This window comes from Caretta caretta, chromosome 3 (assembly GCF_965140235.1).
Source record: "Caretta caretta isolate rCarCar2 chromosome 3, rCarCar1.hap1, whole genome shotgun sequence".
Classification (NCBI taxonomy): Eukaryota; Metazoa; Chordata; order Testudines; family Cheloniidae; genus Caretta; species Caretta caretta.
In genome coordinates this window covers 73,965,928-74,110,106 of record NC_134208.1, presented here as the reverse complement: position 1 = coordinate 74,110,106, position 144,179 = coordinate 73,965,928, and the positions used below count along the sequence as shown (strand labels likewise).

Below are 144,179 nucleotides of genomic sequence, written 5' to 3'. Positions count from 1 at the left end.
AGATGTAGCCATGGAAGGGCTCAATGAAGGGACTGTCAAAATTCACTGACATTTAAAAAAGATCTAGCTGGACAATATACTGAATATGCTAAAGAAGGTGGCCAAACTAAGAACACTAGTTCTACCCAGGTAGGCTGGTAATTAAGCATATGGATCACCTGGTAGGGGACTTTGATTTCCCCTCATGAAGCTGTTTGGGGAGTCCCCTGACAAAAGGGGACTGAGGTTATAAAAGAAACGGTGTCTCACCACCAATTTGAAAGAATGGAAGGATACTAACTGTAGGAGTCAGAGAGAGGCTCCATGATTTGAAGGTGAAGCTGTAAGCAGCAGGTTGGGTATCCTAGACACCCGAGAACTCTGCCAAATCCCAGAGAGTGCTAAAGAGTAGTGAGGAAACTGAGAAGGGAAAGGCATACAGGTGTTTTCTTGTTGGAGCTATATATTTTGTGTGCTGTCTAAAGAATGATTTCTTTTTTTGGATCCTTCTGGCAAAGTCTGTATCTGCTTGCTTCAACGGTCATGTGTTCCTCAAAAGGTAAACTGTAAGCCAGCATGCCCATAAGGTTGGCAGCCTGGGAACGGTTTGCTTAGACTATTGGAGAGTCTGGGGTAGCTGGAAACATTTTCAGGCTGTAGACAGTTGGACTATGAGGTCTCAGCTCTCAGAAGGAGGTGCAAGACAGAGGATCTGTACCCCAAGAGCATGCCTAGAGAGCCAGAACTAAAGGAAATACCTGGACACGTACTCTTAAGGTTCCTGAGTCTGAGCAATGAGTCCAGAGTGTTGGGACCCTAACACAGCAGCCTGGTGAGTGTCCAGCGGGGGAGCTTGACCAGCTCCAGGACAGCATGACAGTATTTCAGGGCCTGCTTACTAGGACACTTATTGGTCATCAGTCATATGGTCTGAAGGACATTTAGTAGACAGTATTCGGTTTGGTGCTTAACACTAACATTTGTACTATTCTGCACACTTATCCAATTAGCGCATCCCTAGCTGTAATGCTGTGCAATATACTTCTCAGAAGAGTGAGAAGAAAGTCACCTGCTGGCCTTTTGGCTGAGAATCATATAGCCTTGTTACTCACTTCACTGAGACCCTAACTACAGCACAATAACAAGTGAGGCAAAAGACCTAGTTATAACTCTATTGTCCTTGGGCTGGATACAGCATGGTTAGGTGTTATAGAGGAGATGGAACCTTGCATTTTCCCTGGGTCAAAAGCCCAGCTAAACCACAGTTTCAGCTAAATTACAGGGACACAATTAGGTGAATTTCACACTGGAAGTTTTGACCATGTTGAATTTGTTATAGGCATGGAGCAGGCAAAGAACAGTACAGAACTTACTGACAGATTTGGCATTAAACTTAATTCAGTAAGGTTTTTCCAGGATAAGTATTTTTGGGATCCATTATACTAAATGCAAAATTTATGTATTAATGTGGGCTGGAATTGCGTGTAATCATGCTAGGCGGCAGATGTGATGTAAGGCCTGGATGATCAAAGGCCTATAAGGAATGATGTGACAGACTAGAATGATCTTCTGGGACTATATAAGTTAAGTGGATTGTCTAGGAAATATCTAGGGGGAAATAAATGCAAATTCCCCACCTCCAGCTATGTCAAAACTGAGCCTTTTGAAGCTGTGCCTTGAGGATTGAGCCAGTGTCTGCTGATCACCTGTTACAGTAGGCCAAGATCAAAGGCCCAAGCCACATAAAGGAAAAACTGAACTATTTATGGTTGGTCTGAGACAGTTATAAACTTGCAACAAACAAACCCAGTTGTGGGTTTTGAAGGACTGACACTTACCAGAGCCCAAGGCTGGAGTAGGGGTGACCTCTGGTAAACTTTTAGCCAGTGCATAGGTTCTTTTCTACATTTGTAATGTTTTCTCTGTAATGCTTTCACCTTAAGAATAAATATGCTTGCTTATAAAGGGCTGTGTGCTAACTTACAAGTGTGGGGAAATTACAGCTGTTGACAGCCTCTAGAGAGAAAGGATAATGCAGACGGATGGCTTGCTGGCTATCCCAGTATAGACAGAGACTGTGCATCCTGGAAAAACCCCAGTCAGGAGGGAGAGAGATGCATGTCTCTCACCAAAATAGGTGACATATAAAGAGCTGGGAGCTTAAAGTGGGTGCCCTTAAGGGACCATGGAGAAGGCATACAGGTGCAGCTGCCCTGAACTGTGACACACACAATGGTCTGACCCTCTGTCTCTCTTTGTATCTGACAGCCCCTTCTCCACAACATCTGATGCACAGGGGAGTTTTTGTGGGATGAAGAAAGAACCCAGTTTTATAGCACCACTTATTTTGGGCAGTAATATCTGAAACACATGCATAGACTGAAAATCTTTGACAAAAATGTAGAAACCCATGCCATGTTTGGGGGACTATTTTGAAAACTGAGGCACAGAATATTTCATGCGCTGCCCATGTGACTGGCCATCAAGAAAAGTTCATCTGTCTTATTGGGAGTGGTGAGCATTGTATGTGTAGCGTGTGCATTCTGTTCTGGTGATTGTTCATACAAGTTAAGTAGGATATTATTGTGTAAAGCTCTTTCACTGGTAGACCCTGTAAACCCACAAAAGATTAAACTCTGAGTCCACAGGGAATGGGTGTTTACCTGGAGCAGTAGAGTCCAGAGCCCATGGAAGGGTAAAGTTAGGTGCCTTTCATCTGGAGCCCTAGGAACTGGGAAAGGGTGGGGGTGCCTAAATTAACTGAGTTACATCTTGAGCCCTAGGAACTAGGTAGAGGTGGGATGTCCTAGAGTATGCGAGTAACAGAATTTTGTGCAGGTAACTCATACCTCCCAGAGATCCAGGATCTTGGCCACACTGTGTCATGCTGTACACAGAAATATGAACAATGCCCTGGAAATTTTACAGCATAAGACAACGAGCAACATATGAAGGGTGTGGGTGGGCAGAGAGATGCAATTCAATGTATACGACTTTTTACATCTATTTTCTGGTAATTATAAATATACAAACAGTATCAACTATCCCCATCTGCCTGTCAAGCCATTAGGAATTATTATTTTTCTAGGCATGGTGGCAGAGTACAGTCAGGCACAGAGAAGAGGAGAAGAAAGATCATGCTAGCGGATGCCCAACATGGGGCAAAGAGATGTCTAACACTAGCTCCTGCACAGCAAGACCACTCATGTCATTCACAACAGCATCTCCTGCTGGTAGAGCCTGGGGCTGCAGCAGTATACCACTAGCAGTTTCCCCCCATGACTTACAACACTTTCTGAAGAGAGTGAAGGAGCAAAACTCTACTGGAAGTAGTGTAGGTACACAGGAATGCTTCATATACTTCCTTCTTAGCTCATTGAGGGCCCTGGCCTTCCTAGCCATGTTTCAAATCACACTGAAGACATCCAGCATGTCTGCACAGCCAGGCACGCTACTGGTAAGGGTACCTGATTTTTTGAGGAAGTAAGCAATTGATTTTAGAACACTTTGAGAGAAAATAAATGCCAGGCTGCCACTACCATCTCTTTAGATTATTATATTTAGTAGAAATTTTTTCCTCTTCAGGATCTGCCTCCTCAACTTACACACACTGTCTTTGGTTTTTTTTCTTTAAAAAAATATGTAGACATCAAAGGACTGCTTAGATTATCACCTTAGCCCATTGTAGTCCTGGCAGTGGATAGAGAGCGATTTGGCACAAAGGAAGATACATGAATGAGAGAAACCTCTAATTTGTTGCATTTTCTTCAGAGTAACATTAAAATCTTAAATAAAATGCACACAAATGGCCACATGGGGGGTGGAGCTTGAAGTGTGTTTTTGTGTTTAGAGTGCTAAAATACATTTTCTAAATCTTTCATATTTACTGCTTATATTACACAGTATTGCAGGATTTGAAAGACATTCCATGCTCATGAAAAAGCACAAAAAGCGCCTCTCTCTGACTGTATGCAGCATCAACTTTGTTACAAGATCCATTCTTTATAAAATTCAGAATGTTTATTGACTCCCAAGTAGAGGGTGAATGAGGATGTACTGCACCAGATCAGCACATACACACAACACAATATCTGTATTTATAGCAGAGTTCTCTTACATGATTAATTTATTTTCTTTTCTACCCCAAGAGCATCTGAATTAAGAAATTAAAAGGTAAGCTTTTCTCTGAGGTAGAAAAGTGTTCCGTTCTTGCTGGATGGACGTAGCGAACAGAATTCACCTACAGTTATTTCTAAAGCAGACCCCTATCTAAAAAGTGGTATCCAGCATGCACCATGTCTTTCAGGTGTTTGTGAGTGCAATGGTATATGGGTGAAAAAAAATCAAACAAAAATCAACACGGACCAGAGAAATAAACATCCGACCGGGCGGGTCCCACTGAGATGGGCACAACTTTGGAAGAGACTAACGAAATGGTTGTTGTGCAGTCTGAAAAAAGGTAACTTGAAAAGATGGAAAAAAATAAGATCTAGGTGGGAGAAGAGTTTTACTGTAATTTTAAGGAAGTAGCACTACAAATCAAATGTACTCATTTACATAGGTCAGTTACAACAAATACTCTTTCAAAAATATTTGCGACATAGACCATTGGCAGCCAATGGCAACATGCATCAACTCTCCAGGCTGCTGTAATTTATGGTCGGATCTGCACTGACCGCCATCCAGCGCTATACTCGGGTCCTCAAAGGTATTTAGGTGCCTAATTCCTGAGAGTTGGGAGTCTAAATACCTTTGATTTCAACCGGAGTAAGGTTGCCTAAATACTTTTAGAGGATCTGGGCCCAAAATTGTAAGGGCCTAAATGTCCCCTACTTTCCCCCAGAATGCATCTTCTGTGCAACACAGAGCTAGAGCACTGTGACACTGGCAGACCAGATACCAGCTCTTGCCAAGGCTTTAGGCCTCAGCCGAGCACTGACAAATTATTCGCTGGAAACCAATGTATTTGTGGTTAAGAGGAGTATTGGACTTATAACAATGTGTTTATTGTTTAGACTTTATGATATGCTTGTAAGTGCTGCATTCATTAATCTCACTTATAACATTTTTATCACATGCTATAAGGTAATATTTAAGTTTTTGCTTGTAACTATAAAAAATGATTGCTCGGGCACTGTGAACCCAGTCAGGAGGGATTGTCTCCTGCCCATCAAGAAGGCCTATCAAAATGAAATAAGCCATTGTGGAACATCACAGTACAAACACTTTGTTAATGGCCCCTTAGACTCAGGAAGAGGTTATGTGCAAAAGGGCTTGTCCCATCAGCTTGAATTCTGGAAAAAAGGAAATAAAAGTAGCTGTTAAGAAAGTCTGTCATCTCTTTTGCTGTTTGAAGTCTCACAGGCTGCAGCTAGGAAACAGAAGCAGAGATCGCCGGGGTCAGCCTGGGATAGCCATAAAAGACATTCAGAGCTGACAGATTACTACAACTCTGTCACTTTTTAAAACCATAGACCAGGAGTCGGCAACCTTTGGCCTGCCGCCCAGCAGGGTAATCCGTTGGCAGGCCGCGAGACATTTTGTTTACATTGACCATCCACAGGCACAGCCCCCAGCAGCTCCCAGTGGCAGCAGTTTGCTGTTCCGGGCCAATGGGAGCTACAGGAAGCGGCAGGGTGCCGAAGATTGCCGACCCCTGCCATAGACTGTAACTCATTTATATATGTTTGCCTGTTTTAACCTTGCAGGAATCTGCCATTTTATTTGTATGTATGTAATTATGTATGTGTGAGGATATTTTATTTGGCTGCCTATGCATGTTTATAGTGCTGTGCAACTAGCATTAATGACAGTTATGCACTGCATATAATGCAGTGCATATCACATGGAGAATAAATGTTTTGCTTTTATCTGCTGTCTTCCATGTCCCCAGAACATATGGTTATGACCTTACGTTATTTTTCTGTTGATATACCCCTGGCAAAAGTACACAGGAAGAGATTTATCATTTCTTTTCAAGCTTACCTGTCAGTGTGGCTTGTGTCTGCACCAAGGCACGTATGCTTTTCTGGTGTCATAGCACTGATTATTTTGCTTTCATCCAAGACCAGGTAGAAGTATGACACTTTTTTCTACAGGAAAGTGTGGAACAGAATTTGGTTTTATACAGTTGTCTTCAAGTTTTCTCCAAAGCTAAAACAAGTTAAATATGTGGAGTTACAATAACCATCTGGTCAAACAAAGCAACCATTATGCATTCACAAAGAGCTTTGGACATTAGAGCCTATTTCTTAAGGATGCATGTTGGCTGGCACACTCTCTTCAAAAGTGCCATAGGAGCTTTCCATTTGCACAACTACTCCCAGTTGGGCAGAAGTTAGCTTGGAATGCCAACAATGGCAAAAACATCCCTGGCCCATATGTAGCACCTTTCACTCTAAACGATCACAGAACAATTTACAAACTACTGAATAAACATACTATTTATTTGTATAATGTCTAGCACAGTGGTCCATAACAAGGGCTCCTGGATGCTATGATAGCATAAATAATAATACATTCATGCTAAAGTTTAATGGCAACCTTTTGGAGATTGGCTTGCATGTGAGTCAATCTGGCAGTCATAAGAAGCTGAAGAAACAGGTGAGTGGTGGCTTTCAGGAAAAGTCAGCCATGGAAAACCTTGGGAAGCATTAGGGCCCAGGCAGCCATGGATAGCAGTAAAGCTGAGGCACAAGGGGACTGTGCAGGAGTCAAATGAGAACTGGAGAGAAGACAGAGCGAGGGTATTAGGGGCTGTGTAAAAGCCGTATGGATGACCAAAGCTGCCAGGATATGGGCTATAAGCATGAATGTTGTTTTGGGGTTCAGCTTAGCAGGAGGCAATGCTAAACTTGAGTAGACGTATGTAGCGCTGTGACTGTTGTCCTCAAACTGCCTGGGGCCTGACTAGGTCCAGCCACATGAGACAGAAGCTGCAAGGAGCTGAATTAATAGAAAACAATTCCTACACAGGTCACCTACAAATAAGTGTCAAAAGGTTTTTGTCAAGTAAACAAATGCCTGTGAAAATTTAAGTTCAAAGATTCAGGATCACATAGGTTCTCTCAGTCACCTAAAGTCTGGCACAGCAGTAGCAAGCAATGCAGGGGTCAGTAGAACAGCTGCTATAGGATTACATGGCAGACTCTGGGCAAACAAAGAATGGTGTCCGACAATATGCAAAATGATTCAAACTCTCGGAGGTACAGCAAGATATGGAGCAGATAAAGGGTACACAGTGTTCCTGGTGTGGGCATTTAGCACTGTCTGCTTTCCACAGCATCATTTGCTTTATTTGAACTTTCCATAAAGTTAAAAATAGCTGAAGTGGGACATATTTGTGCAACACACATGAAAAATACAAAGGAACTGGTTACATGATTGCAATTACAGTACAAAGTTTACATTCTGCTTTTATCTATATTTCTTTAGAGTTGAATGAAATAAAAAAACCTCTCTGCTTATGCACAAATTGCTACAGTAATGATACTGCTGCTTGGTCAGGTTGTTAACACAAGTGCTAGAATGCCAGGAACCCATTCAGCAAGATCCAAATTCAATTTAAAACATGGAAAACCCACGTAGTTAGGTGCAGAAGACTCCCATTGCTAAAGGATGCTTTATCATCTACAATATTCGTTTTTCTACTTAATTCAAGGATTCCAGGGGAGCATTAGTTACATCAGAATCTGAAGGAGAAAAATCTAGGCTTCAATGGCTAAGGGCTTGTCTTTACAAAAATATTTAGCTTGCAGCAAGCTGGAGTGTGAATCTAGCCCACAGTAGCCTGCCATAGTCTGCCTGCTTGGGTGCACCTTGTTGATGCACATAAACAGTACACTAATGTGCTTTGAAGCTTCAAAGAGGAATAGCTCAAAGCACTCTAATGAACTGTTAACATCCACCAGTAGAGCAACACAAAAAGTTAGATCCTGGCAGGCTAGTGTGGGCTAGATTTACTCTCCAGTTTGCAAGGGTGTAATTGTTCCTGTTGGTGCAGAGAAGTCCTGGGAAGCATTTGCTATACCATTTCCCACAGGTCTTTTTAACCAGACCTTCCCTCTTTTCCTCTTGACTAGAATGTCATATGATCATCCAGGCCTCTGGAAGTCTGCCATATTTTTGCATGCATGAAGTATGTGCTGAAGAGCAAGTTTGGGTCCACTGACTGTATATAATACAGTTGATGGCATGTACCAGTTTTCTCAGTTTGCTTCCCAAGGGATGAGTCCTGTCTTCTTTTAGATCACTTGTCACAGAAGAGATTACATAGGTCTTGCAGGTCCACTTCTCCAAAGAATCATGGCAACTTATTTGGTCACAGGTGTGGTTGCGTATTAGGGTTTATTATCCTAATGTGCATAGCCTTAATTAAAGCCTGGTACAACTCTCCTACATTCATTTCTTTTTTGGCATTTGTGCAGTCCAACTCCAGGTAGTTCCTCCTTAGCAACTGCTTGTTGCTGATGAGAGTCCATGTTTTCTTTTCACCCTTCAAAAGCATCAGTTTGTCTTGGATAAATTTACATATAGTTGTCAGTGTTAGGTCTCTTGCCCGCAAAGCCTCACAGTGACCTTTCAATTCTTCCAGAGAATCCAATGTCAAGCCTAGATTTAAGAAGTCTTGGAGGATAGCCCTTCCGCCAACCTGCAGTGGTGCCTTTCTTCTGACTTGTGTCATCTAGAGAACTGGATATGAATACCAAGCAGCATTTACAATTTTGAAGCTGGAGCTAATCCATGTCATACCAGATGTCTTCCTTGCTGCTTTTTTTTTTTTAAATGCATACCCCTAGTTTAGCAAATGCCTTTGCAAGCCCTCTCTGGTTTTTGGCTGACTTGCTATAAATCCCCAGACAATCTGTTTATAAAACTTGCGAAGTGGTTTATTGCTGTGCAGTTTTGCATGACATCTACTGATGGCTCCAACTTGTGATTTGAGCAGTGCCGTCCAATTAGTCAAGGGAATTGTTCTTTCAGTTTAGTGAATATGCTGGATTGATCACTCAATGTTACAGAAGAACCATCCAAGCAAAACCCAATTAAGTGCTGTGCCAGGAAAAGTTCATCTAGTCCATGAGCTAAAAGACAAGCCAACTATGCAGAGCTGGCTTCACCAGCTATTGTAATCTCGGAACCTATAAAGGTTCAAGAAAAATGTAAATGGCTGCTTTTCACCAACTGAACACTGTAGTTTATGAACAGGTATGGTTCTGCAGTCCAATTTATTTTCTCATCTGGAAAGACAGACTAGAGGACAAGTTTATTTGATGTTGTCAGCCGGTTTTAAATTGATCTGCTTGGCCAGAAATATCTGTGGTTTCAGTACACATGACATCCAACTGCAGAACTTCTCTGTTAAGGCTCTTTATTTTCTGCATTATCGTAAGATGAATATACTCACTACCTGAGGATATTTTTTTTAAAGCAGTTTAAAAAGCACTTTGCAGTCCTGATGGCATATTTTCTTCTACTAAGTAAATCCTCATCCGGCTTTAAAGTCTCTGCTTTATTGTGTTTTAGAACTTGATAGCTTCACAGCGAGCACTAGATTATTTATGTCCAAACAACTTCCGCAAATGATGGTTGCCTTTTTGATGTGCTCTTCCCAAGTGTACAAGTTGTCCCCAGCATACATTCACTGGAAAGCTGTCATTTCATTCTCAGCATGGGATGTGCAGACAGACTTTTGGCTTCCTGGCAGATTGGCTTGCTCAGTGTAACTTTGGGCACCAGCCAGCTATTCCTGTCTTGAAGTATATTGTGAAACACTCCAACATTCCTTCCATTGGCCATCAGAGGTGAAAGTGGGCCGGTACGGGCCGGTACGGTGTACTGGTAAGAAAGTGGCCCCTGGTACGGTCTGGTACACAGCTGCAGCAGCACTTTAACGACCATACGGGGGGGGGGGGTTTGGGGGGAGGGGAGGGAGTAAAAGCAGCAGTAGCCCTGGGGCCCAGTGATTTAAAAGGGCCCAGGGCTCCTGGCCACTGCTGCGGCAGCAGCTGGAGCCCAGGCCCTTTAAATCGCTGCTGGAGCCCTGTGCGGCACAGGCTGGGCAGCGCTGAAGGGCTGGCTGGGGGAGAGTGGCCCCCAGACCCCCACCCATAGGCTTTGCACACAGTGTGGCTCCGTGCCGGGGTCCTGGCTGCCAGCCCACGCCCAGGGCTTCGCAGCTGTCCCTAGCTGTGGTCCCAGCCTGGGGCAGTGAGGGGATCAGACAGGGGCAAAGGGGGGTGCAGCTCGGCACCCCACCCTAAAAATTGTCCCAGAAACACTGGCCCCACCCCTTCTGGGGGTCTGGAGCCTCCCCCCCTCACCACCTTGCCCAGAAATTTAAGTTACTTTCACCCCTGATTGCCATTATCTTGGGCTGGGGTGCTGGAAGTGGGGGAAGGGGCCATAGCCCTCCCACTTTTTACTGGCCATAAGAGCAAGTGACGGTGGAGAGAAGCAAGAAGGGGGATGGAGTCTTGGGGGGAAGAGGTGGCACGGGAGTGGGGCCTTGTGGAAAGGGGCGGCACAAGGGCAGGGCCTCGGGGAGAAGGCGCGGTGTGACGGCAGTGGCTCAGGGAGAAGGGGTGAGGCCATGGTTCGGGTGCTGATAGCCCCCCCCCCCTTTTACAGTGCTTCCAGTGCTTCTGTCTTGGGCATCACTATGTACCTCTGTCTGAAAGGCAGGCATTGTCCATTGAGTCTGTTTTAACTGAGCTGGATGACCTAACAGAACATGGATTTCTTCCAGTCTTAATGACTCTTCGGACTGCAGAAAGATTTTGGAAAATAAAAGCAGTAATAGAGAGCCACATAAAAAGACACTCCAGAGGGTGCAATTCTCCTCTTAAGCAAAGAGAAATCCCAATCACTGAGACGTTTCCAGCTATTCTTTCCTTAAGTAACTCTCCCACCAGGTTCCACCTCTATGTTCTGCTCTAGTGCCATTAGTCACATTGATTTTAGTTGACTCACAAATGGCCTTAATGTCATTATGTTTCAAGGCGGGCAGTATCAAGAAGCAGCTTGTGATTTTGCTGTCTTTGAAGTCATGATGCTTTCACTTTGAGGCGATAACTCTTCAAGAGTGTCTAATGCGGTCACTTACCAAAACAGCAGTCATGCTGAAGGAAAAATAAAAGGAACATTAGTTAACTGCTATTTTATTTCCCCAACTTTTAAAATACTCCGAAGTTTTAGCTTATGGTCTAATAGCTCATCAATTTCATTTACTTTTTATAAAATATAGAGACGTGCACAAATTTTTCTTTGGTACAGGGGGAGGAGTGGGGAAAAATCTTGCTTTTCCTCCAGACTCAGACCTTTTGACATTTCCTCTAAAACACTCACTGATATAGAACATGTTGCCCCCGTTCTCTCAAATCCATGGATTACTGTAGCTTAACAAGTGTCAGCAGCCATAAGATGTGCAAACACTCTTTGCCAATTTCATATTGCAGCCAATTCTGGGCATGTAAAGCCTTTCTGTACTAGAGAACCATTTTAAGTGTCGCTGTTGTCCGCTTGTCAGAAAATAGAAGAAAAAGGAAACCTGTGGGAGAGAAGGAGAGAGAGGGGAAAAAAGTAGGCAAGTAGGATAATCTAAAAGTAGTTATCAACATGTGTGCCTTGGTACCCACTGGACTGCCATTCAATTAAGAATGGGAAATGGAGGAAGGGAGTGTGAGATGTCATTACCCTGAGCCTCATTAAATGTTTCCATATGCTGTTGGCTCTCTACCCAGAATCCTCCTCAATATCCTAGGGGAACCCTTGTCTCTGACAGCGTTTAATATATTTGCTCTTGTGAGTGGGTGTGAAAGAGTATTGGCAGGAGGTGGGGGTGTGAAATTTGTTTTTCTAGTTTTTTTTTTTTAAAGCAACCAGTCTAACTGTAGACAGTTTTTTTTCTCCTTGGGGTTCTCTTCTCTCCACTGACCCTTTTGGGTTTCAATTTCTTACCTTTCCCTTATTTCTGACACGCTCCTTTTTTTCCTGTAGATCGTTCCACTTTGTCTGATTTCTACCCCGTTTTGGTTTGAAGTTCTGCGCTCATGTGTTTTGGGAGGTGGTTTTCCAGTATCCCCATTCCTCTCCTCTTTTTGCTTCTTCTCTTCAGAATCCTGTCTGGGTGGGAATCCTTCTTCTCTGAGAGGAGAGCTGAGTGTGGTTCTCTTCCTAAACCATTGCTTCTTCAATCAGTCGCACAAACATGACTATACCTCACTAGCATGATGAGGCTCTTTCCTTCCTCCATACAGGGATGTAGGCTCTATATATTCTTCCTAACATTTGAATCCTTGACTTTGCAAACTTAATGCTGTTTTAGCATTTTTTAAAAAATATAATTCAGATATAAAACATTCACTGAGGAGACGCTCCCAGCCTTACATGTAAGTTCACTGTAAGAAGGAACTGCTGGTACACTAGGGTGACCAGACAGCAAATGTGAAAAATTGGAATGGGGGTGGGGGGTAATAGGAGCCTATATAAGAAAGACCCAAAAATCAGGACTGTCCCTAGACAATGGGGACATCTGATCACCCAAAGGTACACACACAGCTAGCACTAGGTTATAAAAAGACATTTTAAAGCTCCTATTCATCAGGACAGCACAGGTGTTCGCTCCCCAGGGCTGACACCTCCTGCTGGCCCAAGGACTTGAATTTCTTTCCAAACTGAACGAACCGTCTCTTCCTTGCTCTCCTCAGTGCCATGTCTTTAAACTTAGTGCATCCATGCAGCTGCCCTGATGGAGCATTTTACGTGTATACCTGCCCTCTGATAAGTCACATCCTACTACAAAAATGGGGGCTGGGTGGCATGTGGCACCCACACCAACTTCCTGGAAAAGTGGGAGTAGGAAGCAGAACTCTTATGGGGGGAGGGGGAGAAACTAAGGGGCTTGCAGTACCATATGTGAGCTTTTACCACTCCTCCTGTGAATTCCTGCTTTCCCTTCTCTCTTTGCTCCTCTCAGTCATCAGAGACCATTGTTCTGATCAGCAGGTGAATTAAGAAATCTGCAGTTAACAGGAGCTCCCGGCAGGACATTCCCCACTTTTTCAAACTCAGCTCTCTTTAAACTCTTTGGCTCAACTTCTTGGTTAAGTGTAGGGTTACTGCCTTTCTAACGGCTGGTAACCTGACCTGCAAGGCCCCGGCCTACCCTGCCTCTTCCCTCAAGGCCCCACCCCCTTCTCCGCCTTTTCCCTCAAGCCCCTGCCCCCTTCGCTGCCTCTTCTTTCGGGGCTCTGTGCCCCTACTCCACCTCCCAGACAAAAAAACAAACTGGATTTCAGAGCTTGTCAAATGGCACCAGGACATGCACGTCATATAGATGTTGATAAATAACTAATGGATGTTGGTTTTTTTCATTTCCTTCTGGGTTTTGAGCCTTTAGGGTGCATTTGGGTCATGTCTCTTAGCTTTTGTCTGCTAGTAATTTACATTTTAAGAGCCAAGATTGTCATGAAATAACATGACTCCTAGAGCTGGGGCTTTAAGAGAAAAACTAAACTGCAAGTGATGTGTGATAAATTCACAAGAGTTGGTAATGGTATTGTTTAAAGGGAAAATAAATTCCATCCCCCAAAAAAGCAGGATGTTTTGTTTTTCAGACAAATTTTTAGAAAGTATTTTCGAAAATTTAAAAACACCAACAAAATAGAGAAAATTCTCTGCATCACCCTAGGCTGTCCCATGTAGTGTTAACAGAATACTCCATTGGTGTGTATTTCAATAGCCTCCTTTGTGCACCATCTGCAGAGGATATGAATTTTTACAACCCCCTACCTAGGGAACTTTAGCTCAAACTATATCAGCTTATGCTTTTAGGACTGAGGGTCTCCCGTTCAAGCCAGTGGGTCAGAGAAGAAGGGTGGTTGTCATAATAGCATGTTACCTACAACAGCAAGAGTGGCCATACAGGCATTCCACTGCAGGCTCTAATGGTGTTTCTCAGGTGTCCACTAGATAAACACACACTATATTAGTGCAAGACCCACCTGCCCTGTAAAGCGTTTGAGCAGGGTGCTTTTTTTGTATTGTTCATTCTACATCCTCAGACTGAGCATTACTTCAAATATTTATTACTCTCTCTTTGCCTGACAGTGAACTCCCATAAAAGCCCTTTATACATCAAATATGCAGTAAATAGGGAAGGGACTTCTGTAGAATCTTGGTTCATTCACTGAACAACTTACAAGATGCACCTTGCAAGTGCTTTAGAAAATAATGCATGACATTAAAGGGTATTATCTGAGAGATAGCATATGTGACCATATAATTAAAAACTATTGCAATGCAAATGCACAAGAGGTTAGAGAGAGAGACCACTTCCTGCAGCATTGTAGAAATTGGCTAGAAGAAAATGGAGATTTTATCATCTGGGTAGGGAGTAATTTGGGCTTTGGAACCTGAGATGGTATTAAATGCTTCAGGTTACTGGTACCTAGGAGACGGTTGAGGCTTTTGGCAGTGAATCTCTTCTTTCCCTCCTTTTTGGAGGCAGAATTAGAGACCCTGTGAAACTTTTGGTAAGAAAACTTGAACTTTTTTCAAGTAATCAGCTAGCCCCAGAGTTATAATCCACTTCTGCATCCAATTATGGCTCATTACATTAGTTAGATCAGTGGTTCTCAACCTGTGGCCATGGGCTGCTTGGAGCCCAATCAGTACACAGTTGCGGCCCATGTGACATCCTCAGGGCCATACAGGTAGTCTCATATTGTGTGGATGCGGCCATATAATGTAGAGAGAGCTGCATATGTGGCCGACAATGGTAAATAGGTTGAGAACGATTGCATTAGATGTTTCTGATAATATCAGACTAGCAGTGAAACAGAGAACAATACAGACACTTAAAGCCGCTTCATTATGTTTCAGAGTTAACACCCCATTTCCTCATTTTAAAGTGGGCTAATACTTCCCAGCCTCACAGGGTTGTTGTGAGGATATGTTTTTGAAGTGGTCGGATACTATTGTGACACAAAGGCTCTACTTCCATTCTTTGATATTTCTTTTCCTGATACCTATTTGTTTCAGGAGAGTTTTTTAAAAAATGTCTCAATCAAGAATCTGTGCTGACTGCTAATAGAAGTGAGCTTCAGAGAAGCCCACAGGAAGTCAGTCAGTCTTACCACTCATGCATTTGCTTCCACTATTTAAGTCTGACACTGTAGTTCTTACTTATTTCTGTATTTTTAGAAATGATTTTAGTTCACCTTTAAGTGTGACAATACAGTCCACTTACATTCTGACAAAGGCCACACAAGGGCATACTTACTGGGAAGAAACGTAAACTAATGTGTGACTGACTCTGTATTTGAAATTGACCGTTTTAGTCATTTGTAATTCTGCTTTATCAAGCTACTGCATGCGGCAAATCAGTAAGTTCATTTTCATTTGTCAAGGTCTCGAGACTCCCAGGGCCTTAACAAAGGGGCTGTCCATTTTTCTTTGTCAACTGAGCATAGTGGTCCTTAGCAGTAATTTCCTACAAGAAAGCTATGCAATCAGAAAACTCTGATATTCCTCAAAACTCAGTGGGGTATTTGTTTTTGTGCCATTAGAACTCTCACCAAAGGCCTCTTGATAGGGGATAAGGTTGAGAGCAATAAGTAATCCCCTCGAATGCTGGAAACCATCAATTAAAACAAGAATATATAGCTTCAAGCAGAAGCTTATTAAATGTGCAATACTTTTCTTTTGAAATATGTCATAGTCCTCACACCTTTAGGCTCCTTGGCTAGTGAGGGTGGGGAATCTTTCTGGCAAAAAGGCTTCTGTGTATCATCTATTTTCACACGTACCCCGCCCTCTCTCCTTTGCTTTTCAGCTGAATTTATCCTCCCCCCGCAAAATGTTGACATTCACTGAAACAGGGGTGTTCAAGGAGCTCCTCTGCAAGAGCATGAGCTAGCTCATAAGCGCCACTGGGGACTGGGTGACTTCACGCTGTCAGCACTAGCCCATTGAGCTGCTGCTGCTAAGGGCTGTCAGGAACGGGTTCCTGTGAATCAGTGATGAGAACAGTTTAACTGGTGGCACATGCTGGGATGTCATTGTTCTCGGAACCATTAGAGAAAGGATGGCTAAGACTTTTCTGACTGTGGAGAACTCAGAATTGTAATCATGATGTCATACAAACTTACCTCTTTTCACTGACTTCCCTTTTTTCATAATTTAAAAGGCATTTGGGTTTAAATTTTAAATTAAAAAAGCACAGGTTTATAGTTAACAATATACTTAGTAGTTATTCACTACAGCAGTTCAACATTTTCAAAGTGTTGAATAAACAGTAATTAACATAATTCCTTGACTGCGCAGTATGAGATGAATACATGCACTGAAATAAATACAGGATCATTGTGCTGTCTCTCTCATAGAAGTGAGTGACAGAGAGAGAGAGAGAGAGTGTGTGTGTTGGAGCTGAGGAGAAGATGGGTCCAAAGCTGCAATTTTCAATCAGGAAAAACTTCAATAGAAATAAATAGAAGTCTCACCTTTGTAAAGAAATCAATATTGTATGCCATGCAACAATGGTAACCAGAACTCCATATATTTTTTTAAAGCACCCTTAACAATTGTACAAATTAAACAGGGATTCAGTTCCTTTTACTAATCAAGCTAGTTTTGCTGATGGTACATTTTATATCTAGTCTAATCCTCCATTATTAATTGTGTTACAGAAGCATCTAGAAGTCTCAACTGAGGTGAGGTGTCATTGTGCTAAGTGCTGTACAATGAGATGGTAACAAACAATTCCCGTCCTGAAGACCTCAATATTTAAATAGATAAGCTAGACAATGGGTAGGAGAAAGGAAGCACTGTTACCACCATTTTACAGCTGGATAGCTGAAGCACACAGTTGTCCAAGGTTATACAAAGCTAGAAATTGAATTCAGATCTTCTGAGTTTCAGACTAGTGCCTTAACAATGCACCCAACCTTCTTGGTTCTTATATGGGCCCAAAACTGTGGTGTCTTAGCACCTAACTGACATGAAAGACAAAAAAAGGCACTGTCAAAAATCTTGAGTCTTTAGGTTTTAGCTAGGTTTGTGTTATTATTAACCTTAGGCAGAACGACTTTCATTTTTCTTTTTGAAACTTTCATTAGTTTGACTTCTGAGTCATGAATTTTGAATGGCACTTACTAAGTCTGACAAGACTGGTCTATAAAAAGTTTGATGGATCACTGGGTTGCATGCTTTCAAACCAGTTTGAAAATAGAGGGACTGAAGAAATGTTTGCCTGTGTATTGCTGTAATTTTTGTAAATAACCTATTTTTAGACTATTAAGTGCTTTGATACCTCTGTGATTTGTGAAGTAAAGCATTTCCAGAATTTTGTTGTTAGTTTGTAATTTTTTTTCTAGATATGCAAAATAATTACAATCCCTGAAGCTCAGAGCATGTACTGAAGTGAATATCATGGTGGCTACAGTAGGGTTGCTACCTGTCAGGGTTTTACCCAGACACTCCAGTTTTTGGCTTCTGTGTCTCGGGGCCATTTAGGGTTGCCATGAGTCCCCAGAATTTCCAGTTGAAAAGGGGACCTGGCAACACTAAATGGTAACCAGACTTTTGGTTCTGGTGCTGTGGGGTGGGGGAGGCATTGGGTCATTAACATTTGCTAGCCCCTGCTCAGCTGGGGCCACCTCCTACCTGTAGGCAGGTTCCTTGAGAAGATCCAGCAAGTGACGGGGGGAGGTGGAGAGGAGTGAGTCATTGGAGCAGGGTGTTGAGGGAAGAGGTGGAGCAGGGGGCAGGGCCTCAGGGGACCAGTTACCAGCAATTAGAAAAATGGCAACCCTAGTATTGCCAACCCGAACATTCAAAAATCATGAGCTAGGCCTACAGTTGCCAACCTCCAGGGTTGGCCTGGAGTCTCCAGGAATTAAAGATTAATTTTGAATTAAAGATTGTCATGTGATAACTCCAGGAATATAGCCAACCAAAATTGGCAGTCCTAGTTGGGCCCCAAACATGATGAGTCTAGGGTTTTTTGTATAATATACTTTGGATTCTTTTTATTTCTCTCTTTATTCTTTATATTTAGCTTTGAGGGGTCACACATTCAAGCTTTTCTCTGCTTCCAGGAGGGCTAGAAATATGCTTTTTTATACAAAAAGAAGTGAGAGTTTCAAATAATCACGAGTCTATAATGGAGGCTTTAAGAAAAACACCAAATATTGTGAGACTCACAATAAACTAGCTGATTTCACAACACCACACTTTAGACCAAAAAACGAGCACCACCATTATATTTCTATAGTGCACAAAACTAGATGGAATATCAGGGTTATCATCCTGACAGTACAAAGCACTGAAATTTTACTCTTACTGCTTTTGGATAGTTTTTATTGTCCTATAATCACATATAGACCTTATTTATGGAGTAAAATTATAGTCAGAATGTAGGAGCATTATTGTTTTATCTTTTTGTCGGTTGAAGAAACAAAACACACAATGATATATTTTACATTTTATAGTGTGCTTTATTGCATAAAATAAAGCTAAAGCTCTTTTCACCTAGACAGAGAGAGTAAAACTGAAATGCAGACAGTACTGCAGTGAAGGACAATACTCAAATGGCACAAAACACAGCTGCATTTGGCAGGGAGGGGAAAATCCATGCCAAGGAGATATAGGGAACACCATCTCTTATGAAAAATTCCACATGATATTTAATGTCATACAAAACAGGCAGTCTGATCTCCATGCAGCAAAGAACTCAGAAGTGTAACTAGTATTCAATTGTGCATGCTTGTAATATTTTTGCATTTTGGGGTTAGCTAGTGAGCACACCTTAAATGCTATAATTGCTATTTTTATTCTTGAATGTTTTTGTTATATTCATTTTGCTATATAGCAGTGCTTCTCAAACTTTTTGTACTGGCGACCCCTCTGAGTGTGACTCCCTCTTATAAAACACATTTTTATATTTAAAGTGATATTTCTATGTTTGTTAATATCTCTTTTCCCAGCAGACTTACTAGCTAGCTGGAAGGCATGTATTCATGACCCCAACATAATAACCTCACAACCTCCTGACAGGTCAGGAATCCCAGTTTGAGAACCCCTCCTATATAGCATTCCTGTTGCAATATGGGTGCACTCCAGTGATTTAAATAACTGTAAATTCCCAGTAACAAAGAAAGTATAACCTAGTGAAGGGCCATGCTTTCAGAAAACCATGTCTAAATTGTGTGTAAGAAGAGACTGGGCACATAGGTGCTGATGTGGGATACATGTGTCTTTCAGTGGTCCCTGGAGCCCTGCTTCAGTGGTACCCTTTGAAGGAGTTCCAGTAGAAATTCATAGTCAGCTCAGCATGACATTCCCACCTGGCTGCCAATTAGATCCTTATGATCCTAGCTTAGGGTGACAGATAGCAACTGTGAAAAATTGGGAGGGGAGTGAGGGGGCAGTAGGTGTCTATATGAGACAAAGTCCTGAATATCATGACTGTCACCATGAAATCAGGCCATCTGGTCACCCTGTCTTAGCTAGGCTTCACACAATAGAGAGAGGCTGGATTAGTTCCACTGGGAGAGTTGTGGGTGGCGGGGAAGGGGGAAGAGAACTTGAGACGGGTTTTGCTGACTGGAAGCCAGGACGTGGTGCTGTAAGGAAACATAAGACAGACCCTGTTTGTTGATTTCTTTATTGATTTTGTGATGGAAAGAATACAGCCAAGAATGTCTCAGTTTTGTTAACTAGCCTCCACCCCCACCCCACCACAATAAACCTGAATCTCCAGAAAGGTTTTTTGTGTGTGAGTGTTTTAAACCTGAGTCACTGTTGAAGACTCCAGATTCCCAGCTTGTGATCCTGGTAATTGTGTATGCAAACATCCCATTGCACAGGTAGTTATCCATTTTGTGGATTTCACTACATGTGTAGTCACATTTTGTGTGCATTCATATTTTAGGCATCTGCTTTGTATTTCAAATCCTTTCGGAGCTGCATTTTAATTCTTCATATTGTTTTTTTCTATGCTAAAAATGGCTATGCTGATAGTTGGCAGAAATGACCGATTTCACTATTGTTTATTTACCTATATATTTAAAAATGTTTTTGGCACGTATTTTGTTTATGCATTTGTGGTTTAGACCAGGAATTAGATTAAATTATTAAATAGCTCATCTTATGACAAAATGCTGGCTTCCTAAAGATCCCCTGATCTGCTTACTTATTGCTCCAATAAAGGATCTACATTTTAAACAGAAAGATACATTAATTTCTTTTTTATTATTAGCAGCAAGACTTGGTATTGCACATTATTGGAAAAATGTGACCTCCTCCTATGGAACTGTGGTATAGTAAAATCTGGACTTTCCTTGTAATGGAAAAAATTTCACTCCAAGATTTTAAGATTTGATAAGAGACACTGGGCTTATCATCTGTGATTCACCAGTTTTAAGCCAGTGTAACATGTCCTAAGTGATCTAATAAATGCCTACTTTCCTATACTAGCTACTGAATTTCTTACTATAATAATAAAAAGATGCAGTGAATTGCCACTATTCTCCTATTTGTGACTCTAGTTTTACTTTTATTTCTGTTCATTGGTATTCCTTTGGGCTTGTCTCGACTACCAGGGTAAGTCGACCTAAGTTATGCTACTCCAGGTACATGAATAACGTAGCTGGATTCGACGTAGCTTAGGTGGATGTACCGGGGTGTCTTCGCTGCACTGAGTTCATAGAATCATAGAATCATAGAATATAAGGGTTGGAAGGGACCCCAGAAGGTCATCTAGTCCAACCCCCTGCTCGAAGCAGGACCAATTCCCAGTTAAATCATCCCAGCCAGGGCTTTGTCAAGCCTGACCTTAAAAACCTCTAAGGAAGGAGATTCTACCACCTCCCTAGGTAACGCATTCCAGAGTTTCACCACCCTCTTAGTGAAAAAGTTTTTCCTAATATCCAATCTAAACCTCCCCCACTGCAGCTTGAGACCATTACTCCTCGTTCTGTCATCTGCTACCATTGAGAACAGTCTAGAGCCATCCTCTTTGGAACTACCTTTCAGGTAGTTGAAAGCAGCTATCAAATCCCCCCTCATTCTTCTCTTCTGCAGGCTAAACAATCCCAGCTCCCTCAGCCTCTCCTCATAACTCATGTGTTCCAGACCCCTAATCATTTTTGTTGCCCTTCGCTGGACTCTCTCCAATGTATCCACATCCTTCTTGTAGTGTGGGGCCCAAAACTGGACACAGTACTCCAGATGAGGCCTCACCAATGTCGAATAGAGGGGAACGATCACGTCCCTCGATCTGCTCGCTATGCCCCTACTTATACATCCCAAAATGCCATTGGCCTTCTTGGCAACAAGGGCACACTGCTGACTCATATCCAGCTTCTCGTCCACTGTCACCCCTAGGTCCTTTCCCGCAGAACTGCTGCCTAGCCATTCGGTCCCTAGTCTGTAGCTGTGCATTGGGTTCTTCCGTCCTAAGTGCAGGACCCTGCACTTATCCTTAGTGAACCTCATCAGATTTCTTTTGGCCCAATCCTCCAATTTGTCTAGGTCCTTCTGTATCCTATCCCTCCCCTCCAGCGTATCTACCACTCCTCCCAGTTTAGTATCATCTGCAAATTTGCTGAGAGTGCAATCCACACCATCCTCCAGATCATTTATGAAGATATTGAACAAAACCGGCCCCAGGACTGACCCTTGGGGCACTCCACTTGATACTGGTTGCCAACTAGACATGGAGCCATTGATCACTACCCATTGAGCCCGACAATCTAGCTAGCTTTCTACCCACCTTATAGTGCATTCTTCCAGCCCATACTTCCTTAACTTGCTGACAAGAATACTGTGGGAGACCGTGTCAAAAGCTGGGAGACGCTCTCTGGTCAACTTACCTTACTTTTCTCTGAGAGCTGGAGTACTGGCTTCACTAGACCGGCTAAATTGATCCCTGCTGCATCGATTGCAGCAGTGTCAATCTCACCGTAGTTGAGACGGATGCATTTGTTAGGACCTCTGACAAACTGTGAGCTTCCTGACACAGAAATCAGCAACCAGTCTGAAAGATAAATATGAAAATCAGATTCAGCTGTCAAAAATGGTAATTAAAGGGTCAGAAAGGTAAGCAGCAGGATACGGACCCTGGACTTCAGGAAAGCAGACTTCGACTCCCTCAGGGAACAGATGGTTAGGATCCCCTGGGGGACTAACATGAAGGGGAAAGGAGTCCAGGAGAGCTGGCTGTATTTCAAGGAATCCCTGTTGAGGTTACAGGGAGAAACCATCCCGATGTGTCGAAAGAATAGTAAATATGGCAGGCGACCAGCTTGGCTTAACGGTGAAATCCTAGCGGATCTTAAACATAAAAAAGAAGCTTACAAGAAGTGGAAGGTTGGACATATGACCAGGGAAGAGTATAAAAATATTACTCGGGCATGTAGGAATGAAATTAGGAGGGCCAAATCGCACCTGGAGCTGCAGCTAGCGAGTGATGTCAAGAGTAACAAGAAGGGTTTCTTCAGGTATGTTGGCAACAAGAAGAAAGCCAAGGAAAGTGTGGGCCCCTTACTGAATGAGGGAGGCAACCTAGTGACAGAGGATGTGGAAAAAGCTAATGTACTCAATGCTTTTTTTGCCTCTGTCTTCACGAACAAGGTCAGCTCCCAGACTGCTGCGCCGGGCATCACAACATGGGGAATAGATGGCCAGCCCTCTGTGGAGAAAGAGGTGGTTAGGGACTATTTAGAAAAGCTGGACGTGCACAAGTCCATGGGGCCAGACGAGTTGCATCCGAGAGTGCTAAAGGAATTGGCGGCTGTGATTGCAGAGCCATTGGCCATTATCTTTGAAAACTCGTGGCAAATGGGGGAAGTCCCAGATGACTGGAAAAAGGCTAATGTAGTGCCAATCTTTAAAAAAGGGAAGAAGGAGGATCCTGGGAACTACAGGCCAGTCAGCCTCACCTCAGTCCGCGGAAAAATCATGGAGCAGATCCTCAAAGAATCAATCCTGAAGCACTTACATGAGAGGAAAGTGATCAGGAACAGTCAGCATGGATTCACCAAGGGAAGGTCATGCCTGACTAATCTAATCGCCTTCTATGATGAGATTACTGGTTCTGTGGATGAAGGGAAAGCAGTGGATATATTGTTTCTTGACTTCAGCAAAGCTTTTGACACGGTCTGCCACAGTGTTCTTGTCAGCAAGTTAAAGAAGTGTGGGCTGGATGAATGCACTATAAGGTGGGTAGAAAGTTGGCTAGATTGTCGGGCTCAACGGGTAGTGATCAATGGCTCCATGTCTAGTTGGCAGCCGGTGTCAAGTGGAGTGCCCCAAGGGTCGGTCCTGGGGCCGGTTTTGTTCAATATCTTCATAAATGATCTGGAGGATGGTGTGGATTGCACTCTCAGCAAATTTGCAGATGATACTAAACTGGGAGGAGTGGTAGATACGTTGGAGGGCAGGGATAGGATACAGAGGGACCTAGACAAATTGGAGGATTGGGCCAAAAGAAATCTGATGAGGTTCAATAAGGATAAGTGCAGGGTCCTGCACTTAGGACGGAAGAACCCAATGCACAGCTACAGACTAGGGACCGAATGGCTAGGCAGCAGTTCTGCGGAAAAGGACCTAGGGGTGACAGTGGACGAGAAGCTGGATATAAGTCAGCAGTGTGCCCTTGTTGCTAAGAAGGCCAATGGCATTTTGGGATGTATAAGTAGGGGTATAGTGAACAGATCGAGGGACGTGATTGTTCCCCTCTATTCGACATTGGTGAGGCCTCATCTGGAGTACTGTGTCCAGTTTTGGGCCCCACATTACAAGAAGGATGTGGATAAATTGGAGAGAGTCCAGCGAAGGGCAACAAAAATGATTAGGGGTCTGGAACACATGACTTATGAAGAGAGGCTAGGGAACTGGGATTGTTTAGTCTGCAGAAGAGAAGAATGAGGGGGGATTTGATAGCTGCTTTCAACTACCTGAGAGGTGGTTCCAGAGAGGATGGTTCTAGACTATTCTCAGTGGTAGAAGAGGACAGGACAAGGAATAATGGTCTCAAGTTGCAGTGGGGGAGGTTTAGGTTGGATATTAGGAAAAACTTTTTCACTAGGAGGGTGGTGAAACACTGGAATGCGTTACCTAGGGAGGTGGTGGAATCTCCTTCCTTAGAAGTTTTTAAGGTCAGGCTTGACAAAGCCCTGGCTGGGATGATTTAATTGGGGATTGGTCCTGCTTTGAGCAGGGGGTTGGACCAGATGACCTCCTGAGGTCCCTTCCAACCCTGATATTCTATGAAAACTTAGCCAGGGTCAGTGTAGGAAGAAGAGTGAATCCCTTCTGTTCAGCTGTCTCATTGCAAAGATTCATGTTTCTCAGCATAGGAGATCATGAGCAAGAGGTAGTGATCAGGTGCTAATTGATACTATTAGTGTACTCTTCTTGCTTGTATACACACTGCTGGCAGGAGGAGTTCTTGCTGTGCTGTTTGTCAGTGACACAGGACAGTAGCATCAGGGAAGGTGACATGTAAAGCTGGATGAAAAATAAATGCCTATTTTCACAAAGCCATTGGTGGTTGTTTTAGTTATGAAGTGTGTGAAACTGACCCTTTTCATTATTTCCTATTTTTCCCTCCAAAAAAATCCTTATGGAAGCAATGATGATATGCTTGGATGACGTTTATCAAACTTTTCTCATGTGCGGAAAATCTGGATTTCAATAAATAAAAAAGCACAGGAATGTTTTAGAGTGAAAAAAAGAAACAACGCACAGTTTTTTATTATTTTAGAAAAAAAGGCAAATTTTCAATCGGAAAAAAAAAATCTGTTCTTTCAAAAGATTTTGACAAGCCCTACCCCTCTAGTTCAGAATTGCTTGGTGGTATAGACATTGCACCGACTACTTTGGCCAGCTACTTAGAGGTATTTAGGTGCCTAACTCCCATTCATTTCAATAGGAGTTAAGCACTTTTGAGGATCTGGCTGTCAAGAGTAGCTCAGGACTGTGGGTACCAACCTCAGGCAGACTGTTAAGAAGCAGGACACGGACCCCAAATTGGTAGAGAGTTCCACACTTAGATTTCACCAACCAAGTATCAGATGTGAACTCCTCAGGCACTACAGCAGTCTTAACATGGAGTCACAGACAGTCCCCTTGGGTACTCCGGTCTATCTTGCCCTCACAAAGTCCAAGCAGCATAAACATGCAGGTCCCTCTTGTCAAGGACTTTTTCCCCTTCTTCCATAGTTCAAGTTCATGGAACGAGTCCACCTGCATGTCTCCCCTTCGTGGGTGTCTGTGTGTGTGTGTGTGTGGGGAGCAAGCAACAAAGTCTTTGTTCTTTGATATTTCACAATGACTCATTTGGTTTCAGTAGGGCCTTCTTGGTGGGTAGGACCTAATGCCTTCTGTAGGAAGCCAGCATTTTACATTAATTAATGCACCTTTCCTGTTTGAGGACTTACACAATTACAGAGGATTACAATGCAAATACTTAATATAACCTTATAACATGGGGTACAGATGTAATAAGTGAGATTAAAACTTGCAACATCCTACAAGCATTTCATAAAGACTAAACACATTCTTACAAACATAACACCACTTTTAACAGAACTAACATAGGGGAGCCAGACTGGTGTCCAGCTATGCATTGGTCAGTGTTCGGCTGAAGCCTAGGGACCTTGGCATGAGTTAGCACCTGCCAATATCCCACTGGCCCTTCCTTTGTGCCTTTTGCTTTCTCGCCTTATTTGAGACTGGGCCACTGGTGCCTGCTTTCAGCTTTCACCCCCGCTCCGCCCCGAGGCCCTACCCCACTCCACTGCTTCCCACAATGCCCCACCATTGCCCCACCTCTTCCCGCCCCCGCTCTGCCCCTCCCCCCAGTGCACCTTTCCTCGCTTCGCCTCTTCCTGCCCCCACTTCTCCCCCCCCAGCACCTCCCTTCCACCGCCCAAAAGCTGATTGGTGGCAGGCGAGAGGCACTGGGGGGAGGGGGAGCAGCTGATCAGTGGGTGGCCTTTGGGTGCTGAGCACCTACTATTTTTTTCCCCGTGGGTGCTCCAGGGCTGGAACACTCGTGGAGTCTGCGCTATGAACTGGGCTAATCCCTGAGCTATGCCCCGGCTTCATGCCTGCTCTCACACCTTTCTAGTCTGCACCCCACCCCCATTTCCATTAAATTATAAACAATAGCATGTGGCAAAGTGTCAGATGGTGCTCATCATGCTGGGACTACACATGATGCTGGATAAAAAGATTTTGGGACCCTCTGCACTATGGCAATTGGGGGGCCTCCCAACTTCCCTGCCTGAGGGGTGGGTGGGAGGCCACAGCGTGTAGAGGTGCACAGGTCCTGCCCCCATGGGTGGGAGGCATTGGGGAGGGAGTTCAGGTCCTGCCCCTGGGTGGGGGGCGGTTGGGTGAGGGAGGGGTTGGAGAGTGAGCCCAACTTGCACACTGACCCCCTCAAGGGCTCCTGTGCTGCAGGGCTGGCCGAGCTCCCTGATCTGGGCCATTGGCTCTTGCCACAGCGTGAAGGCGGGGCCCTCTACTCATGATGCCCCCTTTCCTGGCTCTGGCTTGATTAGTGTGTGTGTGTGTGGGTTGTTCCCTCTCTTCTGCTCCCCTGCCCCATTCCTCCAGCGGTCAGGGGCTCCGCTGAGACAGGAACCCCAATGCACATTGATTCCTCTGGACCCTGATTACACAGAGCCCAACCATCATGTAATTTCTTTGCCAGGCCATCTGTCAAGTCATATTTAGGGATGCCAAGGCATTAGATTTCAAAGGAAAGCTGTCACAATGGTAAGATTTTGTGACATCTTGCATGCCATGAAAAGAAAGTGGCACACACCTTTGTGTTTGTGATTTGTAAGTGGAAATCCCGATTAAGTGGACATGACTTAGCTGTAGTGGGTTGAGGGTAGCAGGTGGGTTCCATGAGACAACCAAAAGTGATGGTTATCACCGCCTATTCATGACACTGAGGCAAAAAGTACCAACACTATGAAAGCAGACTACAACATTGTACAACGTTCATACAACGTTGTATGAAAGCAGACTACAACGCATTTAACCATATCTAATAGCCCACTTTTCCCATCTCTCTACTCAGTAAGGTCTGAATTTGTAAAGGATGAAAAGGCCTTTTATATTAAGTGTAATAGTAGAAAACTAAAGGCACCGATTTGTGTGTCTACTCTGGAACAGAGGAAATGCTCTAGCCAAAATATATTTTGATTACTGAAATAATTAAAAAGCAGTTTGTGATAACAGGATGGTGAATAGCCCTTTTTTGTGTGAAAAACTGTAAATTCATATTTATTTCTTGTCCATTATAAGACAAGACACTCACCTTCATTTGGGTTCTCTGACAGCCATCTTAATGGACTAGAATGGTTTATAAAGATCAACATCTCCAGCCGTCACTGCTTTACATCTCTAATCTGACCAACTATTAACCATATTGAAAATGCACGAGAGTTTGAAAGGAAAAAAGGCAGAGAGAGTCATGTTCTTTCACTGCATTCACTTATCACCTAGGATATATTTACACTGCAATTCAAGGTGTGATTGCTGGCTGCCTAGGCATGCATGCAAGCTTTAATCTGGCTCCCGTGGCTCAAAATAGCAGTGAAGACGTGGCAGGATTGTGAGTGTGTACCCACAGTTCTGGGAGAGCGTGGACAGCCCAGGCTGAAGCCTGTGCCACCATGTCTTCACTGCTATTTTTAGGTGTGCTTCTTAGATTAAACTAGCATGAATAAACCTACCTGGGCTGCAATCACACCTCCAACGGCAGGGTAGACGTAGCCTTTGGGACACTCCTGTACAATACAGTTTAAAAGGTCATGTGGTAGTAACACAAACGGTGGGACTTTGTCTTCAGATTTTTCCAGAATATCCATTCTGGAAACAAATCTTTCTTGTTAATATTAAATTCCAAACATAATAAGTTTGTTACATGAATCAGTCAATATTTCCTTTCCATAATTACATTGTACTATTGCATTTGAATGCAATAAACTTTTGTTGCCCTTGTGGTTAATACTATTCCATAAAATTGTCAGCATAAACACAGTCTTTTTTTATGCTTTACCCAATTGCCTTTCAAGCTTGCCGGGCTCACCGTTTCTGGAACTCTGTTTACATGTTTAATATTTGATAGCCAAATGAATTACATGAATGCTTTGGTTTTACTGCTTGTGGAGATAATTTTAATCAATAAATGGGAGCCAGCTAAATGAGATAATTTGTTTTCAGTCTGTCTTACTATTTTCATACTTGGTGAGTTTATTTTTCCGTTACCACTCCTTCCCATATCCTATATTACCATTCACTAATATTTAGAAGAGGTTTTCTTTTCTTCCATCAGTTAGCCAGTAATATCCTAGCCACCACCAAGCGCGTTATGAGGGAAGTTCTATTTTATCTGCATTTTTACAACACTGTACAGATAATTCTCCTTACCACAACACCATCTCATAAAAGAGAGATTGCTAAAAGGAGTCATCCTCAGTTGTTCAATACGACTTTGTCCAATAGCAAAACTGGCATTCCACTACATAAAAATATGAGTGGCAAAGAGCAGATGCTGTTTGAACGGTTTCTCAATTACCTGATAAAATGCATGAATTGCCCTTCCAGACTGACACTGGAAATGTGCTGCCAAGGTAGAACTATATTAGAATTTCCACTCCTATCAGTGATGATATCTCTCCATTCCCTGACCCAAATCCTGTGTATCCCATAGTGTTTGAAAATAACCTATATAACATTGCTCACCAGGAGGTAGACAGACCTTAGTAACACCAGCATTTGAAATCTTTAGACTATAGACAAAAATCAATGGAAAGGGTGACTTCCTAGGTTATTTTTTCTCTGAATATTAATTTCAGGATCCATACTTTAGAAGATTGGAATTGAACAAGCTAATGAATGCCACGTTCTGAGTGCTACCTTGGCAGGTGCAACAGGTTCCACTCACCACACTGGTGCCTCCTGATGGCTGTCTTGGGGATTAGTTCCAAAGGTCAATACACCCTCCCGATTGTGCACCATCCGCTGTCACTTCTGCTCCTGGACCCACATGACTCCAAGGATCACGGCATCCTCTTTATGACACAGCACTCCAGACATGTCACAATCCGTGCTTCCCATTCCGGGGGATGTGGGGGATGGGGAAAGTGCTGCAGTCCAACTTTCCTGCCACTTCTCCATTGGCAACTGTAGCCAATTGTCTGGTCACTTCCCTGCAGCCTCAGCACCCTCTTTACCCTTGCCTCATGGTCTCAGTCTGCAAATCCCAGCAACCAGCCAGGAGCTCCCTTTAGTTCCCCCAGTCCCTGCTAGCAGCACTGCTCTGTCCAGGGTGCTAGCTTCTTTCTGCCTGCCAGGCACCCAGTTCTCCCTCCTTAAGCTGTAGGAAGTCACTGACCATGCTGTGCCCTGCAGCTCTTCTTATATGGGCCTGCCAGGCCCCAATTGGTTGTTCCTTGTAGCCCCTCTTCTATTGGTTGCTTTCTGTGCAGCCTCCCTATTAATCTCTTGGAGGCCAGTGTGGGGCGAATGCCCCATCACAACATGAAAGAGATTGTGATGGTACCTGCTTGAGGTTCTCCAATAGTACTACACGAGTTTGTACCAATGACACAATCTGGTTTAACTGAAAACAGATCAGGTAACATAGATTGGGTTTCTGGATGCATTAGCCTCACTCTATATGTAAAGCAATCTCTGAAATAGGGATGCTGTGTCAGTGGCAGGTGTGTGTATTTCTTCCTCATGTTCAGTATGATGTTGCAGGTTCCCTACTACATTTAAGGTATGCTAGAATTACATTGGCTGGCTGGTCAAAGTACAGTCTGAGTTGTGCTCTGGGCCAGATCATTGATGAGAATAATGCCAGTGCTGTTCTGTGGCTGTTCATGAAGGGCTACACTATGTCTTTGTCTTACTCACCTGAGCATGGTAATAAAAGGGAGCAAATCCCTTACCTAGACCTGGCTTGGTCTAGATCTTATATTCAGTGTGGAGCACCAGCCTCTGTTTGCTGGATACTCCTCACTGCAAACAAGTGGGCGGAAAGAGCTGAAGGGAGGAGCAGGGTCTTTGTTCCATCCTTCCAACTTGTACCTGATTAGCTTCTCTGGTCAGCAAGGAGAAAAGTAACCTGCATCCTTTTAAGGGCACCAGCAACTTCCTTCCTGCCCATCCCTGAGCAAGAGACAAACAGGGTAGGAACAGCGCAGAGCAGTTGTAGCTATAATATGGCTATTAATGCTACATTTATATCACAATGATTTGTTCAGTGAACTTCTGAATTTCAATCTGGGTTCTGCCAAACAACTCGTCACATTGCCTGACAAACCCCAAACTTGGGCTTTGAGACTCACCCCTCTCGCTGAATTTCAGAGCCCAAGAAGGAACATCTACACTGCTATTTTTAACCCTGTATCATGAACCTGAATCAGCTGACCTGGGCTCTGAGGCTCACGGTTGCAGATTTATTTATTTTTCAGTTTTAACAGTATTTCTTTGGGCTTGCAATCAGCCTGGTGTCATTGTTGAATTTCCACCATTGACCATTGTTTTGCACCACTGTACAAAGTGACTTCACTCTATTTTCAGTAATACAAAATCAATTAGCTAGGCACAAAGAACAGTATCACAACTATATATTTCCACCAAACCTACCGTAAAAGGTCAATGGTCCCAAGTTAGTGGGCCAAATCTAACTTATGCTGAGTAGCTCCAGACTCAGGAAATAGTTCTTTTGAAGTCAGTGGGACTACTCAAGCAATATGGTCCTATTCAATGTGAGTATGGGTGGCAGAATCAGGCTCTAATTTAGGATTTTCTTTAGCATCCTGTGATGGGGTGGGGGAGACTGCCATCCAGTGCAGGGTGAGTTCACCCCATCCTTCAAGCTGCCCTCAGTCTTCAAGCTGGCCGTGAGACCTAAGGGCAGGAGTCCATAGAGATGCCCTGATCCACAGGGCTTTAAGGCCTACTGGCCAGTCTATGGAATCTCCTTGCTCCACATGGCAATAGGGTCACGTGACCCACATCTGGTGGATAGCCCTTCTCTGCTGGGCAGTAAGGCCTAGTCCATATGGCCAGAGTCCATATGGGTATCCCGGGGTTTGCTGGGCAGTAAGGCCTAGTGGCCAGAGTCAATGGAGATACCCTGCATCTACAGGGCAGTAAGGGATAGCGTCCAGAGTCATTAAAGATACACTGGGTTCACCGGCAGCCAGGTCTAGCAGCCCGAGTTGATAGAGATACACCTCTGGGCTGTATGGCCTAGCAGCCAGAGTCCATAAAGTCACACTCCAGGAGGAGCTGTATGGCCTAGTAGTTGGAACCAATAGGGTCACCTTCTGGGCATGGCTGTATGACCTAGCTGCCAGCATCAATGGAGATACCCCTCCGGGCATGGCTGTATGGCCCAGTGGCCAGAGTCCATAAAGTCACACTCTGGATGGGGCTGTATGGCCTAGCAGCCAGAGCTAATAGGGTCACCTTCTGGGCACAGCTGTATGGCCTAGCAGCCAGAGCAATAAAGTCATCCTCTGGGTGGGGCTGTACGGCCTAACGGCCAGAGTCAATAAAGTTGCCCTCTGAGCAGGGCTGTATGGTCAAGCAGCCGCTTGGGGGGAGAGAGGGGGCTGGGGGGAGGTATTGGCCACACCCGAGGGGTCGGCCAGGTAGGGGGACCCGGGCCTTCCCTGCTCCACTGGGTCACAGCCCAGAGCCCTTGCAGTGGCGAGTGAGTCCACCACTGAGTCAATGGGGATTCATCCACAACACGCTGACCGGCCGCGGGACAATGGCTTGTCCTCCCCGGGCTACTTCCTACCTTGCCACTCCAGTCTGTGATCTGTGCATCTTTGGGGGTCTCTGGGTTCTTTGGCTGGTGCAATTTCCTGTAGCTTGGACTTCCCTGGGGTGTCCACAGGTAGCTGGGTGTCCGTGTGGGTCTCGGCGCCTCTGGCTTCCATGATCCGAAGCTCCAGTGGTTCCTAGGCAGGAACCAGCAAGGAGCATCCTACCTCTGCGGTGGTCAGCCCAGACTGAGCCGGGATGCTCCCTCTTATACTGCTGCTACACTTGGAGTGTACCCATTGGGGAGGTGGGGGCGTGGCTTCCTCTACTCACTGTGAGGCATTAACCCTTCTCCCTCCAGTGTGGGGTGAGTTCACCCTGTCACACACCTATTAGCCTAGTTTCTAAGCACAACTTTGCTAATGTGTAAATCTGGGCAATTCATCTGAGGGTTAATACATTTCTACATACATAACTGAATAGTCAAAGATGCCAGTTTGTAGTAAATTAAAGTGACTGGTTATATCCTCCACTGGTGTAAATCTGTGTAGCTTTGTTGAAGTCAGAGCTATGTTGATTTGCACATCTGCAAGTTTGTATGAAGTTTTCTTGTCAGTATCAGGTTTGCAACATTGCAGTTACTTAATGGAAGAAGAAAACATATTTTTGCATTGTTTACCACTTGGACAGCAGCAGTTTTGTGCCATCTAGTGGGTAATTGATAGAATATACCAGATGTATATTCAAAACAGAATACAAATGTATCACAGGGCTACTTAGCTCCTCATCACTTTGTTCCTTACAAAGTGACTGGATAGCTAATGTAAATCCTTTAAATTATTTCCCCTTTTGAAAAGTTTGGCAGTTATACCTAAATATGGACTGAGGCAGGAGGCAGAATTTTAATACACATGTGTGCACACACACACACACACACAGAGTTACTGTGGCAGATTGCAGTCCTTGGAGCACTCCTTTTTGTGGCAATGCAGGTGTGCCATCCTCAGTTCCCTTTTAGTTCCCCCCATAACTTGTTTGCATCCTGAAGTAGTTAAAGTAATAGTCCCCTTCCTGGGGTCCAATTTATTAAGTCCATATAAAAATAGCCTCCTCTGGCTCCCCAGGTCCAAACCTTCCCCCAGTTAAGAGATTCCACAGCACTCCTTTGTGGGGCTGCATGCTGCTTCCCTCCAGTGAAGAAATTCCATAATTTTCCTTCTTGGTGCTGTGCTATAGGTCAAGCCAACTTTCCTAACAAATCAGTAACCAAGTTCCAGCCCTGTTTCACAGAGCTCCTTTTCTCTCCCCTGGAGTCAGTTAACAGCTGAATGCCTTAAATGCTGGCAGAACTTAAGAGAATCCATGGATATGACCCATAAGAGTAAAAAAGTGTGGTTGATGATATGTAGACTCCCCAGCAATACAAAAAAGGTGGATATTTCAACATCTTGGCTGATCAGATTGCCCATCAAATGCTACTCAATGGGAAGGTTAAGTGGATCACTACCAAATGGTCATCACTTTGGCAAAAACCCCTTGGTACCTCAAGCAATCTCAGTCCTACAGTGCCCCTCTCCATGGAGAAATTAGACACTGGCATCAGTGCCCTAGAAACAGGCCAAGATGAAAACAGGGAAATCAACAGACCTAGATGACATTCAAAGTGAGCAGATCAAAAATTTCAGCCCCCCCATATGGAAGTAGCTCCTGAGTGTGTTCAATACCTGTCAAGATACCAAAAATTTGGCAAAAAGCCGAGATAGTGGCCCTTATGAGGAAAGGAACCATCTGACCCAAAAAACTTTTGCCCTAACTCACTCATGTGCGATATTTTAAAATTATTTGAGTGACTACTCCAGTTATTGAACCACTTCTTATCAACAAACAGCCTGGCTTTCACCTGGGTAGGTCATACACTGGACAGCTTCTGAACTTCCCAAAAACATATGAGAGATGGATATAAAAGGAGATTGATTGCAGGAGCAGTGTTTAACTCACGGCTGCCTATGATAGAGTCAATCACTGTGGGCTCCTTCATAAGGCACTCACGGTAATGTAGACCTCGGACTTCACAAAACTTTTGTTTCAGATGGAGATCTAGATAATACAGACCATACTGGAGAACAGAAGATTCTTTGTGAACTTTGGTTTCAAACAGAGCTGATGGAGATGACAGAAGAACAGCCTCCCTCAAGGTAGTGTCTTAGCACCTACATTATTCAACATCTATACAATGACCAGCCAAGCTACCCTGGCACTAGGTACTTTATTTATGCAAATGATCTGTCCATCAACACACAACACAAGCAGTTTGGCACATTAGAGAGTACTCTGGTGAATGCATTTAACATCCTAGGCAAGTACTATGTAGCCAACCAACTGCATGCAAATACAGATAAGATGCCAGTCAGTGCTCTCCGTCTCAAAAACTGAGAGGCCAAATGTGAACTCAACATCAGCTAGCTTGGGATAAAATTTACTCATTCCATAAATCCCATATAGTTTGGTGTGACTCTCAACCACACACTCTTCTTTAGAGCCTTTGTTGAGACAGCTAAAGCCAAGGTTAGGATATGAAACATTCTCAGCAAGCTGGTTACATCAAAGTGGGGTGTAGATCCAGCCACTCTGTGAGCAACAGCACTGGCTACTCCTTTGCTGAATACATCTGTGCGGTGAGGGCACAATCTCCTCACTCAAAGAAGGTAGACCATGTACTTAACACCACCTGCTGCTATCTTACAGGATGCCTTAAATATTACTTCTCCTGCTATATGCCAGGAAGTTGCTAGTAGAGTCAAGCACTCAAGGCAATGCACAGATCCGTCCGCTATGTGATATAATACAAATGCTGAGTTAGCTGAAGGCACGACGAAGTTTTCTTGTCACCTTTAAACCTCCAATATTGTCACCCAAACAGACTAGGGTTCAGCTATGGCAAACAGGAGTCGAGAATGACTCTGTAGCCTGTGCTCTCTGGCTCCCCTCAGTCAAGCACTGACACCCAGTGCCGATCAGCCCTGGACTATATGGCACTGCCTCAATCAAGTCCACGTTGGAATTGACCAGTCTAGAGACGTGATGCTCAAGTGGGACTACATCGCTGGCCTTATTGCCTGGGATTGTGGCAGAGTTCCTCAAAGCGTGAAGCATCTGGCTGCGATGCAGTTGCTTGAGCGCAATTGCTCTTCTAGTGACCTGTGGTGGAGTGCAACGATCCAGAAATCACATGGGCCTGATGTGGTGGGAAGCAGTAAGAAGACACGACCAAAAAAAAAAAAAAGAAAAAAAAACAACTAACTGCTAGATTTTATCCTGTTCAGGAGTTAGCTCCCTGCTTAACACAGAGCACCATCCTCCAGCTTGGTCTGCTGCTCTCTTAAACACCTATTCCCTTAAAGGGGCCATGTCATGGAACAGGATTGGCTGGCCCTGAGCCCTTAAAGGGACCTGATCACCCTCTTCAGTTACAACCAACTAATCATGTTTAAAGAACATTACTAAGGCTGCAAAGTCAAGCACTCAAAACATTTCAGTGGGAGTTAGATGCTGAAATACCTTGGAGGATTTGGGCCTCCGTGGCAGAGCCAGAGATATAATCTAGTTCTCCAGCGAAGCAGTCAGCTGCCATAGTCATGAGAGCAGCCCCTCTCTTTCTGCAATCCCCTGCCTCATTCACTGCACATCTTTCAACCCATGCCTCCCAGTGTGTGCAATAGGTACATGCCTTCCCACCTCTGGAACAAACAAGACAGGGGACCCACAGACAACAGCCTCCTTCACGACACAACCCTGATTCATCCTCAGAGCAGGTCCATCCACTGCACTGAATAAGCCAGGGGTCCTGTGGAAAACACAGTATGTGATTGTGTAACTGAAGACTGCATTACAATGAGTATGCACAAGGTTGTCTTCTCTGAGTCAGCCTTTTGTTCTCTCTGAATTTGAAGCAGATGGCTTCTTTCTCTGTGCTGCCTAGGCATCAGCAGAAAGAGTTGCTAAGAGTCCGGGAGAGACAGGCTCCCTAATGTCAATTCTGGTGCAGAGCCTGGAGCAGCCATTACAGGGACAGTGCTCATCCCATAGCCCTGGGTTGCAGCATGCTCACTTGCTTTGTGGGGATGGCACATGTGCAGTCAAGTCAACAATAGGAGCTGTGGAAGGTTCAAGCATGCTCACTGTGCATGGAATCTTTGGAGATTTTAGCTAATTTCCTAAGTCTCTACTGAGCCTGTGTGCACTGCTGCTTTTCAAAGGCTTATTACTTGGCCAAATTTGTATGGATTTTCACAGGCATGGCAAAAGGCACAAAGGCCAACCCCTGGCAAATTTCAAGTCCATGATCCAAAGCATCGGGGCACAAGAGCTTTTCCAAAAAAAAAAAAAAAAAAAAAAATCATCACCAGAATTTTTTTTAACACAGATAAATCATTGTATTTTTGGTAGCTTCATTCTCAGAAGTGCTGAACCATTTTGTCTGAAATATTTCCCCCCACATCAGCCTGAGGCAGGTACTCAGCGTGGGAAATTTCAGCCCCAGTGGTTAGATTTTGGCAAAGTTATAAGCAACTGGAAAAAAAAAAAAAGAGTCTTCTAATAGGAAGTGGTGGGCAACTGAAGAAGAGCTCTGGGTAGCTCGAGAGCTTGTGTCTTTCCCCAACAGAAGCTGGTCCAATAAAAGATATTCCCTCACGCAGCTTGTCACTTCAATAATACACATTCTCAGGGGAAAAAAAAGTCAGTAAGGCTGAGACTGCCGATCAGTAATTTAAGGATTAAAATAAGAAACGAGGCTGTTGTGATTTAAAAAAAAAATAAAGCAAACAAAACCTCCATCATTAGAAAGCCCAGAAATTCAAGAGTTAAGATCAAACTTAAAGAAACCCCAACCTTTGGAAGTGTAGGAATGCATAAAGGTCATCCAAGCAACCTTATCTCTATGTCCATAAATAGAGCTGGCTGACCCTGCCTCTTGAGCTGGAAAAGAGAGATCAGCATGCAGAGGTCCTCTGTGCGCAGAAACCCACAGGGCACAATCTGGTCCATCGTTTGGGTTACACATTTGGTATCTGTTGAGGTCAGTACTATTCCTCATACTAACAACCTTTTATGGCCATCTGGATTGCTAGCTAGAGCTTACTACTCCAAGACTGTTACCCTTCCTGGAAAAATGGTTGACTAAATTCTTGCTTTGTCTTTGTGGTTTTTGTTTTGTTTTGTTTTTTTAAATAAATGAAGATTGTGTTCTCAAGTAGTAAGCAGTACTGCCAACCCCAAAGGTTAAAAAAATCACTCAGACCCTGAAATTCATCAGACTGGCTCCAAAGTCATGGGATTTAAAAAAGATTATATTATGTTTTCATTTTATCTTTTGATCTCCGCCTCCTCCAGAGAGAGACTGTGTGAATTAGCATTACCAACATACCCAAATTTATGAAGCTGATTTTGGTCCCTGCTGCAGGAGGTCTTGTCTCCAACTCCCCATCAGTTCTCCCCCCTGCCCACACTTATCCAACCTCTCCAGCTACCGCTCCCTTTCACCCATCGATTCTGCTTCCCCAACCTCACCAGTGCACCCCCATGGCTCTTCACTTGCCCATCTCTCCCAGGCTGGGGAGAAGGGAGCAACTCCATCTTCACCCTCCTCAGACTGAGAGTTACGGGGGAACACTTACAGCAGCTGATTTCCAGTGGCTTTTCTGAATTCTAAGCCCAGATTCTGGCTGAATTCCTTGAGGCTTGGAGTGGTCAGGTGGGGGTCTTCCCCCAACAATGGCTTAAAGATATTTGGGGTATGTCTTCACTGCAGAGTTAACCTTGGTGATTGGCATCAGGGACTAAGCACCTGGGTTAGCCGAGCCCGGGTGTGAGCAGCCACACTATAAATCCATCTCAGAGTTATGGTCCCCAAAGGTGCTGCACTCACCTGTGTATATCACTAGGACTTCAGGGGGGCACATCCCAGGCTTCTTGTGCTGCAGCAAGTTGAGCCAGCTCCATGATTCTTCCCATTGATTTGTGGGAAAACTTCTGTCCTTTGGGCACTTGGGGGTAATAATGAGAAGGCACTGCAGGGCTAGTCACACTTGAGTTGTTTAGTCTGTCTCCTCTCTATAAAGTGGGTGGGTTACCAACCTGAGTGAATTCAGCACAGGGGCTTTAGCCTATACCCCAGGGCAGGCCAGCTAGCCCAGGCATAGGACACAAATACACTAGGCTGGAGGGTTGTGTGTGTGTAGGGGAGCTGGGTTAGGGGCAACACCCGAGTTAATTCTGTAACGAAGACATGCCCTTGGGTACTACAAATCTAGGGCTCAACATCAGGCCATCACCAGCAGATCTTAAAGCTGAAGTACTACTAGCCTACACCCATTTCTTTATGAACACTCACCTAGGTCATGAGATGCTTGTGACCAAGTCTTGCCTCAGCATAATCAAAAGCACGATTAAAAGCTATACTTCTCCATGCACATGGGATGCCAAATTTTGTTTAAAAGATGCTATTTAAATCATATTAGATGCTGATGCTATGCTCAGCACAGTACAGGACACAAAAATACAATCTCTGCCCTAAAGATCATACAATGTAAATGACAGACATAGAAAAACCAAGGCAAACTGGGTAGCCCAGAGGAAGTCATTAACTTATATTTTTATAATTATTATTATTGTGTATATTGTGGTAGCACCCAAAGCCTCCATTCAGTTCTGTTGTGATGGGCACTATACAGTTTTGTTTGTCATGAGCTATCACTGCTTTTCCAGTTTGACGTGGGGGTGGACAGTGAGTGTGAGGGTTTCACTGGAGAAATTAATCTTGTACACCCAAAATACTAATTGTGAAAAATAAGAATAAGCCCCTCTCTCTTCATCTCATGTTTGTGATGCCTTTCCATCCATTCCAGGATGTGTCAAGAAGGTTGAAAGTTTTAATTTTTTGAAGCACTAGAATGATCAAGTCTTGTCTTTCCTAGTTTTGCTGGAGGACTTTTGGGAGCCTGCTCATCCCTCATGTGAAGGGATGGCCAATCGTTAACAAAAATACCCTAAGTGTTTATTAGGCATTAGGCAAAATAGATGTTCATAATAATACATAGCTCTTATCTAGAGCTTTTCATCAGTAGATCTCAAAGTGCTTTACAAAGGAGGTCCCCATTTTACAGGTGGGGAAACTGAGGCACAGAGCAGGGCAGTGACTTGCCCAAAGTCACCCAGCAGGCCAGTAGCAGAACTGGTAACAAAGCCCAGCTAGCCTGAGTCCCAGTCCATAATCTAATAAAAAAAACCCTACAACAGTCCTCCCCCCCAAGTTTTATAGTCTGAATAGTCTCCACTTTGCAATTACTCTGCTGAAAGTTTCTTATGAATTTATAATCCCACTAACTTCTCTAGTTACCCACAGAGTTCTCGATAGATGTGATCAGAATTTCTAATGTAAAAAATAAGCAAGGGAAAAAAATACTTTAAAAAGACCAAAACCAACAAATCTAATCTATTTCAAGCCACCTTTATATATCCCAAAAGGAGTGAAAAATGTACACCCTCCAAATTTTTTCCCCCCTTCCCTGCTAGGTTGTCTTATAGCTATAAAGTTTTCTGAACTGAAGTGAACAGGGCATAGTGTATCAGAATACATCATAGGTGCCTACTTCCCCTCTGCCCGGTGGGCCCTGCCCTCGCCCTTCCCCTATTCTACCCTCTTCTCCCTAGTCCCCACCCCTGCCCCGCCATTTCTTCGCCTCCTCCTCTGAGCGCGCCGTGTCCCCGCTCATCCTCCTCCCTCCTGGAAAGTCCTAAGTGCCGCCAAACAGCTGTTAGGTGGTGGGGGTGGGGTGGGGCTGGAAGCACTGGGAGGGAAGGGGAGGAGCAGAAACACGGCATGCTGGGGAGGGAGAAGGAGGCAAGGAGGGGGAGCTTGGCTGCTGGTGGGTGCAGAGCACCTGCTAATTTTTCCCCGTGGGGAAAAGGCAACTCCCATCTTTTCATGGGCTGTGTATTTATACCTGCTACTGTATTTTCCACTCCATGCATCTGATGAAGTGGGTTCCAGCCCACGAAAGCTTATGCCCAAATAAATTTGTTAGTCTCTAAGGTGCCACAAGGACTCCTCATTGTAGTTGTAGTTTAGTTTGTTGTTTCTTAGCATTCATGTATGTAATGTGAAAGCATTCAGATCTTCAGACTTGACAATTGTATATTCTGTGAAAAATAGTCAAACAATTTAACTTACATTTCTAAAAAAATATTGGAGGAGTCATGGCAGAAATTTGGTTTCACAGATGATCGGGCCAGAAAAGAGGGACCACTGTGATAATCTAGTGCAGGGGTTCTCAAACTTCATTGCATAGCGACACCCTTCTGACAACGAAAATTACTACATAACCCCAGGTAGGAGGCCTGTAACCTGAGCCTCGCCACCCAGGGCTGAGGCTCTCTGGCTTCGGCTTCAGCTCTGGGCAGTGGGGCTTGGGCTTTGGCCCCGGGGCCCAGCAAGTCTAACACCAGCCCTAGCGACCCCATTAAAACACAAAGTGGGACCCACTTTGGGACCCACAGTTTGAGAACCACTGATCTAGTGTGATTTTCTGCATATCTCATCCATAGAATTTCACCCTGCATCAATTTGCGGTTGAACAAGAGCATTGTTCAGACGGGGTTGAATAGATGGGCCTAAACCACATCATTAGAGTCCCCCCCCTTCCCCACCCACAAAGTGAATTAACATAACTAAATAATGTGCAGATCCCATATCCAGTGGCAATGGTCACATCAGGTGATTTGTCAATTTTTATTTTAAGATTCTGGGGGTCAGTTGACATTTACCAGTGAGCTAATTTCTAATCAGTCATTGCACATTTTTAGAATCTCTCTGCATACATGTCCATTGCTATATTCCTTTTTTAGGCTACACTACCTAGTTTTATTTATGGTATCCTGACTCTGATCAATATTCTCTATCTGATCTATGAGAAAAGAAAGGAAAGGCAAGCAGCTAGAGTAAAGCCAGAAGCAAATCAGAAAATAAAAACTTTGATAAAAGCTCTCCTAGCAGAAGAGAATAAAAATCTAAACCAACACCACATTAAGCAAAAAAATCAATATTTTATTGACTAGAAAACAGAGAGCTTGTGGTTAGTTATTATCCACATAGATTTTATGCTATTGCAGTTTGGCACTGGCCTATTTTCATATAGTGTACTTTTCTTTTTATGTCTTCTTAATGTAATTACCACTTTCAATTAAATAAGGGAATGAGATCTTACTGCAACTGAGGTCAAAGAAAAGACTCCTATTAATGGCAATAGACTTTGGATCAGCGCCTAAAAGGACACACGTGCTCCTGAAGTTAATGTGAGTAAGATGTTTTTTAAAACACATCAAGAGCATGGTAAATGGTACAAAACCTGCCCTTGAGTATTTCAGTGCACCATTCTCAATGGCGCAGTATAATGATAGTTTAATTACATGAAAGCGTGGAACAACAAAGGGAAGAACCATTTGTAACACTAATCTAGATGGCCTTTAATATAGACACTTTTACTTTAAAAGCTCAGCAAGCAGATGAAATCCTCTCCAAGTGACATAAATGAGATATAGGAACAAACCTACATTGTTCTGTTGGCCTATCGATTGTAATGAAAATAATATTAAAAATCCTTGCTATAATGCTGGTAAATGTACATGGCTCTTAACAAAAAGAGTAGGACATGCTCCTTGTTCTAAAGCACTGACAGTCTTAATATAGACAAGGCAAACACATAAGAAAAGATATTAGATCACAGCTCAAAGAAGTGAGAGCAAGGAGAAACTATTCATGATGAGAAAGATGGTTGGGTTTCTGGAAAATGGGTTTCAGGAGGAGAGAGAGGTGGCTTGGCAGACACGAAGGTGACTCTCAAGCCATATCTACACTAGGAAAAAGGGTGTATGTTTAATATGTACTAAAATCCTAGTGCAGACAAGGCAGTTGCAGTTTTAAGACGTTAGCTAGTTGTAAATTATAAATTAGCGCTCTGATTGAGGGAGCTAATTGATTTTGATGGCAGATTAAAGTGTAGTTTTATTTATTTATTTATGTCCTGAAAAGTTGACGAAGCAAAAAAAAAGTTTAACTAAAACTGGCTAATTTTGGTAAAGGGGCTGTAGTTCAGCTCTGCAAATCACTAGTCTTGGAACAGATTTTTATTTGTTTGTTTGTTAAGAACGGATATAGGCTTTGATGCTTCAGAGCATAAACCAACTCTCAGTGGTAGGCAGCGCCAGATTTAGGTGCAGGCAACCCAGGCTTGGGGGGCACCAGGCTTGGGTGGGTGCTGTTTTTGTTTTTAGAAACAAAAGGAAAAATAGAATGTTTGAAGTAAAATGTTTCAGGTATTTCATATGTGGATTCACTAATCTTCTAGACTCTTCTGGACCTTTGTAGAATCTCATGGAACCTTCCAGACTTTCGGAGAACTACATTTTCCTTGAACCTCCTAGAATGTTGTCAGCCATGCCCTTGGGAGCATATAAGGGGTGGGGCATTGCCAGTCAGTCAGCGAGATATAAGAACAAAGTGAAGTGAACTGCGGGCCTAGCTGCGATATTATGAACCTTGTGTTATTGTGTAATTGTGAAAGTGTACTTGTGTCTTAAGACTTGAAGAACGTAAGTAGCAACTAATAAAGGACATACGTAATGAGATGCCAGAGATATCTATCAAACTCCTATCTGCACAACAATATAAAAGAAATATTATTACTTCTTTTGCCATGGTTAACATGTAATGTTTGATGACTTTCTAATACTGTGGAACATTGTTCTGATTAAATATTGTGGCCCAGTGGGGAATGCACCACCACCACTTTACACCTGAGTGTCTGCATCAGTAGACTACTAGTATAAGTTTTCTTCATTGAGGTAATCTATTATGTCTTCCAAATATAGATTTTTCATAGTCATTCTTGGATTATGTAATATCAAATTCTAAAGCTCCCAACAGCAGAGTGCACTGTTTTACCAGGACAAACATACTGTATTTCCATTAAAATAGATATAGAAATTTCTTTGGAAATGTTTTCTTAACCAGAACTGTGTAAAAATCTTTTTACAAGATATAAGGCATGCATGTAGCAGCTGAGCACTGTGATAGAACTGAACTGCTGTTGAAAAGCAACTTGAATGACTAAATAACTCTTAATGGCCTTTAAATGAATTCCTGACCGCAAGGTAAGGAAGTACTTGGTTACAGCATGCAAGGCTGACGTCTCTCTCTCCCTAACTATGCAGCAGAGCCGCATTCACGACAGAGGATGTCATCTTGCTGGGTGAGGAATCCTTGTCCCACCAGCGAAATGGAACATTTCACACAGTTAAAGCAGGCATTGTGCCACTGGCGCTCTTCAAATGAGATAAATTTGGCACCTCCGAGCGCTGGAAAAGAAATGAGAAAAAAGGGAATTCAGTAGACTTTAGAAGAGATCAGAAATAGATTGTTTTTGAATGTAGCATGTTGTCTTCTGTCACACTGAAATCCACAAGCATCCTATAGTTTGAAACAGCCTGTAGAAATAGATTTGCCCAACATATGCATCGTAGGAACTAAAAATTAGAGATGGGAAAAACGTTTGCAGCAAAGCCCCAGCTGTGAGACACCTGGCTGTTTTCATATCCCATTACGACCTCTAAACATGGACCTGGCTCATCAAAACATCCACTAAGGTTTACAAATCTTTCCAACTACCCTGCACCCAGCTTCCAGCAAACTGCCATAGAAATCAGAGGCAACATGTACACGAGGCATGTGGGGTTAAGTGCTTGGGCCCACCTGCCAGGGACAGCGGCCAAACATGCCAGGGGGAGGTGCAGTGGGAGAGGGACAGAGCCCCCTCTCCCTTCAGGTAACATGGGCAGGGAGAGTGCAGTGGCCCTGGGCTGGGTACAGGGCGGGGGAGGAGACATGTGGGGTGTTCACATGTCCCCCCCTTTGGATTTTGCCCCCCAGTATGGGGAGTCATGAGTCATCTATGGTAGAAATCGTGGGTAATGTGTGGGTTGTGTGGTTCAAGTGCAAAACCAAGTGCTATTCAGACATTTCAATTTCGTATCTCTGAGATTTAGGGATTTTCATACTCCAGCACTCAAACTGAAAGTCACTAGATTTGAGCTATGTGAAACACAAGCTCCCAGAAAAAGCATACCCTCAGGTATACTGGTGTAATTGTGGAACTCTATAAATTAATGTTAATTAAGATTTTTTTTCTGTCTCAGATATTCCTGAATCTGTTCGTGCCCCCCACCTTGTAATCTTATCATAGGTGACTGAATTTCCCTCACTTTCCTTGATTTATATAGGAGGATCAGACATCTGTAATTAGCTGGCTCCATTACACTTCATCATTGGGCTAGAGGAGTAATAGATTCACTATTAATAGTCTCAACTAATGGTCTCAGAACAGTCAGAGTGTTAACCTGGCATTGAATTATTAATGATTTAAGCACACAGGGCCAAATCATGATACAAGTTTTCCATGAGTGGCAAGATCTCTTAATTTGATAAATGTGCCTTAGCTGCACAGAACAGTTAAATCTAATTAACCTACAATTGTACTAGTTTTATGTCTGAAAAAACCTGATTACTGAAATAATGTCTGATATGTGTGTGTGCCTACTAGAGGTAGGATACTATTAAGTGTCTCTTCATGTATCCTTCGGGACCTGAGTCACTCAACTTCACTTTGCAGCTTTTTCCACTCCAAGGGAATGTCTACACTATGAAATTAGGTCGAATTTATAGAAGTCGGTTTTTTAGAAATCGGTTTTATACATTCGAGTGTGTGTGTCCCCACAGAAAATGCTCTAAGTGCATTAAGTGCATTAACTCGGCGGAGCGCTTTCACAGTACCGAGGCTAGAGTCGACTTCTGGAGCGCTGCACTGTGGGTAGCTATCCCACAGTTCCCACAGTCTCCGCCGCCCATTGGAATTCTGGGTTGAGATCCCAATGCCTGATGGGGCTAAAACTTTGTCGCGGGTGGCTCTGGGTACATATCGTCAGGCCCCCGTTCCCTCCCCCCCTCCGTGAAAGCAATGGCAGACAATCGTTTCACGCCTTTTTACCTGAGTTACCTGTGCAGACGCCATACCATGGCAAGCATGGACCCCGCTCAGCTCACTGTCACCATATGTCTCCTGGGTGCTGGCAGACGCGGTACTGCATTGCTACACAGAAGCAGCAACCCATTGCCTTGTGGCAGCAGACGGTGCAATAGGACTGGTAGCCGTCATCGTCATGTCCGAGGTGCTCCTGGTCACCTGTGTGAGGTCGATCAGAAGCGCCTGGGCAGACATGGGCGCAGGGACTAAATTTGGAGTGACTTGATCAAGTCATTCTCTTTAGTCCTGCAGTCAGTCCTATTGAACCATCTTATGGTGAGCAGGCAGGTGATACGGCTTACTAACAGTCCTATTGCATCATCTTCTGCCGGGCAGGCAAGAGATGAGGATGGCTAGCAGTCCTATTGTACCATCTTCTGCCGAGCAGCCATGAGATGTGGATGGCATGCAGTCCTTCTGCACCATCTGCTGCCAGCCAAAGATGTAAAAGATAGATGGAGTGGATCAAAACAAGAAATAGACCAGATTTGTTTTGTACTCATTTGCAAACCCCTCCCCCGCCCCCCATCTAGGGGACTCATTCCTCTAGGTCACACTGCAGTCACTCACAGAGAAGGTGCAGCGAGGTAAATCTAGTCATGTATCAATCAGAGGCCAGACCAACCTGCTTGTTCCAATAAGAACAATAAGTTAGGTGCACCATTTCTTATTGGAACCCTCCGTGAAGTCCTGCCTGAAATACTCCTTGATGTAAAGCCACCCCCTTTGTTGATTTTAGCTCCCTGTAAGCCAACCCTGTAAGCCGTGTCGTCAGTCGCCCCTCCCTGCATCAGAGCAACGGCAAACAATTGTGCATCTGAGTTGAGAGTGCTGTCCAGGGCAGTCACAACGGAGCACTCTGGGATAGCTCCCGGAGGCCAATACCGTCAAATTGTGTCCACAGTACCCCAAATTCGACCCGGCAAGGCCGATTTAAGCACTAATCCATTTGTCAGGGGTGGAGTAAGGAAATCGATTTTAAGAGCTCTTTAAGTCGAAATAAAGGGCTTCATCGTGTGGACAGGTGCAGGTTTACATCGATTTAACGCTGCTAAATTCGACCTAAAGTCCTAGTGTAGACCAGGGCCAAGAATGTACAAGACATTTACATAAACCACAAGAGAAGCTCTTTTAGTACATAAAAATAATGTAATGCTTAGCTTGTACTGAATGACACGTGATTTATATGTTCCAACAAGATATAGTGCATGTAATATGGAGGGGAGCTAGATTCTGTCTTCATTTACATCTGTGTCACTCTGTTTAGTATTAAGGAGGTTTAACTGGATGGGGTTGCATTTACTTAGCTAAGAACAGAATTTGGTTCATGGAGCTCACTTTCATATGGCTGTGAGCCTACAGACTGTCCCTTCAATGGGGTAAGTTTTATAACAAAGAATCAAATAGATTTTGTTTCTTCTTTTTGAGTGCATTGGAGGATGAATACAGGAGGGCCCCTTTTCTGTCACAAGACACCATGGGACAGATCTTCAGCTGATGTACATTGCCCTGGCTTCACTGAAATAGTCTTCCCATCACTGAAGTCAATGGAGCTATGATAATTTACACTAGCTAAGGATCTGCCCCGTGTGTATATATGTAGGTACTTATATGGCCACCTCAGTACCTTACAAACGTGAATTAATTTATCCTTACAACACCCCTGAGAGGAAAGGGTTATTACTATCCTAATTTTGCAAATGGGCAATTGAGGCCTAGAGAGAATAAGTGGCTTACCCAATATCACACAGGAAGCCTGTCAGAACCAGGAACAGAATCAAAATCTCCCATGTCTCAGTCCAGTGCTTTAACCACAAGACCATCCTTTCCTCCCTATTTAGCAGAGGAGTAAGAAAAATGATAATCTCTACGGCTATGTCTACACTGCAAAGAACAACTTGTGACGCTGGGTCTCAGAGCCCTGGTCAACTGACTTGGGCTTGTGGGGCTCAAGCTGCAGGGTTAAAAATGGAGGGTAGATGTACCCTTAGAAATGATCGTTTTTCTTACTCCTCCACTAAATAGGGAGGAAAGGATGGTCTGTGTAAATCCACCATTTACTCTAGTTGAAATGTGCAAGTGACCAATAGCCCATGCTACAGAGGAAGGCAAAAAGCCCTCAGGGTCTTGCCTGAGCATTTCGGCAAGATGCACCAGCCAGGCACCTAGGAAACAATTCTCTGTAGTAACTCAAAGCCTTCTCAATGTAGTCACCCATCACTGACCATTGGGGATATTTACTACTAGCAGTTGCAGATCAGCTATGTATCATTGTAGGCAGTCTCCTCATACCAACGCCTCCATAAGCTTATCAAGCTCAGTCTTGAGGCCGGTTAGGTTTTTTGCCCCCACTGCTCCCCCTGGAAGGCTGACAGTTCAGCTTTCAGTATGACCCACTGTAGTCTCCCCTTTACCCAGTTCTTTATCTAACTTTCAGTTGGATTAATCCCCATCTTGTCCAATTTAACTAATAATTTCCCATGTGGAATTGTATCAAATGCCTTACTGAAATCCTTGTAGAATAAATTTACTGCATGTCCCTTGTCTAAAAAAATCAGTTATCAGTGTGTATCTCTACTCTGCAATGTAAGCCCAGGGTTTGAACTCAGGCTCAAGCCTAACCCCCCTTCTGTCCACACACAAATCACGCTAAAACAGGGCTTAGACCCAGGATCCCAGGACCTTATGGGGGCAGACAATCTTAGCGTGAGTCAAGCTGGGACCCATGGTTCACACCCTACTGCTTTGCAGGGTAGCCCTTGCCGGACTTGTGTTCTGTGAGTCCACCAAAAGTATTCCATAATCCCATAGGCAGAATTTCTTTGTCCTCTAAACAGTTAATTTTGGTGGACAGTCAAGTTTTCATACACTGCACCATGAATGAAGGACTAGAGTGGCCGCATTTTGGGAGAGCGCTAGGAAGTCTGGGATATAGGCAGACCCATATGATGTCATGTAGAGTTGGAGCCCCAGATTGGGACTCAGGGTTCAATAATTTCTAATCTAAATTAACCTCAAACCCTAGGATAACAAACCCAGGGTCTGGTAACACAAGTTCTACTAACAGTGTAGTCATACCCAGAAAGTGTTTTTTAAGCAAACTGATAATTAAAATTCACAGTAAGTGCAATTATATAATTACAAGTAGAATATTTTGTGACAGTTAATAGACATCTGACCTGAGACAGCACTGATAACTTTTTAGTGGCTGGTCTACTTTAAACGGTTAGACTCACCAGTAATGGGTTTGTTGCAGGCCGCACATGTCTTTGCATAAAGCTTTCGGAAGCAGTCTAGGCAGTATGGATGGTCATCTTTGGAAATAAACCGCTGCCCAGACAGCTGCTTCTTACATCCAGCACACAGAAAACATTCTTTGTGCCATGGCTGGTCGTGGTACGTCACTCCACCAGTAGTTATCATCTGATGCAGCAACAAAAAGCAAACAAACAAAGGAATGAAAGCGTGAACAACAATCGATAGCAATCAGCTGCAAAACCAAACATTCAGATAACATTTGAGCTCTAGTCTAAACTAGGAATTCCCAAGGTGTGTGGTATTTTTTAAATAAATCTTCTTATTTCTTTTCTCTCTGCCATATAGATAGATAGATAGATAGATATAGAGAGAGTGTCTCAATTGTTTTCAGTTTGATTTTTAATCTTGACTGGGACTGATATGAACATGCAGCTGCATAAGTTATTCATGTTGGTTCCATTGCAGGTACTTATATGGGCCCCAATTGCAGTAGTATCTGTGCACCTCACCATTTCTGGTGCATTTATTATCACAACAGCGTGTGAGGTAGGGGAGAGCTGTTATCCTCATTTTACACAGACACTAAGTGACTTGTCCAAGGCCACACAAGAAATCTGTGGAACAGCAGGCAATAGAATCCAAGTTCTCCAACTCCCAGGCTAGTACCATAACCACTGGACCATCCCTTTTGTATTTAGAGTATAAACTCTTCAGGGCAGGGAATATCTCCACAGCATGGACGGTGGATATAGTAGGCCAGGGGAGGCTAAGCCTCCCCAAACAGCTAGGCTGTGGCCCCTCCTGTGCTCCGTCCCGAGGCCCCGCTCCCATGTTCCTCTCTTGGCCCCGCCCATGCTTCTCCTCTTCCTGCCCTTGCCCAGCCTCTCCCCTGAAGCCGGTGAGATCTAGGGTGGCTGAGCTGGCGGGTGGGCTAGCGCTCGGGGCGGGGCGGTGGGGGCGGACTGGCTGGCAGCCCAGGGCAGCTGGGCAGGATCCGGGGAGCTGGGGCTGGTCAGCTGGAGGGCCAGTGCTCAGGCCAGCTGGGGTGGGCTGCAGGCAGGAGGGCCAGAGCTTGGGCCAGCCGGAAGATCAGGGCAGGTTGGCTGTGGCCTGGGACGGGCGGTGGCTGAGACGTGGGATGGCTAGGGCAGGGATCCTCCAGCCACAGTGGGAGTCTCGGAGATCCAGCAGGGGAAGAGAGGAATAAGGGATGGAGCCGGGGGATAGCCTCCCCAAATGGGGGGTTCATGGACCTCCCATGTCTCTCGGAATAGGTCTACACTGCAACAGAGAAGGGTGATGCCCAGCACAGGTAGACAGACTTACACTAGCTCTGCTCAAGCTAGGCTGCTAAAGATAGCACTGTGCACATTATGGCATGGGTGCAGCTTCTGCTAGTTGCCCAAGTCCAAGCCTGTCTAAGCTGCTATGGCTAGCCTGAACCACTATCTGTGCTCCAAAGTCTTCACTACTATTTGCAGCACACTAGTTTAAGCAGAGCTAGTCAAGTCTAGCTACATTGGTTGGGAATCATACCTCCCGGATGCAGTGCAGACATATCCTAACTTGGGTTTGTATGGTGCTGAAACAATGGAGCTACTTCTTGATTGGGAGCTCTAGGGTGTTACTGTAATACCAATAATTAACAACAGCAGAAGCAAGGAGGACCTGAGGTTGGGATGGTATGAGAATTCTGTTCATTACAAGCTCATTTTCAACCCCTGAGCAGCTCTTGGGCAACTTTTAAAACATTTTCAAAAATATTTTATATTAACGAAGTAAGCAGTAGACAGAATAAGTAAACATTATCGTAAAATGTTCTTACACTCTTTAGCAGAGCAAAGCACACAGTATGAACTTCCATTCTGCTACACCAGTTGTCCTCGTATGCTCGGATATGAAACTATCAACTTTATCTTTGTATTTAGATTAACTCCCTTGGTGCCATCCTGTGAAAAGGTCACTTGTATGCCATGTGGCTACGCTCTGCACTTCCTGCTGTTTCATGTAGGTTCAGCTGTAAAACCTCTAGGTGTGTATAATGTATGGCATTTACAGAGGTTATTTTAACCTTGTAGTTTCTGTAATCAAACTCTGCCTATAGTGTCCTACTGTGCATGCATTTTGACATTCAGCTACCTTGTCCAGAATTGCATTAAAAAGAGCGTAGTCGTGTCATATAGTGTTCTAAATCTTCCCTTTGGTTATGTTTGATCAATTACCTTCTTGCAGGAGTAGCAGTGGTGAGCAAACTGCTTCTCAAAACATGGCACACAATAATTCTCATTGTCTTTGGTAATCAAAGGCTTTGTTCCTAATGGTTGCCGGCAGTATTGACAAACAAAACAGGTTTCATGCCAGCAACTCCCTTTAAATTCCATTTTACGAGAACCTGAAAAACAAAACAAGCATGTGCGTCCCACTGAAGTTAAGTGATCATCTTGCAGAAAGACAGCACCTCCCACTCATCCCCCATCCAGGTGAACTTGCATAAACTGAGATTTTAGATTTTTTTCTTGTATCAAAATATTTTAGGACAGGTTCTTCTGCATCCCAGTGCCCTTCTATCCTGTGGTCAAGCAGCACACTGGATTGAGCATGTCACTTTCACAAACTGGGGATTAATTTGCTTAGATATTTAAACATGCCCATGAATTCTCCTACTCTTGAGGTCTTTTCACTTACACAAATTTCCTGCAACTTTCTTATGGCAGGACAAACTCCTTTGCTAATGAATACAAGTCCTGAATAAGTAATTTCATTCAATCCAGCTGGCATTAGTTTCTCTTCAAATTCAATTTAATTTCTTTGGAACGATGCAGGAAATGACACAGTATCTTAGAGTTGCTAATCATTTTCACCACAGATCACTAATGATTACTTCTACCCTATACAGATTGTCAAAGGTCCAGGGCATGATGGTCTGGTACATCTCAGGTACTGAGGCAATCCCCAAAGGAAGCTGCCTATATAAATATCTATCAAAGGAGATTTGGAAGCTCGGAGTTTTGCACTTTGTTTGTTGAGTCAGATCTGCCAAAACCCTTGCCTTTGAGCCCATGATTACCATTGCCTCCCATGCCCAATTCATCTACAAAGTCATAACCTGTATACACCCATGTACTATAATGCTTCTTTCAGTGACTCCACATTGCAATTTCCCCCTTCTTCTCTGGCAGTGCCTCAGTGCTGAGAGATCCGGGACCTCTAATTATTCCCCATTGCAGGGGAGGAGGAGGCTGCTTGCTCCAACAGCAGGTGATCCTGCAGGGAGGAGAGTGCCCACATTCTGGATGGGCGGAGAAGCTGCTGAGTCAGTTTTGCTTTAACATCATTGGGTTGGAGTTTCCCCTGAGCACTGAGCACTCACCAGAGTGGGTAAGAGAACAGGACTTGGTAACCCTGGCAATTGGGGCTTATCCTGAAGCTAGTAATCAGAAAAATAAGAGATGTTAATGGTATACAAGGCATAAAAAGGCAAGCTTCAGCTTGTCACCGTGCCAGTGTACTTTAACTTTTCTCTACTATTCCCAAATGGAGCAGAGACTGATAACACTCATGCCATTTCTTTATGCCAAACTATAGGGTAGTTTGTAGTGTGGAGAAATAAGCAATAATAAAGGACAATCATGGCAAGGCCACTAAAGTCAGCCCTGGACTACACCGAAAGTGTAAATCAACATAGCTACATCACTCAGGGGGTGTAAAAATTACATGCCCCTGAGAGATGTAGCTATGCCAACCTACCCATTGGTGTACACATGGTGTCAAGGTTCCTCCCCCACTCTGAACTCTAGGGTACAGATGTGGGGACCTGCATGAAAAACCTCCTAAGCTTATCTTTACCAGCTTAGGTCAAAACTTCCCCAAGGTACAAAATATTACACCCGTTATCCTTGGACTGGCCGCTACCACCACCAAACTAATACTGGTTACTGGGGAAGAGCTGTTTGGACGCGTCTTTCCCCCCAAAATACTTCCCAAAACCTTGCACCCCACTTCCTGGACAAGGTTTGGTAAAAAGCCTCACCAATTTGCCTAGGTGACTACAGACCCAAACCCTTGGATCTTAAGAACAATGAACAATCCTCCCAACACTTGCACCCCCCCTTTCCTGGGAAATGTTGGATAAAAAGCCTCACCAATTTGCATAGGTGACCACAAACCCAAACCCTTGGATCTGAGAACAATGAAAAAGCATTCAGTTTTTTTACAAGAAGACTTTTAATAAAAAATAGAAGTAAATAGAAATAAAGAAATCCCCCCTGTAAAATCAGGATGGTAGATATCTTACAGGGTAATTAGATTCAAAAACATAGAGAACCCCTCTAGGCAAAACCTTAAGTTACAAAAAAGATACACAGACAGAAATAGTTATTCTATTCAGCACAATTCTTTTCTCAGCCATTTAAAGAAATCATAATCTAACACATACCTAGCTAGATTACTTACTAAAAGTTCTAAGACTCCATTCCTGTTCTGTCCCTGGCAAGAGCAGCATACAGACAGACACAGACCCTTTGTTTCTCTCCCTCCTCCCAGCTTTTGAAAGTATCTTGTCTCCTCATTGGTCATTTTGGTCAGGTGCCAGCGAGGTTACCTTTAGCTTCTTAACCCTTTACAGGTGAGAGGAGCTTTCCCCTGGCCAGGAGCGATTTCAAAGGGGTTTACCCTTCCCTTTATATTTATGACACATGGCTAGGCTGATGGAAGAATACATTTGTCAATGGGGCTACTGCTGCTCAGGGGAGATGGAGTTAGTACACCAACAGAAAAAACTCCTTCTGTCTCTGTTATGTGTGTCTACACTACAGAGTCACAGAGGCATAGCTACAGCACTGTAACTACATTATAGTGCAGAAAAGTGTTTAGACATCATCCTGGTCATTTATTTATACTGGTGTAGTTAAAGCGGTATAAAACCTCTGTATAGAGGCGATTATACTGGCATAAAATGTGCTTATTTTGGAGTATGTCTACACTAGGGAGACTATACTGGTAGCTACATCACTGTATGCCAATACAACCCTGAAGTGTAGATGCAGCCTACACTAATGGATGGGTTTTTTCTGTCACTGTAAGGCCATGTCTACACTAGTAAGCTTATAGCGGTACAGCTGAACCAATGCAGTCATGCAACGGTAAAATCGCTTGTGTAGCCACTGTATACTGATGGGAGAGAGCTCTCCCTTCAACATAATAAATCCACCTAAAGGATTGTTGGTAACTATGTTGGCGGGAGAAGCTCTCCTGCCAACATATCACTGCGCAGACGAGCGCTTATGCCGGTGAAACGTATGTTGCTTAGGGGGTGTTTCTTCATACCCAAGCGATACAAGTTTCGCCAGCATAAGTGATAGTATAGACATAGCCTTCCTGAACACCACCTTCCTGAAGGATGGTAGCTAGGTTGACAGAAGTCTTCTGTTGACCTCACTGTGTCTACACCGGGGCCTAGCTTTGCCTAGGTATGTTGGTCACAGGTGTGGATTTTGTTCATCTCTGACCTATGTAGATACTCCAACTTAACTTTTTAGTGTAGACCAGGCCTTGGTATAGCTTATGTCTGTAAGGGAAGGGGAATGAACCATAGCACCTTTACAGTGGTATAACTTCATCCACACTCTGGGTTTTACCAGTTAAAAAAAAAATTACATCCCTAACCAAAAGAGCCATACCAATACAAAAACTATGTGTAGACCAGGCCTAAGTATTTTGGAACCAAGGTCTCCTGAAAAATTAGCCAACCCTCCTTTCCCATTGGGTTCTCTTAATGTTTGCCAGATCCTATTTGTTAATGCCCTAGACCAGTGTTCTCAAGGACCAGTCCCCAAGATTTCCCTAACACAGTTTAGGAAGGGAGCAAGCTGTCCCTGCTATCAAAAAGGTTGAGACACAATGCCCTAGACAAGCCAGTTCATCTTGCCACATATGGGCTGCCATGGTCTCTTCAGTTGCATGATATTTTCAGGGAATCTCCCACTATTGCGTTAGGATTGAATCTGCCCAACTGATGCAGAAACACCACCATGGCAAATCCCGAACAGAGCTGGTTACAAAAACCAGAAAGTGATTTAGTGACAAATTTTAATTCCAAAGTGGTTTAAGTTTCACAGCGTTCAAAATCAGACTAATTTCCTGTGTTTTTTTATGATTTTTTCCCCCACAAAGCTGTCAGAAATCATTTTTGAACTGGTTTTCAGTAAAAAAAAAACTAAACTAAACCCAATGTTTGGTAAATTAAAAATGTTGATAATTTTAAGAAATTTAATCTGATAGAAATTCAAGTTAAAACTAATCATAGAAAACATCACAAAACCAAAACATCTTGACAATTTTTTTTAAAGAACATTTTCATCTTTGAAGAAGCCATTTTTCAACAAACAAAAATTTCCATCCCCAAACCCCCCTGTAACCAAGTCTGGTCCCTGACGGTCTAGATGACATAATGGAAAAATACAGATAGTTGTGTTCCCTACGCCCATAGTAGCACTCCCACTGTAGCAAGTCTAATTGTGATTTTCCTGAAAATTGCCAGTTTAGGCGATGTCATTGAGTCTATGTGAGCAAATCTGATTCTGTTTCAAGACTGTAATATTATTCCTTGTGGGGTGTAATATAATTACACATGCAATGTTAGATCACAGAAGATGAGCATGCAGAAGGATTAAACGAGGGGAGATAATCCCCTGCATGCTGTACTGAAAGCCAAGAAATTATACTTTGTAGCTTAACTATCCAAGTGCAATATAACCATTTCATCGAGGTAGCAAAAAGTCCTGGTTATCTTACCGGGCATAATGGCCTTCTGACAATGAAAGCACTTTGATGAATACTCATTAGAATAACACTGAGTACACAGCAAGAGCTCATCCTTGGCAGCAAAAGGATTTTCCACTAAAGAGTGATTGCATTTGGCACACTTGAAGCACGCTTCATGCCAGTGGTGGCCTTTATAGGCGAGATCCTTTGAGAGAGTAAATACATGTTAATGGAAAGCATTTGTTTACCCCCACAGCCCCCCTCCCTTTTTTTTTTTTTTTTAATATATAAAGCTAAATAAAAAACACTTGGAGAGTGATTGGACCAGTGGCTTGTGCCATTGGCTGGAGGGTAATTGTCAAAGATGACAAACAAAATCTACCCAGAGTGGAAAGACTGTCGGGATATTCTGCAGTCCACTTCTACTGGCCACAAAGAGCTACTCTGGCTCAGGCTATAGTTGATACTCCATGCCCCCACACTTAAGAAGTATTTTTTGTTTAATTTAAAGGATGACTTTGTATTTTAAAGACAACCTTCCTGGGAAACAAATGGGCTTTTAATAAAAGCCACCAGGCTTTTTTTTTTTTTTTGGCATGGTCTCTACATGAAAAAAGTCAGGTCTTTTTTTTTTTTTACCTTTTTTCCCCTGGAAGACTCTATGGACAACTGAAGAACTGAAAGGGTTATGGCCTCACATGTAGCAAGCAGGTGAAATCTGCTTAACTGAGGGGTGAAGTGATTTTTATTCAGACTATTAAACCCTTTGCTTTTGTTTGTTTTTCTTTGTTAACACCCATTTAACTCAATCACCCTCTAAAAAGCTCCAAGGAAAGATTTTCTTTTAATAATTCAACATGCTTAAGCGCTGAGAAATCTAAGAAGATAAATACAAGGTTTTCACTTTGTTTCATTAAAAACAAGGAAGATATGGTTTAACACTCCTGATATTTCTAAGGTTAAAAAAACCAGCAAAAAAACCCACGAACAACTAAACACCAACATATAAGAAATATACCATAAAAAATACTATACTATAAGAAATAAACCAAATCCTTCCAGGTCTTCTTTCTAATGAAAGAACCACAAAAGGGCACAAATTCTATCCCTTTCATTGCCCTTGTCAGTCCCCCTTAAAGTAATAAAAGGGGAAATAAAATACATAAGACTTGATTTTAAGAGGTGCTGAAACTACCTCTCTCTCTGAGTGCCTATAAAACAAAAACTGTTGTCAAAGAGTAGCCTGAGGCAAAAAAATATACAAAGGAGAGAAGAAGGCAGAGAGCTGACCCCTTAATTCTGTGAGGAACAACCAACTGTCAACCTAAGGGGGCAATGCTTTTAGCTGACTGTTGTACGCGTTTCATTTCACTCCTATTATATTTTCATCTTGGCTTTTCCTGTCTCTCAGGCCTTCTCTATGCCTAAAACTTAGACCAACTTAGCTATGTAGCTCAGAAGTGTGAAAAATTTACACTGCTAAGAAACTTTCTGTTAAGGCAACCTAAGTCCTGGTATAGAATTCTTCCATCCACCTAGCTACCTCCCTGTGGATTTACTACAGCAATTGAAAAAAAACCCTTTTGTCTCTATAGCACTCTGTACACTATAGCGCTACAGTGGCATAGCTGCAGCGCTTGTAATGTAGACACTCCATAGTCCTAGGGAGATGATTCAACCATTCATCTAGGGAACAAAATCATTAGTATGAAAAGATCCTGCTCCTTAGTTTGTTTTACATTTAAATTTTAGATTAGGCAGGTTGGTTGGGCTTCAAAACACAGGCTTTCTTGGCCACATAGAAGAATTTGCTGTTGAAAATGCAGGTCAGAGTTTTGGGACAGTTCTCACCCCAAATCAGCAGTTTTTCCTTGATAATTTCTGTATGAAACACAGCTGGGCCCTATCTTTAACCTCCACAAGGGCCATTGACCCCTTCCCTGAAGACGGAGGGCCCTGCCCACCATTACCCTCCCTTTATCTTCTCGCCCTTTGAGTTGGCTCTGCTAATGTAACTGGGCCATAAAGCCATCAGACCCAGACCTCTAGGGATTTCCCCCCAATGTAGGGTGCTTCCGCAGGCTGATAGAACACCCCTAGATCATCCATTGCAGATACCTTTGGCATAGGGGAAATGCTGTGGCACTGATGCAGAGACAGAGATGTTGGCTGGGCTTCTACTGAGCCCTGGCTAGTCTGAGCTGCTGCAGTGGCCTTTTAGGGCTACAGACAGGAATCACAAGTTCAGGCAGCTCTCAGGCAGTTCTACCCTGTATTTGGGGCTAAACCATCACCAAGACAGCCCAGGATAGGACAGGCTTAAAGCTGAAGTAAAGAAACTTCCACTCAACCCCAAGCCCTGTGCCAAGGTCAGCTTCCACAAAGGATTAACTGGGCCCTGAGAACACAATATATGCTAAGTGCATGGTCTGGGAATTCCTGAGCTCAAATCGTGGATCAGACACTGATTCCTCTTTGGGTCTGGACCGCTCTCTGAAGGTATGTCTATATTAGAGCTGGAATGTGTAAATTCCAGCTTGAGGAGACGTACTCACACTAGCTATGATCCAGCAAGCATGCTAAAAATAGAAGTATAGCCACGGTGGCGCAAACAGCATGAAGGGCTATCTATGGTCTTGGATGGGATTGTACTTGGGATGGCTAGCCACTCATGCCTCTACAGCTACACTTCTAGTTTTAGTGCACTAGCTCAATCAGACCTAGCACAGGTATGTCTCCCTGAGCTGAAATTTATATCTTACAGCTCCAGCATAGGTGTACCCAAATCTCAGCCTTAATTTCTTCAGCTGTAAATTGGGAATAATAGTTACTTACCTCTATTAAGGGCAGTGCTTAAATTTGTAATGAAAGAGGTGCTGGGGCTCAAGCCATCTTTTTACTTTCATAAGTGACACGGCAAACCTAGAGGTTCTGGGGCTCAGCCCCGGCAAGTCGTGGCACAAATTAAGCACTGGTTATGGGTATGTTGAGAGGATTAATGTTTTTGCAGTGCTTTATGTTATTTAAAACTGGGCCTAAAACCCTGGACCCAAATGTCACCAGATGCAATAGGAGGTGGATCCAGATCTCAAGTTACTTTATGGCAAACCAACACTGTTCCAGATCCAAGCACACCTAATTATGAGGAAGATCTGGATTAGGAGATTGCAGCTTGACTTTATTCCTGTAACGATCAGAACCACAAACCCAGATCTGGCTCCAAATATTGTAGCTTGGGTCCATCTCTGTAATTAAATATTGTTATGCACTAAACTTGCACCACTAATCCTGATGTGATTCCTAAACTCAGATCTCCTGCTAAGCAGAATACCTTTTTTCCAGACTTTGTGAGCAAACCTGGTTTATGGTACAAGTGAGCCTGGGCAAATTTCTGACTGAGTTCTGAAACCGTGTGAAACACAGATGTTTTGATAGTCTTTAAGTTTCTGGGTTCATGTGAATATGAAATTCAAAGTGAAATGCAGGGTTGTGAGTCAGAGCCAAAAGATAAAAGCTGACAGATGCCAGCTAACTGCATCTACTCGGGCTCTCACAGTTCTAATGAAAGGTCTACAAGGGGCCTAGATTCAAGGAAAGCAAAGTCCAGAAAGCTGAAGTTTGTTCCGTCTGATTGCATCTATCACGGAGATTTCACAAGCCAGGCATTGTGAGATAAATAAGAAATTAAGCTGTCATACTGCAAGTAAGGTATTTTAATCAAAATATGCCCTCTCAAGGCATCTTGTCTACGAAGACAGACAGCATTACATAAAAATGATAAATATTGTTGCCTTCCAGCTGAACTCCTGTGTGTTGACTAAACATTTGCAATAGAAATGATTTACAGACAAAGTGAAGTTGTTTTTCACTTGACATCTCTTGGAAGTATTTATTTTAAAGTTTCCTGTGATCTTATCTGTTGAATTACAGGGACAGCAAGAGAGAGTAGAGCAGGGAGAGAGTGAGAGATTGCAACTACTGAGAGTGCTAGAGCGAAAGGTAAATTTAAACAACCCAAGATAGCTCTCTACAATAACCAAGCCTTTCTGCCACAACAAGCAAACACACAGCCCCAGAGTTTTTATACTCTCCAAAAGGGAGAAAAGCCAGAGACTCAAGGAGGTCCACTAGGGACTTTGGCATTGCTAACTGATTTTATAAGGAAGGCACTCAGGTCCTACAATAAAGGACAGAGGTATAAAACCCTAAAATTGTTAAGTAAGGTAATGCTTTTCATCAGAAGTTGACGATACTACAAAATATTGTGGAAGTGAATTAAGTAGTTCTATTGCTTACTGCGTGGACCCTCTCGCCAGTCCCACCCACCAAACTGTGCGGTCTTTATGCAGGAAACTAAGTGGCAGTGAGGGATGGAATCAACTTATTAATATGAGGGTAGACCATAGATCATCACTACACTACAGACTCGATTCAAGACTTCTCCACCACTGCATCCACATAAGTATAGGTCCTCTGGTCCCTGCCCCCAACACTTCCTTCTGCAGCAGCATATTTCCAGTCAGCATAGAGCCCCCCTCCTTGGTGTGCAGGGATGCAGAGGCTCCAGCTCCCCTTTGTACAACAACTAAGTCCAGGTCTTCACACCTGTGCAGGGATTCTGAAGACTTCTGTGGCACAGAGAGCCTTGGGTGGAACCCACTCCCAAAGAGGCGGATTTCATGCTCTGTGATTTAACAATCTCAATAAATACAGACAAATGAACTAAATGCTTACCTTGGCATCACATTCAATGGGCTTCTTGCATTCTTCACAGGAGCTAGCGAATAGGTCATCATAACATGTAACACAGTAAGAATTCTCTTCTCTAAATACATACTTCCTGCCAAGAAGGGATTCCATGCAGTAATGGCAGTGATTACTTGTCATTTTTTGGTTCTTCAGCTGTTCTGGGAGAAAGGAAAATAACAAATAACAGGAATGAAACAGTTCAGGCCCAAACAATATCATTCTGTGGATAGTAATGTATTACTGGGGCAACTTAGGGAAGCGATTGCCTCGGTTACTTGCAATGCTTGGGATTCCTAATGTTGGAAGCCGGGAACAAAATGTGTAATATTCAGGAAGTGGTTGCCTTCATAACTCCAAACAAGAAGATTGCTTCAGTTTAGTCGGTTAGTATTTATACTGATAATCCTGGTGCCTGAAATCTGTTGCCTTCACGTCCTCTGCTGTTAGTGCCAAAATGGATCAGGCAAGACGAGTGGAAAGAAATCAATTTAAATTTCTTGCCCCACTCCCCTTTACTCCTAAGAGAGAACTATTCTTGCAGAAAATGAATAAACCTTCGCATTTGCTCAGTGGTATTAGTCAAAAGAAAATCAAGGAGACACAAAAAGGTGGAACGCACTCCTCCATACCGAATGTAATTTGGGATGTCAGAATTATATCAGGAAAATCAATCAAATTTGAAAGTGAGTTTATCCCCACACTAGCCATAGTCAGAAGATTTAATTAAGAAGAAAATAGGTGGACCATAAAGACACAAAGCCTCATACAGAAAGTAACTAGGTTTGTGAGGTTCCCCCCCAACCACCAAACCATATTGGATAAAATGTTTTTATGTACTGCATTGTGAGGAGTAGATTGTCCAGAAAATTCACACAATGTGGATAAAAGCTATACTCTCAAATCAAAATGACTATGTAGATAATAAGCCAAAGAGAAAGTAGGTTTGTGCTATGAGTTTTCAGAGTTTCCCTGCCCAACATCAGAATGTCCCCAATCTCCTTGGCAGTACCTTTCTTTCTGAAATGTGTCTTCCTTTTGGAAAACCCCATGTCCAGATAGAAGATGGACAAGGAACTGCAGGTTAGCTGGCTACTGTGAAGATTATCGCTGTAATAATAAAATCAGTGACACTGCAGGGAGATTTGAGCAGCCTTCTTCCCTTGGATATCTTAAAAGAAGAGAGAGAGGGATAAACCAGGTATAAACCAGGGATAAACCAACATAAACCTTGAATCAAACTAAGTTTATTTTTGTTGTTAGAAGAAAAGTCTTCCGTTTGTCTTACATGCATCTGTATTGCCAGGTCCCACCCAGAACATGACCTGGAAGTGTCAGAATACTGTGAGAAAACTAATATTTCCATGTCAACCAGATGCAGGAAATACCATAAATCTTCTGAGAGCCCAATCTCATGCACTTCTCTTCCCTCAGTTTTACAAGCCAAAGTGGGTTTGAATAAGTATAGAAGCTTTGGTATCTGAAACGCTGAACCTTTGGAGGCTTGTGGGGAAGGAGTCTTATTTCAGTCTTGTTATTACTAGTTGGATCAGCAATATTTTACTAAAATTAGGTCATGGTTCCTGGGAATGAGGGAAAGAGACTCCAAAAAGTTCACAGTGAAGCAAAACTCAGAGATATCTGCTAGACTTGTTGAATTGCACATTTGATTAGCTCATGACTAAGGGCCATTCTGCAGTTAATGTCAACAATCATAAAGAGTTACAGCGGATTTAAGAAAACTAGGTCTCAAAGTATTTACATCTCATTGACTTCGGGCAGCAGAAACTGAGCTCTTGCACGAGTGAAGTGAGGAGTAAGTTACAGCTTAGATCAGTGGTTCCCAAACTGGGGTTCGCCGAACTTTACAGGGGGTTCGCCAGTAAAATTTCACTAACAGCTGCCAGAGGATCCTGGGCATTGGAGGCAGCAGGTGGGATCTGGTTGCAGGGCGGACAGCCTGAGCCCAGGGAGAGCGGGACAGGGCAGCTGGGGCTGGCAGCCTGAGCCCTGCCCCCATGTGCGGGGGAGCCGGCACCCCAAACTCCAGCGCTCTGCGCGGGGCTGACAGCCTGAGCCCCAGGGAGAGCAGATCAATGCACTAAAACCAATATAATTGCACACCTAAAAGGACTTTGCACAACTTTCAGGGAATACTTTCCAGCTATGTCAGGCGATAATGACTGGATTCACAACCCTTCTGATGATACCACTTTCTCAACACAGATATTGAACACTGAGGAAAAAGAGAAATTGATTGAGATCTCCTGTAATTATGAACTGAAAAGGAGTTTCAGAAATCTGTCATTGATCAACTTTTGGCTGAGTTTAAGAAACGAGCACTCCCTTCTGGCAGAAAAAGCTGCTGCTGCAAAAAAAAGTTTTGTTACCATTTTTAACAACATACTTAATCGAGAAAGCGTTTTCCTCGTATGCACATCTGAAAACCAAATACAGAAACAGACTTGATGCTGAACCAGACCTGAGACTTTATCTTTCTCCAGTGGTTCCCGAATTCCAAGAGCTATGCAGAGCAAAGAAAGTGCATCCATCACACTGAGGAAATTTAAACTTAAATCCCCGGAAATATTCATTTTTAGGAGGGGGTTCACGAGATTTCACAATTAAGGAAAGGGGTTCGCGGGCTGTTAAAGTTTGGGAACCACTGGCTTAGATGAACAAAATGCAAAGGGTGAAAGTAACAAAGAAAGAACAAAAAGAAATAACATTTGGGGAAACAGTTAACATTAGAACTGGATCTATTCTATGCTGTGGTGCTCACGCCTATACTTTCTCATGCACCCACTGCGCAGCTCAAATCCACACTACAGTTTAAAGAAGTGCTGTTGCTTTTTTCTCCCTTCTTGAGGGCTGTTAGACATAATCCAAAAGAATATTTTAAACTAAACTACTGTCTATACCCACTAGTAAACTCGAAGTCAAGGACTCTGTTTTTATTCTGTTCCCCAAGGGTTGTGAAGAAGGGGCAGGGGAAGAAGATGGAATGCTTATCTTAGACCAAAAATAATGGCTTGTTCATTTGGCACAAGCTGTGGAAAACTTGTTGTCCCTGAGAATTGAAAACATTTTTAGCTGAATTGATTTACTATTTTTCTAACACCACTAAATCATTGCACTAGACAGGACAGTGTGCAATAAAAAAGTCAAATCATCTATAACTCATATCAGTGGGAATCAAGTGCTCCCTTAATAATATTACAGATTTATTTTGTTTCCTGTCCTTGGATCATCATACAACAGGAGTCTGAAGCCAGACTTCCACATACTTGGGTCCCATCAACGTCCTCTTTTAGCACAGCAAGCAATAGTTCAACTGTAAAAACTGCCATGTTGCAATTTTTTAAGATGTATCATCTGCTTTTGCATGTAGTGCAGCCTATTATCCTGACAATACTATAGCAAACATAAATTTGGGGAAGTGGGAACGATTCTGTAGATAATGGAGGGAGTTTATTTACCACCACCTCTGGACATACATCAACACAGATTCACTCAAAACTGATCTCAACTTACACTCCCCTCCAACCAAACATGAAATATGTTGTGCTCTGCGCCATTAATGTGATCCAAACATATGAAATATAGATAGTACTCACAGCAAAGACATTATTGTTATTAATATCATTTACCAGGCCCTGGGCTGCTATAAATCAACATAGGTCTTGTGGATCTGGCTCATAAAGTGCCGTTGAATTTTTATTTAGGTATTTAGTTTGATAATGAGAGGATTTAGAGCTAATTTAGGCCAGATGGTAATAAATAAAGTCCCAAGAAAAATCATAGCTGAAACTTCCTGATCAAAAGGGTTTATGAGTAGAGGAATACTTAACTCTCAAAGCTAAAACTATGTAACATGTAAGAAAAGGAAGACGACTTGCCTGGATCACTAAACTTAACAACAGGTTAAATACTTTGAGTATGGTTTTCATAACGTATCACCCTAGATCTTAGTTCTCCTTGCACTAACAATTACTGAAACCGTATAGGTGTATTGGGCGTTTGCACAAACAAATGGACCTAAATGGCCATCTTATGCACAAAGGCTCCCTTTGCATGTACCTTTATTGGATGTGTCAGTGGAAATGTAGACCTGCAAAGGTAATACTTACTCTGTTTTACAAAATTCTGACCTTTTTATGCCTATTCTTCTGTTGGTTCACATGCATGACTTCCCTTAATATTAATAGGAATCACATAGGATATTGTTATGCTTTACTAAAAATGAACTTAAGTACAGGAGTATATAAAGTCGATCATCTTATGTACTCATACCACTAGAGACTGACACACAGAAACATGCACACCATGGTAACTGGGTGCAGGGCCATGACAGAGCCCTCATTAAGGCAAAGGTTAGTTAAATTTAGGTGATCTTCCCTGACTTCTTGCACACTTACTTGGGAGGAGACATGCCTGTGGAATGGCAGGACTCTACTCCCAAGGACATGGGATTGGTTTGAACCTCAGTCAGAGGGGTAGTTTGTTACCTGTTTTTGTTTGAGTCACAGCTATACACATCCTTTGAAGTACACCCTTACTTGGCTATATTTCTGATTTGTTTCTGCTAAGTCAGTCCATCAGCTAACAAAGAAACAACAGGGCATGCACTGATGAGCTATTAATGCACACTTGCAGTGCTTTGTGAAGCACAATGTGCATAGACAAATAATTTCAGTCATGCACAAAATTATATGAATGTACATCTGTTCAAATAAATGGCATTCAGCTATTACGTTACTGTAAAATAAAATTCCCCTCCCCCCCGCTTTAGTTTTCTTCAAGGAGTGGTTCACTAGATTTTTAGGGTTAATCTATGCTGTAAATTTCTCTCTCTAAGGTACTTATATGGCACCCATCACCGTAGTATTTTAATATATTTATCACATTAAGCCTGTCTGGTAGTCAATTACTCTTATCCCTATTTTACACATGGGAAACTGAGGCACAGAGTGGCTGTAATCTGCTTCTGATCACACACAAAGGCCATGGACAAGGAGGGACTTGTACCCAAATCTCTTTAAGTCTAATACCAGTGCCCTACCACTGGACCATCCTTCCTCCATAAGCAAAAGAGAGACTTTATGGGTGAACTCATATCTGCTTGGGAAAATGCTGAAGGCAACATATCACCTACACACACAACAATAATTAAGCAGCAGGGGCCACATCTTACAGCTTTTCCTCAAACAAAACTCTCATTGATGTCACTAAGAGTTTGCCTGGGTAAGGACTTCAGGATATGGCCCATGATAAACTGATACCATGTTTGGACACGAAGCAGGAATGGTATGACAAAGAATGACAGACTTTTCAGATCTCACGACAAAGATGTGGATGATCTTTGTGAAGTACTTTTACAGTAAGACAACATAAAAAAATAACTAAATCCTGTCTCCCTGAACCATCGCTTGCCTCAGCCCAATAAATAAATAATGTTATGAGCATCATGTAGTTGAAATGGAATATTTTTCTGGTGCTTTGATCTTAATCTCGACAGTAATTTGTTTACTTGAAGTTAGTTGGAAGCTAGGCTTTGTGTTTTGGGAGGTCAGATCGGCATTCTCTGGAGAACTGAGGTTTTGCACTCTCATGGAATGAAAAACGCTGACTCCAGCATTCCATCCTCTGTTTACTGTGTCAAGGAAACAAGTAACATGTTGAGTTTTATGTATTTCTTGGGAAAAATATTTTGTTTTCTAGCTATTATGGGGACAAAGGTAAAATGCAGTTCATTTTAATCTATACAATAGGCACGTATAATGTAAGCGACAGTAATAAGAACAGTAGCTCTAGTATACGCTAAATGAGGAATCAGAGGAGTTACCATGGTAACTCACAAGGTTTCAGCATTGGTGTCTTTGGGGTTAGAGTTGAGAATGTAGTCGGAGTACAAATTATAAAGCAGATGAAAGCAGGACACAACATGGGCAGGCTGTTCTGCCAACAGTTTCACCAGAAGGTAGAACACAACTCATGCAAATGTGCCTGGGAATTTCCACATAGTGGAAATGTTCTATGTAAAGGGTACAGACTTAAAAGTCCAAAAAAACGTATAAAGTTACAGAGAATTGACATTCACTAACCCAAAGTTTTTTGAGGACTACACAAATCTGGTCAGCGTAGAATCAATTACAAAGGTATCTTATTCTCTTCTGTCATTGTTTAAGTAGTGCAGGGACAAGTTACCATTTTAATGTCTAATATTACTTTGATGTTTCCTGTAAATATATTGTTCCTGTTTAGAGTACATGATGTTTTTGGGTTTTGTACCTTATTCCTAATTATATAGAAATGAATGTACATACATGATGATAGTTTAATTTGTTTTATGCTCCCCTAGAGGATTATTTTCTAATCTGCCTTAAACAGGTAGCCCTTGAATTACATCTTAAAAAAACAAACAAACACACACAATGCATGAAGCAGGGTTCTCTACTCAGCTCTGAACAGGTACAAACAAAAAAGAGTAATGGTGGCATTAATCATCATAACAACACTCTTGAGAGGGGAAAAAACCTTTTACGAGGGCCATGTCTGGACGTGTCTAAAATAACCCAGACAACATAATTTACCTACATCATTTCCAGTGGATTGTGTGTTTTCTTGCATACTTGCTTGAAACATAATTTTTCTCTTTTGCATATTCATCCTGAGTTTATTTTCCTTATTCTCTAGATGAAGGTCTCTGAGCATTTCACCAGCTCAAAGAATTGTTGCAAAAGTCATCAGCAAATTTGGGGTGTTGGGGGGTACCCCACCTTGAAGCAAACGTCATCCTCTTAAGTTAAGGTTTCTAAAAACCTACTGCAAGGAGCAGGCAAAGGACTTTGATTGTCCTTTCCTAATTTCGGAGGTTAACTTGAACCTCTCCCTTTCTTTGTAGACTAATTGTCTGTCTAGAAAGGAGTTATTTCCTCTTCACCAGAGCTGCTCAAAAAAAAAAAAAAAAAAAAGGAGAGTTAAAAGAAATGAAAGGGAATTTTGAAACTGTTCACTGGTTTTTCAAAACGTAGAAAAATATCAATATATTGACAAACCAAAAGCATCCCTCCCAAAAAAACCTCCACCATTTCACTTAATTTTTTAAAATTGAAAATTAAGTGTTTGAAAAAGAAACTTGTTTAAAACTCAAAATCTGGACATGTCAAGCAGCTGTACTCCTGAATTATGCTCTGTGCATGGATTCCAGGCCCATGCTTTTCCAAACGTAGCATGAGAAGAAATGAAAACTAAAAGCAGCACATATTTCAGGCTGAGTGTAAGTGGAAAAGGAAAGAACTCTTGGTCTAAAACATGTAAACATGTCGATGTTAAAAGTTTTCAGGACTGCAGCTACACTGAAACCACAGCAGAGACAAGGCATGGGTGGCCAATGTACCTACAACCGTTCTCCCTACGAGTGAGAAGGCAAGATGGAGTAACCTGCCTCCCATTGCCTGTGCAACAAGCTATTGTTCCCTTAATTCTTCCTCCAGAGATTTCACCAGCCTATCCAATATGAATTTTACCTGCTGTGCAAATAATATTGAGGATTTCAATTGATATTAAATAAGTGATCTCTATTTTTAGGAGCGTGCATACAGTTTTTGGTGAATTGAAAGACACCAAAAAGTCCATTTTAGGTTGGACAAAACATTTAGTTCCTGGGCATTTTTAAAAGGCTAGATTCATAGAACAGGGATGGGAGAGGAGGAACAACGAAGAAGGTGGATAGAAAGCTGGCTAGATTGTCGGGCTCAACGGGTAGTGATCAATGGCTCCATGTCTAGTTGGCAGCCGGTATCAAGTGGAGTGCCCCAGGGGTCGGTCCTGGGGCCTGTTTTGTTCAATATCTTCATAAATGATCTGGAGGATGGTGTGGATTGCACCCTCAGCAAGTTTGCAGATGACACTAAACTGGGAGGAGTGATAGATACGCTGGAGAGTAGGGATAGGATACAGAGGGACCTAGACAAATTGGAGGATTGGGCCAAAAGAAATCTGATGAGGTTCAACAAGGACAAGTGCAGAGTCCTGCACTTAGGACGGAAGAATCCAATGCACAGCTACAGACTAGGGACCGAATGGCTCGGCAGCAGTTCTACAGAAAAGGACCTAGGGGTTACAGTGGACGAGAAGTTGGATATGAGTCAACAGTGTGCCCTTGTTGCCAAGAAGGCAAATGACATTTTGTGATGTATAAGTAGGGGCATTGCCAGCCGATCAAGGGACATGATCATTTCCCTCTATTCGACATTGGTGAGGTCTCATCTGGAGTACTGTGTCCAGTTTTGGGCCCCACACTACAAGAAGGATGTGGAAAAATTGGAAAGAGTCCAGCGGAGGGCAACAAAAATGATTAGGGGACTGGAACACATGACTTATGAGGAGAGGCTGAGGGAACTGGGGGTGTTTAGTCTTAAGAAGAGAAGAATAGGGAGGATTTGATAGCTGCTTTCAACTGCCTGAAAGGGGGTTCCAAAGAGGATCGCTCTAGACTGTTCTCAGTGGCAGCAGATGACAGAACAAGGAATAATGGTCTCAAGTTGTAGTGGGGGAGATTTAGGTTGGATATTAGGAAAAACTTTTTCACTAGGAGGGTGGTGAAGCACTGGAATGCGTTACCTAGGGAGGTGGTGGAATCTCCTTCCTTAGAAGTTTTTAAGGTCAGGCTTGACAAAGCCCTGGCTGGGATGATTTAGTTGGGGATTGGTCCTGCTTTGAGCAGGGGGTTGGACTAGATGACCTCCTGAGGTCCCTTCCAACCCTGATATTCTATGATTCTAAGAAGCCCCCATAATAGCCTTTATCTCAATGGTCAGGGCACTCACTTGGGATGTGGGAGACCCCCATTTAATCCCAGGTCTCCTCCCTCACAGGTGAGGGCCTTAACCATTAGCCTATTCTGGGCTGGATCTCTCTCAATCTCTCCTGTTCAAACTGTTCCATCTAGGTTCAAACCTGAGTCTCTTGCATCCCAGGTGAGTACACTAATTACTGGGCTAAAGGTTATAAGGGGACTTGTGATGGTGGTGGCACATCCCCTCCGCCGCCATTTCTGAATAGCACCTAACTTGCTTTGTGACTCGAGTTTACCTTTGTTGTTGTTGACGTAGTCATCAAAACTATTTGGTAAATTTGTTTCAAATTCACAAATCGTTTCAGGGTGACCAAAACTGCATTTTTCAATGAATAAACTTCATCTACAAAATTTTCACTCAGCTGTACTCCCAATATCTTAAACAGCAGCAATAAAACAAGGAAAGACTTGCATAATTTAATGTTCAATCTTATTTCATTGCTTTCATTTATCTATAGCTTGTCTTGCCTACTTTATGTATCGGTCACATTTTCTAGCATGGGCATTCGTTATATAGCACATTTATGACCATCAACAGGTAAATGAAATAATAAAAGTGCTTCAATCATGTATTATTGTATCTCTGTAGATAAGGGTCCGTATTATGTTTTGAAAACCATAAAACATTGTTCCAGGATAAAATCTGACATGAAGCTGGTAAGTGAAATATTAAAAAATCACTTGTACAAAACTCAACGATTTCTTTCGTTTGGGGAGGCAGGTGTGTGTGTGTGTGCGCGTGCTATTCCTATAACAAAAATAGGACTTGTGCAACCTACTTTGGCCCTGATGGAGCAAAGTGCTTAAGTATATACTCAACTTTATAGATGTAAGTAGTCCTATTGATTTCAATAGGACTGCTCACTGACTTAAAGTTAAGCACTTGCTTAAGTGCGCTACAGGACCAGGGTCTTAAGGTCACATTTTCAGCAGGCATCTAACCTGCTTAGGCACTTCTAAAAATCCCACTGGGCATCTATCTGGATCTTTAGGCACCTAAATACCTTTGAAAATCTGGCCTTTAGTCCATAGTGTGGACTAGATTCTTTTAGGAGGAAAGGCAATCCCATTGGTATCCTGTTGTTAAAGAAGCAGGTTGTGTGGTAGTTTACTGAAACGTGGAAGGTTATGGCACTGATCATTCACAAAGAAAATCTGTTTTTTAAAAACACAGTTGCATTCCATTTGAATGTCAATACCTAATTTATCACATAACCTAGAGGCATTCAGACTACTTTTTCATTCTCAATTTTTAACTAGAATGGATGTTTGCATACACTGACAAATTTTCAAGAATCTAAAGGTCTGAAAATCTCTTTTATTTCAAATTAATAAGGAGGTAAGTAGGCAGAGGTGAAAACGTTCCTCAAAACTTTTTCCTTCAATGGAGAATTGGGTTTTCAATTCAGTGAAAATTTAGTGGAAAGTGTCCTCTTGCTTTCCTTGAAAATGTGCAATTTTTCATAAAAAAAAAAAACAAAAATCCCCCAAACTGAAATTTTTTTGGTTTTGGCTGGTTTGAGCCAAAAAATTTTGGGTTTTTGACACAATCAAAATTTTTCATGCAGAACTCCCCCATTTTTCAACCAGCTGTAGTCCTAATCATCTGAGAAATTGAGAGAACTCTAGTTTCACTACATTCTGCATTGTTACTTCAGGTGGAATATCATCCACAGATATGTCTTTTGCCAGTTATACACTAAATATGGCCTTAGACTAAGGGTTTAACCTTCATTGCTGGAAGAAGAATTTCTGGCTGGTTGGCTCATTTTATCAGGACAAAGAATTTTTTTTAAAATGGATACAGTTTGAAAAAGTTTTGAAGCCCTTCCCCTATTTGCTACTCTCAAATTCTAAACAAATTCAGTTCACCCCAGCATTATTTCAGTGACTTTGCTCCAGCAAGAGGCAATCTATTCAGAGCTCTGCTTCAGCTCTCAACTTTTCCAGAGACAGAACACTGAGCAATAAAGAGGTTTTCATGAGCAATGATGGATAAAAGTCAGTCTGCACTAAACTCACTCATGTTAGATACCAAAGTATCCAGTAGGGCAACAGATCTAACACTTAGGCAACACTGGCTCAAAATCTGCCAGAAGAAAGTAGGACTTGCCATAACATCCATCAGGTCCAGTATTTGGTCTTCAACAATGGCTAAAACGATTCCCCCCCCCCCCCCCCAAATGCAAGAAACTATCTGGCAGTAACCTGCTCTGCAATAACCTGTCCATGGGGGAAATTTCTCCAGAATTCGTCTTCTGAAATTTAAATACTTTTAGATAAAAAAAATCATGCTTTCGATATTCTTGGAAGAAAGACGTCTTTTTGTAGTAGGGCCATTGAAATTTTTCTGTCACTTTTCTCCTTTGGAAATTTGGATTTTTGACTAAACAAAAATCTTAATGGAAAGTGTCTTCATTGGAAAATGGAAAATGAAAAATTCAATAATAAAAGATTTTTGCCCCAAAAGTTTTCATCTTTCAGCTGAAATTTTTTATTTTTTGTTGCCAAAATCAGAACATTTTTGGTTTTCAGGTTTTTGTGTTTAATGAAAAGTGAAAAATTCCTATGTAAAAAAAACATTTTCTGGCAAGCTTTACTTTGCAGTCTATGTGTATGTCTACACAGCAAAGAAAAAACATGGCTGAAATGGGCCAGCTGCAGGTTTTTCTTTGCTGTGTAGACATACCTGAAGAGATCAGAAAAGGCAACTGATATTTTGAGATGAGTACCCAGCAGCAAATGGGTGTTTATTTGGCTCACAGATGGCTAAAAAGAATAAAAAAATTGATGCATCATATTGATTTGGAGAAAACAATGCAACTTTTATATCTATCAAATGGAACTCCAGGATATAAAGAAGAGGGAGTGGGAAAGGTTAACAATTTTGGGCCCAATTGAAAGTTTTACATGAGTAATCCTTTATCAATAGTCTATTGGTATCATCAGAACAAGCCTTCTGAGACGAATCAAAGAAAAGCTCCCTCAAAATTTAGGAATTACTAAAGCAAAAGCATTCAACCAGAGATCAAACCGAGGCAAAAGTTGCACAGGAAGACTTACTGGGTGAAATCCTGACCTGGGAGTTTTGCCACTGATCTCAGTGGGGCTAGAATTTCACCCATAGTACATAAACCAGAGAAATATCCAGAGATCTTTATAAGAACAACCCCTTCACCCAAAGAAGTCCCACTTCTAAAAAAGTATAAGCAATATCAGTGACCTGACTGTCCATTGTACAATCCATTGTGAGAATGGTATAAAGAAAGGTAAAAAATGCCAGCACAAACCAGGGAAACCCCACTGAGGAAATGGCAGCTTGTTAACAAGGTCCTAATGCTACTTGGCAGGAACACATCTGCCAAAATGAGAATCAGCCTTGCCTTCAGGACCAGAAGCCTTCTTGGGGAGAAACTAGAAAACGCCTCAGATACAGAGAGGAGCAACAAGTTTACAGATAATGAAGTGAAACAGCCTTTGCCACTGATGAGAAGCAACAGAACCTCAGTAGATGGCACTGAAGGGGAATGCAACCTTTAAAACCTTACCCCCAAATAAGCCGTGTCTTTCACTGTGCAGCAACGTCTGCTACAGAGACAAAAATCTTCATTTTAGTTCAGGGATAAAAAGGAAGATGAAAAGTACCCTAACTCCTGAGAACAGAGAGTGCAAAGCTAGTTAAAACCTTTTTTAAAAAGTAAGCAAGTGACTATAAGATTCACTTTTTTCCCCGAGGTGGTTCTCTAAAAACCAATGCCACACTGCAAAGCAGCTTTGAAAACAACAATAAGAAAAAAAGATAAACACCATGCATATCTTAAAGCAAGTCATAGCTGAAAGTCACTTTGGTTACCCCATAGAAAAAAAACAATCACCATGAAGTACAAAAAATAGAAAGTAATTCTCTACAAAAACAAAGCTAAAGAACAAAACCAAAAACACCTAGTGTACTGGAGTTGTCTGGTCTTTTTACTCATTTTTCCCCTCCCTGCTGCATTATGATGGCTTGACCTAGTTTTCTCAGGAAAAAAGAAACGGTTCGCTTAAAAAAAAAGATATTTTGCAAATAAAAATGAATCAGATACAAAGCTTTGTGATTTCAGTCCCAGTTAGATGGTTGCAACCAGTGAGGTGACATTTCAGGAAATACACAATGACAAAGACTGGCTTATATAGGTGAATATAAGAATAGTTGGTCATAGGATCCTGTCCTGTATGTGGTGGAGAGGAGAGTTAAATGGGCCAGAAAAGCTGTGTGTGGGACACATGAACAAACTATATATATTAGGGCTGTCAAGTGATTAAAAAAATGTAATCACGATTAATCGCACCGTTAAGCAATAATAAAATACCATTTAAATATTTTTGATGTTTTCTACTTTTAAAAATATATTGATTTCAATTACAGCACAGAATACAAAGTGTACAGTGCTCACTTTATATTTATTTGATTACAAGTATTTGCATTGTAAAAAACAAAAGAAATAATATTTTTCAATTCACCTAATACAGGTACCGTAGTGCAATCTCTATCATGAAAGCTGAACTTACAAATGTAGAATTATGTACAAAAAACCTGCATTTCAAAAATAAAACAAATGTAAAATTGTAGAGCCTACAAGTCTACTCAGTCCTACTTCTTGTTCAGCCACTCAGACAAACAAGTTTGTTTACATTTGCAGGGATAATGCTACCCGCTTCTTGTTCACAATGTCACCTTAAAGTGAGAACAGGTGTTCTCATGGCATTGTTGTAGCTGGCATTGCAAGGTTTGTCTTAGCAATTGGCTGAACAAGAATTAGGACTGAGTGGACTTGTAGGCTCTGAAGTTTTACACGGTTTTGTTTTTGAGTGCAGTTATGTAACACAAAAAATCTACATTTGTAAGTTGCACTTTCACAACAAAGAGATTGCACTACAGTACTTGTATGAGGTGAATTGAAAAATACTTTTGTTTATAAATATTTGAACTGTAAAAATGGTAATCAAAAATAATATACACTGATTTCAATTACAACACAGAATACAATATATATGAAAATGTAGAAAAACATACAAAATATTTAATAAATTTCAATTGGTATTCTATTGTTTAACAGTGCGATTAAAACTGATTAATCGCAATTAATTTTTTTAAACGCAATTCATTTTTTTGAGTTAATCACATGAGTTAATCACGAGTTAACTGTGATTAATCAACAACCCATATATATATTTCACACAGTTTATAAACAGATTGCTAGGTGGAGATTGCTAGGTGGGCCATGGCAGGTCTGTTCTGCATGGGGAGTGCTTTGGAGAGACTCTCTGTGTCTCACTCTCCCATTATTGAATTGACTGGTTATGAGACTCCACACCAAGAAGGGTGAAAAACTAGAGATTAACAAAGATGAAAGAAACCCAGGATTTTCAAGAAAAAACTCCACAAGCAATTAAACAAAAATAACTTTTTGGGTGGGAGTTCAAGCTGAGGTAAACATGCACTCCTATGATTATTAACCGCGATCTCCTGCCAACCCTTCTGACTGTACGTTACACTCACTTGATGTGCCTTGTGGAAAATTAGGCCCTGATCCTGGAAACCCTTATGCACATGTAACTTTACTGATGTGAGTAATCCCATTGACTTTATAGGGGTCAAATGATATATGTGAGCATTTGCTGAATTTGGCCTTACTTTGTAAACTCTTCATATTAAGGACCATGTTTTCCTACGTTTCAGTATAGCACCAAGCACAATGGGGTCTCAATCCCAACTGGAACCCTGCATCCTATCACAACACAACTAACACTGCAGTAATTACTAGTCCCTCCCTCTCTAATGATTACAGAATTAATAATTTATTTTTGGCATGTGACTATACAGGGACAGAGCAAAGACTGAGCTGCATCGCTCCAATGAGAAAAAAAGACCGTTACCTTTTCCATAACTGGTGTTCTTCGAGATGTGTTGCTCATGTCTATTCCACAATAGTTGTGCGTGCTTGCAACATGCACTGGTGCTGGAAGCTTTTCCCCTAGCAGTACCCGTAGGGGGGAGCGCTCCCCACAACCCCTGGAGTGGCGCCTGCCTGGCACGATATAAGGGGAGCTGCACGCTTCCTCCACCCTCAGTTCCTACTTGCCAGACAACTCCGAAAGAGGTGAAGGAGGGTGGGATGTGGAATAGATATGAGCAACACATCTCGAAGAACACCAGTTATGGAAAAGGCAACTGTTTTTTCTTCTTCGAGTGATTGCTCATGTGTGTTCCACAATAAGTGATTCCAAGCTATCTGTTGGAGGTTGATAGGAGTTTACAAGTTCCCAGGACGGAGGACAGCCCTGCCAAACCCGGCGTCATCCCTGGTTTGGGGAATGATTGCATAGTTCGACGTGAATGTGTGAACCGAAGACCACGTGGCAGCCGTACAAATGTCCTGGATGGGGACGTAGGCCACAAAGGCAGCTGACGAGGCCTGCACCTGAGACGAGTGTGCCCTCACAATGGGTGGTGGGGGGGGACACCCACCAACTCATAACAGGAATGGATACACAAAGTGATCCGATTGGAAAGCCGCTGAGTGGAAATCGGCTGGCCCCTCGCGGACTCAGCTGTGGCAACGAACAGTTGCAAGGACTTTCTGAAGGGCCTGGTCTGCTCGAGATAGAGAGCCAGAGCCTGCCACACGTCGAGCATGTGGAGATGGCACTCCTCACTGGATGCGTGAGGTTTGGGGCAGAGGACCAGTAGAAAAATGTCCTGACCCATGTGGTAGGCGGAGACCACCTTCGGGAGGAACGCGGGGCGTGGGCGGAGTTGGACCTTGTCTTTATGAAAGACCATGTACGGCGGCTCAAAGGTCAGGGCCCTGAGCTCCGAGACTCGCCTGGACGACATGATTGCAACCAGGAAGGCCACCTTCCACGAGAGGTGAGACCAGGAGCACATGGCCAGTGGTTCAAACGGGGGCCCCGTGAGATGAGCCAACACCAGGTTTAGGTCACACTGTGGGACCGGGGGTCTAGAATATGGAAAAAGATGGTCCAAACTCTTAAGGAACCAGCCAGTCATAGCATGGGAAAATACCATGTGCCCTTGCACCGGCGGATGGAAGGCCGACATGGCTGCCAGGTGCACCTTGACTGACAAGGGTGCCAGGCCCTGGGCCCTCAGGTGGAGGAGATAATCAAGGATAAGATGGATTGGGGCAGTCACCGGGGAGACACCCTGGTCTGCCATCCACCTAGAAAACTGGGACCACTTCACCAAATAAGCGTGGCGAGTGGAGGGCTGTCTACTTTTGGAGGAGGATGCACTGATCCTGCTCTGAGTACGTGCTTTCCTCTCCACTGAACCACTGAGCAGCCATGCTGCGAGGTGAAGAGCCATCAGGTTGGGGTGGAGGAGGCGGCCCTGGTCCTGAGGGAGCAGGTCCGGGTGGAGTGGCAACGGCCACGGCGGAGCTACCGCCAGGCCCGTGAGGGTCCCGTAACAATGCTGCCTGGGCCACGCTGGGGCAATCAGGAGGAACTGGGCCTTGTCCGTCTTTATCTTCTCCAGGACCCTGCCAATTAGAGGGAAAGCGGGAAAGGCATAGAGAAGCCAGCCTGACCAGGATAGGAGAAAGGCATCGGAGATAGCGCCCCTCCCCTGGCCCCCCCAGAGCAGAACTGGGGGCATAGCCGGTTCTGCCGAGTTGCGAACAGGTCCACCTGGGGAGTTCTGCACCTTCAGAAGAGCCAATGGGCCACTTCTGGGTTGAGGGACCACTCGTATTGCAAGGAAAAGTCCCTGCTCAAGCGATCCGCCCTCTTGTTCTGGGCGCCCGGTAGGTGGAAGGCCTTCAGGTGGATGTCATGGAATATACAGAAGTCCCACAGCCTAAGGGCTTTGCGGCAGAGGATCAGGCCCCGCCTTGCCTGTTGATATAGAACATTGAGGCCGTGTTGTCTGTGAGGACCCTGACTACCTTACCCTCCAGGTGTGAGCGGAAGGCCATACACGCCAGCCGCACCTTGACGTTTATATGTAAGGTCTGGTCAGATCTTGAGCCGACCACAGGCCTTGGGTCTGAAAGTTCCCCACATGGGCCCCCCAACCCAGGTCTGATGCATCGGACACCAGCTCCAATGACAGGGCCCTGTCCTTGAATGGGACCCCTTGGAGCATGTTGTTTGTGGTGGACCACCACCGTAGGGAGGTGATCACAGACTCTGGCATGGTGAGGACCTTGTCCATCCTGTCTGTGGCCTGGGAGAACTTTGAGACCAACCAGAGCTAGAGAGGCCTCATCCAGAGTCTGGCGTGACGGATCACGTACGTGCACACCAACATGTGACCCAAGCATTGTAGGCAAATCCTGGCTGTTGTCACCGGGAACCTTGTGACTGAATTGAGGAGATCTTTCAGGGTCTCGAATCTGTCTGGCAGGAGAGGGGCCCTGGCCAACACTGCATCCAGGAGTGCCCCAATAAACTCTATGCGTTGGACCAGGACTAATGTGGACTTGGTGTTGTTTACCAACAGGCCCAAGGCAGTGCACGTGGACAGGAGGAGCGCCACGTGATCCCTCACCTGCGACCGGGATGTGCCCTTGACAAGCCAATCATCCAGATAGGGAAATATCTGGACCCCTCTGCCGCCTGAGGTAGGCTACCACCGACATGCATTTTGTAAACACCCTGGGGGCAGTGGAGAGACCAAATGGGAGGACTGTGAATTGGTAATGACTCTGTCCCACCACGAAATGGAGGAAGCGCCTGTGCCCCTCGAATATGTGGATGTGGAAGTACGCGTCTTATAGATCGAGGGCAGTGATGATGGAGGCCAGGGAGACCATGAGGAACTTGAGCTTCACCCTGTACTGGTTCAGAACTTGGAGGTCCAGGATGGGCCTGTGCCCCGCTTTGCCTTCGGGATAAGGAAATAACGGAGTAATAGCCCTTGCTCATGAACTCCTCAGGCACCGCCTCTATCGCTCCTAGACCTAGGAGCCACCCCACCTCCTGCTTGAGCAGAGCTACGTGCAAGGGGTCCCCCAAGGGGGACTGGGGTGGGGGGTGGTTAGGTGGGGAGGAAGTAAACTGGAGGGTGTAACCCCGGGAGATGTTGTTGAAGACCCATCGATCCGAGGTTAGCTGCAACCATTCCGGGAGGAAAGCACACAACCAGTTGGAGAAGGGAAGCTTTATTGGGTATGGATCCCTGAGGAGGACTGGTGAGGTATGTCCGAGCGTCCCATCAAAAATGCCTTTTCCCTTCCTGCTTGCCCTTGGAAGACCCAGGCTTGGGGGGGCAGGCCCAGACTTCCTCTGAGGGCGTCTCTTATAGTCCCGCTTCTTCTTATGGACAGCCTCATACTTCGGGAGGGCAGCCTGGGTGGGAGTCTGCTGCGGCTTGAACTTAGGTTTTGCCGGAGCCGGGACATAGAGGCCCCGAATCTGGAGGGTCGTGCAGGAGTCTTTCATGCCATGCAGCCTTGTATCTCTTTCCTTCGCAAACAGAGCTTTCCCATCAAATGGGAGATCCTGCATGGAAGACTGCGCCTCGCTGGACAGCCCAGAGAGCAGGAGCCATGACGCCTGTCTCATGGACACCGCGGAGGCCACCGATGGTGTGGCTGTGTCCACAGCATCCGAGGCTGCCTGCACAGAGGCCCTAGCGGCTGCTGCCCCTTCCTCCACTAGAGCCTTGAACTCCTTCCTATCATGCTTCTGGAGGGAGTCCTCAAACTTGGACAGGGAGCCCCACAGATTGAATTCGTACTGGCCCAGGAGAGCCTGATGGTTTGCCACTCGTAACTGGAAGCTCAAAGACAAATAAACTTTCCTTCTGAAAGAGTCCAGTCTCCGAGAGTCTTTGTTCTTTGGCGTCGGGGCTGGCTGACCCTGCCGTTCCCTGTGGTTGACCAACTCGACCACCAGGGAGTTGGGTGCCGGGTGGGTATACAAGTACTCATGCCCCTTAGTGGGTACAAAGTATTTGCGTTCCGCCTTTTTAGAGATGGGGGCTAACAAGGCTGGAGTTTGCCACAGGGCATTTGAAATCTTAGCCACCCCTTCATGGAGAGGCAAGACCACCCTACCCATGGGGACAACACGTTAAACAGGGAGTCTGAGGGCTCCTCCATCTCCTCTGCATGGAGGTGGAGGCTTGCTGCCACCCTCTTTAAGAGTTCTTGGTGGGCCCTGAAGTCTTCCTGCTGGATGGAGGGGGGCGGGGCCACAATCGCCTCCTCTGGGTGGGGCGAAGAGGCTGGTGCGGTATTGGCCAGCACCAGAGGGTCCACCACCTGGCTGGACTCTGGGCATGGTGCCGAGGATGCATGTTCCGCCGCCTCCTTTCTCGGGGGTCTGGAGAGGGAGGCTGATGGTGCCTCCGAAGCTCCAGCCACCAAGCGAGCTCCCGCTGGGGGCTGCACTGGAGGCCACGGTGCCCACTGGTACCATTGGGCCGGCCACAATGCTCAGTGCCACTGCACCTGCCGTGGCACCGGTGAGGCCGGCTGTTCGAGTTGGCTGGCCTGGCCCATCGAAGGATGGCTACGAATGGAGACTGGGCTGGCATAAGATCTGCTGCTGTCTCTGGACCGAGAGAAGCGGCGGTGCTGGGATCCACAACAGCCACGGGACTGCAATCTTGACGTGGAGGACTGGTACCAGCAGTAACAGCTGCTCCGTGAATGGCCTCGACGGGCGGACCTGCGATGGCGAAACGCCGGCGATCGATGCTAGGGGCTGTGATGTCTTGGCGGAGACTTGGAGTGGGAGTCCAAGCGGGAACAGCATCGACGACCATGCTGTGATCAACTGCGGTACCCTCTCCGAGATGAGGACCGATAGCAACACCCACCACAGTCCCGCCAATATTCGCTCCTTAAGTACAAGCGGTGCCACGAGTCCCGGCTGGACGGAACCCAGCCAGGTCTGGTCAGCGTCGAGGGCGATCCACTAGGGACTCTGCACCGAGTGATCTCTGGGTGGTGATCAGCATTGGGAATGTTCCCTCGATGGAGACTGGTACCGGGCTAGAGGCAACTGCGGAGATCCCAGTGGCGGCTTGCCTCTGGAGTGCAGGGCCGACATCAGTAGCGCTCCAGGCATCGGCTTGGACATAACGTCCCGGGCCACCTGGAGGGCTTCAGGCGTGGATGGCATCCGGAGAGGCCTGTTCTGAAGGAGCCGGGCTACTCCGCTCAATGTGAGTTGGAGGCCTGGGGCCTGGTGGGGATCGAGGACTGCCCGACATGGGCCTAGCCTCTGTCCCAGACTTCCCTTGGTGCTGCTGGGAAGCAGGAGTCTTCCTGGCGCTCTTGGCATACCCTGTGGATGGGAAGCGGTGCCGACTGGTCGATGGCACCGGAGGGTCGCCACGTACTGACACCGTGGTGCCGGTTCAGAGCGGTGTGCCGGGGTCAGGGGTCAGCGCCGACTCCATCAGGACGGGCTGGAGCCTAATGTCCCTTTCTCTTGGTCTGAGGCTTAAACGACTTGCAAATCTTGCATCTTTCACTGATATGGAATAGAACGCCTACAAGAGCTGCACGACTTAAACCCTGGGGCATGCCCTGGCCCAGTGTCAGTGATGAACTAAACAGCTAACTAACTACAGGTACTAACGCTGAACGAACCAACAGTTCTGGGGACAAGCGACAGCAAAGCTGAAGCAGAGTAGTTCCAACGCACCTTCACTGGCAGCAAAAAGGAACTGAGGGTGGGGGGAGCACTCCGCTCCCCTTATACTGCGCCAGGCAGGTGCCACTCCAGGAGTCGCCGGGGGTGCTCCCCTTGGAGGTACTGCTAGGGGAAAAACTTCCAGCACCGGTGCATGTGGCGAGTACGCACTCCTATTGTGGAATACACATGAGCAATCACTCGTAGAAGAAGAGAAGGTGCTTTTTATTTTTTTTGGTATCAGCCCAGACAGACAGACTGGTAGAAATAGAAGGTTCACCCAAGGCTAAAACAATGATGGGAGATTTAAAACCACCACCAGTGTAGAAGGGGGCCTAAAGCACTATTTTTCTGCTTCTTAATGAGGCACCCATTCCCAGAGTCTTTCTGAAATGTAGATCAAAAGAAATATTTTTTCCCAAATAGGAATATAATACTCTGCATTCCACTCTGGTACATGAAACAAACTGCCTTGAAAGGACTTACCTTTGAGAACCTAAGTTCAAAATATGTTTCTTTCCTGTACTACATGACCTAACCTCGTTACCACAGAAAATAGTGTAAGAAACTCAGTCAACTGAGCTTCCTGTCCTGCGGAGGTGCTGGAAATCCTACTCATCCTGTTGCCTCTTAATAGTAATCCTAAGTGGACATGGGAATAGAGTTGTGCACATCAGCATTTGCTAGTTTAAGAGTATGTGTATCATATGCAAAACACTGATATTCCTGATTTTATTCAATGGTGAAACATCATTTCCACCAGCTTTTCACAAAGCAAACGGTGAAGTTTGGCCCCTGGATAAATGTAACTAAATATGTGGGCTTACAGCAGGGTGTAATGTTGCTCTTGACCCCATATTTATTTTAAGAACATTGCTACACTGGAGCTGCATAACAGGATACATACCGCAGCCCCATGTACACAGCAACTGTGGGGTGGTGCTAGTTGGAGAGTACAGAATTCAGGTACAGAAATTTAATTATGGCAGGCATTTGACCTTAATTCAGCAAATTTAATCAGAACATAGATAATTAACACACAATACCTCAACTAAGAGATCAAATGAGAAAGGAGAACCAGAGTCCCATACCTAATGGAACCATAAGAACTCATTCATACTTAGATGGGTGTAAAACAAATTCAGATGGACCTATTTAAAAATTAAATAGGACAAATTAAAACACAAAAGTAAAAATGCACTCCACAGGTGGTGGAGAGAGAAGTACCCTTGCACTGCGAGAGTAAATGGAGAGTTACAAACACCATTTTAGTGGTAACTATTAAGTTGCTTAAAGAGTTATAAACCACAGGACAACACTGCTGTATTTCAGAAAACCTACTGAAATGACAAGGTCTAGAATTTTAGCTGGTGTGGGGAGTAGGAAGGAACACTGAAGTGATGAAGAACCTGACGGGGGAAAATTAAAAAACAACACAACTCAAGGGCAGAGGCCTGCGAAAGGTGGGACAAAGCAAGATGCAAATAGAAGGAAAGTTTTGAAGAAGTCATATTAACTAGAGTCAAATAAAAGCTTTAGCTCTAAGAAAAGGAAACTGGAAACAATGGGGAGATTCAGCCACTACTTTTTTGGACCACACTGTACAATTTCATAGAAGACTATATCCCTGCTATAGAATTCTGTGGGATAGTTTATATAATTCTCCATTAAATTCCCTCTATTTGTGGAGTAACTTCTATGCTGCCCTATTACATTTCTGTGAAACCTTAATAATTTTACCCCTCTTCAATTCTATAGGATTTTTCAAGAAGGTAAAGTTTAAATATATGGGCTGAGATTTTCAAAAGCCACCTAAATATTTTTGGATGCCCAGTTCCCCCCCCCCCCCCCCCGAGAGAGAGACAAGTAGAACATAAGATGCAATGCATCATTCCACTCTGCAAACTCAGTGTTTGGGGCTCCATAGGATAGCTAGACTGGAAGGGAATTGATTCAATGGGAGTTCTACACAATCTCATTTCTCAGCCAACCAGCAGGGAAATGTCTACAAGAATTAAGGATGATCCCATTCCTAAGGCTCTTGGCCCCAACCCTCAGATGAAATCTTGGCCCTATTGAAGTCAATGGGAGTTTTGTATTGATTTGAATGGGGCTAGGATTTCACCCCTTGACTTAAAACTTTACATTATTGGAAGAACTCTTCTGGAGAGTTCGCATTTTTCCCCTCTTTTTATCCACAGTTAGCCAATGCTGTTAGACTTCAACTTGTATGAGAAGTAAAATTCAACCATAAAAGTAAAAGCCAAGAAATTGAAAGAAAACTGGATTTATCAGCAAAAGGAAAACTGTGGCCAAAAGGACAACTGACTCTGAACCTTACAATGTCCACCAATCAATCAATAAAATCTTTAAACTTGTCTGCCTGCAAATAACGTTGAGACACCATGGGTCAAAACTGGTCAGAGTCTCTTTCAAACAGCATATTATTTCAATTCTCTTTACTCTTTCAAGAAGGTTCACATGCCATCTTAAATTTCTACAAATTATGCAATCTTAAATCTAAGTGACTTTTGTGACAATGCAATAAAATTATATGGCAAGACTGTCAGCAATGTGATAACGTTAATATATAAATCTGTTCCAGCCTGTTCTGTTAAAATATTTCAAGAAATGTCAAGTAATCATACATAATGAAGACAAATGTGGGAATGAATATTAGATGTGAACAAAACAGATAGCACAAAGTTGTTTTCTTAATATAAGAGGTTCTGTGTTAAGCTTTAGGCACGTAACATCTGCTGAAAATAAGGAAAGCTACAAAAATAGTGTATTTTAGAAAAGTCATTTGTTTACAATCTAAATTGCGTTTGACAGTTTTATCAAAGTATGATTTTGGGGCTTATTAGTAAAAGAAAAATTGCCTGAATGTACTACATACATAAAATCTGATAGTACAGTGATTAATATAAGTTGTTGACTTTAAATTACGGAAAATTTTAATCTCATTATCCATAAAGCTTTTTAATGTGACAGTGTGAACAGACAGTGTGAAAAGAACACTTTTTACTAAGCACTGGCATGTCCTTTCAATATAGTTCTTAACACTTCAAGTCCCAAATCTGTGGCAGAGAACTTTAAAAAGCTGAGACTCAGACATAACATAATAGTGGAGGAAAAAGGATGAAATAATGTTTGATGTAGATTTATATCATGTCTAAACTTTGTCTAAACTCTAAATTTTAGAGTTAATTTTACATTAAATATACAACAAGAACATTCCACTATATGCGATGAAAGTAACTTTGGGTCTAAAAAAGTGATCTACCTCATCGTAAAGGTACATTTGAGCACATAGTACCTTGCTCTCACTGGCAGGTACTATGAAAGTTGGCTAGTAGAACATAAGAACGGCCATACTGGGTCAGACCAAAGGTCCATCCAGCCCAGTATCCTGTCTACCGACAGTGGCCAATGCCAGGTGCCCTAGAGGGTGTGAACATAAAGGTAATGATCTAGTGATCTCTCTCCTGCCATCCATCTCCACCCTTTGACAAACAGAGGCTAGGAACACCATTCCTTGCCCATCCAGGCTAATAGCCATTAATGGACTTAACCTCCATGAATTTATCTAGTTCTCTTTTAAACCCTGTTATAGTCCTAGCCTTCACAACCTCCTCAGGCAAGGAGTTCCACAGGTTGACTGTGTGCTGAGTGAAGAAGAACTTCCTTTTATTTGTTTTAAACCTGCTACCCATTAATTTCATTTGGTGGCCTCTAGTTCTTATATTATGGGAACAAGTAAATAACTTTTCCTTCTTCACTTTCTCCACACCACTCCTGATTTTATATACCTCTATCATATCCCCCCTTAGTCTCTTTTCCATGATGAAAAGTCCTAGCCTCTTTAATCTCTCCTCATATGGGACCCGTTCCAAACCCCTAATCATTTTAGTTGCCCTTTTCTAAAGCCAGTATATCTTTTTTGAGATGACGGGACCACATCTGTACGCAGTATTCAAGATGTGGGCGTACCATAGATTTATATAAGGGCAATAAGATATTCTCCGTCTTATTCTCTCTCCCTTTTTTAATGATTCCGAACATCCCGTTTGCTTTTTTGACTACTGCTACACACTGCATGGACGTCTTCAGAGAACTATACACGATGACTCCAAGATCTTTCTCCTGATTAGTTGTAGCTAAATTAGCCCCCATCATATTGTATGTATGTATAGAAGAAAACAGCATCTACAGTTTATTGGTTGGTTTCTTGGAGTTAGCACAGTAAATCCTAGTTATCTAATTTTAAAAAAATTAATAAATTGATAACAGTTAAACCAGCAAAAATCTTGGGAGTGCTTCATGGCACATACAACCAAGATTGTTTGAATATGTTCATGGAATTCTGTAGGCAGTCCTAGGAAGATGCATCTAAAGTATACGGGCTCAGCCAATTTAAAGGAAAATGTAGTACTATTCTTAAGAAAAATGTACTTTCATGTCTCTGTCACAAATCCCATCAGTTATATAAAAGTAATTAAAACAAAACACTACTAGAAACTGAACAAAAAAGTCAATTAATCTATGACCAAAGAGAAAAGGTTCTTGCTTAGTTGTTCATAAACTTTAAATTGGTTACCTGGTATATCGACCTAAATATTTAAAAACTATCAGATAAAACAGTGGAAAGGTAAATAATAAGGGAAAGGAGTTACTACAATACTCACATTTGGTTTCAAGCTGCTGCTTCTTATGACTTGTGTAGCATAATAAAGGGGGAAAATAGATTAGCTTTCACAGAAATAAGCATTCATTAAATCCAAAATAAACAGAATAATCTGCCAGAGCTATTTGAGGATCCCATCAGATTTTGGCTCTGCAGAAGAAGGTTGAGGGTCAGTTTGTTTCCCTTAGACCTCATGACATGCAAATAGCTAGTTCCCTTGTCACTGAACCAAAATCATTCTTTGTCGTATTGTGTTTACAAACGATAGACAAAAACATACCACATAGGAGGTCCTTAAAGGAGCATATTTCAGAGACAGAATTTCAAAGATCTAGCCAGAAAGAAAGAGGAGCTTTAGTAAAAATTTAGTGGGGGGGTGGGGGGGAGGAGAAAGACTGAACATGTTCATCCTCAGATAGTTTATGCACATGTTCTTTGAAAAGTGCATCCAAGACATTTGATAAAACTCAGAACTAACATTAAAAACCCTGATTACACAGTCTTTGGGGTATTCTGCATGGGGTCTGTGGGTAGGGGTAGAAGGGAGAGGTTAAAATTCTATACTCTTCCAATTTAGGGAAAGGCTTTGAGACTCCATACAACACCACTTCTTGCTGCTAGTCCAGTTTATAGACTGGAAGGGTTGTGCTGTCCCTCTAGGCAGGGGTTCCTGGCGACTGGATCCACATCAGTGGAAGTGAATGGCTTCTCTCTGGACCCCTCCCAAGGCTCATCTCAGTGCTGGCCTCATTAGAATTGGAGCAGAGGTAACCTCTCCAGTGCTTGGGCTATGGTCACTCTATCCACCACATGGGACTACAGAACAGCTTACTCATTGCATAGGGCCTTGTGCAGGCCTTCAGTGAATTATTATATCCAGTTGAAACTATAGGCTGAAATTAAGCAACTTAAAACAAGAATGGCTGGTTGTGGCTTGAGCCACTGCAGACCCAAGGCAATGCTGACTTTCCACCATTATATTCCCGGGATTACACCACCAGGAACCAACATATTTCAGTGCTGAATCAAGCCTTGCATGTCAAGTGGACAGAAGTGCTGTTTATGTCATTGCCAAAAGAATTCTGTTACTCTGTTTAGATACATATTACGTTGGCTATTTGTACTAGGCAGTCAGAAGACTTTGGTAAAATTTGCCAATTCCAGGCAATAAATTCTCTAGGTGATCTATGCCTAATTCATTTCAATTAGTTAAACTCTTTAATCATTCTCTTGATCACTACTGCCAGGATTTTTATCAGGTCCATTGCCCGGTGACTGACTGCTTTATTAAATGTGTGAAAACATACGGTGTCTCATCGACTCTGGTGAAATTAAGTTCTCTCCTATTAGTTATCTGAGTCATTAGCTGTATTTAGCTTGTCCTGTTGTGCTGATGCAGTCCATTTTAGATCAGCTTGGAGTACTGTAAAACAATGGTCAGGCACAACAGGGTGAAGTCATGAACAGTTAGGGCCCACTGGAAGAGCTCCAGTGTTCTAACCCCCTCTGCATGTGTTTGGGGTTCAGCAGACTCCCCTTAGTATGGCCACATGATCTCAGGTGGGCAGTACTGATGGGAGCGATGGTAGGGGCTCCAGGGTCAGGCCTGAGGAGAAGTACAAGGGGGGCATGAATGTAGGATCACAGAAGATGCTGGGTGTCTGCAGGTGTGGGATGGGAGGGCACCCAACGCCTGGGCTCCTCCAGCTGCCGGTCCTTCAGCCACCAGTTCATCAAATGGTGGCTTTACAGATTAAGGTGCAACTCATATAGGTGTCAACTTTTTCCTGGATAATCTCAGTGTAGGGCTGGATGAACTCCTAGGTAGCCCATATGGGGATGGAGTGGAGGCAGCCGACCTCATGCTGCCCTCTCCTTGTTGCAAGTGCTCAGTGCAGGAACTGGCTGATCTAGGCTCCAGCTACCAAAAGGTAAAATAATGGGCACCCCAAGGGCATCTCCTTACAAGTTGTATCTAACATCCTCGGGATCAAATGTGAACCAGGGGCTAGGACACTATCCTGGGGGGAGTACCCTGCTATAGTGGTGCTGGTGGGCGTCAAGGTCCCCTCTCACTTCAACTCACAAAAGGGAGAGGGATGCTAGTGGGGCGGTGTGTGTGGAGGTGCCCAGAAAACCGCAGATTGGCTCCCCTGTGGTGCAAACACCCCAATAATTGGCAACGGACCCCTGGGCTATCCGACAGGAAGCTTGGATGTAATTTGACTCAAAGCTGTGGCCTGGTTAAAGCCCATACCACGTGTACTTGCTGCCTTCTGTGTGGTATGCACATTACACAAGCAGTATGTTCTTTTCAGGGAAAGTATGAAATATATGCTCACTTTCCCCTGCATGTTACCTTCTCCAAACTTCAAATGGAAGTGTTCTTCCCTGATTCTTGGAAGGAACTTGCAGAAGGGATACTATGTCTCTATAACCTGCCAGATTTGCTTTAAGCATTTAAAGCAAAGTGAAAACCTTCACTAATAAGGGGTTAATTAGAGCAGTGGTCTCCAAAGTGGGGTGCAAGACGATCCCTGGGGGTGCACGGCAGGAGGAGCATCGCCGGCACGCCACCGGCAGCTCTTCTACCTTTGATTGTGCAGCGGCAGCAGAAGCGTGCCTGCGGCAGCTCTTCTACAGACCAGCTCTTCTCTTTTTTGCCTTCGGCGGCACGCCTGCGGCAGCCCCTCCCTTTTCTTTTCTTCGGCGGCACGCTTTCGGCAATCTTTTTTTTTCCTGGGGGTGTGCGATCAAAAAAGTTTGGAGACCACTGAATTGGAGGATAATATGGAGATTAAAAGCCAGCTGCCCTTTCCTCGGAACCCAAAATGAGCTATTGCCACACATAGCCCTTCAAAGCAACCTACTTCACGGGTATAACCAGACCACCCTGATTTGACTTAAACTTCCACTTCTACCCTCACTAATATCAGCATGGTGTTTGTCATTAACATGAGCCTCTTGAAGACATCTCTTCCCCCCCCTTTCATTTCGCTCAGGTCAGTTCACTCAAATTTCTCTTTTTAACCAAGGTTTAAATCCCTCATCATTCATAAAAATAAATTTAAAATCCCATTTCACTACTACATTGAATGTATTCTTTTTGAATGTATTCTTCAAATTACACTTACAAAAAATGAGCAGTTATTTAAAATATCAGAGAGAAAGATTTCTGCTCTCACAATAAAGCATTTTAATAATCCCAAAACTTCAAATGACCATCACTTGTATGTTTCAGTTACAACCATGCTTTCCATGACAGGAGTAAACTTCCTTCAAAAAGTCTACAGCTCCCACAGACCCTTACTGTGAAGAAAATGTTAAGATCAAAAACATGAAGCCATTTAAAACATTAACCAAAAGGTATACAGAAAGCTTTAACAGAAGTTCTAAATACCTATCAGAAACTCCGGACAGCCTCTGTTAGATTACACCATCAATCTTAGACTGCACTCGTGCAAGTCATTTAAGTTGTGAGTACACAACATATTACAATAGTCTTCAAATGCCACCACTTGTCAAAGGCTAAGCTCAAGAGTTACCCTAAGTAATCGCACATTTTTTTTTTTTTAAAGAAACTTTGGAAGAGACTATATACAAGAATTTTATGGAGCATTGTATTGTTAGTGAGTGGAATGAGGGGGCAAGTTGGCCACAGTAATGCTGCTTTCCAGCCTTTTTCTACAGAGTAATTTAAATGAAGCGACAATGTACATTTATCTGAAAAAGAAACAGGCAGCCTTACTTTGTGAACTGAACATCTGATCATTAGGATAAGAGGCCTAAGACGAATAGGAATCCTTTCCTAAGTCCATCATACATAGGAAAAAAATTCATTAGCAAAGTGTTTGGGGAAACAATATTCCATTTCTCTCTCTCATAATTAAGACCCCTTTAACTAGGAATGTTAACCTCTGCACTTGACAGCCAGCCAGCTAATACTTGTTTTTTCTGGCATGGATACACTGGTGAAGGTTACTCGTGCTGAAATTAGCCACTGAACATTCCAGGAAGAGACCACTACTGGAGTGTTAGTACTTCTTTCCTAGCCTTTTTAAATAATGTTGTATTATTCTCATCATGTGGCCTGTAATTTAAAAAATCTGTTGCATTATGTAGGAGACTTATAACAAGTTCATTATTATGATGTCTTATAACAGTATTAAGCAAAAAAGAGAAGCACTCAAAATTGCAAGTATAACAAATCAAATGGAGCACATTAACAACTGCACTTTAAGCAACAAGTGCAAATCCAATCAATATATCAGTGGTTAAGTCAACAGCAGAAACTATTTTATCCACTTAATCATTAACTTTATTAAAATAATTATATTTGCATAAAGAAGATCAGACTGTAGAGTATTATTTACAAAATCACCAATGCCATTTAAAAGTGTGGAGATTTAATATAGGAAAATTAGAATTATTTTGATTCAATAAGAGACTAAGTAGGTTTACTGTAAGCAAACCATTTTTTATTTTTTAAACAAAGTTAAAGCAGTCAGAATATTTTCCCCTTTTGCTTTTCTCTGGCCCTTCTTTTCAGGTGACATGGTTGCATGGGGGCTTCCAGCTAGGATGATGGACACAACTGTCTCTGCCTCTAAGTCTGGAGGGCAGAGAGTGGAGCTGCTCTTTTGTATTATGGTTTGTACAGAATCACTGCTGTTTTGTAAAGGTATTATTGAATTTCGTACAGTAATTTAGTGATTTTGTATACGTGATTCTGTTTTTTAAACTGCATTCTAAAAACAAGCCTAAATGCAGTAGGACAAAAGCTCAAATCTCAAGTCACCTTTCTTTTGTTGCAATTACAGTTTTTGGAACATTTTTGGTTGACTTCCACCCAGTGTACACCACTGCACACGACCTGCAGGAATTTAACAGACAATGCCACTTGGTAACATCCCTACAGTAGGTTTTTCTCAGTGCCAAAACAGTTTTGACAAGAGAGAGAGATTACTTAGAACAACTATTATTTTCACTGGACAGCAATGTCTATTACCTTGCTATTCAGACTTGATTTTATGCAAGCAACTAGGTAACATTACAAGTATATATAATCGTTGCATACTCCAATAATAACAAGCTGAAACTGATCTGATAAATTAAAATTGCACTGGCTCCAAAACAAATAAAAAAAATATACACAACAGATGCACAAAAATTATGTAATTAACCAATATTGAAAGGATTCTAGTTGGTATACTTTACACATTTTCTCTAAGACATATAATATACCCCATGTATAAATGATGTAAATTACAATGGACATGACAAAAATATTGCTAAATAATATCAAATACCTCTGGGAATAGGTTAACACTAGAAAAAACACTGTAGCAGATATCCAAAATGGTTAACATTTTCAGAATTTCTTTTAAGAAACATACTGTAAAGTGAACAGAATTCTGAACCAAACTCTCTCAAATAAAAATGGCATATATAAGGGATGTTTGCTCCTTAAGAAACCTCTCTAGGAATCATATCTGAAACTGTTGTAGTAAGAGTGCCCTTCAGTTAAATGAACAAGCTAACTTGTATACTAACTACAGAAATCCCCCACCTCACTCCCTCAAAAAAACCCAACCAACAAAAACCCAATGCAGGTCACTTGCATCCCTTAACAGTTTTATGACAAATCATTAGCTAAGGGACATGAAAAATAATAGCGTGCACAGAATTCACTGGAATTCATTGAAAAAGGTTCTAGAAATTCATCCTTAATTCAGCACCATAACCTCCTTGGTTAATAACCTTACTTGAACTGATCAGATATTTTTACCATTTTGTGCAGGTGTGCCTGACCATTTTATTTTCAACCTCTGCACTGCTGGGGGGTGAGGAGGGAGGGAGGATATGCACTCCTGAAAAAGTTTCACCTCATGAGATCAAAAAAGTAAAGATGACCTCTCATTTCATGCTATTACATACCTATAACCTTAATTTAAAAATGTAGCTATGGAATACAGACATTTACATTTTGATAATTACTATACAGGTAAAAAAAAAAAAGGGGGGGGGAGGCGAAAATTCACAACTTAAAAGCAAATTATAAACTTATGGATATACGTATAAGAATTCTTAACCACTGCAAAGAGGAAATATTTCCTGAGATACTACATAAAGCCTCCATCTTAGAATTTTAATTACATTGCCAATGTAAGTGTTGCTATTAATGTCTTCTGTAACAATGCATGCACTATGGTAATATTTATTTTTTTTAAAAGAACATAAAACGAAATTCGTATCCACCACTGCCTGTTATCCTTCAGGCTGCAATTCTATATGCAAAGTTTTGGAAGCCAAGGCTATTTCAACCATTCTCCATGACCCCAACACAGTGAACTTCTTTCTCCTTTCAGAAAAAAAATATTCTGACTGTTCCCTGGATTTAAATTTAATTAGACCTTCACTCCTCTGTTACAGAAGATTTTCTGGGTCTGAGAACAAGATCTTTGAGAGAGGCGGTGATTTCTTGGAGTTCTTTTCGAATAGTGTCTGCACTTTCTTTGTCCCCTAGGTTATCATCCACTGTGTCATCATCCCCTTGTCCAATCTTATAATTCTGACTGATCAACTGTTTCACCACTAATCCCTGGTATTTGACCAGAAGAGAATGTTGATCCTGAGGGGGGAAAACATTAAAGAAATGGGTTAAGGTTATTTAAAGGAGCACAGCTGACTTTGAGATTAAAGTCAGCCAATATTTTTTCATCAAGACATTTTACAATCTAAATTGTCACATGAATATTTTATAGCATATCAAAAATTAAATGTCTGTAGTAATGAACAGGCATCTATACTACAGAAACAGCATGTTTAGCCACTGGAGGAGGGAGTGCTATGCAGTAATTAACAGCAGTTTGAAGCACATTTTTGGGTATACCTTGGATTTTCTTTAAAATTTAATTGAAAGAAGTCAGGATTTACTCTCACTTCTTTGGGGAGAGGTAACGGTTAGAGAATGAGGACCTGTTCAATGATCCGCCCTTGGAAGGTGAATCCAATAAAGTTTGCAGATACCTGCAGACCAGGGGTGGGCAAACTATGGCTTGAGAGCCACATCCAGCCCTTCAGAGGTTTTCATCTACCCCTCAAGCTCCAGGGGTTGCTCCGCGCGGCTCCCAGAAGCAGTGGCATGTCCCTCCGAACCCCTCAGTCCCACCCTCCTGCACCCCAGAGCCCACACCCCCCGCCGGAGTCCGCATCCCCTCCTGTACCCAACCCCCAATTTCATGAGCATTCATGGCCCACCATACAATTTCCATACCCAGATATGGCCCTTGTGCCAAAAGTTTGCCCATCCCTGCTGTAGACTCTGGTGAACATTTACGTTGTTGATCCCATGGAACCACCCCATCAACGGCTCAGTGAAATTACAACCTTTAAACTACAATCAAGAGTTGGACATAGAGACACCTCATAGCTCTGAATCATCCTCACAGATCACTATAATTTACAGATGACGTGTGACAGATGAAGCCACATGGAAGTGCTAGAGCAGGGATCGGCAACCTTTGGCATGTGGCCCGCCAGGATAAGCCCCCTGACGGGCCGGGCCAGTTTGTTTACCTACCGCGTCCGCAGGTTCGGCCAATCGCGGCTCCCACTGGCCGCAGTTCACCGTTCCAGGCCAATGGGGGCTGCGGGAAGTGGCGCGGGCCGAGGGACATGCTGGCTGCTGCTTCCCGCAGCCCACATTGGCCTGGAATGGCAAACTGCGGCCAGTGGGAGCCGCGATCGGCCGAATCTGCGGATGCGGCAGGTAAACAAACCAGCCTGGCTCGCCAGGGGGCTTACCCTGGCGTGCCGCAGGTTGCCGATCCCTGTGCTAGAGTGCTAACGCCAATAAACAGACTGAGTCAGATAAAATAGAGAGAACTTTTATATTCTACACCTATAGATATTTTATATCTATATATTTATATGTTTTATATTCTAGGCCTATAGATTCTATAACTTTATATTCTACACCTAGAACTATTCAGTGCTGGACAGTTCCATGCTTTCCTTAAAACAGTCAGACACTACAGGATGCAATTTCGTAAGTAAGATACCTCTGGGATCTTAGTAGTTAGGAAAGTAATGATTTGTGGTACACATCTTCCTGGTGCATGAAGCATGCACTGTGTTGAAAACTGAAACAACAGGATCGATATCAGATGTAAAACAAGAGCTGGATCTTCTGTAACTTTCAACTGTTCAATCAGAGCCTGTCTATGCTGAAACAGAATTTGCCTAAGAAAACAAAAAGTGCATAGAGAAAACATTTTTTTTCTGTTTTGTTCTTTATCTGGTTGGAATTTATAATATGTATTTAGATTTGATGGATATTAACTTTTTTCCTCCCAACAGACTGATTCTTAGTATTAATGGGTGGCATTTTCAGAAGTGCTCGCCATAGGCCAAGCTCAAAGCTCTTGAAAAATGACATCCTGAACTTTTAAAATTACATCTCTGTAAAAAATGATATAAAGCAGCCATCTCCACCATCAGAAAAATTAGCTTCAAACTTGGTACGCTCTCTGCAAATTAAATATCTGATGTTTGGAAAGATGCCTAAACTTTGTCTAAAAAGAAGAGCCCTGAATTTATCTCCCCCTCCACCCTTTATTTAGCTACATGTTCCACTGCTACCAAGTTAATTATCTAAAATGTGTGCAGATATAATGCTATACAATTTAAAAGTTACCTTTCCTTCTTTTTGTCCCCTTTTTTCACCATGATATCACAAGCATCTGCTGAAGAATCAAGGCACAAAAGAAAGTCTTCTAAACTCTATAAAAAAAAATTAGACCCAGGTATATAGACACTTAATTTGTGCTAGTGGCTAAAAACCCTAGTTTATAGCACATCGTTTTTCCCTGTTCAAATTTATGGCATTCAGATCATAGAGATGTAAAATAATCAACAATGTAAGGACAGGGGAAAGGATTCTGTTTAAAATAAAATGTTACTAAACCTTTAAAAAAGTTTATATATTTAAATAGTAAACGGAATAAAATTAAGTAACTGAATGCAATCCATTTCTAATGCTAATACATTGTGGAAAAAAGTATACAATAGGATATCTTCTACAAGGTATTGCAATATTATCTACTTTTCTTAAGAAAAGATTAGGCAGTAACTCGTTCTTTGCAGTTTTGTTTTACAGCTGCTATAGTCCACAATTTAATGATTATGATGGCTAAATGCCTATAGAGGTAAGGGCTCAAGAATTTTAGGGGGAGAATACATGAAACATTAAGTGTTCTAAATAAAGGTTAAGAAACTGCATTTTTATGTCTACTGCCAACATGATAAATTGAGATTACCCTCTAGCCCCTTAAAAATGTTTATGGAATGAAGATTTACTTATTCTTATTGATTTACAAGAATTCAGATTGAGGATATTTGTATGCAGCCTTCCCAGCAACAGTAATCACCTATCAGAATCTTTAACTAGCATTACATTAGTAGAATGGATAATCAGAACTCTGGAAGTTTTTGGAGAAATTTACCTTGCCATTCAGAGAAGTATGTAGCTTAGTTAAAGGACCTCTGGTCTCTTCAGGTAATTTACCTAAAATCTTTTTCCTGACCTATTGGGAAAAAAACGTAATATTGTTTTACAAATAAATTTCAGGTTTATCTTCATGTCAATACTTTATAACTGAGAAGCTGTTACAAAGAGTTAGGAAAGAGTATTAATATTGCAATTATTAAAATGAAATTGCCTTAAAGAGGAATAAAAGTGGTATCTACATACCTCACTTGTAATGGCAGTACGATCTTCTGCTGCCATCATTACATCGGCAGCAAGGAAGTTGAAAATAAGATTTGTGATGTCTGTACAAATGGTCTTCAGCATGTGTTTGGCAAGATTAGTTTGTGTTTCATCTGTAAGATATAATTTCTGTAAGTAAAAGCAGAGTAAGAAAGTAACTTATTATGTTGTCTAATCCACCCACATGACAGTTCAGATTTCCCTATAGCAGTGGCTCCCATGCAGTGGGCTAAGGACTACCGATGGTCCACAGAAAGGTAGCTGGACATGTGGTGCAAGCTCTCCTTGTTTCCAGCTGCTTCTATAGGAGTCCAATGTTCCTCACGGCAAGCATGAGCCTGGAGGCCTGAAAAATGCAACTGGAATGGAGGAGTCAGAGCAGCCGATACTACTAGGGGATGCAGCTACAGAAGGAGGAGAAGAAACTGGTGCCTGAGGACAGCTCCTGAACCACAAATGAGACTGGAGCTGCCAGCCACCACACGAGAGAACTATCCCAAAGAGCAGGAGAAAAGGGACTAAAGCAGCAGGGTTCCAGGGACAAGGCAAAGAGGCAGCACCTTCAGAGAACTAAACAGAAAGAACAGGAAGGAGGTGCAGAGAAACACATGCAGGATGAAGAGGAACAGATACTAGGGGTAAATGTAATGAAAGGCAAAAAGAGACAGTATGATTAATATATGTTACAAAGGCAGACAACTTACTGCTTTAGAGACAGTTAGAAATATTTCATGTTTCCTCTAATGCTACTTTTTACATGTAAGCAAGAACTGTAGTTGCCACAGTGATGCTATGCAAGTGTGAATAGCAAGGGAGACCCTCTAAATTAAGATGTTGTCCATAATGTGAAGAAATTTGAGAAGTGTTGACTACAGTATATTGCCTAGTGATTTGTTCATCCATGTTTTAAGTGATTCAAGTGATGAGGGTTCTGCTACTTCACTTGGGAGACTATTCCATAATCAAACAAATGTCACAATCAGGATACTTTTCCTCATATTCAGCATAATTTCCCAGTTCTTAGTTTCATCCTCAACTTCCCATAGATACAGATTACATCCTTACAGTACCACCGTAATTCCGCTCCCTCCTTGGCATTTATATCATTTAAATACAACTAGATTTAGCTAAAACAGACTCTACTCAATGACAGCATAGTTCTTCATCCTTAATAATTTGTCACTTTTCTTAATATATTCAAATGTCATCACCTTTCTAGTACTGAGGTGTTCATATTTTTTTTTTAAGGAAATATTTGTTGTACCTGTAAAATGCTTTGTTCCCTTTTCAAATAATCTGATATTATTGTACAAATTTGAAACCTCTTCCTGCAAATCCTTGATGGTCCGCCTCCTGCTAGCTCCAGACGAAGAAGAGGTTGAAGACACGAATACTGAACGTACCACTTCCTGGTAGCTCTTTGTTAGGGACCTCAGAACAGGAAAAAAAGGAAGATCTTACAACTATTTAAAAAAGTAGGGTTTATCCAAATACATTCATTATTAATGAGAAAGTTGTTATACTCCTGTTCCACATGTAGATTCCAGAATGCGATAAAAGTGTATCTAAAAGTAATAACACGTAAGTGATGATAGATTATTAAAATGTACACATATTATGTATTTCTCGTACTTCTAGCAACACAATTTGTTAGGATATAGTTAAGTCCTTGTCAATGTTTTCAATTTCACAGGCCTATAAAACTTGTCCTAAATCCAAACAAGAGGGGAAAAAAGGGTATAAGATGTCCAGTGACGATGCTATTTATAAACTGTTCCAAATGGTCACTGAACTGATTTCAGATAAGACCGTTAAGATGCACTTAAAATAGTATGGGGTTTTTCTCACGTCATTCTCACAGTATAGAAGCAGCATTTCCTAGAATGTCGTATCAGCACAGATTTCCGATATACCAGGAGGTTTGCAATATTAGACAGCCACACCAATTAGCAAGCACTACAATTCTGCTCTCACTCTCAAAAGTACTATTCTTCTAGTCAAAGCAAGCAGGAGGAGATTCATTTAGAATGAATCATTAAACACCTAATTTTACAAAGATGAATTAGTGCACTTACCGTATTAAATGTTCGGCAAGTTCTGTAATAAGCTCTTCAGGGCAGTCCTGTATATGGCTCCTTAAAACATCTTGAATCTCTTCCTGTGACATGAAAGGAATCTCCAGATGCTTATTCCTACCTGTAATGATCATGAGCATTTTAATGGCAGAACATTGAGATGTTTTTAGTTACAGATACCCTGTGGAACAGGATATTGCAATGTCAGGTAGCTCTAACCCCTAACATGAAATGGATTAGCAGTGAATGCTAAGCCGTATGACTTTTGCTACCGATGCAGTTACAACTCTCTCACAAATAAAGACTGATTTTTCTGTTCGGATGACTTGAAAACTACTACTGTATATTTAATACATTATCCACAAAAGATAAAAATGTCAGTTCTAGATTTTTCTCATATTTGTTACCTGGAGCAGAGAATTTTTGTTTTAGCACTCAAAAGCAAGACATAAAATGACAGAGCACCCTTTAGGCCAGGTTCTCACCTAAATTTCAAAACACAATGAATGAGTACAAGAAGCATTACGGAGGGAATGGGGGTTTATAGCAATACAATCACATGGATACTCCGCTTATACTTACACATATTTTGGAGGTTTTGTATTTTTTCTTTTTAATTTAGCATTACCTTAATTGTGGACACTGCAGAAGAAATGAGTTTTCAGGGGGATTAAAAGGAGTGCAAGAGAGTGACTTGGAGAAGCAGAGTAGGAAAGGGATTTCATGTGTAAGGTGCAACATTAAGAGAGATGCAGACCTGCTTGAAGAAGAAACAAATGAAGCATCAAGAATGGCAACATTGAGAGTGATGGGGTAGAGGTGATGAAGAAATAAAAGACACGGTTGGATGAACAGGTGAGGTGGAGCTACTTTTTAAGGACATGGAAGTGAGGAAATGGTTAGATTTGAATTTATATTGGGGTTTCTGTTAGTCAAGCTGGTTGAGCATCGGAAAAAGAGCTCAGTAAATAAAAGTTTGCCAAACAGCACTCACCAAATGCTATTAAACTCAACACATTTATTACAACATATTAATATACGCAATGATTGATTTTAAACGAAACTATGGAGGCTTATACTTAAAAAACCCACCTTGATAGTATTTCACCCAGTAAATGAGCAGTCTGAAGAATTACTGTACTATGGTAGGGGTGGAAAAACTTACTGGCCCTCCAAGCCACATATGACAATCTTCAGAAGTTCGAGAGTCGGAGCACACCTGCCCAGAGCTGGTGCGGCCTGAAGCCCCAAGACCCTCCCTCCTGCTGGACAGAAGTTCCTACCTCACCACCCCACTGCAAGGCAGAGGTCCTGAGCATTCCCCGCCGCCCCCACCCCAGTCTGGTAGGTGGAGAATGGGGGAGAAAGGGCGGAGGAGGCTTGCAAACCGCACTTTAATGGTAAAAGAGCCACTTGTGGTTCACGAGCCACAGTTTGGCCACTTCTGCCCTATGGCCTGGTTTACATTTAAAAATGATCTAGCTATGTCACTCAGGACTATGAAAATTTCACACCCGGAGTGCCATATTTAGGTCGATCTAACCCCCTGTGTAGACGCAGCTAAGTTGATGGAAAAATTCTTCCATTAATTGTCTCTTGGAGAGGTGGATAAACTATATTGATAGAAAAACCCCTTTTGCTGATGAAGAGGTGTCTACACTATGGGGCTATAGCGGCACAGATACAGAAGCATTCTAGCAGCTATAATATAAAACATACTTATGTGAACTATCCAAATCTATTGAAATTGCTTTTAGTTACTGTTAGGGATTCAAGAGACTTATACAAGAGAAATTAGCAGGATTAACCATAAAACTTCTGAGAGATTGTTTTCATTCATATTTCAATTATAACAGTCACCTTTCAAAAGTTAGAATTTACCAACATTTATAGCTCAGCAAGTTTCCCCCTTTATTTAGAAAAGAACAAAAAAGTGTTGTAATTGTGCTCATTTTTCAGTTGCAACCACTATAGGTCACTGAATCAAAGTTAAAACTTTTGGCTGGAGGTTTTCCTTTTTAAGGGAAAAAGGATCAGTTATTTCTAGTCATCACTAGGATTTCCTAATTTAAGCTAGTTAAACCTTGGAATTAGGTAAGAATTGCTGGGTTTATCATACATTATTCAGCAGATATTTAAAGATTAAGTATGATCTGCATCTTGAAATCAAGGTTGTTTATTTTCTATATTTTCTGAATTTAGTAAAAATTCTGCTCTAATTCCCTTTACTTTGATTTCTTTAAGAGTTGCTTACAATGTTCACTATGAATGCTTATTGAAATACCACAATTTATATTGAGATAAATTGTATAAATGAAAAAAACAAAATTACAAACTTGTGCTACTTGCTTGTGATTCCTCATCACTCTCAGCATCCTTTCTTCCTTTCTTCTTAGTTTTCTTAATCCTGATCTCTCTGGCATTTCCACCACCTCCTCCTCTCACACTTCCACTGCCCTCTGGTGACAAATTATGTGTTTAGTACATAGAGAAGCATTGTCCCTTAATGTGATGTTTTTCCAGAGTTATGGTAACAAATGAGGCCGAACTATCTGTTAAAGATACTAGTGAAATAATCTTATCAACCTATCATGAATGGAATCTACATTACATATTGCAGATTATTTAAATATCAAACTGTCACTAAAGAACATGAAAACAAACATACTGATTCACAACTTTTATTAATTGTCACTTCATTAGAAAATTCATTTTATTTTAGTAAACATGTGACTACTCCGCATATCAAATGATATATAACATGTAAACAACATTAGTAAAATAACCGTTCCCGATAGACAACAAAACCAGATACCATTGCTCAAAACACAAGAAAGGTAACCTGATGGCTGAAAATAAGATTTTTATTAATGCAGGTCAGTGCTGCTGAACCATTAAACTACTGAACAAAATTTTTGCAGTTGTATTTAACATGTCATTAACATGAATACTCTACATTACGAGGACAGAATCCTGCACTATAAGCGTTTACCCAATTGCTGATAGCACCTCAATTTTCAGTATGTTCCTTTTCCACTGCCCTTGTTTCTGCTTCTTTCATTTGCAAAATTTTACTCTGTAATATTTGGATTCCATATAAGAAATAACTTTGAAGTCTTAGGCCTCAAATTTTAATGTAAAAATAATTACATTCTCAAGTGGCTAAACAATGGATTAATTCTACTATTGCTTAACAAAAAACATACAAAGGCAATATTCAAATGCTTGTACCGTACAACTTGCTGGCTATTTATTTAATATGAATTCCCAAGCCTTGCTGCTCAGTCATGTCCTGGGACCATAGTAGCGATACTTGTGATACTTAAACTGTAGGTTAGGAACAGCTGTATATTTGGGTAAGCCCTGGCACCTTGTAACTTTCTAGGAAAAAAACAGGCTTTTCGTAGGTTTATTTGAACTGTGACTCAATTAAGTTGAGCAGGAATCGGTTGTTTAATTAACAGTACAATAAGCAGAAATGATAAAAAGCTTTTTTAAAAGAAGCTCTTTAATGATTTGCATCCTATCTTTCACACTGTGCATCAGCACACAAAACAAGCTGCTTATATTGTTGACATGTGCAACCAAGATCTGATCTGTGGAGAGCACACACAAGACAGCATGCAGGCTGTAATTTACAGATGACAGGGTGAATGGGTCGTAAATCCAATGAAAGCCTGGTTAGAGGAACTATAACACTGCACGTTTTTCAGCCTTTTTTTTTTTTTAAATGGACCTGTAAAAAAACGACCATTATTATTTTATTTGTTATTTTATTTGTTATTATGTTATTTGTTATTTTATTGTCTGTTTTCAGTTTCGATGCAAAGACACACCATTGATATATTTTAGACTTTCATACATATTAAACTGTCCACCATTAAGAGCATCGAAACAGGTGATAAGTGGTATCTGTCATTATTTCCAGTACATGTAACAACACTATCTGGAATCTTAAACCATGGTGATGTGGGTCATCGTCATGCATGCTACATAATGGCCAAAAAGAAAACACCACATCACTGAAGCCAATTTGCCAGGGTGCAAGATATATTATGTATGTATGCACGCACCTGCCTATATTTACACACACACAGAGTTTATGCTTATGAAGAGTAAAACACCAGCAAGGCTGGAAGTCATTCTATTTATGACAGTTTCTATTAAAGTTCAAACTCCTCTTTAACTATACCCTAGAAAGATCTGCTGTCTATTGTGGTGAGAATAAGTTTGGTTTCCATGCCAACTCAGTCCTGATCTCTTTAGAGTAGAAACTAATGTTCTATTTAAAGATACGGTTATACTGTGTATCCAATTAAGCTAAATATATCAGTATTTTGATTCTGTTGCTTGTAACAGAACACAAAACTGAGGGACTGAAACAAATTTCTAAATTACCTTATTGAAGTCTTTAGGACTTATTGCATTATGTTTACCCTGATTAAAGATGACTGAAAACTGTGAAGATTCAGAAGGATTTTATATATATTTACATTCTGGAGCAAATTGAGATCTATTGTAAGAAATTTTATTACTAAATAGAACTATGCATGCTTAGACCCAGTATGAATTTGGCCCAGAACGTATTAAAAACTAACAACCTTGTGAACCTTCAAATAATTATGATCTAGCAGTATAATAGACTCTGACTTTAAAACTCACTCCAGCTTCATCTGAAAGGGTCTGGATTTGATGAGTTTTGGAGTACACTGCAAAGCCCATCAATTTCCCCTGCCATTTGGAAAGTAGGAAGGAGGAGGATGGTGAGTCGGGGTGGGGATTTTTCATTGCTTACTTTTTGACTAACTATCGTCAGTTAGAGGGTTAGGTGAAACCGGTGGAATTGTAAATGGGAGTACTTTTATAAATAAGTATAGCCAAGGGAAGACAGGTGCTCTTTTATATAAATAAAAATAATTCTGAGTACCTTACCTGTTGCTTTCTTCCTTCTTTCATCCTTTCTGTCTTTTTTGTTAGCAGATGAATTTTCTAAAATGGAAGCCTGTTTCAGATCCTCTTCGGTGAGTAAATTAACAGGGTTATTTTTCATTTCCTGGAATGAAGAGAATTCATTTAATTTCAAAATATCAATGCAGAATGTGACTAATAAAGCACCATTCATGCAGTCTAGATATTTTAGAACATATTGTCTTAATCACAGAATGTGTTCTACATGCAGCACAGGAAAAAGACACTTATTTTCCTCCTCCAAACCCAACCGCCTGTCCTGCAAGCTCAATGGGACAAAGGTAATCAATGAACAGAACTGTAAAACAAATAGAGTAAAAAATTACATTTATTTTACAGTAATGTATTCAGTCAAGAAACTTACAGACAGTGCGCGTCTCAAATATTTTCATAAATCCTGAAGCCTAAACAGTGTTTAAGTATGTCACCTACAATTATTGAAATAGATTGGGTAGAATTACAGCACTGAATTTTGTAACCTAATTCTATTACCAACATTATCTTCCAAAACATAACTCTCCAAAGAATCTGGGGTTCACGGGGGGAGGGGTCTCAGTCACCAGAGGTTTGTGTGTGCATTTTACTGAATCTAAGGTAACAGTGCACGTGAATATCCTGAACTCTTTATATCTTCCTAATAGGTGAGGCTGGTTCCTCATCACAACTTTACACCATGGAAAAAACACATGACATTTCTCTGCCTCCCTAATCCCTGGTTTCTCTTTTTGTAGTTACAAGATCAATGGGAAAACTGGCCTTCTAAACCCTCTCGGTTTAGCTATCCTGCTTTCCACTGCGTTAAGATGGGGGATCTGATACTGCTTGGCACCAGCTGCTCTAAGATTTGCTATAAGAGACACTGGTGAAAGCAGATGGTCGTCCAAGGCACTGAGAGCGGGTGGAGGGAACAAGCAGCCATCCAGCCCAGCAGCTGGGAAGGAGGGCCCCCAAAAGTAAGAGATTAATGAGGGAGGGGAGTATATGCTGGTCCAACAGAGGAGCTGGGAAACTGTTTGGGACTCTTTTACTCAAACTGATTTAAGAATATGGGGATGGTCCTGGACAAATCAAGATGGCTGGAAGGGTTTCAATTTACTCTTGCTTTTCTCTGTGTGGTTAAAATTGCTTATGGAAAAATAAGACCTTACACAAGCAAAACTGAGAACAAACATACTTTTTAAAAATTGGTCAATAAATAGCATGGAAAATACAAGAAGTTTTTCATAAAGTGAAATTTTCTATTAAACAAACCAGAGTGTTGAAGTAACACGGCAAAAAGTCACTTAAAATTAGGGCTGTCGATTAATTGCAGTTAACTCACATGATTATCTCAAAAAAATCAATTGCGCTTGAAAAAATTAATCACGATTAATCGCACTGTTAAATAATAGAATATTAATTGAAATTTATTAAATATTTTGGATGTTTTTCGACATTTTAAAATATATGGATTTCAATTACAACACAGAATACCAAGTGTACAGTGCTCACTTATTATTTTTGATTTTACAGTGCAAATATTTGTAATGATAAAAGAAATAGTATTTTTCCATTCACCTCACACAAGTACTGTACAATTTCTTTATCGTGAAAGTGCAACTTACAAATATAGTATTTTTTGTTACATAATTGCATTCAAAAACAAAACAATGTAAAACTTTAGATCCTACAAGTCCACTCGGTCCTACTTCTTGTGCAGCCAATCGCTAAGAGAAACAAGTTTGTTTACATTTACGGGAGATAACGATGACCACTTCTTAATTACGTCACCTGAAAGTGAGAACAGGCATTTACATGGCACTTTTGTAGCTGGCGTTGCAAGATATTTATGTGCCAGATGTGCTACAGATTCATATAGCTCTTCATGCTTCGGCCATGGTTCCACGTGTCCATGCTGATGACTCTTGTTAAAATATAATGCATTAATTACATTTATGATGGAACTCCTTGGTGGAGACTTGTAAGTCTCCTGCTCTGTTTCACCTGCATTTTGCCATATATTTCATGTTATAGTAGTCTCAGCTGATGACCCAGCATATGTTCGTTTTAAGAACACTTTCGCTTGAAATTTGACAAAATGCAAAGAAGATATCAATGTGAAATTTCTAAAGATAACTACAGCACTTGACCCAAGGTTGAAGAATCTGGTGGCATCTGACTCAGGTGATGAAAATGAGCATGCATCAGTCTGCACTGCTTTGGATCATTATTGAGCAGAACCTGTCATCAGCATGGACGCATGTCCCCTGGAATGGTGGTTGAAGCATTACGGGACATATGAATCTTTAGCGCATCTGGCATGTAAATATCTTGTGACGCTGGTTACAACAGTGCCGTGCAAACGCCTGTTCTTACCTTCAGGTGACACTGTAAACAAGAGGGCAGCATTATCTTCTGCAAATATAAACAAACTTGTTTGTCTAAGAGATTGGTTGAACAAGAAGTAGGCATGATTAGACTTGTAGGCTCTAAAATTTTACATTGTTTTATTTTTAAAAGCAGGTTTTTTTTTTTTTTTACAAAATTCTACATTTCTAAGTTCAAATTCATGATAAAGAGACTGCGCTACAATACTTGTATTAGGTGAATTGAAAAATATTCTTGTCTTTTACAGTACAAATATTTGTAATAAAAATATAAAGTGAGAACTGCACACACTTTGTGTTGTAAGTGAAATCAATATATTTGAAAATGTAGAAAACATCCAAAAATATTTAAATAAATGGTATTCTATTATTGTTTAATTGCGCAATTAATCGTGAGATTAATTTTTGTAATTGCTTGTCAGCCCTACTTAAAATCATCTCTTTATTATTGTATAAGATACTTAGAAATTTCCCAGACAAATCATTCACTAAATCAGCCTTGGTCAACACCTTTTGATTTCCCTAATCTTAAAATATCAGATAATACCTAGATTCCTAGTTCTGCTAGTGTAAGTGTGCATGGAAGTATTTCTCAAATTTGTTGTAATAAAAACAAATCAATTACTGACCCTGAAACACTGTGAAAATATAGTTTTCAGGTTTTTCTTGTATTTCCTCAACTTATTAATAAGGACACACTTGAATTTCTAAACAAAGGAAGTGGTCATTTTCCTTTATTTATAAACCATATAAATTTCAACAAAAACTAAAATAGGGCCTGATCCCACATACCAGTTTTATGCCAGTGATTTCAATGAAGTTCTCATTTACTCTGGATGTGGGTGATATCAGAATAAGGCTGAGGCTGTAAAACATGCTGAGATGTACAGTGCAGCTGTGCAACTTTGATGTCTATGGACTGATCTGATAGACGCTTTAAATCAGGTTGAGTAACAGATCTTTCAACTCATCCTTACAAAAAGTTCAATAATGAATGATAATTTTATATTTATCTAGTGCTTTAGGAACATTATGTGGTCAAGATCAGAAAACTGGCTATGTAAAAATGGCACCCTCAGTTGCCGAGATTTCCTTCAGCATGTATTCTTAATCATATCAACTTAATTTACCACTTAGGACTTCAGGGAGAGCTGCACAAATGCATCCAACAATAGAACTTGGTCCTAAAATAAATTTTCCTCATGTCATTACTTCAGATCTCAAAATTAGCCAGATGCTTTACTGACAACATCAACAGAACTTAATTAAATTCTTTATACTGGTGATATGTTAGGTAGAAAGAACACACTCTCAGATCTGAAGCCTGAGAGAGAGAGAGCGCGCATTGGAGAAAACATTTTTACTTTACACAAGATTTGCTTTGAAAGACAATAACACACACACATGGAATCGGATGATGCCATTTTTACACGAATAAGTTTTCGGACCTAAATCACAAGAAATATAAAAGGATAAAAAACTGCAGACTAGGAAATTCAAATATGGTTAAAAACAGAAACACATACACACACATCCAGATATACAGGACTGTCATAAATATAAAGGGAAGGGTAAACCCCTTTAAAATCCCTCCTGGCCAGAGGAAAAATCCTCTCACCTGTAAAGGGTTAAGAAGCTAAGGTAACCTCCCTGGCACCTGACCAAAATGACCAATGAGGAGACAAGATAATTTCAAAAGCTGGGAGGAGGGAGAAAAACAAAGGGTCTGTGTCTGTCTGTATGATGCTTTTGCCGGGGACAGAACAGGAATGGAGTCTTAGAACTTTTAGTAAGTAATCTAGCTAGGTATGTGTTAGATTAAGATTTCTTTAAATGGCTGAGAAAAGAACTGTGCTGAATAGAATGACTATTCCTGTCTGTGTGTCTTTTTTGTAACTTAAGGTTTTGCCTAGAGGGATTCTCTATGCTTTAAATCTAGTTACCCTGTAGGGCATCTACCATCCTGATTTTACAGAGGTGATTCCTTTACTTCTATTAAAAGTCTTCTTGTAAGAAAACTGAATGCTTTTTCATTGTTCTAAGATCCAAGGGTTTGGGTCTCTGGTCACCTATGCAAATTGGTGAGGATTTTTACCAAACCTTCCCCAGGAAGTGGGGTGCAAGGGTTGGGAGGATTTGGGGGGAAAGATGTGTCTAAACTATGTTTCCCAGTAAACCCAGATAAAGTTTGGAGGTGGCAGTGGAAATCCAAGGGCAAAGGGTAAAATTAAATTTGTATCTTGGGGAAGTTTTAACTTAAGCTGGTAAAAGTAAGCTTAGGAGGTTTTCATGCAGGTCCCCACGTCTGTACCCTAGAGTTCAGAGTGGGGAAGGAACCTTGACAAGGACAATATACCTTTTCAGCTTTGTGGTGCATCAGCTCCGTGAACAGATCAGTACAACTGTTTATAAATTTCTCGCTGACTACAATAGTGTCACCGAAGATTATAGTTGACAAATGTTTGTTGAAAGATCTCATCACTTGCTGAAGCAAAATTCCAGAATCTTCTATGGATAATGAACTGGGCAGAAGAGTCTAAGATTAAAAACAAAATCATTTATATCTACTGCACATAATATTACATTATGAAGAACAGAAAAGGCCACTTTTACATGTATTAGGAGGAATTACAAATATATGGTAACAGTTTAAAATATACTGTGCTACATCTGAGCTAGATGTGTTCTTCTATTTTAAATGGATCTTTAATCATGAAAGATCCCAAAGTGGTTTAGGAACACTAATTAATTTCACCCAGCAATGATATACAGCTGCCTCTGTAATGGAAGACAGCAACTAAAAAGTGCATCCCAATAGACTAGGACAGAAAATAAGGCAGCATATTATTGCTAAAATAAGAATTTAGCTAGAACACAATGTCTAACATCCCCTTATTTTGGTGAAAAATATAACAAACAGTCTGTTTTAAAAATCTCATCTGACAAACGGCACCTCCAGAAGTAAAGTGTTCCCTAATACAATACTGGAGCAATGGCTCTGTACTGATTAAGAAAAATGAGTTTGCCTTAGAAGTCTACCAACAAAGCCTGACTGAGCTTCAGGCAAGTTTAAGATGGTGAAGCAGCAGTTGTGTGTTTCCCTGGTTATTAGATCTAAGTGACTTGAAAATTCTGCTTTAAAGTAACATTATTGGATAACATGGACAAAAAACGGAAGAAATACATTCCACTGGGGGGTGTGGGGGGGGAAGCATACCGCTATATCCACCCACGTTCCAGAGCTGATGGCTTCATCGACCGAAGCCTCTACCTGATCCACAATTTCCTGACCAACACAGGCTGCTTTCAGAAATAGGAGTTTTGTGGACTTGTATCTTTTCTTTATGTAGTTCACAGGGTCTGGGATGCCAAGTCTGGACAACGCATCAAATTCTGTAAAACCGTAAAAAGTTTGTTAAGTTTTACCCATTCACTGGGCCTTCAAGAAATCAACATTTCGAAGAACAAATACACACACAGGGAAGATACTAAACTCTTGAAGAGACAACAGTGCCTCATGAAAAAAACATTGTACTTAGAAACTATTCCACTGATTGGATGCCCATGAACCCCAGTAATACAATTTCAAACCTTACTTTGTACATGTAAGGAGAGTATCTGAGAAATGTAACCTAAACATAAGTAGCATATAGGCTAAGTCTACTCAGCCAGGGTGAAAAATACCCATGCTGCCACAACTCATTCAATTTAAAGGTATAAAAGCTGGTCAGTTTTCATTCTGCAGTTTCTTTTTCAAGCTGCGGCAGAGGCATTGGGGTAATCTTTCTGCAGACCCAGATGCACTTGTTTACACTTGATCCACATTTGTGTCATCAGAACAACAGAAGTGTCATCAACTATCCTCCTGATAAATAAAGATACATTTACAGGGTATCTGTTGGCGTTTAAAACATTCAAAGCGTCGCTCATAATTAAAGTAATGTGCAGGACTTTAGCTCAACTGCGCTTTCTATGTGGGAAAGTACAAACACAGAACAGCTTGCAAATCTAGGCACTGCAATTATGCAGATATATACTGTATGCATGTATTTTGGAAGACAGTAACAAGCCTTTACCAAAGAAATACCAACTACAGTAGTAGCACTTCAATTATTCTTATAAGTCTCAGACACTGGATTCACTTGGCTCTTTTAGTTACCTAGATCAATTTCCAAAAAGACCTTCTATTCATAAAGAATAAAGATCAGTTACCTAGGTAACCATTTTGCTTGAAAAAGGAGTCCACCCAGTTGCTCTGTGTTCTGGCATAGATGTCTGGAACAAACACAGCCTTATCCTGCCTCCCACCAACCACTGTGCCTTTTAGACGTCCAGTGTTAACTAGTTCTTCTAACACAGCTGAAAGAATAAAATAAATGAAGCAACAGTTACAGTAAAATACATACATCAAAAATTTTGGAATTATTTCCCTCCTATTTTCATTCTCTCTTCTTGTATTTCCGCCCCGCCTCTTTTTACTACCAGTTGCTAACTGAAAGAAACCAATCACAAAACTACTGGTACTTGTTTTAGTGAAGCGATTCTAAGCTCCCACAATTTTTAATTCTGATAATTTCCTGCCAAATGTACAGTTCCAAGGGAGAAAGCTGCTGTGACAGTATAAGACTACTTTTTTATTGAAAACATACCTAGAAAGTTGGTCACAATGCTGCTCTTCCCTAGTAGCAAATGAAATACATTATGATTTTATTAACTTCCCATTGGATGGGTGTTAACTTTTCAGAACCAAGGCTGAAAATGTTGTGATCTTATCATTTTAAAATCATGGCAAGAATGATGCCTATAACAAGTCAGATGCGAAAGCCTGTCCCCCTGTTGGTGACTATACCTGATCTTCAAAAGTTCCAATTAACCCCTTGACACCAAGAATCAGCAGCCCACTGATAGGAATACACACTGCTGGCAAAGGACACATTGGCAACCACTGGTACTAAATTATTATGGCCAACTTAACACAAAACATATTATTTTCAATTTATTCAAGTTGCATTGAAGGTTCAGGTCCCATAATCCTTCTGCATTCTGTTACTGCTCCCTTTACAAGCCATAGCTTATATAAAACTCTATAAATGAAGGAGGCATCAAGCTCTGCTACTTTTTATGGTCCTATTGCTGGGATTCTCAAACTTTATTGCACCGCGACCTCCCTCTGACAACAAAAATTACTACATGACCCCGGGGGGGGGGGGAACAAAGCCTGAGACTGCCCAAGCCCCACTGCCCCAGGCCGAGGTGGGGGGCCAAAGCAGAAGCTCAAGGGCTTCAGCCCCAGGTGGGGGAAACTGTTACCTGAGCCCTGCCACCCAGGGCTGAAGTCCTTGGGATTTGGCTTCAGCCCCAAGTGGTAAAGTTTGGGCTTTGGCCCCCAGCAAGTCTAATGCCAGCCCTGACGACCCCATTAAAACAAGGTTGCAACTGACTTTGGGGGTCCTGACCCACAGTGTGAGAACCACTGTTCTAATGGAATTTTTTATCCTAGGTTTTGTTTTACAGAATGTGTTGAGTTCTTCATTAAAGAAAAGACAGACAGATTAGCCATGGGTTTATCCCTGGAGTAAAACACGAAGTGGGAACACATATCACAGCTCTTCCTTCATTAACTGGCTAACAAGAATGGGAACAGAAAGCAAGGGGAACACAACCAGAAAGAAACAGAGAGACCCTTCCCTATGGCAAAAACCCACTAAATCTAAGTCATGACTAGAGAATTTGTGACAGGAGCTCTACAATACAGAAATGGACAGGCGAGCAAACAGGTGATAAATTACTTTTCCCCTTCCATCCAAACAAAGGATAAACAAGTGATGTGTATCATCCTCAGGACTGAAACAGAAAAGAGGGCTGGGGGACACACTATAGAAACTGCCATCTGAGAAAGTCGTCATCATGCAACTACTCATGGTATGCCCATCTCAACAGTATAAGCTACGGGTGTGTGGCCATGCGAACTGAATCTCTCAGGATGGGACAATAAAATATTAGGGGCAGTGATAAACACTGCCAAAGTGGGAACTATAGCATCTTGAAATTTAGGGCTTGTGAACCTGGCAAAATTGACTGGAATAGCTATTGCAGAATAACCTAGTTTGCAACAGCTATGTGGGAGTAACTCCCTATGTGGACACCGTTATTCTGAAATATGAGTGCCCACATGGGATATTATTCTGAAGTAGCTTGCACTTTAAATTCACACCCTATTATATTCCAGAATAACTTCCCTATTTACACAAGACCATATACACAACCAGCTAGGACTGCGACGAATAAAGCTAAGCAAATGGTAGCAACAGTGGAAAATTTTCGTAGGAAAAAAACAAAAATAGTTTTGGCCAGTCTAGGCTGTTTTCCATACTGGTGTAGGGACAAACCATTTTCAGCAACGGTTCAATTACCTAGCCTAGACAGCGCTTAACAGGTAACTTCGGAAGATTATAAAAAAAGTAAGTACTTATAACAACATGAAAAACAGAAGTTTACACTATCTACTTTTGAAAACAAACTCTACATACCCATACTACCTAACATACAGAAACAATACAGCATATTGAATGTGCACTGCATTGATTTTATTACTCATTTTACATTCTCAATCTTACTTCCATTCAAAGTTCATGGAAAAAAGATTTATAAGATTTTGACACAAAAATTAAAATATAGCCAAACTAGAAGTATTATTATTGGTAGAGCACTAACAGTGTGCCAGGTGCTTTACAGACAGGCGTGGAAGTGAAGCTCTCAAAATAGATGTAAAAATTACTGGTTAAAAATGATATTTCTAAAATTACAAGATTCCTACAGGACAAGCACTGTGCCTTTACAGGAGATTTTACAGCACAAAAGAGCCTTCATCCTGTTTGGACCCTTTGGATGCTAGAACAAAAAACAATGAAATATTTACAAAAGAGTTTTAAATAAAAGTGAAAATAATTTAGGTCCCATAAGATCTTATCCAAAGACCACTGATGTTAATGAGAGTTTTTCCATGGACTGCAATGGTCTTTCGATTAGGGCTACAGTGCTCAGAAGTGAGGGAACATGATGCTTTCTATTAAGTTTTGTAAATTTATTACTTCCTTAACTGAAACTATTTTACATTTCTAAATATAAGCATTCTTATTATAAACAGCCTGATGTCATCTTAAGGTGAACAATGGCATGGCAATATTATAGGATCAAAGATGGTTATTTTCATTATTTAATACTTTAATGTATGCTGGACTAATTATTAAATGGGGAATTATACAACTTATTCACCAGACTTAGAAACATGAAGGAAATTTCTAAAGGATTTTTAATGAAAGAAGCCAGGAAATTTAAAAACATCAAGCTTTTAAAGTTTATATTGCTACAGGTACCATATATAAATAAAAATAATTAAACTATACATAAACTGATTAAAATAGATATAATTAAATATAATTATAATATATGGTCATATTTAGGGCTGTCAAGCTATTAAAAAAATTAATTGCGATTATTCGCAAGGGTAAACATTAGTAATACCATTTATTTAAAATTTTTTGAGGTTTTCTACATTTTAAATATATTGATTTCAATTACAACATGGAATACAAAGTGTACAGTGCTCACTTTATATTTATTTCTTTACAAGTATTTGCACTGTAATAAAACAAAAGAAATAATATTTTTCAATTCACTTAATACAAGTACTGTAGTGCAATCTCTATCATGAAAGCAGAACTTATGAATATAGAATTATGCACAAAAACAGCATTAAAAAACAAAAAGTAAAATTTTAGAGCTTGCAAGTCCACTCAGTCCTACTTCCTATTCAGCCAATCGCTCAGACAAACAAGTTTGTTTACATTTGCAGGCGGTAATGCTGCCTGCTTCTTGTTTACAAGGTCATCTGAAAGTGAGAACAGGCTCTCTCATAGCACTGTTGTAGCCCGCATCACAAGAAATTTACATGCCAGATGCGCTAAAGATTCATACGTCCCTTCATGCTTCAACCTACCATTCCACAGGACATGTGTCCATGCTGACGACAGGTTCTGCTCAATAACCACCCAAAGCAGTGAGGATCAACACATGTGAATTTTCATCATTTGAGTCAGATGCCACCAGCAGAAGGTTGATTTTCTTTTTAGGTGGTTTGGATTCTGTAGTTTCCTTGTGTTGCTCTTTTAAGACTTCTGAAAGCATGCTCCCTATCTCGTCCCTCTCAGATTTTGGAAGGCACTTCAGATTCTTAAACCTTGGGTTGTGTGCTGTAGCTGTCTTTAGAAATCTCACATTGGTACCTTCTTTGCCTTTTGTCAAATCTGCAGTGGAAGTGTTCTTAAAATGAACAACATGTGTTGGGTCATCATCTGAGATTGCTATAACATGAAATATATGGCAGAATGCGGATACAACAGAACAGGGGACATACAATTATCCCCCAAGGAGTTCAGTTCCAAATTTAATTAATGCATTTTTTTTTAACGAGCGTCATCAGCATGGAAGCATGTCCTCTGGAATGGTGGCCGAAGCATGAAGGGGCATACAAATGTTTAGCATATCTGGCATGTAAATACCTTGCAATGCCAGCTACAAAAGTGCCAGGCAAATGCCTGTTCTCACTTTCTGGTGACACTGTAAATAAGAAGAGGGAGGCATTACCTCCTGTAAATGTAAACAAACTTGTTTGTCTTAGCGATTGGCTGAACAAGAGGTAGGACTGAGTGGACTTGTAGGCTCTAAAGTTTTACATTGTTTTATTTTTGAGTGCAGTTATGCAAAAAACGTACATTTGTAAGTTGCACTTTCATGATAAAGAGATTACACTGCAGCACTTGTATGAGGTAAACAAAAAATAGTATTTTTCAGTTCATCATTTTACAGTGAAAATATTTGTAATCAAAATATACACTTCGATTTCAATTACCACAGAAAATACAAGATATATATAAAATACAGAAAAACATCCAAAATATTTAATAAATTTCAATTGGTATTCTATTGTTTAACAGTGCAATTAAAACTGCGATTAATTTTTTTGAGTTAATCATGTGAATTAACTGCGATTAATTGACAGTCCTAATCACTGATACAGCCTGTATTTATACTAAATTTGGAAAATGTTTTCAAGTACTCAAACATTTGTGAAACTGAAATTATATTCAGAAAATGGACAAAATTAAAGAAAAAGCTTTTATTTTTAAAGTTTACAAGAAATTATCAAAATGAATAAAACGCTCTTTGAAATTCATGAAAATGAGCCAAGAAACAGAGTATAGGAAGGAACATTGGAACAACATGAAGAACAAACGCTGCTCACTGAACAAAGAGAGAAGCAGCAACAAACTCGGTTAGCCCCAGTGTTGATCTGCAGGTGGCTGTCAGAAGCAAAAATCAAACTTTAGTGGCTAAAAAGTCTTGCTAAGTGTTATATGAGCAATTATTGAAATCAATTTTACCTACATAATGAAATTGCATTGGACACAAATATTATTGCAACATAACATTTAACAGATTTTCCTGCTTAACTCTGCATAGATGGACAATGCATTCCTGGACAGCATATATACATTGACTATGTTAAAACAGAGATTGTGGGATTTAATTTGAATTTAAGATTTTTAATTTTTATTAATCTGCCTCCTTCAAACCACTTTGGGTCAGTTGGTGGGCTAAAAGGCCACATAGATTTAGAGTGAATAATAGCTGAGGGGCTTCTTTAAGCAACTGAACTAAAGGTCTCTTCCAGTTATTGAAATACACAGAATTTGAAAGATCACTTACACCTTTTTCCAATTATAATTTTTTCCCTCACTATGATAATCTAAACAGGATTTACCTGCCACAGTTCAGGGAAACTGCACCTATATTCCCACACTATGCTCCACCAAGGGCACCTACTCTCAGGCTCACAGCTCCTCAGCCATCATCTCTTACGTGCAGAGACACACATCTCACTCCCTCCTGATGGAGGTGTTTCCAGGCTTCACAGTTCCCTGTCTATAATGTGAATTCCCCAGCAAGTCAGACTGCTTAAGCAGGCCTGCTTTGCTTTTCTTCCCAGAATCAACGAACAGTGTAATTGCTCACAGTTTTTAAACATTTATTCTTAAAGTTAATGCGTTAGAGAAAACATACGAAAACAATAAAAGAACCTACACACACACACACACACACACAAAGAAGTTTACCAGAGATCACCCCAACTCTAACAAGGACTCTGGTACCAGTCAGTCCTTCATCCCCCATCAAGGGCGCTTTCTGTGGTTACAAGTTTATAATCGCCTTGGCTCAGAACCAGCACCCCCTTGAATCTAAGTGTCCTTCCTCTATACAGTTTGGGCCTCTGATCTTGTCCTCATGTTAAAAGCTAATTAATCAGCAAAGGTCCCCTCCTCAGGGCAAAGCTTCCAAAGGCTGAGCTCTTGCATAACTGAAAGGAGTATAATTGCATACACCTGCCCCTAGAAATTTCCTGGGAAACCAACAACTTTTAAAATTCATTCTTTTCTGGTACATTGTTTCAAATAGTCCTCTGAAGAACATAACACTTCCAAGGGTTTACATTAGTCATGTCTCCCCCCATAGAAGTTACATACATCCCACTATAATACATAAACATTTTTATTTTTAATACAATTAACTCCTAAATACTTCAATGTAATTCAAAAAGGTTTGTTCAGGATATTGCAGGACACTGCCACATCTCTCACATCACCTACTTTTGAACTTTGCCCTTTGCCACCAATAAACTACCTGGATTACCTAGGATAATTAGATAGTTCCAAAATGAAAAGGTGGAGCCTAATTAGTTTCTCTTTTTGCTTGCCTAGAGGAGAGTGTATCCTACAGTCTGACTGTAACAGAAGATACAATCCTCTGTTGGAGAACTCTCAAAAAGGACACAACTGAAGAAACGAATTAAACTAAACACTGTTTATTGTTTTTCTTAATTTCTTTATAGACTAATTATATAACCGAGTTCTCTTGCTTGTATAACTTATGACATCTTTATTATTCATGGGGGAATTCTGTGCCACCACGCAATGCAGAATTTGTGCAAAATTAATGTTATGTGCAGAATTTCACTTTCCCTTGCAGAACTGGTGCTGCAGAGCTGCTGGCCAGCACTAGGGGCCACAAGACCCAGCAAAGCCCTGCTCTGCAGCTCACAAATACAGGACACTGCTGGGGAGGGAGGAGGGACAGGGAGAAAGAGTTCCAGGCACCTGCAGTTTCCAGCACATTGTGAAGGAAGAAGGCAGTGTGTAGGAAACTCCATACAAGCCCAGGACCCAGCATCAGGCTGTTTCTCTTTCTAGATCCCTGGGTTCTGGGGTCAAAGGGATACAGCTAGGGGGACACCCCACCTCAGGGCACTGGGGGATAGGAGATGCAGGTGAATGGGCTAGGGGCACACCCCACAGCTGTAGCGTTGGGGGCTGCCCCACGGTAAGGCTCTGGATTGGGAGGTGCCCTGCGGCTGGGCTCTGGGGGGTAGGAGGTGTGGTGTCTGGGCTAGGGAGGCATCCTGCAGCTGGGGTCTGATGGGGAGGGGGTGTGGGTGTCTGAGACCAAAGGGGCAGAGTTTTCCCCCCAAGATGTGCCTAGCTGACACATGTGACACACCCAGACTGAGGCACCCAACAAAAGTCTAACAGAAGCAGGAACTGGATTGTCATAGGAGTTTCTTTAACTCTCTGCTCCTCAGGGAAACTTTTTGTTGTCTGTGGTGTTAGACATACTTGCTGACAAGTATTTTGAAATAAATTACTAAATTAATTGAAAATGGTGTAATTATATTGTGTTATTCTGACAAATAAAATATGCATAATTTTAAAATATTGCACACAGAATTTTTAGGCACAGAATTGCCCCAGAAGTACCTTATGTATGATAAGAATCCTCATGTGGCAACACTGTCAAATTTCTGAATTATATCACAAGAAATAATGATTAATTCAGCCTAGACCAGGGGTTCTCAAACTGGGGGTTGGGACCCCTCGGGGGTTGCGAGGTTATTACATGGGGAGTCACAAGCTGTCAGCCTCCACCCCAAACCATGCTTTGCATCCAGCATTTATAATGGTGTTAAATATATTAAAAAAAAGTTTTTAATTTATAAGGAGGGGTCACACTCAGAGGCTTACTATTTGAAAGGGGTCACCAGTACAAAAGTATGAGAACCACTGGTCTAGACAGAAGCCTTAGCAATTTTGGGATAAAATTACTTGGGCTTGGTACCCTAATTCCTGCATTAAGATACCACTTTGATCTCCACACAGGTATGAAGACAAAGTCCCTGCTCCAAATCTGCAAAGGGAACTACACAGGTCAAGCTCTGGGCCCACAGGTTCTTATTGCAGAACTGGGGCCTAAAAAGACAGCATTCAAAGTAAAAGGAAATGGAAGACAATGAACAAGTAGAATAACTAAATGAAGTTAAGCTCATGGCTTTCTAATGCTATTTATAAATACCCTCTCCCCCCCCCATTTTTCAGTACATTTAGTGTGTATCACTATATATCACTAGAGTTAGAGCTGCTCATTTTCTGTTGTGGCTGGGCTACGGTAAAGGGAAGGGTAAACCCCTTTGAAATCCCTCCTGGCCAGGGGAAAGCTCCTCTCACCTGTAAAGGGTTAAGAAGCTAAAGGTAACCTCGCTGGCACCTGACCAAAATGACCAATGAGGAGACAAGATACTTTCAAAAGCTGGGAGGAGGGAGAGAAACAAAGGGTCTGTGTGTCTGTCTATATGCTGGTTTTCTGCCAGGGATAGACCAGGAATGGAGTCTTAGAACTTTTAGTAAGTAATCTAGCTAGGCATGTGTTAGATTATGATTTCTTTAAATGGCTGAGAAAAGAATTGTGCTGAATAGAATAACTATTTCTGTCTGTGTATCTTTTTTGTAACTTAAGGTTTTGCCTAGAGGGGTTCTCTATGTTTTTGAATCTAATTACCCTGTAAGATATCTACCATCCTGATTTTACAGGGGGGATTTCTTTATTTCTATTTACTTCTATTTTTATTAAAAGTCTTCTTGTAAGAAAACTGAATGCTTTTTCATTGTTCTCAGATCCAAGGGTTTGGGTCTGTGGTCACCTATGCAAATTGGTGAGGCTTTTTATCCAACATTTCCCAGGAAAGGGGGGGTGCAAGTGTTGGGAGGATTGTTCATTGTTCTTAAGATCCAAGGGTCTGGGTCTGTAGTCACCTAGGCAAATTGGTGAGGCTTTTTACCAAACCTTGTCCAGGAAGTGGGGTGCAAGGTTTTGGGAAGTATTTTGGGGGGAAAGACAGGTCCAAACAGCTCTTCCCCAGTAACCAGTATTAGTTTGGTGGTGGTAGCGGCCAATCCAAGGACAAACGGTGGAATATTTTGTACCTTGGGGAAGTTTTGACCTAAGCTGGTAAAGATAAACTTAGGAGGTTTTTCATGCAGGTCCCCACATCTGTACCCTAGAGTTCAGAGTGGGGGAGGAACCTTGACAGGCTTGTTTAGTTTTAAGGAAAGAGAGTGGAAGAATCCTGGGGTCAGGGTCAGCGAGAGGATTGCAGGCATAAGGGAATTAGATTCAGATGCCAGTGGGAGAGCCTAAAGGAGCAGTTAACCATGTAGAATGAAAGAAGAAAGGGAAGACAGGAACATTAATAGAACAAAGTCATGTGAGGCCCTGAAGGCAAAGAAAAGGAGATTAACTTTTATATAAGAGATGAGAAGCCCGCAAATGAACATAGGAGGACGTGGTCAGTCCACAGACAAGACACATGATCTTTGAGGTAGCATTTTGTATAGAATAGAGGAGACATGAGAGCTGGATAGTCAAAGAGTTGCAATAGTTGAGGTGAGAGCAAATCAAGGACTACAAAAGGAAATCTTCATGGATTGTAATTTTGTAAGGCTTTTTTAAAGAAAAGAAAAAAATAAACAAATAAGCGTGCGATTTATCTCCCAGATTACTAAGACCTCTAGTTATGAGCATAACAAAAACTCTGCCTCAGCAATATCAAAATAAAGTCAATAAGTAAAAATCCTATGCAGTTAAAGTCATTCAGCTATGTGAAATCTGTGTCCTTTTGCATGCTCCATTGATAAAAATACCAGTAGCTGAGAGCACATAATGAAACAGAAGACAAAAATGAACATTGCACTTCTTGCATCATTCCACTCCCTTAGAGGTATTCCATCAATGATCTTTCATTGCTGCAGATATAGACATTTTTCTGAGCTGTAGACAGCACAAGAAGTCTACTACTTGTTAAACTAGAAAGGAGACTTATTGCTATTTATTTCAAAAACAATACTAAAAGGTTTAATTGAAATGATTAATTCCAACAATAAAGAATCTAAATACATGAAACAAAATCTGAAACAAACTCACAGTAAAGCAGTTGTTCCTGGAATCCATACCGAGTGATCAAGTTAGTTACAGGAGTAGGCCTATAAAGAATAAAAAGGATAAACATGGAAACAGGCCTGGAGACTCCCAAATTGAGGTAGAATCTACAAACAAGTACCTCTGGACTTTTCCCCCCAAGAAAGGAATATTCTGAAAAACCGATCAAGTGTATTAGCCAGACTGTTTAAATATGGCAGTAACAATTTATGACATTAATAAATTCATATTGGTTTAAAACTGTATTAGTACTACTGTAAATATCATACACACACACAAACTTCTGCTAACTAAGTTCATGCTCAAGATAGAGCATTAAGATAGCTATTGAACGGATACCCAAATTTCTGAAAAATGAAGTGTGGTTGGTGGATATTAATCTGTAATTATGTCAGTGAGGGGACACTTTCCAGAAAATTAAGAATTCACAGTGAATTCATGACCAGCAGTGTTAGCCAGTTTTTCAAAATATTTTCCCATTGTAATTTAGCTCATTTTAGCTAACTAGTCTTCCCTTTTCTAGCGATAAGCCTTTCCTCTTGCTCAAGTACCTTTGTACATCAGCAGAGGACTGGGCTCACTTTACATGTTTCTCCAAAAAAGTACACAAAATTCTCTCACTGTAAAATGAATTGTAACTGCAAAAGTCTCATACATATGCCTTTATTTTCTTTTTTGTATATTACAAATAAATCAGATGCATAAATAATGCTGTAAATCACATTTCTACATATAGATATTTGTGTTAGGGCTTACCTAGTAATTGCACTGAACAGACCACGAATGCGTGCTCGATGCCGGGCTACAAATGCCTCCGTAAAAATCACTCCTTTGTTGTCCTGATCTATCTGGCCATGAATAATTCTACCAAGACGGGGGGACAATGCCTGTGAACAGAAGTTATGATAAATGCTGGGACGAGAGTTTACAGTTACACAGCAAAGAAGAAAATATATTTAAACTGTAGATTAGAAAGTTAATTTGTCGAAATAATCAACATATTCAGAAATAAGAATGTATTTAAAATGGTAATAATTACTGAAGAATATTAAGATACTATAAAAAACACACAGATTGCATGTGTGAGGTCACGCTATTTTGACCCAACTGCAATCGCCAGGTTAAAGTAGCTTTTTCAATAATACATACAATGACCTGAATTATTTAATGACTATTCCCTCTCCCACACATATTACAATCTTTACAGGTGAATGAAGAACGAACACATTGTGAAAGAAACCCATTTGGCCTTGGATTTCTAAGGTTGCACGTTCATGTTAAATCCTTTGTGTCTGTGACAAAGGAAGTCCCTGAACCACTCTTCTGAGATGTCAGAGTATAAGTTAACAGCAAGAAATAAAAAACCCCAGACAAAAGAAAAAAGAGATTGGAATCTGCATTCAAATTAGTAACTTAAAACATTCAGATTGTCTGGGACAAAAAAAGAAAGAAACTGTGTATATATTCTGGATAATGTGTTTAGAAGATGATCATGCCAGAGACATTAAAGCCAGAAGGGACCATCATAGAATATCAGGTTTGGAAGGGACCTCAGGAGGTCATCTAGTCCAACCCCCTGCTCAAAGCAGGACCAATCCCCAACTAAATCATCCCAGCCAGGGCTTTGTCAAGCCTGACCTTAAAAACCTCTAAGGAAGGAGATTCTACCACCTCCCTAGGTAATGCATTTCAGTGTTTCACCACCCTCCTAATGAAAAAGTTTTTGCTAATATCCAACCTAAACCTCCCCCACTGCAACTTGAGACCATTACTCCTTGTCCTGTCATCTTCTACCACTGAGAATAGTCTAGAACCATCCTCTTTGGAACCACCTCTCAGGTAGTTGAAAGCAGCTATCAAATCCCCCCTCATTCTTCTCTTCTGCAGGCTAAACAATCCCAGTTCCCTCAGCCTCTCCTCATAAGTCATGTGTTCCAGACTCCTAATCATTTTTGTTGCCCTTCGCTGGACTCTCTCCAATTTTTCCACATACTTCTTGTAGTGTGGGGCCCAAAACTGGACACAGTACTCCAGATGAGGCCCACCAATGTCAAATAGAGGGGAACGATCACGTCCCTCGATCTGCTGGCTATGCCCCTACTTGTACATTCCAAAATGCCACTGGCCTTCTTGGCAACAAGGGCACACTGTTGACTCATATTCAGCTTCTCGTCCACTGTCACCCCTAGGTCCTTTTCCGCAGAACTGCTGTCTAGCCATTCGGTCCCTAGTCTGTAGCGGTGCATTGGATTCTTCCGTCCTAAGTGCAGGACACTGCACTTATCCTTGTTGAACCTCATCAGATTTCTTTTGGCCCAATCCTCCAATTTGTCTAGGTCCCTCTGTATCCTATCCCTACCTGCCACCGTATCTACCACTCCTCCTAGTTTAGTATCATCCGCAAATTTGCTGAGAGTGCAATCCACACCATCCTCCAGATCATTTATGAAGATATGAAGGTTGTGATAATTTAGTCTGAATTCCTGCATAACACAGGCCATAGGACTTCCCTTTCAATGCGGACTTCCTTTGAACAAGAGCTTTTCTCATTGAAAGGGAAGTCCTATGCCCGTGTTGAAAAAACATCCTAATTTTTAATTTAAAAATTTCCAGGGATAAAGGATATACTGCACAACTCTTGGTAAGTTGTTCCAATGCTGAATTACTCTTACAGTTAAAAACGTGGATCTTAATATATAGTCTAAGTTTGTCTAGTTTCAACTTCCAGCCCGTGGTTCTTGTTATATTTTTCTCCTCTAGATTGAAGGGCATTCCTATTATCATATTTCTGTTCCCCAGGTAGGTACTTATAGATTGTGATCAAGTTCAGCCCTGAATCTTCTCTTTTATAAGCTAACTAGATTGATCCCCTTGAGTCTTTCACCTGAAGGCAGTTTTTCAAATTCTTTTATTACACTCTTAAAGTATGTTCGTTCCTTTCTCCTAAAGTATCACAATGGCTGAGAGGAAACCTAGCTCAGTTCAGATACTGAAATCCGTACCGGCAAATTTTAATCTAAATCGGTTCATAGCCGCTAAAATGCAAACCTGAGAGATTTAATACTGACCTGCTTAGGACACTACCCAAGACTTCATATAACTATCATCTTTGTTGCCTGGATAATAAAGTTGCTATAAAAGGGAAACATTTCTTCAAATCAGAATTCAATGTTTCTATATGAAAGGGTAGATAACATGCAGTAACCTGTATCAAGAAGTCTCCTGGAAGGTCGTATGCCTTGCAGAGTTCAGATATTGTCACCTGACCAGTTTCCTGTAGTTTATCATTTATTTCTTCTGCTAATTGGTCTAGGTAACTCCTTATGTAAAACCAGGAAGAAAAGACATTAGCGTGACATTCCCAATTCAACTTGCATCTCTTTACGTACAGTTATTCTGCCTCATTAAATTTATTTGTTCAGAGTAAACATTTTTCCAGGGTATACATAAATACATGGGAACTTACTATAAAACAGAAATAGAGGGGCTGTGGTAATTCATCTTGCTCAATACAACTATTACAGGGAAAAGGTTGTATTTTTAAAATTCTGCTAACCAACCCACTAGTTTGCAACCTGTTCATTTATTTCCTTACAAGGAACAATAAGAAGTAATTTCACAACCCCCTCATAAAAAACACACACATTTTTTTCTCTCCAAGGAACCTGAACATGGATTTTTATGGGAGATGAGAGTGCTCAGCATGTCACTGGTTCTGGTCCATGGAAGTCTATTCTCTGCCCCAAAAATAAGTTCTGAAGCATAATAAATAATAGAAGACTATAGTTATATTGCACCTATAACATCTAAAGTTGTATCTCTTGACCACTGTATACAATAACTCCTCACTTAACACTGTAGTTATGTTCCTGAAAAACACGACTTTAAGCAAAACGATGTTAAGCAAATCCAATTTCCCCATAAGAATTAATGTAAATAGGGGGGTTAGGTTCCAGGGAATTTTTTTTTTTGCCAGGCAAAAGACTGTATTTTTTTTTTATATATACACGCACATATATACACACACAGTATAAGTTTTAAATAAACAATTTAATACTGTACACAGCAATGATGATGTGATGAAGCTTGGTTGAGGTGGTGAATTCAGAGGATGGGATATTTCCCAGGGAATATTGCTAAATGATGAACTAGCAATTGGCTGAGCCCTCAAGGGGTTAACTAGTTGTTAATGTCGCCTCACACTCTACAAGGCAGCAGGAATGGACGGCGGGTAGACAGCATAGCAGACAGAGAGGGAGACACAGTGTGTGCCTGAGAGAGAGATGCGCATTTCCCCTTTAAGTACCTGAACCACTCTGAAGTACACTGCCTTGTTAAGGTAATGAGTAAGCTAAGACCACAACTGCTGCCAGAAAGCTCCCTCCATCCTGAGCCCTGTCCTGTGTCCCTCTGAGATGGGGTAAGCGGGGTGCAGGAGCAAGGGAGAGAGGGACACTCTGACATTAGGCCCCCTCTTCCCCTCCTCCCCCCAAGAAAGCAGAAGGCTCGGGGAGCAGCTCCAAGGCAGAGGGCAGGAGCAGCACATGGCAGTGGGGGGGAGGGACAGCTGAACTGCTAGCAATTGGTAGCCTGCTGGGCGGCTGCCTGCCGCACAGGGAACTTAGGGGAGCAGGGAGTTGATAGGGAGGCTGCGGGTCCACCCTGGTTCCAAGCCCCCCACCAGCTAGCTGCAACAGACTGCTCTTTCTGCAAGCAGTGGACATGGACAAAGCAGGCAACTGCCTGCTTTGTTAGAAGGGAGCATTTCGCAACTTTAAACAAGCATGTTCCCTAATTGATCAGCAATGTAACAACGAAACAACGTTAACCGGGATGACTTTAAGTGAGGACTTACTGTACATTTCTCCAGAAGATACTCACTCATTTATAAACTGTCCCAGTACCAGCTGAATAGTTCTGTCTGATTTAACAATGTCATTAGCTCGGCTTTCAATATGGACCAGGTCGACATTTATTATCTGGAAAAAAAAAATCCATCAGTCCCTTAAATTCAAATTAACTTTCAGACATTAAGACATACTTTCAAAAGGATATCTGCTTTTTATTTGCTCTATCATATTTATGTGCAAGTAAGTCTGTGGCTTGGAACAGAAGCGTTTGTGCTTTTAAAACATCTCTTCTAATAACAACTAGGTTAAAGGGTCCTAGAAAAGTAAGATTTTTGTAAAGCTCTGAAAAGAAACACTTTGTCTTCCAGAAAGTTTTCTGATTTCAAGCAATTTTACTTGAGACAGAAGGAAAAATTAGTCACAGAAGATGACTGGGGGATAGAGATTAGTGGAGACAAGCGATTAAGGAAGAAAGAGAGAGGACCCAGAGAGGCATGCAGAGTTTATTATATTTCACTGCATGACCCAATAGCTCTAAATTTTAGCAAAGGCGGACCTTTCTTATCCACCTGTACTTCTCAGTTTAAGAAAGCAGAAATATTCAAATCATCAAAAAAAACCTGCTTCTTTTTTTTAGGGGCAATTTTAAAGAGTGTCACAGTACTACAGAATACTTATTTATCTCAAAATCAGAATACGCATGAATACAACATTTGTGAAGTGATACACAAATGGACGAAGTAGTCAAAGTTAGTGAGAAGTGCCACCAGTTTTGCAACCACTGCTATACAGCACTTCAATATCAGCATAGTAACTTACTTTGAGACTGACTGATGCAGTACAAATAGAGAAACACAGAAACAAAAAGTATATGTATTTTTATAACAAAAAATTACCTGTTGTAAGTCAACAATGTTTACTCGACCTTTGAAAAAATACAAATATAATTTAAGTATTTAGTACATCAAAAGCTTTGAACAGGTTTATAATGCAGCACAGCCAATCAAGTATGAACTCTATTTCATTTTTTTTTAAGTGATCACAAGGAGTGTGATTGACAGCATTTAAAGCTGAAATCTGTTTAATCAGAGGAAAAAATCCACATAATGGCAGCAACAGTGCAAGATTCCCCATGACACCCTATATGCCTAAAGACAACGTTAACAGAGTCTATAAAAGGTAGAAGAATTGTTGAGACTCTCCCCCCTTTACCTCTGTGCTGAAACTGTCATGTTATGATGCCAACAAAACATGAAGAAATGGTTACTCACCCTGTGCAGTAACTGTGGTTCTTCAAGATGTGTCCTGTCCCCCTATGAGTGCTCCACTCTAGTGCACTTGCACCTCGTGCTTTTGATAGGAGTTTGCTCATAGCAGTGTCCATTCGGTCTGCACATGCGTGTTACTCAGCCTCATTCCCCATGCTGTTGCTATATAGCATTGTTCAGGCTAACCTCCACAAAGCCCCATGACAGAGGGGAAGGAGAATGGGTAGTGGAGCACACATGGGAACACACACCTCAAAGAACCACAGTTACTGCACAGGGTGAATAACCATTTCTTCTTCTTCGAGTAGTGTCCCCATGAATGCTCCACTCTAGCTGACTACCAAGCAGTTCCCCTTTAAGGAGGAGGGAGCTTCAGAGTCTCATTCAGTACGGAAGAAAGTACAGCTGAGCCAAACACGGTATCAGAAGCAGTATCACAAATTATTACAGCAAATGTATGCACAGAAGTCCAAGTTGTGCCTTTACATACTACAATGATAGGAGTGATAGGATCATCACTGCAAGTGTCACCATTCTGAATTTTTGTGCCTTCACAAATGTGTTGAGTAGTCTTAAATCTTGGATGGGTCTCCAACCATCATTTTTTATCAGAACCAGGAAATACCTGGAATAAAACCCCTTCCCTCTGAGCTGTGTGAAACCTGATTCTATAGTACACAAGTGTAGAAGAGAGTCTATTTCCTGCCATAGCAGGTTCTCATGGGAGGAGTCCCTGAATAGGGAAGGAGGGTTGTGAGCGGAAGAGAATTGAAGTGGATGGAGTACCCTGTGTAAATGATCTCTAAAACCCACTTGTCAGTAGTTATGGTGAAAAGAGTTGCCGAAAGGAGGAAAGCATGTGAAACGTTATAGCTGATAAGAGGATGGCAGCTCAGGATCTCAACCATCCCATCAAAATTGATCCTTTGAAGTGGACAGTTGTGAAGTTGAAGGCTGAGAGGTGGGTGGTTTCCGTCTCTGAAATCTCTGCCTCTTGTGGTGAGGTTTTATGGCCTCTGCTAACTCAGGAACTGTGCAGGATGGATCTCTGTGCTTTCTGGGACCTAGTAAATTCTCTTTTCAGAGCAGGTGTGTAGCTCCCTGGAGATTGTAAAGTGGCTCTGCAATCTTTTAATGTATGCAGGGATTCGTCCGTATTACCAGCAAACAACTTAATGATGTCAAAAGGAAGGTCTTCTATCGTATTCTGGATCTCCTTTGGGAAGCCGGGGACCCTCCTCATAACTACTGCTGTAGAAATAGAATAAGTAGCAGTGTTGGCAGCGTTGAGAGAAACCTGCAGAGATATCCTGTGAGGAGTTGGCTTTCTGCAATAATTGACTGGAACTGCTCTCTGTGTTCTGTCGGCAGATGGTCAATAAAGGAGTTTAGCTTGGTATAATTTGTGTAGATGTAGTTGGCGATTCTAAACTATAAAGTAGTCGAAGAATCAGATTTTCTACAAAGAAGGTTGAGATGCTTATGATTTTTATCATAGAGTGTAGATTTAGTGTAGTTCTGCCTACCACATTTGTTAACTGCCTCAACTGCCAAGGAATTAAGAGATGGGTGAGAAAAAAATTATGACTCCTTAGAGGGAAATATTTTTTGACTGCCCTTTTGCACGTGGGAGAAATTGACGCCAGAGTATGCCAAATGACCTTTGTAGGATCCAGGAGTGGCTTGTTGACTGGCAGGGCAACGTGGGCATAAGAGGCTATATGGAGGACATCAAGCAGCTTCTGATGTGGTTCTTCAAATGCAGCGACCCTCAACCTTTCCAGACTACTTTGAGGAGTTTGATTTGTCTAATGTACCCCCAAGTTTCACCTCACTTAAACAATAATTGCTTACAAAAGCAGACAAAAATACAAGAGTATCACAGCACACAGTTACTGAAAAATTGCTTACTTTCTCATTTTTACCATATAAATTATAAAATAAATCAATTGGAATATAAATATTGTACTTACATTTCAGTGTACAGTATACAGAAAAGGATAAACAAGTCATTCACTGTATGAAATTTTAGTTTGTACTGATTTTGCTAGCGCTTTTTATGTAGCCTCTTGTAAAACTAGGCAAATCTCTAGATGAGTTACTGTACCCCCGGAAGACCTCTGTGTACCTCTGGTTCAGAACTACTGCTTCAATCTCCTCAAGAGGGATCTGTAAAGAATCCACGATGCTCTTGATGAGATCCTGAAACTGCTTAATAATCTTCAGCCAGCAATGGTGGAGCTTCATCCTGGGATGAAGAAAGATGTTCGCGGTTGGAGAAACCGCATCATCAGCCCTGGCCTCCTATTCCTCAAAGGTCTCTTCTTGAGTCTCCAGTAAAGGGAGGATAGGAGGGTTGTCTCTCTCTGTGAATGGCTGAACTTTAGGCTCTAGACAATTGGTGGCAATAAGCCACCCAGGGATTCCAGCATGGCCAAAAGGGTGGCACATATGGCATGGGTGGTGGAATCTACAAGTGCTCACCCCAGCGGGATAGTAACTGTGGACATCTGTCATGACTGAGCTCAGGCTCCTCAGAAAAAGAATCCTCATGGGGTGGAGTGGAGAGCCTTGAACAGATATTTGGGAGGTTGAGGCAAAATTTTTCTCTGAATCCTCCTCCTTTAAGTCCTTGGTAATGGTGAGAGAACAGAAGCAGCTTGAGATACCACCATCAGTACCGGGTAGGTGTCCAAAGATCTGGAAGTTCTTGGTGCCAAAAAGATATCGGCGTTAAGCAATGGTGAATCAGGAGTCTCGGACGCTCTGAGGTCTTGGGGAAACCAGGCATCTTACAGTACTGACAGCATTGTTGGTATTGTGTCCAGGGCTTGTGCTGAAGTAAGAGTAGTGATGGTACTGTGAGTATCAAATGCTCTGGGCGGAATCCAGACAGAGCCCAACCAATCTTTTCCAGTACCATTGTAGAACTCTTCTTGCCGCTGCGGTCTCCTACTAGTATCAAAGGTCTCTCGGAGCCCGATATTTTAGGGTTTCTTCACTTAGCAGAGCTCTCGGTACTTGAGAAATCAGCAGCCTCGGGAATACCATGTCTGAGACTGATGGGATCCGAGGGAGCTGATGTATTCAATTTCTTTGATGTAGGTTCCCTACCTGGAAAACTTGGAGCACAGTCATTGGAAGACTTATGAGAGGAATCGTGGGTCTTCCTCTTAGATGCCCTCGAGGAGTGTAGTTCAGAGACAGAAGAGGCACCCGACTTACTCGGAGACTGGTTTATGCAAGGGGGAGGAGGGTGAAGAGCTCCTGACCTGGGTCAGAGGCCATTCGCAGCAAGTTCTCCATCATAAGGAGTCAAAGTTTATCTCCCTGTTCTTTCTGGCTCTAGATTTTAACGCCAGACAGAAGTTGCACTTTTGGGAATTATGAGATTCCCCAAGGCAATGGATGCAGTGGGAGTGTCCATCACTCACTGGGATTGCCTCCCAGCATGACAGGCAACCCCTGAATCCAGGAGAACTAAGCATAACCTTGGAAAGGGCAAAAGATCCCAGGGAGCAGGAAAATGATCAAAAAGCTATATAACACCTTTTTTTAAAAAAAATACAACTAATTACTTTAATAGACTAAGTACAAAAGCTAAGAGAACACAGCTGAGCCAAAACCAGAGGTGCTGGAACAATTTGTATAATGGGGGTGCTAAGAGCCATTGAATCAAACTGTAAACCCTGTATACAGTGGAAACCACTTCAAACCAGGGGGTGCAGCAACACTCCCAGCACCCCTTGTTCCAGCACCTACAGCCAAAACTCAACTTGAACAACTAGCTAAGGCTTTGTCGTAAGCCAGGACAGTTGAGAAAGAACTGAGAATGGTTAGCCCGCACAGTGCCATATAGCAACGGGATGGAGCACGAGACTGAATAACATGTATGCACAGGCCAAATGGACACTACTAGAGAAATCTTTAATCAAAGGTGCAGGGAATGCAACTGCACCTAGAGTGGAGCACCCATAGGAACACTACTAGAAGAGGAACACCAGTCTACTAGGGATGGAATTGAAACCACCAATTCTTTCTACATGTGCCAGAAACTGCTATCAAAGTAACAACTTTGAACTTTTGCCAAGCGGACACACTGATGCAGCACACATTAAGGTAATCTTTGGAAAAAATCAGCTGTAGTGCATGAATGTGGCAGGTGTGTTAACTTATTTTCCAAACCATATGATGATATGAACTTCACACACGAGGGAAAGATTTTAGATTAACTAGAGCAGGGATGGCCAACCTGTGGCTCTGGAGCCACACGTGGCCCTTCAGAAGTTAGTATGCGGCTCCTTGTATAGGCACCGACTCTGGGGCTGGAGTTACAGGCGCCAACTTTCCAGTGTGCTGAGGGGTGCTCACTGCTCAACCCCCAACTCTGCCACAGGCACTGCCCCCATTCCACCCCTTCCCGCCCCCACCCCTGAGTCTGCCATGCCCTCGCTCCTCCCCCCCTCCACCCCAGAGCCTCCTGCACGCCACGAAACAGCTGATCAGCAGGTATGGGGACGGGGGGGAGGCGCTGATCAGTGGGGCTGCCAATGGGTGGGAGGGAGGCAATAGGAGCACTGGGGGGTTGGGAGGGAAGCTGATGAGTGGCATATTACTGACGTATTACTGTGGCTCTTTGGCAATGTACATTGGTAAATTCTGGCTCCTTCTCAGGCTCAGGTTGGCCACCCCTGAACTAGAGGTACCATATGTTTCTCCGCATTCTAATTTAGGCCATGTCTACAGTAGGAATGCTTATCCAACAGAGTATACTAAATCAGCAAAGAGCACCTAGGGAGGACGCAGCTATACTGGGAAAGCAAAGCTTTGTATTGGAATAGTAAAACCACTCCCCCCAGGTAAAACATGCTATACTGTTTAAAAGTGTAGTTTTATTGGTATAACTGTGTCTGCATTAGTGGCTTATGTTGACACAGCTGTTGGTCAGAGATCGTGCCTCTTTGCACCTCTGACTGATAGTTATGTTGCTACAGACAAATGGGTAGTTTAAGCCATATATGCTCCCTGTGCATCTAAACCATACCAAATACAGCAAAGCTTTTACTACTGTTCGCTGTGGTATCATATAGACATGGAAGAACATGCTGGATATGATTCTACTTTCTACATCAACAAAATTGATTCTAAATTGTGATTGTTTTTACCTCTTACAACATCGCTAGCAATAAAAATGTCTCAAATACAATTTTCAGATTCTGAGTCAAGGTTGCAGGCTTCGTTCTCAGGCCTCTTCTATTTCAGAAAATTTGCACTGATGAAACTAAGTCAATTTAACATCAAATCTAGTTACACCAGTGCAAACGTCCAATACAGATGTTCTTAAATTGGTTTAAATTACAATTCCCATGGCTGTAATGCATCTATATTAGAGGTTTTCACTGGTATAATTATATTGGTTTTAAATTGACAGTTATATTACCGTAGGTTTTCTAACAGATACACGCCTCTCAAAAATAATCTACTTGTGAAGTGAGTCAAACCTCATCATGGAACCCTTTAGATCCACTTTTCTGATTATAACTGCACATACATTTATTCCTCCACAGAGGAAAATGTTTGGTTAGTTGAGTGATTTGCCTGATTCAACAACCTTTTTTTAGTTGTCTTTGAAAACTGTCTAAATATACCAGTCATGTTTAGACCATTTCTGACTGTAAAGCAATAATATTCAGTACAAAACAAAACCACCCATATGCACATGCTTATTTTGTACTACAAGATCAGGCTTTAAATGCCTACAAAAGTACAATGAATTTCTTCAGTCTTAATCACACTTTTAATGTGATAGCAACAGAGTCATTAACAATCATTAAACAGAGCACTACATTTATTGAATTTATAAAAATCACTATTTTATTTACTATACATACAAGATACAAACAATATTAATTCCCATAAAATATCAAAGCACATATTTTGGCTTATATTCTATATATATCATAATACTAGCAATATATTAAGTGTGCTAAAAGATTTCTTTTTGTGCGTTGTAACATCCTTGTCCTATATTCTTAATACTAGAAAATAAGGTAACATTGACAATTCTGGTTCACAACCAGCCAGTGGCCGGAGTTTGGAAGGGAGACAAGGGTAGAGGAATTAATCCTCAGTGAAGCAACAGGGAAATGCAAACTTAAGCCATATTAAGTTTATTGAAGGACAATGGCAATCTTCAAATCCCCAAATTATTTTCTATGATCTTGCTATTAATTTACTTGAAGTGAAGAAAAACAAATGTAACTCTTACCACCACAAACATGAAGCTCATCCTGTATTTCTCTGCTAATCTGTGCTGGAGTGATATACTCCTTTCCATCAAGCGTATGCACTACGTCCAGCTGCTTTTCAGCAATCAGTTTAGCAACAATCTCTATGCAGTTACGTTCAGACAGCCTGTGGACATTATAAAGAGTAACAAGGTCATTTAAAATGAGAATTTGCTAATTTTAGGATAAATAACTGAAGCTTTTCGAGTTTTACAATCTGAAATATTATTTTGCTGTTCTCTGCACACAACTTTCAATGTCAATTCCATACAAAATCCTAATTCTCTTTTCATTTTAAAAACATGGTCTTAGTACCTGCATACGTTCCTACAAAAGATTAAACTTTATTCATGTGAGTAGTATCAAGTTACTTTTCTTGCTCTCATGAACAGTCAATGTTTCAATGAGACCACTCACATCAGCAAAGTTAAACTCTTTGTCACCTTTTCAGGATGAGGTCCTATGAGTGTAGTTTGTTACTTTGAAACTTGATTTTTAAAATTAGTTAAATGAGTAAATGATTGCCCCCCCTTAAACAAAGTAAAATGGTTTGTCAAGACAAATAAAGACAACGCACTACTAAAAGATTAAATATTTAGCTGATCTGCTGATGTGGATAAATAGGACGCAGGAACTCAGAGGGGCGGTGTCAGTTTGAAACCCCATCAACTTTAAAATGTGAGTTAACATTTTCACTTGCCCATTTCTGTAGTTTTACAATCACTGCTTTCCTATTTCAAAAATGGGATTTCTCCCCTCCAAGGTGCCAGGCCCAAAGAACTCCTGACTCTGCAGTGACTGCGCAGGGCCCACTGGCCACAGAGAAAGGAAAAAGAACAGGAGGACTTGTGGCACCTTAGAGACTAACAAATTTATTTGAGCTACAGCTCAGGAAAGCTCATGCTCAAATAAATGTGTTAGTCTCTAAGGTGCCACAAGTCCTCCTGTTCTTTTTGCGGCTACAGACTAACACGGCTGCTACTCTGAAATCAGAGAAAGGAAAAAGCATTTTCTACTCCACTTTCAGCTACAGCAACCTTGTTAGGATCCGGGCCGCGGTGTGCTGGTCACCGCCCCCAGGGCAGGGCGCTACATGCCGCCCCCACCCCAGCGGGCGGAGTGCTGCATCCCCGCCGCCGCTGCCGCCGCGCCCCACAGAGCCCTGGACACCGGACCTCCCCACAACTGTCCAACACGCAGTGCTCGGCGCTGCCCAGCCCCCTCCCAGCGCCCGGGGGTTCCGCGGGCCGCCGCCTCCGGGCCGAGTTCGGGAGTGGGGGCGGGCGTGGCCGGGCGCCTCCTCTCGGTTGCCCGGCCGGGGGGGGAGGGGGGCAGGCCCCCCAGTCCCGTCACCTCTGCGCTGCCTCGGCGAACTGCGCCCGCTGGAAGTCGGCAGCCAGTCTCCGGATCTCCTCCCAGGCGGCCGCCATCGCTACCTCCGCCGCCGCCACACGTCAGCCTAGCCGCCGGGCTACGGACCGGGAGCAGGGACAGACCGCTGCGGCGCGTCAACGATCGCCTTCGCCTCCCCACAGCGCCCCCTAGAGAGGAGAAGCAGTTGCGCAGGGAAAGCGGCTCCCCTTCCCGCCCCCGAGTGGGAGACGGGCTCCCCTGCGCCCGCCCAGCCCTGGACTTAGAATCATAGAATATCAGGGTTGGAAGGGACCCCAGAAGGTCATCTAGTCCAACCCCCTGCTCGAAGCAGGACCAATCCCCAATTAAATCATCCCAGCCAGGGCTTTGTCAAGCCTGACCTTAAAAACCTCTAAGGAAGGAGATTCTACCACCTCCCTAGGTAACGCATTCCAGTGTTTCACCACCCTCTTAGTGAAAAAGTTTTTCCTAATATCCAACCTAAACCTCCCCCACTGCAGCTTGAGACCATTACTCCTCGTTCTGTCATCTGCTACCATTGAGAACAGTCTAGAGCCATCCTCTTTGGAACCCCCTTTCAGGTAGTTGAAAGCAGCTATCAAATCCCCCCTCATTCTTCTCTTCTGCAGGCTAAACAATCCCAGCTCCCTCAGCCTCTCCTCATAACTCATGTGTTCCAGACCCCTAATCATTTTTGTTGCCCTTCGCTGGACTCTCTCCAATTTATCCAATTTATCCTGGACTTGCGGGGCTTCGATCCCGCGTGGGCCTGAAACGGGACAGGAGCCGTGTTAAATACCCAACCCCACTAAACCCTCCAGCCCTCAGCCTAGGGCCGGCTCCTATCCAGCCTGCCTGGGGCAAGTCATGGCCCCAGGTGGGACCTCCTCCGGGCTGCCAGCCCCCGACCTGCCACGTCCCGTCGGTACCTGCAGGCTGGCGACCATCCGCCAGGGGTGACACTTGTCATAGGAACGTGACGGTGGCAAGGAAATGCCACTTGGTGGGGAAGGTTTCTCAGGTGCAGGATGGAATTAAACTGGAGTCATCCAGGAATAGCTAAATTCACACCCCACCTTAATCCGAATGACCTTTCAAGTGTAGACAAACCTTACCCTAGCCCATTTAAAGACACCACATTTACCCCTAGTCTAGACAAGCCTTGGCTCAGGTTGAGTGATTGGGATTTGCTCGCTTGTTCGGCTTGAGCGCAGAGAGCAGCAGCCTGGGCTCAGTAGGAAGAGTACTCTCCCTTCAGAGCATGGTGATGTGGGACTGGGCTGTGTGTTTGCATTGAGAAATTGACCAGCAGAACTGCCCCTTGTATCTGGAATAAAAGTATGTAGTGGTGCTGTGGCCCTGTTGGTCCCAGGATATTAGAGAGACAAGGTGGGTGAAGTAATATCATTTATTGGCCCAACTTCTGTTGGTGAGAGAGGCAAGCTTTTGAACTACACAGAACACTTCTTCAGGTATGGGAAAGTGACTTGCTCCAGTATAGCTTGTGTCCCTGTAGCTCTGCTGGTCAATTTCCCTGTGCAAACAAGCCCTGTCTTGGAAAGGCAGAAGAAGAAATGCCAAGCAATGAGGAAATAAGGAGAGGGACAGGGCAAGCAAATAAACATACATATTTGAGATTTATAAGTACTTAAAAAAAATTCCTAAATACCAGGTTGTACAGTTGAGTCAGCACTCAAAGATAGCATCAGAGGGGTAGCCGTGTTAGTCTGGATCTGTAAAAGCGGCAAAGAGTCCTGTGGCACCTTTTAGACTAACAGACGTATTGGAGCATAAGCTTTTGTGGGTGAATACCCACTTCGTTGGATGCATGTAGTGGAAATTTCCAGAGGCAGGTATAAATATGCAAGCAAGAATCAGGCTAGGGATAACCAGGTTAGTTCAATCAGGGAGGATGAGGCCCTCTTCTAGCAGTTGAGGTGTGAACACCAAGGGAGGAGAAACTGCTTTTGTAGTTGGCTAGCCATTCACAGTCTTTGTTTAATCCTGAGCTGATGGTGTCAAATTTGCAAATGAACTGAAGCTCAGCAGTTTCTCTTTGAAGTCTGGTCCTGAAGTTTTTTTGCTGTAGGACGGCTACCTTTAAATCTGCTATTGTGTGTCCAGGGAGGTTGAAGTGTTCTCCTACAGGTTTTTGTATATTGCCATTCCTAATATCTGATTTGTGTCCATTTACATAGGGACTGTCCAGTTTGGCCAATGTACATAGCAGAGGGGCATTGCTGGCACATAGACTATCAGAGTTGGAAGGGACCTCAGGAGATCATCTAGTCCAACCCCCTGCTCAAAGCAGGGCCAATGGCTTATATTAAATTGGTGGACGTGCAGGTGAATGAACCGGTGATGGTGTGGCTGATCTGGTTTTTCAGTATAGGGTAGTGTAAACGTGACCATCACTTATTTGCACCGTGACGGTCACGTTAACACCACCCTATATCAAAAACCCACCGACCGCTATGCCTACCTTCATGCCTCCAGCTTCCATTTCGGACACTCCACACGATCCATTGTCTACAGCCAAGCACTGAGGTACAACCGCATTTGCTCCAACCCCTCAGACAGAGACCAACACTTACAAGATCTTCACCAGGCATTCTCAAAACCACAATACCCACACGAGGAAATAAGGAAACAGATCAACAGAGCCAGACATGTACCCAGAAGCCTCCTGCTGCAAGACAAGCCCAAGAAAGAAACCAACAAAACTCCACTGGCCATCACATGCAGTCCTCAGCTAAAACCTCTCCAGTGCATCATCAGTGATCTACAACCCTTCCTGGACAACAATCCCTCACTTTCACAGGCTTTGGGAGGCAGGCCAGTCCTCGCCCACAGACAACCTGCCAACCTGAAGCATATTCTCACCAGCAACTACACACCGCACCATAGTAACTCTAACTCAGGAACCAATCCATGCAACAAACCTCGATGCCAACTCAGCCCACATATCTACACCAGCGACACCATCACAGGACCTAACCCGATCACTACACCATCACCGGTTCATTCATCGCACGTCCACCAATGTACTATACGCCATCATGTGCCAGCAATGCCCCTCTGCTATGTACATCGGCCAAACTGGACAGTCCCTACGTAAAAGGATAAATCGACACAAATCAGATATTAGGAATGGCAATATACAAAAACCTGTAGGAGAACACTTCAACCTCCCTGGACACACAATAGCAGATTTAAAGGTAGCCGTCCTACAGCAAAAAAACTTCAGGACCAGACTTCAAAGAGAAACTGCTGAGCTTCAGTTCATTTGCAAATTTGACACCATCAGCTCAGGATTAAACAAAGACTGTGAATGGCTAGCCAACTACAAAAGCAGTTTCTCCTCCCTTGGTGTTCACACCTCAACTGCTAGAAGAGGGCCTCATCCTCCCTGATTGAACTAGCCTGGTTATCCCTAGCCTGATTCTTGCTTGCATATTTATACCTGCCTCTGGAAATTTCCACTACATGCATCCGACGAAGTGGGTATTCACCCACAAAAGCTTATGCTCCAATACGTCTGTTAGTCTAAAAGGTGCCACAGGACTCTTTGCTACTCAAAGATAGTTTTTTTTAAACAAGAAATGTCTTTCTCTTTTTGTATATGTGTGTGCATGCCTTAAATGTAGCTGACATGCTGAGTAGGTTTCCCAGACCTGAAGAAGAACTCTGTGTAAGCTCAAAAGTATCTCTGTCTCACCAACAGAAATTGGTCCAATAAAAGATATTATGTTACCTACCTTGTCTTTCTAATATCCTGGGATAAACATGCCTACAACAACTCTGTGTATACACAGTTTGTCCCCTGACAGTTTCTACATCTAAATGTTATTTATATAAACATAGGTATTTCTACTATACAAGTCAAGGTGTTATTCAAATCAAGTAAAATTATTTATGGTTAAGAAAAAGTAGTAAAAATTTCTTTAATTATCTCATATATACACAGTAGAACCATAGTGAATTGAACTGTGATATTATTAGAGGCTGCTTGGAAACTGAGACATATACAGTAGGTACACAGGATATAGATAGTGTTTATTGGGTACACATTTCATTTCTCTCTATTACTCTGAGCTTTACTGATTCCGGAGTCATGAATGTCACAAAATTTGACTTATTCAATTGTTTCAGGCAATGTACACTCAAAACAAAGATTTATATGGGTTTAATGGAAGTAATTGATTCAAAGTTCTTTATATTAATATTGTAATATGGATTGATGGTCATATTTCATGATGAATGCAAGTTTGTAATGTGTTATATGATCCACAAACAGTATCCTATTGATTCACTTTGGGAGCATCAAATCCCCATCTTTATTATGAACAATGAAAACAAATGATGGGGGATATTAGTGCTGTCAAAATGAATCAATACTGTACGTGTGACATGAAATACATTTGAAAGTTTCCTATTATAATACCCAGAAAAGTTCATAGTGACTACTCTAAATTCCATTTTTATAGGAGTTGAAAGTTCTTCTAGTTCATCAACCAAGCATGAGTTAAAGGAACATGTCATCATTTTTGCTGCTGCTGCTGCTGCTCTGAGGTACTGAGGCATTATTTATCATAGGAACAATCCCTGAAGAACTGCACAGTGTAACTGCTGGCTGCCAACCTGAAAAAGAAATTATACAATTAATAGCCAATAATAAGTCTATTGAACAATCACATCTTGTAAAGAGCTAAAACACTTGCTGCACTAATTACAATACAGCTAGTCTAATAGTCAGGGATAGACTAATGCTACACCCAAAATTGTCCATTGTGGTGTTCCTTAAAGGGATGCAGTGTACACATCTCTTCATGGTTGGCTAGCTGTGCTGGGTTGGATAGAAAGAGGGGCAGGATCATGGCCCCATATTTTCCATACTTTGACAACTAGGAGGCGTCCTTGGATTTACAGGGGAACATTCACTATAATTCTGGCCAACCTTACATAGGAGGAAGCTACTTCTTCCTTCCACACCCATGCAGAAGCTATCCAAAATCAGGTGTGTTTGCATTCTTCCACTTTCCCTTCTGTTTGCTGCATTCACACACACTTTAGCTGTGCTTTTATATTCCTCAGTGTAGTTCCCTTTTTTCATGTTCTTATTACTGAAAAGGACTACATAAAAATAATTAAAATGATGCAGTATATTGATGCAAACAAACCATAGGGGCTGTTTGAGATAATTTATGATCCAACAAGAATGTCCCAATGTCTCATTCTCCACTGAGCAAACTGTTAGAAAACAAGACCAAGAGTGTGAGCTTTCGGAAGAATGAAGAAGGGGGAAAGACCTCTTCAGGACAGACTGTGTATATATGGACAGTGTCTAGCATAATGTGGGTGCTACTAAAATAATTTATGCACAAAAGCTAACACATGCAAAACCACTTATGCTCAACTAATTTCAACCCATCCTGCCATTCATTTGTCAAGAAATGAGAAGTAACAATAGTTACTTACGGTTATATGGAGGGTAAGGAAGTAGCTTGACCCAAGCATTGAACCTGTTACGAACAAGAGTTATTAATACTAGTGTGTAACATTTTGGCTGTTGAACAGCTAGGAAATATAAGCTGAAATGTTTGTGTGTGACTTGACATATACACTGTACATCGTAAAATGGATGATTAATTCATTAGCAAGAAAAAGTCCATAGGATGATAAGGAAAAATTTTATCAGTAATGTCAACGTAATATGTAAAGGATGGCAGTACTGATTGTGCATACAGAGCATGCTACAAATGGTGTTCACATGTGCTCTGAGTAGGCTTTTAAAAATATTAATTGGGATATGGAACATGCATTAATACCTCCACCTAATGCAACCATACTACACTGGCTGAGTGTGTCATGAATAGATGTAGTCCCTTTCTTCATCACTGTTCTTCATCAAGGCAAAATTATAAATAATATGTTTTCCTTTTCACTGTACTTTTCTCCTCTTATGTTCTGGCTTTTCTCTTTCCTTCATGAGCTAGCAGCTGTGCTGAATGCTAATGAGACAGCACTTAGTTCAACCTCGGGCAGCCTTTTCAACATAACTTCTTTGGTTACTAAACAGCAAACCTGCAATTAATTAGTCAGATTTCCTACCTATCTGTGGAAAGAAAAAAACAACAACAACAACAAAAAAACAGATTCAGTCCTTCCTTAGCAGGGAATGTGGCTTTTCCAATAATGATGCCTTTCTAGGTCAAAGCTTTAATGATTGTACAATCCCTGCAACAGCACATACAAATGTGAAATTGTATTTGTACATTGTACCGGGTAAAATGCTAATTCCATGCGCAGTTGTCTGATTTGTGCACAAATACATGGTTTATGTATGCAATTTAGACACCTATAATTGAAAGTATAACCCTATTTATGTCTCTATGACTATTTTAAACAATTAATTTATTTTGTAGCTACATCTAATAGGGATTATTTATTCTTTTCTATCTCAGAATATTGAAGACCAAATTCTATCCTGTTTGCGAATGATGTTTTTCTCCATTTGAATTGGAAAACTGAATATATTGAAGCATTTTAATGAATAAACTCCCACCCTGTATGTTGAATTAAGCCTCTTTGATCTTCCTTCAGGAAGACTATGAAATATACTACCTGGGGTTTGCTATAATCATTTGTTTCACCCAATCTTTGAATATCATGCAAAATATGTGAGGGGAGGAGAGACATATTTTTGAACATTTTCAGTCTCTTATTCAGTTTTAAGTCAAATGAACTGACATAGTAGCACGACAAATTGAACAGAATCAAAGATTAGCTACTGTTGTAATAATTTACTCTAATTGTGAGCTGAATTGTAAAAAGTGAGTGAAAGTTCATAAAACGTTACAATAACTTACAACAAATGTTGAAGGGAAAAGGTGCAAAAGGCAGACAAAGATTGAGTTAGTCTCCCCAAAAGGCCAACTGATGTAACTCAAAGACTGTGTTAAGAGCTTGCCTCGTAAGTAAGAGAAGTGTGGGATCTGAAATCAATTAACCCAAATTGGTGTTTTGAAAATTAGACCTAACCGATAAACAAAATAATGAGGGGATGGGCTATTCCACCCATCACTCTCTTTTGGGGTCTTAAAAGAAAAGACTGAGAGAAAATCAAGAAGAAGCAACAGCTCTCTGCCAACAACTGCTACAGCAAGCTTTACCATCATGGCTACAACCTTCATCATCTCCTGGCACCCTGGGATCTACTGTAACAAAGTTAGGCCTTCATTATTCTGATCCTGAGAGATGTCCTAACCACAGCAGGCCAGAAAGAGAGGAACCTAGATGATATCACTACCTCCACCTACACTGGCTCCAGCTAAATCCAGCCCCGTCTGGGATGTGAGACTGGGTCAAACCCCATCTCCCACCTGCCAAAGTGTCTTTTTTCTTTCCCACTTTCTTTCTTTTTTCCTATTTCTCTCCTTTTGCCTTCTGTCTAATAAGAGTCTTGCTTAGCTGCCCAATGTTGTATATTTTGCAATGCTGCTGTAAGCCTGTGACTAGGGTTGCCAGGCATCTGACTTTTGACCAGGATGCCTGGTCAAAAGGGACCCTGGCGGCTCCAGTCAGCACCACTGACCGAGCCATTAAAAGTCTGGTTGGGTAAGGCAGGCTCCCTACCTGCCCTGGCTCTGCACAGCTCCCAGAAGTGGCCAGCATGTCTCATCGGCCCCTAGGGGCAGGGGCGATCAGGGAAGCTCTGTTGCTGCCCCCACCCCGAGAGCCGCCTCCACAGCTCTCATTGGTTGGGGACAATGGGAAAGGGTGGCGCCTGTGGGCATGGGCAGTGTCCCACCACGCAGAGCTGCCTGACGGTGCCTCCGCCTGGAGCTAGACATGCCGCTGCTTCCAGGAGCAGTGCGGAGCCAGGGCAGGCAGAACCCTGCCTTAGCCCCACTGCACTGCCAACTGGGAACCGCCTGAGGTAAGCACTGCCCAGGCAGAGCCCACACCTCTAACTCCCTATCCCAGGTCGGAACCTGCTCCGGCACCCTAACTCCCTCCCAGAGCCTGCACCCCCACCTGCACCCCAACCCCCTGCCCCGGGTTGGAACTCCCTCCTGCACCCAAACTCCCTCCTGGAGCCTGCAACCCACACCCCCTCCCACACTCCAACCCCCTACCCCAGCCCGGAGTCCCCTTACACACCCTGAACCCCTCATTTTTGGCCCCACCCCAGAGTCTGCACCCCCTCCTGCATCCCAGCCCCCCGCCCCAGCCCAGTGAAAGTGAGTGAGGCTGGGGGAAAGTGAGTGATGGGGGGAGGGGGGTTGGAATGAGTGGGGAGCAGGGCCTCAGATAAGGGGTGGGGCCTCTGGGCAGGGGTGGGGCAAGGTGTTCAATTTTGTGCAATTAGAAAGTTGGCAACCCTACCTGTGACCAGGAAGCAATTAGAAGCAATGCCCTAAACAGCCCAACACTGGTACAAGTTTACCAGGTCTCATTATTTTTTCCCATCTGTGAGGCTGCAAGTGAAAGTCAACACAAGAGACAGAAGTTGAATTTTTTATCTTTGCTGTTCTTTGCTTTCCCCTTTTGTGCATGTTTGTCTAGTTCGGTCTTCTAGGCAACAGGATTGGTCTTTAACAAGAACAGCAACAAAAGAAGCTCCAGCCTCTCTTAACTAACTTTTTCTCTCTTTCCCAAAGGGACAGTTATTATCATCTACAAGGCTGCCAAACAGTAGAATTGTTTTCTTTTAAAGACTCCCTAAGCTAATTAAAGCCTTATTTAACATTCTATATTTCAAATGCTTTTACTGTTTTCCCTTCTTTTCTGTATCTTTACTAAAAAGTTTAAAAGATTATTAATGGTGTGTTTGCCATGGTCCTGAGCAGGCTGTGTTCTCTGTACATTGAACCCCAAGCTTTGCTTAACTCTGTCTAATGTTGGACAGTGACTGGGTCATGTTAACACTTTAACCCTTTGTTCCATCAAAACAAATACAACACTACCCACATCATGCCATGCAACTGAATATTTGACTTATGTAAGAAGCAAGACCAGTCTATCATTTGTGGCATAACATGTCACCATGGTGAGATACAACTTTGATTACATTACAGCAAACATCAAATATTTCTTACCCTTAGATACTAGCTGCAATGAAACAGAGCATTGAAAAATTTATAAAGGCTTTATTCACACAAAACACAAGCATTCAGATAATATTACAAACAATATATATGTGCTGTTGCTGAAATGAACATACATTTGTACTATGGAAGGTAATAGTTCAACTATTTAAAATGGTATGTTCAGAAGTAAAAGTCACAAAATCCAACATCAAGCAAGGACTAGGATAGCAACTAAAAATAATAGAAATACATGCAGCTCGTAAAGATGATACAGAGGTGTGGTTCTCTTTTTTATATAATTTAAAGTTGAGTTACACACACACACACAATGTAATTCAGACATTTATGTTCTAAGAATACTTTTCCCCAATAGTTTTTAAATGTTGTTTCAGTTCATTGGTTTTGATTTTAAATTTGTGTTACAGTTGAAATGTCATTTATAGTCTTAGACCAGCAGTGGACTTGGGATTACCATAGCGTTGTAATGCCAGTCTCTTGAAAAGGGATTAGAAAGCGGATCAGATTTGTCAACTGAGGCCTTGAGTACACTAAAGGGGACATTCGATCTAAGCTACGCAATTTGAGTTATATTAATAGCATAACTCAAATCAACATAGCTTAGGTCTACTTGCCGCGGGGTCCACACTACACAATGTCAATGGGAAATGCTCTCCCATCGACTCCCCCTACTCTTCTCGATCTGATGGAGTACAGGAGTCAATGGGAGAGTGATCTGCGGTTGATTTAGCGGGTCTTCACTAGACTCACTAAATCGACCATTGATGCATCTATCTCCACTTATCAATCCCCCAGTAAGTGTAGACAAGCCCAGAGAAGAGCTAGCTCAATCGTCCAATGTAATTCCAAGAATCATTACTTGTGGTGCCAGTGGTTCATTTTTTGCTTTCTCTAGTATGGAGCAGCAGATGAAATAGCTTATGGCCTTCCAATATTTTGCAGTTATGCATCCAATTAAATCCAATATTTGTGTTTAGTATACGACATCCCTCTGTGCATCTGTTTATGTGTTTTGTTTTCATTTATATGCAGTAAGACAAGCCATGCAATATTATATACCAATGTAACATTTAAAACCGGTGATGTTAGAACACATTTTACAGTCAAGTCACCAGTTTCAACAGAGGGACACCAATTTCTCTCCAAATATGTCTCTCACTCTTCCTTCACAGTAGACACTCTTATGATTTTTTTCTATTTATTGTGTTGTAAGGGCTAATAATATGTTTCTCTGTTGCTTCATAACTAGTACAGTGTAATTTTCAAAACTGAAATATCCAAGTCAATTTGTTGCCCAAATCTCTGCACCTGAAGAAATACTAAATGAAATGTAACAATTATTCATACATTATGGATTATTCAGGCATCTAAAACAAGACAGTGTAAGAAACTTGGGTCAACCTTTGGCTTATATAAACAGGTGTAGCTTTATTAACTTCAGTAGGGCTGCACCATTTTACAACAGCCAAAGAATTGGCCCAATATTTAGGGTTTCTATTTGCAGAAAACTGAACACCCTTACCCCACCCCCTGCCTGCCTCTTTTCTGAGGCCACGCCCCCCTCCCTCTGTCACTCGCTCTCTCCTACTCTTGCTCATTTGCTCATTTTCACTGGGCTGGGGCAGGGTGCGAGAGCAGGTGAGGGCTCTGGCTGCAGGCTCTAGGGTGGGGCTGGGGATGAGGGGTTTGGGGTACAGGAGGGGGCTCCAGGCTGGGGCAGAGGTTGGGGTTCAGGAAGGGGCTCTCAGCTGGGGCAGGGGGTTGGCATGTGGGAGGTGGTACAGGCTCTGGGCTGGGGGTGTGGGCTCCGGGATGGGGCCAGAAATGAAGGGCTCAATGTGCAGGACGGGGCTCAGGGCTGGGGCAAGGGGTTGGGACATGGGAGAGGGTTCGGGGTGTGGACTCCAGGTGGCGATTACCTCAGGTGTCTCCTGGGAAGCAGTGAGAACTCCCTCCAGCTGCTAGTTGGAGGCATGACCATGTGGCTCTGTGCACTGCCCTTCACCTACAGGCACCACCCCCTCAGCTTCCATTGGCCATGGTTCCTGGCCAATTGGAGCTGCTGAGCTGGTACTGGGGGTGGGGGTAGTGCACAGAGCCCCGTGGCCATCCCTCCACCTAGGAGCCAGAGGGCGATGCCAGCAGATTCCCACGAGTCATATGGAGCCAGATAGGGAGCCTGCCTGTGTTGCCAACTGGACTTTTAATGGCCCGGTCAGCAGTGCTGACCAGAGCCACCAGGGTCTCTTTTCGACTGGGTGTTCCGGTCAAAAACCGGAAACCTGGCAATCCTACCAATATTTGTTGCAATATATATGCAGGGCCAGATTCTGACCTACCCTTTTATGGGTTTGCAAGAGGGAATGGAACATGACAAGACATTTTCTCTTCACCTTGCACTCCTGGACAAGGGCTGTCAAAATCTCCTTGATGAAGGCTCTGCTCCTTGCAAATACCCCTGTATGCTAGCTGTCTGAAGGTGGTAGGGCAGGGGTGGCAGGTTTATGGCCTTTTTTTCTGCACCATCCAGCAGAGCTGGATGTGTGGTGCGGAACAGATTTCACTCTTCCTCTGGATGGTGTTGCTACTGCTGAGGTGGACACACCCTATTAAACCCCTGGGAGAAATCTGACTCCCTTTGGCTGCAGCTGTAACCTTTCCATGTCATTTCCAGCATGCATCTCACATCCATAAAACTGCTAATTAACAATAATACATTGCATTTGTACCTTTCATTAGAGGATTGCCCGTATAGTGCCCCAGACTTCCTATGTGACCTTGGGCAAGTCACATAGGGTATGTCTACACTGCAGTTGACTAGGGGTCGTGGGGTCC

At 42.2% G+C, this 144,179-nt stretch overlaps 2 protein-coding genes across 2 annotated transcripts; both read right to left on the bottom strand.

Annotated features, from left to right (window-relative positions):
* Window positions 1-40,541: 40,541 nt before the first annotated feature.
* On the bottom strand, window positions 40,542-85,097 carry FHL5 (four and a half LIM domains 5). Its single transcript, XM_048844964.2, has 7 exons — window positions 84,894-85,097; window positions 60,703-60,861; window positions 59,679-59,851; window positions 54,975-55,149; window positions 50,405-50,574; window positions 48,161-48,347; window positions 40,542-43,203 (listed from the first exon to the last, which is right to left on the bottom strand). The coding sequence occupies exons 2-7, from the start codon at window positions 60,740-60,742 to the stop codon at window positions 43,052-43,054; spliced, it is 897 nt and encodes a 298-aa protein (XP_048700921.2). The 5' UTR covers window positions 60,743-60,861; window positions 84,894-85,097; the 3' UTR covers window positions 40,542-43,051.
* A 4,090-nt stretch (window positions 85,098-89,187) lies between these two features.
* Window positions 89,188-132,370, bottom strand: UFL1 (UFM1 specific ligase 1). Its single transcript, XM_048844955.2, has 19 exons — window positions 132,214-132,370; window positions 130,842-130,987; window positions 124,202-124,230; window positions 123,337-123,434; window positions 121,661-121,775; window positions 119,212-119,342; window positions 118,441-118,499; window positions 108,286-108,432; window positions 107,291-107,466; window positions 106,430-106,609; window positions 101,672-101,792; window positions 99,076-99,198; window positions 96,740-96,860; window positions 95,929-96,095; window positions 94,647-94,777; window positions 94,399-94,479; window positions 93,591-93,676; window positions 92,956-93,136; window positions 89,188-91,523 (listed from the first exon to the last, which is right to left on the bottom strand). Exons 1-19 carry the CDS (start codon window positions 132,288-132,290, stop codon window positions 91,308-91,310), a joined length of 2,385 nt encoding a protein of 794 aa, XP_048700912.1. The 5' UTR covers window positions 132,291-132,370; the 3' UTR covers window positions 89,188-91,307.
* Between the last annotated feature and the right edge of the window lie 11,809 nt (window positions 132,371-144,179).

Coding starts and splice junctions, on each gene's coding strand:
- UFL1 (XM_048844955.2), bottom strand. CDS start 132,290: ATGGCGGCCGCCTGGGAGGAGATCCGGAGACTGGCTGCCGACTTCCAG. Junction 123,435..124,201: donor ACATTGTTGACTTACAACAG/GTAATTTTTTGT, acceptor TTTTTTTTCCAG/ATAATAAATGTCGACCTGGT. Junction 93,677..94,398: donor ATACTTCTCTGAATGGCAAG/GTAAATTTCTCC, acceptor TTTTTTTTATAG/AGTTTAGAAGACTTTCTTTT.
- FHL5 (XM_048844964.2), bottom strand. CDS start 60,742: ATGGGGTTTTCCAAAAGGAAGACACATTTCAGAAAGAAAG. Junction 50,575..54,974: donor TCAGAAGGCCATTATGCCCG/GTAAGATAACCA, acceptor TTTGTTTTTCAG/GTTCTCGTAAAATGGAATTT. Junction 43,204..48,160: donor CTGCAACAAACCCATTACTG/GTGAGTCTAACC, acceptor TTTCTTTTCCAG/CGCTCGGAGGTGCCAAATTT.